The following is a 144,179-nucleotide window of genomic DNA, read 5'->3' as shown; positions in this document are numbered from 1 at the left end:
GGACAGAGCTAGAGAATAAAGTAGATATTTATTGAAAGGCCTCCAGGATCCACCCTGAGCAAGACAGGAACCTGACCAATCCTGCACCCAGGGTGAACCAAGAATAGTCACAAAAAATGGCTGCTCGATCACGAGATCTTACATTTTTATGTGCATTTGGGTTTTAATTGTCCAATTCCGGCTTCAGGTCATGAGGTCTCATCCTTCTTGTTCCTTCCTTCAGTCCACTGTTGTTTATGCTGTTGGGCTGAAAGTTGTCCTTGGTTCTCAGCAGGAAAAGGATTTGTTTTGTCTCCCTACTCTGTGAAGAGAGCTTAATGGCACTTAACATGAGGCTGAGAACTACATCCCCAGGCAGCACAGAATCTGAACATATGAAAACTAAAGCTTAAGGCATCAGCTGGGCCTGCTCAGCCTCAAGAAGAGATGGCTCAGAGGAGACCTCACCGATGTACACCAGTCTCTGCAGGGAGGGCTCAGAGGAAGGACCAGGCTCTGCTCAGTGGTTGCACAAGAGGCAACAGGCAGAAACTGATACCCAGCAAGTTCCATGTGAACATGAGGGAGAACTTCACTGTGCAGGAGACCGTGCCCTGGAATGGATTGCCCAGAGAGGGTGTGGAGTCTCCTCACCGGGCCAGATGATCCACTGTGCTCCCTCCCAACCTGACCCTTCTGTGACTCTGCCTGACTGTGAGTTGTCAGTGTGATGCAGCTGTGGGGCAGAAGGAAAATTCAGTGGCAGATTGCAGCATTCAGGTTCTCCCCAGTAAAATTACTGGTGTCAGACCCCTGTGAAAAACCCTGTTACTCTCTAGGGACTTATATATTCCTGTGTAAGAAGCTGATATTACTTCAGGTAAAGACTGAATTTGATGCTGATTTTAGACATTTTACATCATAGCATTTGCAGGATTTCTTTTTACATTAAGTATCATGTTAGATGCTATTAGAGCACTAAAACAGTTAAATCCCTACAATTCCTACTCACATGAGAAGTAGAGGTGACCTGGAGTGCTTTGACATTGGGATAAATAGGTTTTGATGCTTTCTCTAATTAATTAACATTTCATGACTTCAGAATCTATAAATCAAAGTATAGAATTGTAAATCATGTCACTCCCTTCTAAAAATTCATACTTAAGAACAATTAGTCTATTCTTTGTCTAGTGGATGATAAATATACTTTATTCCCTTGTCTTTGAGACTGATACTTTACTAATATTAGTTTTACTATTTTAAATATTTTTTATTATGTGTATTTTTATAGCATATAATAGCTTTGATTTTATTTTAAAATGAGCTAGAAGAGCTCATTAGGAATGCAAAAATATATCTTTATATTTTGGTTATCTTAGAAAGGTATAAAATATTCATTGTAACTATAAACATAGTTTGCAAAATGTATTATTTTTAGATATAAAAACTAGAGCATTAAGCAGTGGAATAGTCACAAGAGAGGATTTATGGACACTAACATCTGCTGTGTTATTTGAGTGTTATGGAAATACACTGCAGACTGCAAATAGAAATAATTGCACATTAATGGGAGGGGATCCAGACTGAGTCTGTTTATTGATATATACCAATATTTTGGTTTGTATAGAGTCAAATGCTCACAAGTCTAAATACATCATAATTTCATATCAGTGACAGTGGCTGAAGCCCATGTCGACCTCGTTCATGGTTCCTCAAGCCTTGTCATAGATAACTTTCTGCAATAATTGAATTTTTATCTTGCCAGTCATGAAACTTTGCGGTTAGTGAATATGGTGCATGACCAGGGCAAGGGCAATGACAAGGGGAAAGGGGAAAGTCTTCCAGAGATTTAACACTTGTCCAAGAATATTCTACTCTGAAAAAGGAAGAGGGGCTTGTTATGGCTTAGGTTCTATGCCCCAAATGACCCCGCCTCGTGCCATTTGGGGCAGAAGCTGCATTGTCTAAATATTTCCTGAGTCTCTTTCTTCTTCAGTGCCACAATATTTTTCTGATAGTTAGAGGCTGAAACAGAGGATTTTTTTTGGTACTTTTTTATTCATGATAGACCCACCATGAGCAGACAGGGCAAACTGTAGCACAGTTATCATATCATATTTTATTTGAAGCTTTTGACCTATCTGACAAATATTTACATGTTTATAAATGCACTGCTTTAAAAGATAGGATTTTCAAAGGCTTTTACTCTTCTAGACCCTTGGGCATATGTTTCTACTTTTGGATTTTCAGCTTGCTAAAATGGAAATATTTTCAGTTTAAACCATATGATTTTATAAATAAACAAGATGTGATGAGTTGCTGAGTTAGTCATGTTCTGTTCCCCTTGGAGTTGCTGGAGATCTAGTTTATAAACTCAGTGAAAACTAGCATTTAATTAGCATCACCCTCAAGGAGATGTTTCCATGTGATCAGCTACATAATATTTTAAAATTGCCTGGTTTTCTTCATCAGCTACAAACAGAGCTAGGCATAGCCATAGTGGTTCAGTGAACTAATTCATTCATTTTCTTAGCTCACCAAAAAATGGATAAAATCATTGGGAATAGCTGAATGTGTCTTGCCTTGTACTTATAGCTTTAATAACTAAAGCTTCTGCTGATGGGGGTGCAGTCAGGATTTCAGTCCGTATGTCTTTGTGTACTGTTAGGTAAAGGGACTCTGGGGAAGCTGTTATGCAACAAATACCAAATGTTCCTCATGGTCAGGCCAGGCTGGATGGAGATTTGAGCAGCCTGGTCCAGTGGAAAGTGTCCCTCTCCATGGCAGAGGGCTTGGAACTGAAATGCCCCGGAAAGAACTCCACAACTAATAGTAGTTAGAGCGGTCTGTATTTATCAACGTCGAAATATGGGGGGAATAATTTCACCAAAGACATGCACAACCACCAGGGTACTTTCCCCCCTTATTATTCCCTGGGGTCTTACATATGCATGATATTCTATGGCCCCTTTCATCCACATTAATTCCCTGACCCCGCCCACCCACACTTGGCATGGTAATTACTCCACGCCCTTCTGGGCATGCCCAGTCCTTAGTGGTGATGGTCTCCAGGCCATGGTAGTGGTCTTCTGTCATTTACCTCTTCACAAGATTCCCACGTGTGCTTTGGCTCTCTAGGCACGTTTTCAAGGGAACCTATCATCTTTGAGCCTGTGTTCTTTTCTTTATCTGCACCCTTAGCCCTGTTCTTCTGCTGTTTAGGCTAGTTCTTCTGGTTCTTCTTCTGAGTATGCCAAAGATTTCCCATACTTGTGGTGCTTAAGTATATGCAAAAGGGTAACAGACACAGTGTTTGGTGTTCACTAAATGCCATCTCATATATTCTAAAATACTACTTGGAATACATTCTAATATACAGTATATATTCTTTAATCTACTATAAAGGATCAGCTGGGATTTCTGAAATCTATGTCTCAGGAACAAGTGATCTTTAACCACTTTATGATCCTACAGTCTATGAGAGATTTCTTAATGAGATGATAAGGAATAAATATAGCTAACCCAAGAAAAATGACTTTATCGCTTATAGTACCACTTATAGTATCACTTATAGTCTCACTTATAGTATAGGAAAAGTTATGAAGGTAAATTTTATGCTTAGCTATCTCAGCTGGCCTAAGAGTCCTGCAGACTTCTGAACACCAGTGCCTCAGCTATCATCTATTACCAGTCTTGTGATTTGTGAATTCAGAAAAGCTTTTTTGAAATACAAAAAATATAAACTGTTTTTAAAGTTTTGTTAAGATGAACTTTTGATTCTATGAAATGTATACAATATTTTAAATTATTCTTACTGAAATTTTTACATTCTTGTGATCTTGTATAGTGTTTAGTACTTAATAAATATATGCTGTTTGTCTATGCCTCAAATGTTTTTAGTGATTTGTAGAAAATTGGAAGCATTGGTAGGAGTTTGAAGACTTTGTCTCGGCTTTTAGTGTAGAGCCAAAGGCATCACCAAAATTGCTAGGATTTATTTTATTAGTATTTTTCAATACCAATTGTGTATGGTGTTCTCACCCAGAAGAATCCAATCACAAGAACACTGTTTAAACACTCGACTTGCTCCCCCAAAAGCAAGTTAAAAAATATAGTATTGTCAGTAGGACATCAGAGAGAACAGCTCAGGGATATGCAGCAAATCAGATCAATTCTTAATGCAATGTGTGCTTAGTTGAGATCCTTCTGTGGTAAAATCATTTTTTCCAGCATCTGTAAGGATTCTTCCCGCCAAGTAGGATCTTTACAACTCCAAAGCCCCACTTTTAGAAGCAATCTGAAAATACACTTGAAACATATGGGTGGTGAAGGATGAGCGTATGGGCCATCTGGTCATCATATGTCTTCTTTGCATGCTTGGATTGGTTTGTCAAGGGTCTCAGAACTGTTTCTGAAGGATCATTAAACAAGACAAAACCAGAGATTTCTGCAAAGCAGTGAAAGGTCTGGAGCCTCTTTGGCATCTCTGTTTTAACCTGTAAAGTAAAATGCATGAGCTAACCAAGTGTGTCACTGTCTGCTGCTGGAAGGGTGCAGAACATGTCCTTCTGGTTTTTTGGCTCTGGTGCCCCTCAAAGGTGAGCAGCCTGCAGGGGTTGCCTGCCAGGGCATGTCACAGGTGGGTGTGGCTGTGCTGGCAGGGACAGGACACGGGACAGGGCTGGGATCTGAGCAGGACAGGCAGGAAGCAGTGCCCTGCTGCCTCTCCTCCAGCTCTGCCCCCTGAGGTGATGGCCTGTACACTGGCTACAGCCAGACTTCTGTATAACCTGCATTAAGTTTTTGCCTGTTCTGTGTGCCCACTGACAATTTCATTTCTGTGGCAGTGGTATTCAATTTAGTACAGCTTTTTGGCAGTCAAAATATTTAAAAGAGGAAGAAAAAAATACCCTATTGTCTGCCTCAGGTAGGGAAAATTTATCTCTTGGGACTTAACAGGAGGTTTAAAATGTCAAACTGTTAATTTTAACTGGGATGAGAAAAAGTTTAGGTCTACAGTTGTCTAGTCTTTCTTTAATTTCTTATTTTCCTGTGTTTAGGAGGGAGGAGCAGATACTGCATATGATCTCTTCCAGTAAAAAAAATGGATTTTTTTCAATGCTTTAGAAATTTTTACTGCTATAATGAATTGCACAGTATTGTAGATCATCAGATTCTTTGTGGGAAATGCTGTCTTAACAGGAGACATGCACCTGTCAAGATCCATGTAATCATCCACATTTTCTGGAATTCATTAAACCGGAAAGTTGATCAACAAGCAGAAAATTGCTTGGAATATTAATGAGAACAGTAGAAATGTGCTGCATTCTCAGGGAAAGGTTTTAAATATTTTCCATTAAAACTGCATGGCCATTATACAGGTAGGATTGTATAATTAATCAGGAAAATATTTTACTATATTGATATGTATCAGTAATAGAATTGTCATTTTGTTTTAAAAAATGGCTAACAGGAAATATGGTGCTGAATATATTGTGTAACTTATCATTGAATACTAATACTGAGAATTTTATATAACCTTTGTGTTTGTGCCTTTTTCTTGCATGAGTACTTCCCTTTTTTAGAAGAATATGTTCCACTGAATTTTGCCAAAAAATAACCCAACCAAAATTAAACTCGTAGTTTTTTTGTTTGGTATAATTTTGCATATATGTGCTCCTGAGCAGCATAGATATTGTGAAGAAAAAGCTCTGAGTGTAGCTGTAGGATTAGTTCCATTTCCTCTCAAGCTGATTTTGATCACTCATACATAGCTCTGAAAGCAAAGTTCCTGTAACTGAAGGGATCAGGGAATTTTCAGGCCCTTCTTTCTCCAACCCGTTGCTGAGATCCAAGTTGAAGCTGTGGTGTCAAGTCCCAGCAATCTGAACAAAGAAAAAGCAAAGATTCTTGATTGTGCAGGAGTGTTGCAGATGTGATAGCCTTTGCTGTGATCGCAACCAGTCCTTGCGAATGTCTTGGCAAACTGGTAAAGATATTTTAAATCATGTTAGAAGTGAACTGAACAGTTTGGTAGACATAAAGTCCTAGTTACATTCTTAAAGTTCAATTCTGCACCATTTCTTCTCTTCAGCCATGCTGAGGGCCATACTTGTTAATATATTGCTAAATCAAAAGAAATGCAATTGCAGTAATAGTAAACTGTTTTCTTTCCTCTTTGGCTGCACCTTATATTCTGTCCTTTTTTATAACTGAACACTAACACTGATATCAAACACTTTGAGGAATGCAAATTACAGTTGTGCTTAATGTAAAGTATTATCCTCATTCTTGGTGTTCGGACCTAAATTACTAAAATTTTAGAGGTTTATAGTTAGAGCATTTCTGCAAACACAGGCATCCTAATATATTCTTGTGTATTTAAATGCTTTTCAAAGAGGTGCATGAGGATGAGTGAAAGGAGATGGTAACAGCAAAAGCCTGAAGACTGAAATTCTGCTTTCTGGACTCCCTTCAGGATTACACTAAGCATAGAATTTTTTTCCCTCCTCCCATAATTTCAGTTTGTAACTTAGGTTTATGTACTGGAGTTAAACCTGATGCTGATTGCTAAAGTGTCTTAGCCCCCAAGCATGTTGTCTGTATTAGCCTCGTACCTTTAATAAATTAAGATAGTCCTGGTTGTAAGTCTGCTTTCTCTTGTGATGTTGTAGTGCCCCAGGCTAACATCTGTGGTAAGCTAAGGCATGGATCAGAAATCCTCTTCACTGAACCCAGAGGGGCAACACAAACCCTTTCCATGAAGGCTTTTAATTTGCTCATCTATATCACCTGAAAATTCCCACTAGCTTGTATTTCTTTGCTTTGGGGAAGAGAATCCCCATTTGTCCACACAGAAAAATCAGTTCTCTCTTTCTCCTCTGATGTTTTGTTCTGGGCTGCATTAGCCATGGATGAGCAGCCTCCTGGCCTTTCCTGCCATCCTTACAGGCTAGCCAGTGATCTATTCCCCTGCCCCAAAATTTTTCCACTCTTCTGTGTACCTAGACATGAAATTCGTGAGAAGGTGCTTCTAGAAGCAGCACAAAAGCAACTACTTTATCAAGAGACTGGTACATTTTATAATATTTCTCTGACTTGTGGCACTCAGCTTTAATATTGACAATACAAGACTATTTTTGACTCACTGTTTTGATTAAAAAGGGTTTCTGTTCAAGGCTAATGGGTAGCAAGAATATAATTGATTTCCAAGTTCTGCTGCAATATGAAACTTCACCTGATGTACCTTCAAGTATTATGCCAGCGCCTCATGATACCAGAGTGAGAAAACTACATTTCCTTGGAAGAGTTAGAAGCATCCTAGGAACTAGAAGAGTTGAATAGAGACATGAATAACATGAAAGACATGAATATTTTATTTCCTGTTTTCTTCTCATACCTTTCTGTATACTAATTAAAAGTTTGGTGGAGCTGGGAGTTGCCCGATAATAGTGAAGCAGAGATCATTTGATACTTGTCCATGCTCAAGTCTGCTCTCTTATTGCAGATGGTTTCTTGCTTACAGTTTTTCAGCCACAAAAGTATTGGATTTTTAAAAAAAGAAAAAAGAAAAGAAAAAAGGAGGAACTAACTCTAAATTGCAAAAAAAAAGTCATTTCAGTTCCATTAGCGACACTAGATCAGCCACACTCTGCTGCCCGTGATTACTCTTTAAAATATAAATGTCTTAAAAGCAGGAACATAAAGAGATATAAACCACATCTATAACCAGAAAACAAAGGGTGAAGATGGGCATTATTTCAAGTGCTTTAAATGTTTTTAAAAATATCAAAATGATGGAGTTAAGAGATAAATTTTAGTTGCACAGACACTTCTCCCATGGGGCAAAATCATTCTTTAAAGGTTAGGTGACAGAAACTGCTTAAATATATGTGAGAAAAAAAAAAAAGGTTTATATACATTTATATAATTTTTTACCATTGGGTTATAAAAGTACTAGTTTGAGTATTAGAGTTTAATGTTAAAATAAGTTCCAAAATTTTCCCACTTGTCTCTAAAATAGGATTAGTTTTATCCATTAAATGATGCTCAGTGCTTGTTGTTTGAGTCTCTTCTCATGTTTGAAATGCCTCATAGTTTGAGAACCATACCCCCCCTTTTGGTCAGGCACATTTAGAAATGGGAAACACACTCATCTCATCCATCACTTGAGGAAGTTTTGTGCAGAACTTTATAAACAGAACATTTCAAGTTCCCCAGTCAACACAATAAAAAGATTTGATGAGAGCTTTGCTTTGGTGGGTTTTTTCTTTCTTTTTATATCCTTCTTCTCTTATACAGTTCTGTTTTGAGTAGGTTGTGAGTGACAGGGGAAAGGAAGAGTGAAGTCAAGGAAAGAGAGGGAAATACTTAGGGGAGACCTTGTGCTAGCTTCTCTAGGTTGTTTACAATAGAAAATATTTTTCCTGATGAATTGGAATCCTCAATTCCATCTTGTAGTCTGTCATGTAATCATGGACTGTCAGAGAGAATGGTGGGGAGAGGGAGAAGGTACAGCAGGGATATTGCCTGGCTTCCAGGTTGTATGTTACCAGTTGCTCGGTGACAAGAGAAACGTCGTCCCTCATTGCCTGGGCCAATCTAAAGCAATCCAGGAAGAACATAAACGGATGGAAGTGTGTGATTAGTTGTCCAAGTATCTTTGGAATGTCTGATGAGTCCTGAAACCTCAGTTTGATTTGTTTTTGCTGGTTCTTGCTCGTTAGGCTTATGCACTGAGGGCCAGGAAACCAATCCATGTGTCAAGTGTTCAGTGCAGTGTCATATTGTAAATATGCTCTCATCTCTGCAGAGACCTGATAATACTGAAAGGATGATTGATGCCTCTGGCATACAGAGAGAGAAATTAGAGAGGGTAAGAGTTGTCTTTACAAAGACTTTATCTGTTAGCAGGGCTTTTTGTTTGGTTGTTCTAAATGGGCACAGCTCATGGGAAATTAAAAAGATTAGTAAAGTTCCTCAGGAGAGCGAGGCACATTGGCATAGCAAGTACTTTAATCATTACAGTGGCCCCCTTCCATTGCAGGGGACTTAAGCTGAAGTCCCTTCTCACATAACTTAGATCCAGGATGCTCATCTGGGCCTTGTTCTACCTTTTGTAACTTCTGTCATTGTTCCAGCTGGGAGCCTCTGAGGTTGAAGGAAATCTTTAAAAGTTTTCACAAAAAATCACTCTTGTTTTCTACTTAGCCTAATACCAAGGACTGTTTTTGTTGGCTGATGCGCACATGAAACTCACATATGTGTTGAAATAAATTTCCTCTGTAAACAAGTTCCTGCTGAGGATTAATACCAAAAAATGGATTTTCTCTCTTGTAGCTAATTCTCTCTGCATGGTTCAGTCTGAGATATTTGATTTCTGCTGGATGTGATATAATTAATTTTCATGTGTTGTATTGCTTTCTGCTACTAGTCTTACAACACATATGACATAGTGTAGCACAAGCCTGGTGGAACAATGCTTGGAATGATAGCGGAATACAGGACAAACTCTTTAATAAATGCATTTAATAACACCCATTCAGAAAATCATAATTTATACTCTGATTATTGCTAAATCTCATGGGACAACCACGTCAAAGAGAAATTTAACATGATCTGTATCAGTTTGCCTCCCTGTTATGGAAGTATTAATACGCATCTTTTAGACAAAACCGTGTTAAAGTAATACAATGAAAAAAATTAAGGTCATAGTCACTCAAAAATTAATAGAAAAATATTAAAGGTTCACAGCAGACTTCTGTTCATCAACAAGCAGAAATTAATTTTCTGGATGCAATGATCTAGACTTTTATGGATTGCAACTTTATATATGGTTTTCATCGTGTGCAAAATTTGCTGTGCACTTTTAAGAGAGGGAAAGTGTTGATCTGATGAGTGATTTGGCCACTACAGTTTCTCAGGTGCTCAACCTATAACAAGATTTCCAAACTGAATAGGAAGGAGGAGTCCTGCCTAGTATCCACCATGTGAGTCCTCATAGAATGGTGAGGTAATGTGTCAAAATGATTCTAAGATTAGGTATGTTGTATAGGGCTAGATCTTGTGAGAAATTCAGAAGGCCTTGGTTTTTTTTTTTTTTTTTTTTTTAATTTTTTATTTTTTGTTTTGTTTTGTTTTGTTTTTTTGTGTTTTGTTTTGTTTTTTGTCGTGGATGTGTTGGTTTGGTTTGTTTGTTTGGATTTTCTGTGCAGTTTGTTTTCTTTTTCCTGTTATTATTCATTTTATTTTTCTTGTCATTGTTTAATGTAGGTTTAATCATGACATTATGAAAAACTTATGAGACAGGGATTTGGTGAGTAGTGACACACTCCCTTGGGTCACTCCATGCATCAAAGGTAAAAGTGCAAATAAAAGGCTGGCTTCCTACAAACAGGATAAGTAGAAAAAATTGAGTCTATTATGGTCAGATTAATTATATGCTCTGGATTCAAAGTGAAGGAGTTTTCACAGCTGTATAAGAAGACAGATGTTAGCATGGAATTAAAATTATTTAAAAAATTGGGCAACTACTATCCCTTTGATAGGTCTGCTTATAATCTTTTGGTCTTCGAAAAAGAAAAATTAGAATTTTTTGGTTAATAAAGCTCTGTTTCTATTCTGGTTTGCTTTATGCTGATAGTTTGCATTTTTAGGGCTGCAGCAATCCCCACACTGTGATTTTACTGTTTGTGTCTGAAGGTGCACCAAGGAAAGCCCTGGCAGCCTCTTCCACTGCAAGTCAGGATCCGACGGAGGGCTTGTTCACCACTCCTGGATTTAATTTCAAATATTACTACATTTGTGTTGTGACTTTAGAGAGAACCTAGCAAAGCATATACCTATCTTTGTGAGGGAGAAAAACCAACCCAAAACACAGCCATGAAATCCATGTGTATCAGGGCATGAAGCCTGTTCAGTTGTCACGGTGCCTCACCTCGGAGCCTGAGATACAAAAGCCTCTTATCAATCTTGTCTTGCAGCTTGTGTCAGTTTAGGTGTGAATTATATCCTCTTTGTGCCTTGTTTGAGGAGCACAGTGGGAGCCAGCCCAGGGCAGCACCTGCTGCTGCTTTATTGGTGGTGCCCGGGGAGGAAAGAAAAGCCAGGCTGGCCCTGACTAGGGCATCACCACCTCTGCATCTCCTGAGGCCCCAAACCCACGGGAAAGATTTATCTGCTCCATTGAATTCAAGGCAACATTGATGAGAGGTTTTTCTCATTTCAGTGAGATTTCCAAGCTGTAGGTCTCCATTTGCTGCATGTGTCTACATTGCACCACATCAAATCAGGCCCTGACCCTGAGAAATGCTTTTGGAGGCCTTCAGAATAAAGATTGTTCTCTATTTCCTTGCCTTATTTCAAACAAGTGCACATCAACTGACAGGATAACAAGGGTATGCCTAAAACTGGATGTTTGTTTTTCTGTTGCTGAATGTTACCCAGCTTAAACTTCTGTGAATATATATTCAATCACTTGCATTTTTATTCCTGTTTCATGTGCCATAACTCTGTTTTGCTGCCTGCTGGAATTTACTGCTTCCCGTAGAAAAATATAGCATTTAAAAGTGCACTGAGTATCTTATAAATCAAAATTTGGTGAAGACATATTTTTGTTTTAATTTTCAACTATGTTTTGGACAGGAATTTAAGGATAAAATAGTGCATGGAGTGAACATAGATGACTTTACCAGTTCAAATTCCAGTTGTCATAATAAATAACAAGTTAATTTGAAAAATACGTGAATGCACTGAAGACAAACAGATGAACGCATACCAAAACTGAATGAAACATTGATGTTGTTAGGATTAAAGGGAGATAAGGATAACCTTCCTTGGGAAAAAAATAAAAATCATTGATACCGATGCAAGATATCTACATATATTGGGAGCTGCTTTGTTAGCTGATGTCATCTTTCATTTTGGTTTCAGAATCTATGAATGACAGTGTGAGAAATGCTACATGTATAAGTCTGGAAATTGATCTATATAGAAGCAAACTCCCCAGTTAAACTACCATATTAATTATTCTGTTGATATTCCACAGCAGTTCCACTGATGTGGCTTAAAGTCTGCAGATTTACTGAGGTACAGCAGAGCATAAATTTTATCTCGATCAATTTTTCATAAGAATAAGCTTTTAGATCCATAGAACCCACATGAGTTTTATTAATCCTGACCCAACTGTGAAAGAGTAAGGTTTTTTGGTGGTTTGTTTGTTTGATTGTTAAGTTTATTGTTGTATTTACCTCCAGAAAAAATAAGGTATATGCAAGTCACCATGTTGGGTTTGTGTAATGATTCCCAGAACTGCAATTTCTGAGTTTTTAACTGTCTTGTAGGATCAGGAATGCCAGTACAGGGAAAGGGAGTGAAAGGTTCATGTGTGAGTTTGTTCAGCCTCCAGATGGGAGACAGACTGCTGCACCTCCTGGGCTGCTCAGGTGGGAACCTGCCCAGTGTCTCAGACTGTAAAATCTTGTCTCTGAAGAGCAGTTCCAGCAAGTGAATCATCCTGCAAATCTTATTCTGCCACTGAATGAATATCACTTCAGGGTTTATGGCAGATCCTGAGAAGAGCAGGTCTCCTTTGCTCCTTTGCTTTTCCTTCCTATAGAAGGTGGACGTGATTTTCCCATTCTGCATCCTTTTGGTAGCTATTCTTGAAATTTTTGAGACAGGCACCATTCTCAACAAGATAATGCAAATTATTTGCTCAGGCAAATGTAGTTTCTCTCTTTCTTCCTTGTGTGTTTTTCCCAAAATGAGAGTACCTGGAACAGAGAACCTACCTGTATGCTGGTGCTTAAATTAAGGTTATAGTCGCTTTAGACAAATGATAAGGTGCTAATATGTTGCAGATTTAATAGTAATGAAATCCATTGGTGTTTGGATGTGGAAGAGGATAGATAAAAAATATTACTGAAATTATTCCTTCAGGCAGCAAAAAATATTTTGATTGAGCCTTAACCATTCTTACCAATCACTGCTTGAAAGAAGCTTCAGCAGAGACACCTGACATCTACTTTCACACCTGCCTCACTGTGTCAAAAATCCACTAATTGATAGAAATTCATTTTTTTGTAGTTAGGATGTTTCTTCAATTTAAAATCTCTGCAGTTACATGTATATTGTAAAAGTGAATGAGGTGATTCACTGAGTTTCTTCCCTTTGCTGTCCTATTTTTTCTTTAATTTGCAGCAGCTCCATTGAAATTGGGAATACTGTATTTAATTCACTCATGAACTGAGCAACAGCCCAAACTAATTCATCTTCTCCTTCAGGAGAAGAATCCTAGAGAATCCTCTTCTAGGATTTGGAACCAGCAATGTATAAATCTTGAGCTGGTGTCTGGGAGCCTGGAAGTCTGTGTGTGCTGACTATAGCATTAGGTTTCTGAGCAGGATGAATTTACACCAGGCCAGTTCTGTATTTAATGGTTTCATCTGTGCATCTCTGCAGCACAAAACTGCCTTTCTGTTACCAGCAGTTTTCCCCCAGTATTATGGATGACTGTGGTTGGGCTCACTACATATGGAAAAAATGCAGACTATGGTGGCTGAAGGTTCAGAGCCTGCATTTGTATATGTAAAGTGGAGCTTTTCTAGCCAGGAGTCAATGCTCTTCCTGGAATTAAAAAGGTAATGTTTGAAAAGGTTTAAGTCTGCCAGCTTTAGATGCTTTCTGATATGAATTAAATCAATAAAGTGGTTATTAAATCACTTCAATAAAGATGTTAAGTCTGATTAAACTTTCCGTACTTTGGGTCACACAAGAACAGATTATATTCAGCATCCATTAAATAAAAACTGGATCTAAAATTTTTAGCAATTACCAGGGCTTTGGAGGAAAAGCCATAGATGAATAAATAAGAGAAATGTGATTTTATATGACTATTCTGGAATAAAATTGTGAGTGCTGCTGAAAGAGTATTGACTTCCAGGACACTTTGTTTTGTTGAAGAATACAGGAGAAGTGTTTTGGAAAAAAAGAAAGGAAGGAAATAACCTCCTGCGGGAAGTCCTGAATTAGAAGCAAAAAGAAGCACACACAGATTGAGGGTGGAAACCAGGTTCTTTTACACTGCACAATTATATTGACTAATTACTTGCAAAATATTACCCTGAGTTTCCCAATTCTCCTGGGATCTTCCCTATAGGTAAAACAGCTCTCAGCAGTAGGTAACTTTCTAAGATTAGTAGCAATTCAAACATGCAAATATACAAATAAAACAACACCTTTCTTGTACCTTTTTTTTTTTTTCACAGCTGATTATTTTACAGCTTTATTTAGTTTTAAGATTCAATGTGCAATAGAATTTGAAGAGGAAAAATATTAACCACTCTCAAGAAAAGCCTGTCAATTTTTAGGCCAAGTGACAGCTCAGGTTTCTGGTCCTGTGTTAGGTCTGGGAATTTGCAGGGATTTACAGCAGATGCAAAGGCTGGAAGTTTAATCACTGGGGGAACAATTAATTGACATTTGTATGATTATATTTCAGCTAAGTCAAAGCTAGTATTTCAGGCTGTCAGAAAACTTGGAATGACTTTGATGCATTGTGTTGCATTTTTTTCCCTTTGGAAACATATTTTTAGCAATTAATAAGCTTTTGAAATCTCATTTCTCTCAACCCTTAATACTGTGGTAGAAATTGTGTTGCTTCAGTGAGTGTGGAATATTTTCATTTGGGGAAAAAAAACTTAGAACTTGTGTTTCCTCAGTGACAAGTGGAACGCGATTTCAGAAGAAAACTTTGCAAAATTTCCAACTGTTTCTGTATTTCTTTCAGTGTAATTTTCTTGTTCTACCAAAGAGACTACTTGTCTTTTCTAAAGCTCTTGTGTTGGAAGAACTTAGACTGGTATGAACAGTAAAAGAAGAAAAATTTTTCTTCAAGCTCAGGTGATGATTCTGACAGCAATAGTGATAGCCTCTGTTTTGACAGCTGAAAAATGAACCCAAATCAGGAGAGATCTTTGGGATTCACTCTGTCAGACAGTGACTGAGCTGACTTGGGCTAGTGGGCTGTAGCTGCTGTGGAATGATATGCTCTAGTTCACATATGAGCTTGGCAGGTTGTGAAAATATTATTTTTTTTTTTGTTTCTGGGTCTTTTTTGGTTTTTTGGAGGTTGATAGCTTAAGAATATTTGGATTCCCTTTGAACACAGAAATAAGAGTGGTTGGAAGGTGTTTTTTTATACAGTGTATGCTGGGCTTATGTGAAGGGAGATGAGTGAGCCCTGTGGTAGTGCAGTATCAAGTGCTGGATACAGAAGATAAATCCCAGTCTTAAGTTTTATCCCAGTCTCAGTTTGTTTTCTCTAATATTTTCAGACTGCAAAGAAGGTAAGCTCTAGCCAGAGCTCCAGCTGAGCAAAACGTTTGCAGTGAGCCAACATCTTCTTTCTTCTGCTCTGAGGCTTTTGGAACCACAGCTCTTGGGAGCTTCAAACCGTGTTCTCTAAAAGTGCTAAATTTCAGCTTAAGTTTTTCAGCAGACTTCCTAAATCACCTCTTTTCCTGCAGAGCCCCGTTTATCCTCTGGTGCTCTCTGACTGCATTTCTGTGGCTGGGTGGGCTGCAGCTTCTAAGCTTTCAAATAGCACTGGGTAACTATCTGGAGACACTGCTTGATATAGTCTACAAAACTCCCAAAACATCTTGTAGGGAGGTGGAACCAGGAGGTGGACCAGTATTTCTGGGAGGCCATATGGGATATGCAGGCAGCCCACAATAGCAAATCTCGTACATATTGATTCCAAGTAAAAAGAAATGAAGTACAAACAGACCAAGACCCTGTGGAGCCAGAAACCATCAGTTAAACCTTAGTGCAAAACGTTCTGCTTATGAACTCAACTCAGAGCACTGGATAACTGACTTCTTTCCAATTTACTTCTTAATGAATTGATAATAAAAATCTTAAATATCTGTAGGTTTTTCTCAAGTTTAATTTTCATCATGTTTGTGCAATTTGGATCATAGTCTCCCTATTTCAGAAAGTGGGTAAAGGCTTCCAGTATCCAACATGTCATATTCTCAAAAATCAGATCTAGTATTCTTTTCTAGCTGCCTCTGTCTCATAGTGGTTACATTGCCATGGTGCCTGTGGATCTCATTATAAATATAAACATGTAGCAAATCATCAGATCTCCTACCTGACTTTAACTATTCACCTGCCTGAGCACTTTACTTTATTTGAGCTGGGAGGAGTTTGCCCTGTATACACAGGAAATGAACAGTGGACACTCCTCTGTGTTCACTTTCACTCCCATTATCTGGGGACAAAATTGCAATGTCTGAAAGGAAACTGACCTCCATCAGTGTTGCTGCAGCTTTATGATGCAGAAAGAAATTAAAGAGGATTGAACACAAACAAAGAAGCAGTAGGTGTAAGGAAATATTTTTAGTGAATGTGGTCTGTTTGCTCATGGGACATAGTGCCCTGTGATTTCATAGTGCTTCTATGAAGTCCTTGGCTATTAAATGAAACAAAAAAAGCAAATGAAGCACAAGAAAACAAAATAAACCCCTGAGATGTTAGTAATATAATAAAGGACTGAATAATCACTGACTGAGTACGTGAGTTGTGCAAGCTGGGGAGTGGCATTTGTGTGTGCCCTGTGCCTGCCCCAGACTGTGGGAGCTGCCTTTGAACAGGAGATGTGCACAGAGCTGGGGCAGGGACTGAGAGCAGCCAAGTGTGCAGTGCTCAGTCTGGGGAGCAGAGGAGACCCTGAGTTCTCCCTGAGGTTTTGTGTGTGCATCCTCCTTTCTCCAGGAGAGCTCTAGCCTGGACACTGTGCTCAGCTGCTTGAGGAATTGGCTTTTTTTTAGGAATCAATGACATCAATAATGTCTTTTATGTAGTAAAGAAACTAACTGGATCATATTCTAGCAAGATCTGAGGTTTCTTCATTACAGTGTATTCTCAGCTCTGAGCTAAACTCCTTTTTATTCATGGTTTACTGGATCATGAAGCAAATTTTTTTCTTTAGTAGTGGGATTTTTAGTGGTGTGTTTTATTTAGTAGTGGAATTTTTCCTGTCCTTAGAGTCATTTGTAAGAATATTGAGATGAAATGTGAGACATCTGAAAGACAGTATGTTAAAAATAGTTGTGATTGCTTGAGGAACTTAAATTATGATAATCAGTTGGCAGGCAAAATTTAATTTGGGGGATAACTGCATATAATTAAAATACAGTACTAGTGGGAATTGACCTCTTCATATATTATTACTTCTGTAGAGTTTAGTAAATTAGCAGGTAAAAGTGTACTGCTACCCCTTTCTCAGTGAAATTAAAATCTGACCTACTTTTTTATTAAAAAAAATAGTATTTTCATTAATTTCTAAAAATGCTATGTTATGAATGCGAATGAAAAATAACTTGTATCTGATAAAGACTTAAGATTTAGCAATTTCTTCTAAATATTGAAATCCATATTAATACTTGCAAAAGCAGGAAAATACCATTTGAACAGAAAGGCCTTTTGCTTGTGTTCAGTATGAGAAGATATCAGAATGTGATATACAGAAAAAAGGTCTAAAGAAAGGAGGTGGTAAATTATTTTTTTAATCAATTGTCAGGCAAAGAAAAAAAAATCCTACATTATTCAGTCAGTAGCTCAAATAAATTTTGGATGGAATAAATAAGCATTGCAATGACATACAAAACTTGCAGCAATATTTCTGGCAAATCTGATAGTATCTGTATGTGGCACTGCATTCTAAATGTGAGGGACACAGTTCCGTTGCAGGGGAAAAAAAGCAAGTTCATTAAAAAGGGCCATCTTGTCACAGATGACATAAATTAGCTCTGGCACAGTTTTCAGAAAAGCAGTAAGAAAGGGTAGCTCACAAAATCAGACATGCACCGGACTTAATTATTTCCTTTCTGCTTTTTGGTGTTGTCAGCTCCTCAAAATTGGGAGCCTGTTCCATGTCCTGCTGCTCCTTCCAGTCCCAGCCCTTTTCCTCCTCTGGCCCTTGGCCCTGACAATGAATCTGGGTTTTGGTCTTCCACCACAGAGATTGGAGGGAAGGAATGTCATTGATTGTCTCAATGTCTGATCCATATCCAGGGTACAGGAAGTGTTTGTTAAGGGTTGGGGACATGTCCCAAAGCAGGGCAAGGTGTGATGGGCACTGTGAGCTCTTTGGGGTGGGCTGGGTGGGGTGAGGACACCTGGCTCTGTTGGCTCAGTGTGACCCTCACTGCTCCCACACCTCTCCAAGGAAACTGCTGGTTGAGGGAGCTCTTAACAAACTACTGATGTGCACAGTAATAAGAAATTCTAAAGTAGAATTGAAAGTGCTAATTTCTTGCCCTTCCGCTGCAATGTCTTTCTGTGCAACAGTGATCATTCCTATAAACCTTGGTATTCCTACATCCTGGCTATCCAACTCCAAATTTTTTTCACTACCAGGGCAATATAAATTTTGAGTATAATAAACATTGGTGTATTTGCTCTCTTCTAATCCCTGGAATGACTGCTGTGATGCTGAGAGTCTTCTGCTATATGGCTGACTCCAATACATTATTTTTTATAATTAAGATTTATTTTTTATTGTTTATTTTACAATTTGGCATTTTTCCTTCTCAGTTCTATCTCCAAATTCTCATAATTTCCCTTTCAGGAAACAGTCTTCCTCCTGTTCATTCACTTCCTTCAGTAAATGCACTGGCAGGAGGCACTGTAGATTTAGTTCCAACAACATCTTCTGTAAATGCACTACATTTCTGAACATTAGTTTATTTGGAAAACAGCAAATTATTGGTCCTATCCCATCCAAAGTACTCCTATTGTTTTGTTAATTAAATTTGAATTTTTAAATTTGAATCCAAAACTGTGTTTTGAATATCCAATAACAGAATACATCTGCACAAATCTTCAGGCCTTTCAACATCAAGTTCCTTTAAACTGAGTTTTGTCTTTCAGAAGATGTTTCTAGATGAGAACAGTGGGGTGGGATCCTGAGTATCTGATCTCTGCTCTGGACACTGCCACTGGCAAATAAGTGACCTTGGCTAGACCATTTTAGGCATTATGTTAATGCAAAATCTTTCAGCAGCATCAAGACAAACATGAAGAGCTTTTAGGAGGCTCAGTTGAGAATAAATTACATTGGAAGAACTAAGTGAAATATAAACCAGCAAATATAAAGCAAGATGGCAGCTGGTTTGGTTTTTTTCTTTCATATTTTAGTTTATGAAAGCAACAAGATTTTATTTCTGTTTGATAAATTACTTGAATAAGTTCTTAAGGGAAGGGGAAATTCACATTAACCTGATATTATTACTGTTTTCTTAAAAATAAAAAATTTTCAGGTGAGCACTAACATCAGAGTGCTTTTGGAATATGCTTCTGATAATTCTGTAACTGAAACTGAGAATCTCTAACACAGCAAAACAACAAAACTCCTTGAAATTTGGTATATGAATTTAAAGCTTTGCCAGTTATTCAAGAAACAAAAGGCAAACCTTGTGATTCAATGCTGGCATCTAAGGGAAGGACAATAGGTCATGAAATAAATCATCCAGACTCTGGAGTTTGAAGATTTCCATTTTCCCTCTAAACATCTCCCATATCTTAGGAGAGATGTACTGTGCCTCTGCCTTTGGGAAGTTAATGAAACTGAATGTTCATATCTGGCAGAGAAAAGCAGATTCTGAACTGTGTCGTTTATAACCAGCCTCATGAAGATGATGAATCTTTGCATCTTAAGCTCCATTTGTCTCTGTCCTGCCTGTAAACTCCGTTCATGAGTTTTTTTCGTCCTGAACAGGAGCTTATGGGAGTTGATAACAACAAAGTGTGTTACTATCTGAAAAGTTGGAATTGTGAAGTATATTAGATTTTTTTTCCCCTATGTACAGTCAAGTTTTCATACACTAATTATTCCACTGAAGAATGCTTTTGTTTACAGTTTTTTCTTCTATTGTTCCACCTATGTTTTTCTAAAACTGCTTAAATCTCCCTCAGAACTACAGACATGCTGAAACTTGGCCATAATCATGTATGGCTCAGTAGGAACTGGGCTGGGAGTTTCCTTGCTATATGGTGCTCTTTCTTGTTATCTCCAGGTACAGGCTATTCCTTCCTTTATAACAAAAACAGCTGATGAGTAGTTGATAATTAAATCTCAGGTATTATCCCTTGTGAATTACATCTAAATCTATTCATTTTCCTTGGCAGTTTGTAGTGAGTTGATACATCCTAATGGTCTGGCCTCAAATGTTTTCTTTTCTGAAATTGCTTCTCTAAGTTATACTAGCAAAAAAAGAAGAAGAAAAGAAAATATATTTAAAAGATGTTTAGCTCATTCCTACAGGTTTTTAGTTATGAAGGAAATACTTACCCATAGGACAAAAATTTAAAAAAAAATATCTAGGTGATGTTTTAAGAAAATTCATCTTTACAGTAAAAAAAAATTTGACTCTGTCTAATGGTATTTAAAATTAACCAATATATTATAGATTTTTTTAAGAAGGTAGGTGCAATATAATGTCAAAAATTTGACTAGAACATTTAAATTTTAATGTAATCCATGAAGCAATAAAAGCATCTCTAATTAGCATTAATGCAACATGATTACAAAATAAACATTTGATTAGTACATTTAAATTTCAGTGTAATAAACTTCTGAACTAATTAGTAAATAAAGTCCTGTTAATGCCAACCTTTGGATGAGACATTTATGTGCTGCACATGGGGAAGGTGTTTATAGCTAAAGCACAAGACAGACCTCTATCCTTACCAGCACATATGGAGCCTAATAGCTTAGTAAATAAACAAAACCTTTGCAAATCACTTTCCAGCCCTCACTTGCATTTTCTTTTGGTGCAAGTTTGTTCACAGCTTCAGGAGACACATGGCTTGGTAAATGTGCAGACAAACATTGAAGCTGAGAGCAAGTGACTACCCCAGATCTCTGCCTGTCACCTGAAAGACCAAGGGTAAACAGGGAGTCCTTACCTGACTAATTAGTGCTCATCTAAGTCTGATCAACAGTGTGGACTGGGGGAGCATTTAGCTGTGACTGAAAAGCAAAGTGCCAGTTTGATACCCACATTATTGTCCATAATGGTGGTTCTTCCACTTACTGATAAGATTTTGAGAGGCCTAAAAACATGAAGCCTGGCTGAGCAACAGTGAGCTCCTGGCTTAGACAAATGGTGTTGAATCAGTATCAAACAGCACTGGTTAATCTTGGAAAGCCAAGGTGGATGTCACATTAAGTTTTGCCCAGATTTATTGCAGCCAATGAATTTCATGTTTTCACAGCCTTTTGTTATTAGAGTTGCAATTTATGTGGAAGCTGTTTGAGGTTACAGAGCAGGACACTCCCAGCTCTGTAAGAAATGTTCAATTACTGATTATCCAATGAAAGGAAGATGGAAAATTCATTCTAGAGAAGCAGTGAGTACTAGTCCAAATATTTAAAAACCTTTCCACTGGATATTGAGGCAAAAAAAAATAGAGACAACCTTAATGAACCCAGTGTCTCCCCATTAAAGCACAAGTCAGAAAACAAACATACAAAACGTCCTTAATAGATTTTTCATTTTAACCCTATTTACCTCCAAGATTCAGCCTTTAGGTTGCCAGTTGAGAGAATGGTCATTTCCTTGGTATTTGGAAGTTCTCAAACAATACAGAGATGTTTTCTTTGAAGAAACTAATCTTGCTTTGCAATTGCTGCTATTGCAGATAGGAGCAGTTTTTAAAAATACAATTATTTTCTATGATTTTGAACCCATTTTTTTCTTAAACAGAAGCTCCAGATAGCAAACCTAGGACTGAGCAGACAAAAGCATTTTGCACTTCTTCAGGCCTGCATTCACTGCCTGCTCAAAACATCTCAAGAACAGCTCGTATATCTTTCAAAACATAAAAAGCTTTCTTGGAAAGCTCTCTTATTCATAGTAAGGATTTCTTTATTTCTTTTGGCATAAAAGGCATTCAGAAACTGTAAAAGAAGTCTTGGCTGGAGTCATTATTTCCTCACTAGTTCTTAGCACAGAATGCATTTCAATTCCTTGTTACAAGCCAAACTTGTTCGAGCCTTTTATTTTTGCAATAAGATTTTAATCAGTTAACGGTAGCAGCTAATTTAATAGGGGAGAGCAATTCTTCCAAACAGCTTATCTGGGTTCCCAGTGTCATTTGCAGTATAAAGTGTAGCTATAAATAAATTAAATGGAAAGTCAGTCTCAAGGGACATCATCTTAGTTGCTATGAAGTCTGATTTATTCTATAGTGACTTAAAAGAAATAGCAAGAAATATATAATTAGCTGATATCAAGGAGAGTTACAGCAGGATTGTTTTTCAGTCTAGGAGCTTCTAGGAAGGATAGCTGCACTTATTTATATTGCGCAAGAACATAACTTGTGGATGTAAGGTTTTGCATGTTGTAATAGGCTGTATAATAACTGCAAACATCTCCGTGTGGTTTGAAAACAAAGGCTCTTATTCAAAGAAAAACACTAATTTGAGTGACTGATGGTAATTTTCACTTTTCAGGTATTCAGAGCTGACAGTGCTTCAAATGTGCATGAAGTGTTGCTTACAAGCCATGGCCAATGGAATCCCCAGTGTCCAGCTGTCCATTCCTGAACAGGGGTTCCATTCCCTCAGTGAAACACTCTTCTGGAGGGATGATTTTCCCACTCAGCCTTCAGACCAGTGCCAAGTCTCCTGTGAGTGAATTGCACTGTACTATCAACCTCTTTGTTCTCCACTCCCATTTTTAGTAAAATCATTCAAATATTTCCCTTCCTCATCTGAAATTCCCCCTTGATTTGGAAACATCAGTAAACATGTTAATATTTGCATACTATTGCATCTGGAAAGATGAAAACTTTAATTTCACAGTTATTCTCATGTAATTAAGATTCCTTGGCAGGTAAAACTCTACTTCTTGGGGTTGGATAGAAGCAAAATCTTAAATATGTGCCTTTTGAGAATTTTATTTTCCTTTCCTAATGGAAATTTTATGTTGGAGTCATAAAATAAACATAGAGATCACTACAGAATACCACTCTCTTTGTGGAGAGAATATCTGAACTTTTCTTCACTTTCCAGTACGATGTACCCTCTTTTCAGCTTGTAATTTGTCATGTAAAACCAAAGACAGTGTGGAGAGGAAATAGTTTAAAAACAAAAAGAGATGCTTTAATAGGTAAAAACAAAATATCTGTTGTACCCATTGGTTAACCAAAAATAAAATGTGAAAATCAGGAGCTGGTGAGGGACTCATGTACAGATGAGATCTGAAATGCTGATATTCTCTTCCAATCAAAGACTGTTTTTGTCACCTTTTCTATGGTCACAGAGGGGCATAGTGTTATGATAATGTCAGAAGCTAGATCATGTATGGATTAAGAGGAAGGAAAAAAATATTGATTTCTTGGTTCTTAAAGGAAAAATAAAAACATTGATCTTCCCGTGATGAAACCAGTTATAATTTGCTCTTTTAATTGCATGGCAATATTAATAATTTTTAGTATTATTAAGAAAAATGGTTTTCATAGAAGAGCATATTCTGATTCCCACTGGTAAGGTTTGCATCGGCTGAAAATACAGCTCTGTTGAGATGACCCATTTTAAATGGATTTTCATTTTTAAATGTAAATGTTCTGGCAAAATTCTATTAAATTACAATGCAAGGAGAGCTGGAGAGCAATCAAAATAAAGATTCAATGCATATAGTGAAGCTGAGTGATTCATATTCACATTTTGGGATTTCTCATTCCAATTTGCTGAAAAGCATGTATGTGCTTGTTACTGAATATGTTCACTACTGCAGTATCCTTTCTTCAGGCACATTTATTACATATAGTTTTAAAAGAAATTTTATAAGTTCAGGAAAAGGTATTTGGATACTACCTGAAAAAAAAAAAAAAAGTAAAATCATCTCCATGCTTTATTCTAATGCTATATAATATAGAAGGAATCCATGGGCCTAGAGCATTCTTGCAATACTACACCATGTAGTATTTAAAAAATACAGCGAGCCTATCTTAGGAAAAAATTGTAACTTTTTTTAGTAACTTTACATTTGTGTTTCTGAAGAAGAAACAAAGAAAAGTTATTGGTTAATTAAGCTAGGAAAATATTATGAGCTATTATATAGCTCACCGTGGAGATCTGTGTGTTGTTGTGAGTGAAATTAAGCAAGATTATTAAATCATGTGGCTACATTAACAATATATTTATAAGAAAGGAATAGTCAGTGGTATTACAGTATCAGTTTTCTGAGTTTTCTTTGCTTAAAATATATAGGTAAATTTAGGTGTGAAAATATAACTGCAAATGAAGGAAACTTTACATGCAAAATTCTGGTAGGAACCATCTTATATAAACAGAAGGTAGAAGCATGGAATACTGAAAGTTTAATATGTTCAAGCATCACTGTAGCTTAAAATATTACTGGTAAAAGGCAGTTTTTAACATAACTCAAAGTGGCCACTTGCTTGATTCCTTCACTGGCCAGAAGTTAACTCCATCTTACTGAATTGGATGAAAAAATATCCCAATTTCAGTAAGGCTGGTTTTCTTCCTTTAGTGCTCATGGTGTGTATCTTCCAGGCTCTCCTCACTCAGTACAACTTCTGCGAGTAGAAATCCCACATGTTCAAAACTCAGGCAGTGCAGTGATAATGGATTTGCCTTTTGTGACAAGAAAATGCATTGGATGGCTGATGTTCAAGGGTGCATACTTGGATTTCATCCTATTACCTATCACTTTTATATTAATCTAGTTTATCTACTGCTAATCTAACCATGCCAGCTAATTTTTCAGGTATTTAATTTATATATGCCTTATGCCCCTGCTGCACTAGGACAGGGATGTTTTATTAACATTTCCTTCTTTATGCAGCCGGTCCAGACCACTTGGGTAGATTCCTAAAGGGTGAAAATTTATATTTGAAACACAGGAATTTTTAATTTGCACACTGACTCCTGGATTGATGTCTTAGGTTGCTTTTCCCTTTATTGGCTTTTGAACACTCTTGCTTAAAGTCCAGTGGATGTGGCAAATTAAGTTAGAGACAAACACAGTCCCTGTGTGAGGCAGCTTCCTGTGCCTGATATGTCTGCTGTGCTACTTGGTGAAAATTATCTTCATTCTGCATGCTGGAAGATTCTTTCTGTTCTTACTGGTATTTTTGTGTTCTTCTGATCATCTCTGGTTAGAGAAATAAGAGTCTACTTTTAAATTTAGAGAAAGTATTTCCATTAGTTGTTTGGTTATTAAAGTTTCCTGTGTTATTCTGAGCCTTTATAAAATGAAAGTCTCCTTTCAACATGCAATATTGGAAGCTTGTAATAGCACTTCAGACATCAAAATTCTTCAGACTTCAGATCCTACTTAGACATAATTTTGTTCAGTCCTGCTCATGACACGGCTGAATATTTGTCTTAAAATCTCTGGTTTTTACATTTTGAGCAAATTACAGCCTTATCCAGGTCTGGAAAATCAATAGAGTTAGATGAAATACTTTTTTATTCGTCCCTCCTTTAGCATTATAGAGGAAAGCAAGGGATACATCTTAAAAAAAAAAAAAAAAAAAAAAAAAAAAAAAAAAAAAAAAGGACAGAAAACATGGTGTTGATGATGGTGCTGTGAAACACCTACCAAGAACATGATCTGAGTCACTCCAGTGACATTTCTCTAAACTGCTCTTCACTCCACAGTGGAAAGAAGGTATCTGTGTCATATTGACATTTTCTGTGAACTAATTACATTTATATTTAAAAGATAGTACAGGTTACATCCTGGTATGATGAAGCACACTTAGATGGAAATGTTAATGTATTTTTTTTCTGAAATACCATGTTCAAAAAGAAGTAGATAACAAGAGGTTCTTCACATAACTTGCTGGTAGACATTTCCTGTAGAAAATGGAATCAAGTCCAAAAAACAGAATAAAAAAACCAGTTTGAATTTAAAACTGCTTTTAAAATGTTCTCAGAGATCATGAGAAGGGCAGCAGTGGATTTGGTTAGTCACGGGTTTACTGGCACTAATTGGAGGGCAGTTCTTGAGGGCAGAACACAGTAACACTTCAACAAAAGCTAAACCTGCTATTGAGTTTCTGTATCCTATTCCCAGAGATGAGACAGTGACCCAGAACACAGTATTTTCCAGCTAAAGAAGCCAAAGTTCTTTATAAACTTGATTGAATTGGCTATCAATGCCATTGTGGAGAGAGGATTTCACTGCAAAAGTTGGTCTGTGAGTGTCCCTGCCCCTACACAGGATATTCGTGAGCTTGGCCTCAGGATGTAAATGGAGTAAGTAATGATCAAAGTTGTGAGTTGCACTTTCTGGGTACTCTGCAGTAGTGGTTTGAGTTTGGGCTGTTTTCCCTGTCAGATTTCTTTTCAGAGTGGCAAAAGATATATATCTTTTTTTGTCCTTGCTCCATTTCCTAGGTTCTGAAAAGGGAAAAAAAAAAACAAACCCAAATAAACAACAAAATCACAGTCCTATTTCTTCTGTTCACATCCTAACTATTTCCATAACCATGACTCCTTTTCCAATTTGCTTTAAGTAGTCTTCACATGAGTTCCCATTCCTCAGCTGCCCAGCCAGCTCTTCAGGTTCAGTTATTGCAGAGTTCTTGCAGTGCTGTGGTGATGGTACAGTTCTGCCAGCACATTTTAGCTTTCTGCAGTTTTCACTGCAAGATTCTCTTTCTCTGGCTGTGATTAACCTTGGGTTGGTGGTGTGTTGGCAGTAAGTCAATCAGCTTGTTGATATGAATTAACTGCCAATGTAGGGATTTCTTTCAAGGTTGGCTCCTCAAAGGCCTGTCTCTGCCTTTTTTATTGCCATACAGCTTTGGGACATGCCTAAATTCAAAATCCTGTTGTACCTGCAGTACTTTATTACAAAAGGATAGTCATCATCTCTCACCCTCCTCACTCCTTGCTGTTCTCTGGTTTTGGTAAGCCTCGTGACTCCCAAGGACATGTGGAAGAAGGTGACCCTTTAGCTGAGGTAGTGACAAAGGACAGAGTAGCTGCTGTGCATGAAGAGTTCATGTAAACAGGGCAAAGGAAATGCGCAAGAAAGAGGAGGATTAACACCATCTTTTGGCAGGTTTTCTGCTTGTAGCTGTGGATGGGCAATTCCTACAATGTGTATAGCCAGGGAAGGGAGCTGTGCCAAGACTGTGGCTCATTTGCATGGCTTCATAAATCAAATCAGAAGATGCTTGAGATGATGGCAGCCAGTTCTCACTGCTTTTAGCAACACATCTTCCTTTGTGTTGAACCTTTTATAAATAGTCCCTCCATCAATATATTGAATTCTTAACATCAAGTAACCATCTCCCAGGCAGCCACAAGGGAAAAATAGCCTAGGCTGGAAACAGTGAGTTAGATGCAGACTACGTGCTGGCATATTTATTTTAATTGGTTTTTTTGGATCTGCAATTGCACTGATGTTATCTAAAGGCTGCGTTTGACATACCTGCAGGTCAAATGAAGACAACCTCCACAGCTGATTTCTTTTACATTCAGCAAATCCCAACCAATTAGATGTTTAAAATCTGAGTTGTTACTCAGGTGTGATCTAGAAGCCTTCTGGATGACAACAGTTGCATGTATTAGTGCCGGTAAAATGGATACAACTTCACCTCCATATTGTTGTCATTAGTTTTGCCTGAGACAGCTTGAAATAATTAGATTAAAATCCAATAGTTAAGGAAAAAGCCCAACAAATACAAAGTGTTGAGAAAGTTTATTTATGACAGAACAACACATTAAAACTTGAATGTGTGTTGGTCATTTACCATCAGAACTGAAGTTTCATTTTTTTAAACATTTTTATTACTAAATAGAACATCATAACACTTTGTCTCGAAGAGATTTGTTAACAAAAGCAATAAGCTGAATTGATTAGTTGTTATTTTTGTATCCTGATCTGCTTTTCTAATTTTTCCTCACAAGGTTCTTCTGAACCCTCCATTAGTGCTGTTTACACCTTTTAATTTATATCTTGCTATTGAGGTAAGTAATTTATACATATAGACTTCCAGTATTTGGTGATACTCAGATTTATGTATCACTTGAGTGGAGTATTGATCCTTCTATCTCTATTTTTATAGCCTAGTTGTTTAGGACATAAAAATGGGTGCAACACAATCTTCTGCAGTTAAATGCAAAGTAAATAGCATGTCTTAGTGGTAAACTACTCTTGGATTTTAAGGAATAGGTAAATACAAACATATCTTTTGCATATGGATTTGCTAGCAAATTGAGTCAAAATAGATGAAAATCCAAGTGATTATGGTTTTCCATTTTATACTCATAAATATATTCATACCTATACTTTTGAATTTCTGTATAATAATTATATATATATATTAGGGTTGAATGAGCTTTGATAATTTTGAAGATTTATATTCATATTCTAGTATTCTCAAAAAAATGTCTTTTAAGTTGGTTCATTATTCTCAAAAAAGTGAAAATATGTCTATATGTTTTAAGTAGGGCTTCTTCTACCCTTATGAAGAATATTAGTTGAGGGGAAAGTAAGACTAATTTCTGCATAATTAAAAGTAAAAAAAGGAATTAAAATTAAAAGGAATTTTAAAATGGGTAAAATTAAATAAGGAAAAGGTTTTGTTGTCTTTGCACACAAAGTGGAAAGCACTGCAGTGCCAGCACATTTATCAAATTGTTCATCTGAGTTTGGCCCTTGCTGCAGAGCTGACACCTGCAGCACTGGGAAAGTAAGCAGCAAATGGGCTTATTTGATATAAGTTGAGAAGAATGCTCTATGATAGCACAATATATCAAACAAAATAGGAATGAAGACAAAGGGTGGCCCTTTGGAAAATACCCATGAATACCCTGATCATGTCTTCAAAGACAACTTCAAACCAAACCCCTTTTCTTTTCCAGGCAACCTTCCTTTATTTTTGTTGTGTGTCAGCCATTTTGTTAATTATTTTTCAATCTACCTGTCATATCTTCATTTAACTCATGTGGAAAGCTTGTGGAAACCCTTGTAATGTCAGGGAAATATTGAGTCACACCCTTCAATCGCATCTCTTTTAGACACACTGCATCATTAAAAGGGTAAATTGTGTGTCCATCCAGGTGACTGTACTGGCCTCCCCCTCAAAAGAAGGTCATTATTTCTATGGACAAGCTATAGTTGGTAAGGGCCAAAATTGAGATTCAAATGCTTTTCCAGTCTTGGTTTCCTTCATATTTAAAATAACAAAGCAAACTCTCTGCTCTCCCTCTGATGGGGCTGGGGATTTTGACTGGTTATTCTGTACCAGTTTGTCATAGGGAATAGCTTTATACGCTGGTTCTGCATAGGGACAGAGGGTGAAATATTCTGCAGAGCTCTGCAGTTCGGTTGGAAGGAGAGTGTTCTCCTAGAAACAGAATTAGAGAAAGAAATCACAAACAGGAATACTGAGAAAACTCAGTATTCATGAAAATTGTACATATTAAGGGAAATTAGTGGTTAGCAACACACTGTATCCCCTAGGTTAAGGAGATAACATAAAATAAAGGTATCATCAGTAGAAATGTTATTAAAGTTATGGAGCTAAATTGAGCAAGATCCTGGAAAATGCATGTCACTGCTTTGCTATATAGTGCTTTGGGAGGTTCAGATTCTTTTGTGGCATCTGACTGGACAGGGAAAATTGGAGCCTGACATTCCTGCTGTTTTCAACCTCCTTCAGTGAAAGGAGTTAGGAATCGTTGCTCTCCAGTCACCAGTGAGCTATCCCTGACAGATCTGTTTTCAGCCCATTTTAGCTCTGTGTCAGCAGCCAGTTCCTCTCTGCACCCTTGAGGACAGCAGCAGAGAAGCTGGACTGTTAGCCAGGCCTGTTCCTTGGATTTGATCTCTTCTCTGATGACATCACCCCAGGACAAGCTAGCACATTGTCACTGAGCTCCACAGAAACATGCCAGACACCTGAAAAGAGAATGTATTCAAATCTCCCTGAAACAGCAGCCAGTAAGCTCATAAATACACTGGAGAGGTGTCATCTTTCAGGAAAGAGTTTGGAATCGTTGACAGCTGCATGTCAGTTACTGACTTATGAATATATATAGAAAAGGCCAGATTCATAAAGCCTGAGTGTGACCCAAATTCAGGGCCCTGTGTTCCCTGCTGCCCAAACAGTGAAAGAAAGTGAGGCGACAGTCATACTGTTCATTAAATGCACAATTGATACTGTAAGTATATGCTTTATGTAGATGATGCTTTTCACTGATCACAAGGAAAGGTCCAAATATTTGTATATGACTTTAAAGACTGTCACCAAACTTTTAAGCTTAAAAAATTAGAAGATACTAAGGGGGCAGACAAGGCAATTAGGAACTGTTTATAACAATCATAGGAATAGAAGCTGTCAGCCTTTTGTAAAGATCACACTACCTGTGTGCAAATCTAGATGAATCCAGCTGAAAGATGAGAAAGTAAGCCCCAAGGATGAGGTAAGAGACTTCCAGTGCTTGTATATACACATGTGGGTGCTCAGCAGAGAGGTGGTCTGGGTTCCATTTATGGATGTGTGTGACACTCCAGGAGTGCCTGCACAGAGGGGCTGCTCACTGTCTGCTTGTGAGGTGACTTTGAGACTGAGCTTGGCTCCCTGGAAGATCCTGCCCAGGGCCCTTTGCTTCAGCTGCCTGGGCTGCATTAACATCAACACTCTGCAGTGCTGCTCAGCTGCCCTCCAAGAATAGACTGAGAAGGTTTTTTGGAAGGGAAAATCCATAGTGTAGTCAAAGTAAGATACTAAAGAAAGAGCATGCCATACCACAGATGAATTGAGTATGACTTATGACTAATGCATCTTAACTTATGGTTTTATTAGATTTGGTTTAATTTTTTTTATTGATCCATAAATTATTGTTATCATTATCCTTTAAATAACTGACTAGCTTTATAAAGATTTAAGGTTTAAGGTGGTTTATGTATGAAAAAAAGTTTAGAGCATTTTGAGAAATATGAGTATATATAATTTTTTGTTTTGTTTTCCATAGTATAATAATTCAATTCTTCTAGCTGCCTGTGTCACTTTGCAATGCTTTCAAGTACAGCTTGACCCAGTATGTTTTTGTGGCAAACAAGAAAGTGAACAGAATTTTAAAAACTAAAAAAGGAAGCCCTTAACAGTATATTATAAAGATAGTGTTTCAGCTGTGATGGCCTTGATTTTGAAAGCAAGTTACTTAAAAATGTACCTTTCTAGTCCATTAAGTGATTTCTATTTTTTCCATAACAAAGCTTTAATTCAGAATTCTTTTCCAAGGCTCACTCTTGCTGTGCATTATTCTTGCTCTACCTAAACAGCCTTACCTTGAGACAGTTATTGGCAGCAGTACAAATTATCTGGCTGCTGTAATGATCCATTAGAAGAAGAGTATGAGAAACCAGTGCAAATTAGCAATAAAAAACACTAAAGGTATAGATCACTGGCAACAATTTAGGAATAATTTCTCTGCCTGAAGCAAATTCTGGTGATTCACTGGTAATTTGCTAGAAGCCTTTTAACTTGGTTCTCATTTGTAAAGTTAATAGTAGGTTATTTTGCATTGTGATTGAAAGACCTGAAATCTTAGTTATTATTTAAGACTATTGATTTCTCCAAATGGAAATTCACCCATATATTAAAGATCTTCCTGTCATAAATGATAAAGGCAATAATAAGAATATTGTTTCCACATATTTTAAAATGCTACTCTGATGTAGACGCTACCTTTGCTCAGGCATGAGGTTTGCCTGGTGATTGGCAAATAAATTCTCAGTTTAGGCAGCTGTGTTTATGACAAACATAAGAGCCAGCAAGTTTTGCAGTGAAGAATAAGGGATCCTGTTGTGATTCAAAGGGCTTGTGGGATTTCTGCAGTCAGGGCTAACAAAGGAGGAAGCTCCCTGGAAGGGCTGTTTGGGGCACCAACAGTGTGATCTGTCCTGGGGAGGCAGCTCTCTCACTTCTATGCTGCTGCTGGAGAGTCCCTGAGGAAAGGAGGAGGTTTGCTCTGCACAGTTTTCTCTGCACATCCTCTGCCTCTCTCACTCTTTCCTGGGCACCTCAGAGCCCAAAGCTCTGGGGCTGTTTCCTGGCTGATTATCCTAGGGTGGGATGGCATCTTCATTCCCAGAGCTGGGCTGGAGCAATCCTGGCCCTGAACTTTAGCCTTTAGTGGTCAGGAGCCCTGGGCTGACTGTGCTGATCATGCTCTGTATCTTTGTGGAGGATACAGAGGGGTGCTGGCACCCGTCTAACTGAGCATCCTGCAGCACTGGGAGAACTGGAAGTCAGAGGCTTTTCCCCAGCTCTGCTGGGCACAATGCAGTTTAAAATTAACATACTACAATGCCCGTGAAAGGAATGCCTGTCCTTTAGATTCTCACACAGCTCTTCAAGCTTAATCAGAGGACCATAGATATAGATTTTAATATATTTATTTTACAGAAAGTCAAACAAGTATAACAGGCAGGGCATCGTGTTTATACAAGTATTTATTAAATCTTTTCTATTAATCTAATGATACAGTGTTGAATGCAATGTAACAGGAATATCCTGTTTCATTTTAGACAGAAATTTTTGACTTGGTACTCATTTTCTTTTTTTTTAAATTCACTTCCACAAACTCATGTCCTGCGTGTGGCTTCTGAGGCTTTATTGCCATGTAGGTGTGTAAAGGTGGGAACACACGTAGATGAGATCCCAGTGTGAGGGTGGCCAGATTAAATCTTTGTGCACAGGAAGGGCTGCAGGGGACAGAGGCTCCTTACGCAAAAGACACTGGATCACACCAGAGAAAACTGTACAATTGGCTGGGTCCTGAGTTTGTTTCTTTCCAAAGGCTACAGAAATAAAATAATATGAATCGTAGGAGGAAAAACACAAAGCTATTTTCAGAGGTCAAATCTACTACACCAGCTGCTTTCTTTAATTCTGCCCATTACTCACAGCATAAAAGCAATAGTAGTTGATTGCAGTGTAGTAGCATAATAAAGTTTATTTGTGGTACAAAAGAAGGCTCATAATACTTAACATTTACAAAATACATCTCTGTGACATTTGTCCTTTTCATTTGATTTGCATTTGCTAGAGTTGTAGGCATGCACTTCCCTTTAGGGGTCATTGAATAGCCTGTGTGTGTTTTTCTTAAATGGCATTCAAGGCACACTGGGAATTTAATCAACTTCCTACTGAAATTCACTCTGAATTCTTTTTCCATGGGAAGTCATCAAGCTCAGTTCTGTGTGTGCAGTGTAATTCACCTAAAAGTACTTCACTAAACTGAAAGCCTCCTGTCATAGAAAAGAAACCTTTCCATAATGAGGCATTTTTGAGGAAATACCATTTCAGGCTCCATTCCTGGGTAGACACTGCTGCATGCTCAGAAAAATACTTAGCAAAATTCTGCCTTCTCTTACACGATGATAACTGACAGTGGATTTTCTTGCACTGGCATCCAGTCAGTTGAGGGAAAAGATGCCAACTGCTATGAGTTATACTTTCATGTCTTTACTCTTGATTTCCTTATTTTGGTCCTTGCCAGTAGAAAATTTGCAAATGTATTTGTTAATACTTTGGAGGAAATCCTGGCTTCAATGAGGCCAAGACTTTACTCCTAATTACAAGATGGCAAATAAGGAGAATGTTTGTTTGCTCTTATTTCAAATGTTTTGTCTTTAGTAGCCACGAGTTTATAGTGCTTTAAAATCTGTCCATCCCTGTCAACATTATGAATGAGGAAAGTCTATATAACAGAACACATCAGTGCTCAGACCTTTTCTACCTTGGGATCAGAAGATACTTTTCAGTGTTAACAGATCCAGAGAAACCACCACCTTCTTTGCTGTGAGAAATAAAGTGCCATAGAAGTGCTAAAGCTGAATATGTAAATTACTGTTAATGTTAGGAATGGAGCATAAAAGTGAGTCAGTGTCTTGGAGGATGCTGCACACACTCTTGACTCCTCAGTTTCTATAGTCTGTTTAGTCTGTGGTCTGTATGTCACAGGTTTGTGACAGATGTTTTGCTGAATGAGGGAAAACACAAGTGGGTTATTTGATTTTAGTCATTTTTCAAAGAAAAAAAGATACAAATCTTTTAGAGAATAATTGTGTATCTTAAATCTGCTTAAATGAGCATCTATGCCCTTTATCATGGAAAATATAATTAAGAAACTCATTTAACATGCAGCAAAAAATGCAGCAATTTTTTTCCATCACTGCTGATTTTTAGATTGCAAAAAAATTATGTGGGTTTATTTTTCATGCTTCCATCTTATGCATGCAATTCTCTTTACAGGCAAATCTCTTGTCATATTTTAATTTCAAATATGGGCCTTGTGCAGCCTATTATTTAAGAATATAGAAGCTTTTTATTTTCTTTTTTTCTTTTCTTTTTCTAAAATAGGGAATTTAGTTGATGAGTAGTTTAAATATGCAGTCTTCTGAGGTAATGCTGCTTAACGTCTGTGGTTTCTTTTAAGTAAATGTTCTATCACCAGATGATGTTTCTATAACACAAAGGGAAAGTGTAATTTTCCCTCTAGACATTCAAGTTTCAGGAAAATTTACCAAACCTAGGAAGAAGATAAAATCTCTGAAATCAACTTATAATAGTTTACCTTTGTTTGTTGCAATGTTTTTCCCACTGAAAGTGGCTTCTTAAGCATCACAGATGGTATCATAAAAAAAAGGATAAGGATCTGGTCTGAGACTCAGGAGACCTGGATTTTAATTCTGTTCATCATCTGTTTGCCATAGGCAAGTTACTTTGCCTCCAGTTATGTCACCTGAGACCTCGGGGTCTGCCTGTGATACAGATAATTCAGTCATAACTTGTATATTGATTTAACAGCAGTAACAAACTCTGGCTGAGCCATCAGCTCCCTCATCCATTGTGCATCCATTACTGTGACAATATTCTTTCTGTGTGCATGTCTGAGCTTCACTGCTAATGGCAATGAAAAGCATTATGCTTCTGAGTAGAAGATCCACCACTCCCTACACTGCTTAGTTTGATGGGGTTTTGTTGGGTGGTTGTGGGGTTTTGTACTTGAATTTTTGTAGCAGACCAAAGGCTTTCAGAGTTGGCCCTGCTCCAGCAACCTGAAAGCTTTAATCACTCCTTTGGAGAGTCTGTGTTCCTAAACAGATGATTTCAGCAGATGCCAGAGAAATAAATCTTCCTGAGATGAAAAGACATCATTCATTTTGTGTCTCCTCCTTAAGTGGACTTGTTTGTGAAAGCAAATGGAAAGGAGCTAGAACTGGAGGCTGAAAATCTTTGGCTTTTGGACTGGTGGAACAGGTAGCAGCTGTTCAGACTGATGGACAGCTCCTCCAACACTAACCTGCAGCACCTGGCAGAGCAGGGATGGTCTGCAGCTCCTCCTCCTCTCGGGGAGACCTCTGCTTAGCAAGGACACAGCTTAGCAGCAGGAGAGTTGGAGCTTTCAGAGCAGGCATTACAAGAGGGCTGATGTAAAGCCTGAAGAGCTCCTGGCAACAGCCTCTATTCACTGCCTTCTGACTTAAATTGAGGCTGGCATCTGGTGTGAGAGGCTGGGCTCCAGTCAAGCAGATGGTGTTAGTGTCACTTGTACATTACCCTGTAGCTCACACGCGTGGAGCTGGGCGAAGAGATGAGCAGATAAAATGATGCTGGGTAATAATCTCGTCTGCCTGTTTATTTCAGTGGGGCAGGCTCAGAAATCCCTTCTAGTCTCTGTGCAATCTGAATTAAAATGTAAACTTCCCTGCTCTCAATGCCCCTGTACATGACCCTGTTCACTGCATTTAAGCTGAATGGTCCTCATTTTCATCATTAAACAACCAGCAGCATTTTATCAATAAGTTTTAGATATTTTTACAAAATTTTCATGAAAAATAGAAGTTTTTCAGTGAGCACTGATCTGTTAAGCAGAATAAGAATTTAGTAGTTTTTATTTCATTCTCAGGGATTTCTAAGCCTTTTCTTCTTGGCATCAGTGTTTCACCTTTGGTCTGTACCCTCTGGTAGAGGAAGCACCTGGTGAAACTCACCTAACTTCCCCTCCTGCTAGGAAAGCCCTGATATTTCACTGGAGATCAATGCAGCTTTTTAGATATCCATATCTCCTTAGTGTGAATCCAGATTTCTCAGAACCTGAGAGCCAGGAGGACTGACAAAGGGAAGCAGTCCTCCCTTATTGGGAAAATGCTGGGTCTCCCAGCAAGAATACCAGTCTCTGATTCCATAATGACTTATGCATGTGATTAAATTAGAGCATATGAAATATCCTGCTGTAGCCTCTTTAGAGTAACCCTTTGCATAATTAAAACTTAGAAAAACATCATTATTTTTCTTGGAAAGGATGATTTAAAAGCTGTGTCACTGTGATTAAAATTGCTAATTTTGTCTTGTAAGGGCAACTGGTGATTGAGATGAAAAAAGATGGTTAGAATATTATTATTGTTCTCATTTTTCACATTAGTGGTTTCCAGGCTCTCAGAATGTGGCCACACACAACTGCAGGGTGGGAATGAGTAGCAGGAGATAAAGTGGCAGGGAGAGAGAGAGCTCAATGGTTTTTTCAACACAGATTAAGAAAATTTCCCTCCCATCTGCTTGAGAAACTGCTGAGATTTCCTGTCCATATTCCTGCTACCTTTGCCACCAACAATCTCTTCCTACGGGTTGTGCTAAAGGTTGAGAAGCTTTTGTGTGGCTGAGCACCAACTGGGAAATTACATGTGGCACATGCAGGGTCGAGAACATGTGGCTGAAACAGGAAGCTCCTTTAAAGAACAAAGACCTAAACTGATAGTTGTTTATGAAAAGCAAACTCAGTAAACAGGTTATCATCAGTAGTGATGTGAACTGTGACCAGGTTATGGTGCTCTCTCCAGGACAATAGTGACATTTTCATTTTTCCCCTTCAAAATATTTCTATGAATGTAGCTGCTGAATTGGATCAATTGTATCTCTGTATTTAGTATTTTGCTGTCCTTTTTTCACTACAGCAGGCACATTTCAAATGGTCAGGTATATATATATATAGGGTAACTACCTTATATAAAGTGGCTTTTATTCTAATATAGATGAAGATTCCCCAATTTTAAGAGAATCCTTAAAAGTAGTCTTGCATTTCACAAGACTGGAGGAAATGTTTCTTTTCTGGTAGCTATTTCTCAGTGCCTGCCTCTTAATTTGCACAAATAATTGACAGCTCATTAACGACTTGGTAGGAACTCTGGAAAACAACTGAGAAAAAACAACTTGAGTACAACAGGGGGAACAAAGTATCTGCTTCTCAGTTGTGCTGATAGTCTCCAATCAGATTTAAAATGAGGTTGGAAAATTAGTATAAATTATACAGGAGGATTATGTTTGCATAGACAGCTCCTGAAAGCTTTCAGCAGGTTGTGTGGGGCAGCTCATTTGAAGTGTGTGGATGCTTGTGGCTCCCTGGATGTCTGTGCTGGGAGTTCTGTGCTCCTTCTGGGCTGACCCTGCCAAGGCAGGGCAAAGACACTGCTTTAAACCTTTGCTGTGGCTTTTCTTAGATTTTGCTCCAAGTTTTGACAAATCAGTTAACACTATTGGTTTTATCTGTATGTTTGAGCTACAGGATAAAGATTTTTGTTCCTTAATTAAGTACTGGGCTTGGGGAAGCCTTCTTGTGGAAGTTGGAAAAGTGGTGGCCCATAATGATGGCAAAACCTACATCAATAGAGCTGGTGGCCAGTTCTGCTTCCAAATTCACTGGCTTGTCTTCTGAAGTAAAAGTTGTTGGAGATTTAGACTGGTCACTAGAAGAGTGAGAAAACACTTTTTCCAGAAAGAAAAGGTACCAGAGCAGCTTTCTGAAAACAAGTTACGATCTTTGTCAGAAGAACCAAATTAATATTTCATATCTGGCCTCATGTTAACATTCTCCAAGTTTGTCTGATACAAGGAGTAGAGAGGTAACATTTGAGAACATCAAGAGAGAAATTCCACAGAGTGCTTTCTAATCTGGTAAAGAACCTAATTACTGATAGTTCTGAGGAGCTGCAACACTAGTCACAGTGTTATTTCAGGAATAGAGCACGCCTACAAAACTCTGGGTCTGGGACATTCAGTTCAGATCACCAGAGTGCAATGGTAAGGTAAACATATGAACACAAAAACTGAGATCGGGGAAAGGTACTTTTCCTCTTTCTTTCTTTGTTTTGGAAGTGTTCTAGAAATCAAATGTTGTTCTTGAAATAATTTATTTCCTTGGGAATCAAATTGAGATTGTAGCAGCTTGTGGTTTTAGCCATAGTAAATGGATAAAACTGTAGTTAATGATCTAATCAATATTTTATGATCTTGTTCTTTAATGTGTAGTTGGTGATCCACCAGGCACTGAGTAAAGCCGTTCCCATAAGTAAATATTTTGATAAATCCAAAAGCCTATGCAGAATAAAAAGAAATGCTACTTGGAAACATCACTATTGAGAGTATTTCTCCTTTTGGAGCGTAAATATTGTTAGGTTTTCAGTGGCATTTGAAATAGTAAAAAAATTCCAAATAAACTGAAGTGGTCAGGAAAAGGCTACTTTGCATGTAGAAGTGACTTTTGAGAGGAAGACAAAGGCAGAAAAAAAAAAAAAAACAGCATAGTTTAGAGTACAGCAATGGGATTCAGGAAGTAATTACAACAGGGTAATGGTGCTGCAGTAATATAACATAAATCAGGAAGCGTTCCCAGTATAAATATTTCTGTGTTGCAACTTGTAGTTGAGGAACCTTTATTCATCAAATGATGTATGCACACACATCCTCTGAAGTGACCAGCATTGTTGAGCACTGTTTGTGAGCACAAAGTACACACTGCTTGTGTATGTGGGGCATGCATGGCCCAGTTTGCACACACAGGGTCAAGGGCTGGGCACGTGATGAGTGCAGCAAACTGGCAGCTGTTTGTATCCAAACCACACCAGCAGTGGGGCACGCTGGGCTCCGGAGAGAAGGTACTTGCAACCCACAGGTCCTTTGGCAGCAGTAGAGGTGCAGTCTCAAGGCCAGGGCTCAGAAAGACACCACAGTGGAGACGTCCAGTGTTGCCTCTCTCCATTTTGATGCTTTAGTAAACAAAAATTTGCTGCTTCCAAAGCTGTCAGTTAAATAGTTTTGAATTTCTCATTTACAGATGCTTTCTAAGCAAAGACCAAACAGATCTTCACGCAATTGTTTTTTTTTCAGGAAAGTCTGGGCCTGTTTTGGTTACTTTACTTTGTATTCTATGCTTTTTTCTCTACTGCTCACTGGGCGAGTAACAGTTTCTTTGTTATTTTTGGTTTTCAGTCTTGCATTATTCACAAACTTCTGTTTTGAATCCCAAAAGACAGAAAAACTTCATCATGCATTCAAATCCACACATATATTATGAGCACATCCGCTGGTGATGAGCGTCATTGGCAGCTTTCACAAGCTCGCATTAATTATGCACATAACAAAAAAGCACCATGACTGGGAATCATCATTTCTAATAAAAACACTGACTTCTAGTCATGGATCATTTTATCGCTTCTTGGGGCTATAAATCACTCATGTCACTAAGATATATGCTTTTCCTCTTTTTGCTTTAATTCTTTATAGAAAGCTGCTGCTGGTGTGGTGAGAGGACGGAGAGGAGAGTGTCTCGCTTTGTCTTTTTGAATAAACATCTTGCTCATCCACAGTGAGATGCCAGGGCAGATTCTATGGCTCTGGGGGAGCACAGTAAATGCTGAGCCTGAGTGCTGTGAACAAGGCAAAGCCAGGGGTAGATTCTGTGCAGTTGCTATGCTCCACCATTTCATGGTGAACCTTTACTTAGATGAGAGTTACACCTTCAGCATTTAAGGCTTTCTTTATTCCTTTCTTTCTTCTCTTAGGTAAACAGTATAGGAGATTTTCCAAAGCAAGCAGCTGGTATTTCAGAGTGGTGGATTAATCACTGGTGACTGAGAGCCTGGTCTATTGTGTGAGCCACTGAAACCTTTCCCTTGGTTTTTGTCATTCTTTAACTTGGTAATGTATTTTATTTCATAAAGTGACCTCGTTTAATTAATCATGTGTGCAGTGAGTAGAGACAAAGTAATAAATTCTAATTTCCCTCCAGAACGTTAATCAGGTTCTTTTTCTGCATATTTCTTATCTAATATTTGTTTCCTTACTTTCCTATGAATTTTTAGATTGGGCATATGGACAAGTTGTTAAAGTATTTCTCAACTTGTCAAAAAAGGGGAATACTAAGAATCCTGTTTATTTTTTATTCACACAGCCTTTGGGAAAATGTTTCAGAAATGCTGCTGCCTGCAAATTAAAACCAAAAGCAATACTGGGGCCATTGATGTGCAAAGTGATGTAGGCGCTGGTCACAAACACTCCACTAACCTTAACTAAGGGTATGAAATAAGAAAATTTAAATTGTTTGGAAGATGAAGAAACAGGACTTAGAACATCAGGTAACCTGTCCTGGATTCTGTCTGTTTGTACTTCCTGAATCTTGTTTTAATTGCTCTGGTTGAGTTAAAATATTTAATTTCAACTGAAGTTATATTTATTTCAATTTCCTTAAAATATGGATTTTAGACAAAAAAAAGGTAATTTCCTTCAAGATGGACTGAGCTGATATGATTAGTTCTTTGTTTCAGCCACAAACTGAGAACATGCTACCTTATTTCTTTCTTCCTTCCTCTCACTGATGGCAAGGCCATTTCTGTCTCCTTTTGTGTTTGCCACCTCTTGTAATCTCCTTGGCATTTGGATCTGCCAACACAATGGAATTATAGATGTACATGAACAGAGGAAGCCAGGTAAGGAGAGCATGTCAAGATTACATCTCCTGCTTGCAAGCTCTTGTCAATATTAAAATACATTTGAAAGCAGCGAGATTTCCTGTGGAAGTAGCTAATACTTTTATAAAGAATTTCGGAAATACTGGAGAAATGCTGACTTGTCTTGCAAGTTATTTTTAAAACTTTCTCAATTCTTCTAGAAATTGGACACAAAATGGGAAGGTATGTAGATCCAGTGCTGGGATTGATAGTGAACCCATGTATATAGATTTGCCTGGAAAGAATGTGGCCATTGTTTTGTGCTGCAGCACCTGCAATGCAAAGATTTCAGGCTGATAGATAGAATTCCTATACTCTGTTCAAAAAGCAAGCTGTTTGAGGACAGTTAGTGGTTCTTAAATAGAATGTTATATTTTATATTTGGTTAATATAGTGACAATGGAATCTGTGGTTTATAACTTTTTATGCTTCTTGTTTTCCTTTTCTACTTCCCTTTTTCTTAGTGCTTGTTTAGTGTGTGTCAATGTGAAAAAAGAAGCAACTGGTAAACATGAAGTTTCCAGAACAACCATTTTGCTGTGAACAGCAAAAAGTGTTTCAGTCAGGAGTATGAAATGGTGGAGTAAAACTTTTCAAAGTTTATTTTCCAAGAGTAAGAGGTAACAAGTCAGTTTTTTCTTACTTCTTCTTTTAAGGCTGGAAGCTTCCATTTTCCATCTGAAACTTTATACTAAAACAGTTTTATAAGATCTGCAAGCCCTCTTATGCAATGTGTTGATATGATGTATGGTTAAAGAAGCTGCCTATTTTAACTTCACATTTCTCAAGTGTGAAGATGCCAGATCAGGACCACAGTTTTGTTTTAGCTTCCAGAATCTTAACACATATTAATATGAGTATGCCTTGCATTACAGCACTTTTCAAGTTGTGAACACACATTAATTGACTTTCACTGAAGCAATTGAAAGAGTGGTGCATTGAACAGTTCATTCCACAAATATATTTCTTATTACAAGCAGAGCTGAGGGTTTATGAGAACGTTGCCTGTTCAAACATCAGACCTTTGAAACAAATTGAATCTGTTTTAATTATTAAAAAAATGAAATGTAAAAACTTTCAGAGTTTATAAGCCCTAGGGTAGCTTAATTAAAACTGAAGAGAGATTAAAATTATCAGAATTTAGGGCAACAGGAAGAGAAATGATAGGTAGGAACTTTCAGGCTATAATAAGAAAAGAAATAACTTCAAGTCACTTGGTAATTCTACAGTAAAACTAATATGCTGGCTCAAGTTATTAACTGACCTAAATCTCTTTAAACCATCCAGACTTCAGCCTAAAATAAAGCATTTACGTATGAAAAGTTCTACAGTAAAGTGAATTTACATCACTTAGTTACCGTGTTAATGAAAATAAACTATTGAAGATTTACCATAAACTTACAGATGAAAATATTTTTGGATTACAAATGAATCCATACTTTAGACTCCAACTGGTTGCAGTATGAATGCTACAAATGTGGTTTCTATCAGTCTGTAATATTCCTGACAATGAGTGGAGCCCACTGTTGAAAGAGTCCTTTGCAGCCCCTTTGCTCAGGAAGATCTGTTTTGGCAACACTGAGAATGAAAAGCTCTTTACTGCTATGAGATGTTCTGTGTATCTTCACTTCCTGAGCTAGAAGCCTTATATTATCCTGCAAAACTAAATGCATCTTCTTAAACTGGGGTTCAGAGTGCTGTTTGTATTTGTTTACTGGTTTTGCAAACATTGGTGTAAGGAGATCTCTGCAGGGCAGTGTCAGGGGTGACATGGGGACAAAGGGGGCGAGGACTCTGGGGGGACATCAGCTTCTGCTGAGGGAGTTCTTTGAGGAAATGACTGATCTCCTTTGTTGCTGAGGTGTTTGCTTTCCTGGAGTCCATGGTGCATCATGGTCTGCATGTGCCTTTGTCTGGTTTTAAGTGCCAAAGTTGAAACTGCAATTAGAATATTTTATCTGCTACAAGATCCATGCAAACCTTCCTCATTATCCACCCAGGCTTGAGCACTGTGATCCATTCTTTTGTCATGTCTTTTTCACTGTTCTTATTTATAAAAAATAATACTTACTAATACTTAAAGGCTAGTAAATACCAGATTTTCATTATTAAGTATCTAGCATCAGATAGGAAGAGAAGGATCAAGCTTTCTTTGTTTTCAAGATGTCATATTGATTCCTATGATTAGAAAATAAATTCAGTATAGCCATGTGCACTCCATGAAAGCCAAACTGCAGCAGCAAATCCAGGCACATCATAGCATGGCACCAAGCTATCATTCAAAGGCTGTAATCCAAAGGCTTGAAAATACACTGTATGTAATGACAGACTGCAGTTCATTGGATCTGTTGGATCTGTTTGAGTTACCACAGTAGCAATAAGTAATTTCTGTAATAAAATCATACCCAATAGATAATTCTGTCTGCTGCAGATGACAATTCAATGTACACTAGCAGCTTAATATTGCATGAAGAAATTTTTCTAATGTAATTTTTATCAGAGCTCAGAGTTCTCAGACAACTTTAGCACATGCTTCTATCTACCTTTTCTCTCTTATTATTTAGCTCTCTACCCCTCTTAAAGAATGGTGAGTTGATCTCCGACCTTTCAGAATAAGGAAGATTTATCTAAACTTTCTAGACAATGTGATGCAATTTCCTTTCTTATGTATTTTTAGAAAATAAAAGGAGCAGGGTAGAGAAAACAACTGCTGTAAACTTCACACGTGATTGCTCTGCCTTTTTGGACTACCCTGCATTAATTAGATATGATTAAAGATGGAGTGTTGCATATCTTTATTCTAAGTTTACAATTATGTTGCATGACAGATGAATGAATGCTTCTGTCTCTGATTTTACACTACACCATGAGAAATATTCAACTTGAAGAAGTAATTCAGGGGCAAGGGGGGTGTATTTTCTGGGATTTTCTCTTGTGGCATTGCTGCAGAGATATCCAGGAAAATTTCTCATTGTGAAGTTTGTGTTACATCAGGGATGGGTGGCTGTAAGCAGCACCATGTGGGTGTAGATTCAGGCAAGCCTTGATGGGGCACATGGATGAAAAATTGTAAGGAGTGAGTCTGGCCCCTGGTACGAAGGCAGTGAACAGCTCTGTACCATACACACCACTCTGCTCTGCTGCCTGTTGTTGGGACTAACACCTCAAAAGCTTCCTAAAACAGAACAGCTGCCAGACCTGCCTTGATCTCAGCAGACTGAGAATGGTTTCAGCCATTTCATTCTGCTGGGCTGTGACTTCTGTCCTTGTCCAGGCACTGCCACTGTCCCAGGGTGTGGATCCCTGGACAGCTGAGCCCTGCTCTACTCCCTTCTGGATTTTGACATCTCAGAGAGCAGTTGAGGAGTTTGGGGCTATTTATTTGAATCTCTGGCATGGTTTTTGAAATTTTTTATTTAGTTGGTTTTGTTTTTCTTTTTTAACTTCTTAAATGGATTTATAGGGCAGGATCGGGTATTCCATTTATTCACAGCAAAAAAGAGGGCAATAGTATTTTTGCCTACTCCCTCTCTCTGTATTAGCTCCTTTCTAAGCTGAGGAAAAAAGGCAGTTCAGATGCCATTACCATTTTGTTGAGTTTTCATTAAGGGTGCAGCTTGTGATCTGGATTTTCTTGCCTATCATGTACATCCCCTGGTAACCCACTGGTTCTTAATTACCCCGAGGTATTTCAGGCCTATCTTTTTTAGACAAGTGCACAGCTGTGTATTTTCTGGGGGATTACTATTTGAGCCCTAGTCTGAGCATTACTTAGATTATAAAGTATAAATTTAGAGGTGTCAGGCTTATGTGTTTTTCATAAGGGATGTGCAGTGGTTGGTAGGTACCAGGAGTTTCAGAGGAATTAATCTACTGCACAATAGCAGGGCTGATTGTGTGAATCATCCATGTACATTCAATTCAGGTTCAGGCATTTTATAGTACCCTGCTTGCAGTTTTAAACATTCAGTATTCATAGTCTTCACATATGAAATATTCACATATTTTGAGCACTGTGTGGGGAAAAAAAGAATTTAAAATACAAATTTGTTTGTATGAACAAATTTGCCTGTCTGCATTAGCAAATGCTTCAGTTCTGATCTAAGATATTCAAAAATGCCTCATATCTCACATGATGTGCTTTCTATTGTTACCTCTCAAAAAATTCCAGTCAAAATACACATGTGGCCAAACCAGAAAGAATAGCTGTCCTGTTGATTAATTTACATAAAGCTATAACCAACATGTTCAGCAAAATGCTTGAAATGGAGCCTCTCTGTTGGTTTCGGGAAACCCGCCTGTTCTGCAAGGAAAATATTGAATAATACATTACAATTCTAAATTTTGGAACAAAAATTTAAATATTACACAAGTGTGATAAAATTACTGAATATCTTTTTTCCTTTATATAAAAAATGATCATTTTCCTTTGAGAAAAAGAATTCTATTTTAAAAATGTCCCCAAACACTGTTTTTTTTTGTTTACAGTGATGTAAAGTGAACACTAAACCTATGTTTACAAACAAAGAATCTGAAATCTTTGTTAAAACAAACATAGAATATTAATAGAGTGGCAGGGAAAAAAAACCCCCAAACCTAAAAACTTATTTTTTAATGCCAAGAGAGAAGATAACGTTTCCCTAGTGAAGCAGACCATGTAGTTTTAACTTACTTCAGTATTTGTAGACACCAGACTGGTGTCACAGTGGTGCCAGTATGGCCCAGTCCCAGACAGGAGGGTGGCAGCATCCCAACACCAGGCAGGGAAAGGTGTGTAACCCCAGCCCATGGTCCCAGGGCTGTGCCAGCACTGGGGCAGGTGGGAGCAGGGCTGGGGGATGGTGAGAAGGGAGAGCCCCAGCCCCGTTTGGCTGGGAGCTGTGGGGCAGGGGGCTCTAAATCCAACCTAAACTGGCACTGCCCTGCTGCCATCCTCTGGTGCAGCACTGCAGTGGGCACCTCTGCATGGCACTGAGGCACCAGTGCAGCTCCAGCCAAGGGAGACACGGATCTGCCCTTTCTGATGGAGAAAATACTCAGGTTTTGTTGCCTCAGATGTGCCCTTGGACATCCAGCGGTGCTTCAGTGACTTGCCATGTGAACAAACTCACTGAGATCCCCCGCCAGCTGAATAAATAACAACACAATATTCCTTAAAGATCATCACATATTATTGCTAAATTTTTGTCTCAACTTTTTTGATATCTCATCCCCTGTATTAATAATAACACAATATTGTTTAAATATTATTACATATTATCGCTAAATTTTTATCTCAACTTTTTTTGGTATTTCAGCCCCTGTATGAGTGTATGTATGTATGTAGGAGTGGGTTAAAAGACCAGGGTCTGATGAGTCCTCACCTCATCTTTTTATTTCATAGTAGTGAAAATAAAAGTCTCAAAAGGATACTGTTTTTCTTACAGATAATAATCTGTGTTTATCACAAGCCTCTGAGTATTCCAGGACACTTTATCATGTGAAGGCTCTGCTGCTGAGCTTTTGCTCTCTGCCCAAAGCTGGTGCCTTCCTTATTTCATTGCTGTGAACTTCTTGAGTTTGATGGCAAAATATGTAATGTAATATGAATATTACATATTACAATATGTAATATTCGTACACAGGAGCCTCAAGAAGGGAACAAAACAACACTACATCTTAATAGAAGATTTACACTTACCCTGGTTATATACCTAGCTGTGGGGATTTTTAGTGGGTTTTTTTAATTTACACATACTCCTCCTTCTGCTTTTCATCTAAATTTAAAATACTTTTCTATTTTACCAAGAGTATATTAAATACTTAGGCAGTGTGCAAACTGAGAAGTTTGATAATGATAATAAATATGAATTTATACTTGGCAAACTTTGTATTTCTGCATGAGGGGCACGTCTGCCTTGTATTTCTTAAATGCAAGCTCCACATGTCCTTCGATTAGTATTTTCTATAAATTTCATTACCTGGTTGCATTTTTATAAAATTTTTTCCTGCCCAAAGTGGCCAAATATAGCAAAGTGTCCACTGAAATAACCTCAACACACATTTATAGAGGATTCTTTTTTAAAAAATATTATATTTTTATTTTATTTTATTTTTGTGTAAAATGCTTGTGTATTTTCATCTCTGAATTCTTCTAGCTCTAGAATAGTAGATGAAAAAGGAAATACATAGTGAGAAGATCTTAATTCCCTTCCCCTTTAGGCTTGAGGAGTCATGTCAGAGATGTAACATATGTAGTTTTAAGTTAAAAATTTTAATTTATTTGAGGGGAATTAAGAACCTACCTAGCTTGGAGAGTATTTGGTTTAATATCTTTGATTATTGACTGTTATTTTACAAAGGAATGACAATGAATACCCTCACTTCCTCCTGCCCTCAAATTAGAAATTCTCGATAATGGTTGCTGTACATTACAGCAGAAACAGACTGAACACCATTCCAGGGTTCTGTCGACTGCCAAATTGCAAATAATAATAATGATTTTACCTAAATAAAGTTAGTGTTAATTTGGGGTTTTCTTCTTCTTAGCAAGCACTATTACAACTTTATACTTCATAAATGACAATAAGGAAACTTTGTTTAGTCTATTGCCAGAAAGAAATTAAACCACTGTTAGACACTCTTTTCCTGCTTTTACTTATTACAGGTTCAGAAATTATCTTTCTTAAAGCCAATTTCAAAATATTCCTCATTTATATTGCTATCTGTTTTTGCCACCTAGAGTCTGTCTGTTTTATGTTCCAGAAATAATTTATTTCTTTTATCTTTTCTTTTTTAGTGTTGTCCTTGTGAAAAATTAAAATATCTTGCATAATTAAGATCTGTATGCAATACAAAGTAGAATTTATTAGCTCACAACAAAACTGTTTCTTTTAGTTTGGGTTACAGCAGCTGCTCTAATTGTTAAAGGCAAAATTATAAAAAAAGGGGAGAGAACTCCATAATCAGTCTTATAGCTACCAGAATAGTAAGAGGGCTTAATTGCCTTGGTTGGCTGTATCACTAATGAGTACAGTTCATTAAAAGTTCCATGGCTTGTCTAATTATAGCTGGAAACTTGCATTTCTGTCTTTTGCAAAGGAGTGCATTTCCTTGGTGCATTTCCCTGGTGAAAACGTGTGCCAGACCCAAGGCTGCTTTCCTTGGGAATCCTCAGGAGGTCAGAGCACAAATCCCATCCCTGTGACGTGGTGAACATTTCATACTGACTATGGCAAAACAAACTCTCCACCCATTTTGATGAGCAGGACATTGCTCAACAATGCACACTTCATTGCACAGTTTGCAAGAGTTTCAGATTTGGGAAATCTGTTTCTGTTTTAAATTAAGGGAGGACTCAGTGTCTGCCTTAAAAGTTGGGGGTCTTTGGTTTTCGGATTTTTTTCTTTTTCTTATTTTGTACTTATCCTCTGCAAAATGTCAGAATTCAGCAGGACTGCACATATAAAATAATTCTTGGCTTTTAACTCTTTCTAGATGAAGGTAATGAAAGAAAAGATATAGCTTATCAAATTGTACAGATGTATTGCCCAAAAATAATCAGAAAATAAAAGTGAATATATTTGAAAAGAGATCTTAGTATGCAAGGAGTAGGAAAGCAGAATCCTCCAATCATCCCAAAACTAGTTTATCATTAGAACTAAAGAAGACTAATTAAAACATGGATCTTTTTTGATCTTCCCTTAAAATATTGATTTTCTCCCCCATCCTCCCAAGTTAAGGTCATTCTTTTTTTCCTTCCATGTGACTAAGTGGACTTAGGAAATGGGTAAGAGACTTTTTTCAAATGATAGTTTTAGCAGCAAGGTATAGCTGTATTTATGAGGAAAAACAATGATAAGGTTAAGATTTCAACAAAATCTCCCCACATTCCCCACAGTTGCCTGCGATCAGCAACTATCTAAATCTGCTTTGAGGAGCAGCTTCTGAAGCTGAGGGTCTTAAAGAGAAAATGATATTGGACATTACTGAGAATCTTAGAATGTGTTATGAGAGCCTGAGAGCTGTCTGTGTCACCGGCAGTGTGCAGTGGCTGGGGGCTGTCACAGCCTGTCACAGCCTTTGCCCATGCTAGCAAAGCCTGCATACTCTTCAAAGACTGAGTCCCAGGGGATCAGAAGGGTGGCCTCCTGTGAGCAGCAATTCTCCTCCTCCTACTCCCATGCAGATGCCAAAGCCTTGTTTGCAGGACTTTTCTGCGCTGCTGGTGGCTGAAGGGCTTGTGAGAGGCAGCAAGGGAGCTCCCTGGTAGGTGGGGCTGAGGCAGGAGGGGCTGTTTAGCAGCAGATCCAGCTGCAGGTGAGTGGAATTGCAGAAGGGTGAGATGGTTAAGCCAGGGATTCACCAGGAGTCTGGCATTTGTGCAATACGTATATTGCTATTAAAAACTCAGATTTTGTGGTCCACATGCTGCTCCTCCTGTACAGCCCAGGGGGAGAGCCATGGATTGTGGTGATGGCCATATCCAGCAGGAGATCCCAGGCTGTGCTTCCCTCTGTCTTGCAAGACAGCTGCCTTTGATTCCATCACATTTCAGTCCATAACTAGCTGTAGCCCTCGAGGGCTGCTTCACTCATCTCTGTGTTAAGATTCAGATTCATAAGCCTTTAAATTTGATAGATCATTTTCTTTTATGTAAAATTGAAAGGGTTGTAAGGAACACCCAGTGATAATTTATTGAAAAGAATAGTAACAATGAGGTTAATTACAGTGATGCATTTCAGCTGTGATTCAACCTGGCAAAATAATTAGTACTTTCAGAAACACACATGGTCTCTTTTTTTGGTTTTTTTCTACATGAAAGAATTAAATACATAACTTTTATGGCAGTCTTGTGGGCCCATAATTTTCCTTTAGTCTTTACCACAAAGGTTAAGATTTTGCCATTTCAAAGTTTTATGTATAAATTCCCTGCTCACAAACTCTGCAGCACTACCAGCAGAGCTCTCCACTACAGCAGTGCTTCAAAGAGATTTCAAAAGTCTCTCTGCATTTCCTCTGGTATCACAAGCAACACAACAGAAGACATGACTGTGTTAACCCTGCTTTTACAGTGAGTCCAGGGTCATCTTAACATCATACTCCTCATATCAGTTGTTGCCAAAGCAGGAAAAATGTTTCTGCTTCAGTGGATCAGAGGCACCATGGGCAAAGACAATTAATGGAATTAGCGCTCATGATAATCAGGTTTTTCCTGTTATTCCAAGCCATATTTGTAGCTATAACTGAAGGTGTTCCTTGTAGCCATTCCTGGCTTTGCTAACCATCTCTTATACCCTTTCTTTGAAATTTAAGCTGCACATTTAAGATCTAAGAGTATTCTGGTAAATTTGTTTTTGCTAGTAAGAGGTTTAAATTATATTTGTGAAACAGTGCAACATCAGTGTCCAGTTTGAAGTATGAGTGTGGTTTGAGTTCATTTCTAGTGAGGGAAGATGTGCAGAGGCAAAGGCAGCTGGCATTCAGTAACGAGTTTTGTGACGTATGAAGATCATATCCATATCTCATATTAAAAAGTAGAGTAAGTTAATTTTCCAAGCAAAATGCATTTATGTACATAACACACTTCTGTATGATGAATGTATTAAATTCATCAAAGCATGAATTTTCATTCAAGGGATGTAGCATTTTCACTCTGCTTGAGCGTATCTTTGAGTTGTTTTGACATTAATAGTGACATGTTTAATGGATAAGAGGTGCATCATTTGTGACAGTTTCATTGCAGCTGAACTTTTGAAGAATTCATTTCTTCTTCCTTACACATGTTCAACCTCCCAAGCCATATGGTCTGTGTTCCTCAAGATGCATTGCATTAGATCAGCCAACTAAGTGCATCAAAACATGAGTTATCCCAGAAATGAGAGACAGGCTAAAGACTGAAGTACATGCCTATTATTTTTTCTCCTGAGAAGTCTTTGTCTCCTGATTACATCATGCCCTAAGCTTGAGCGGTAGATGCAAGTAATAAACTAATAATCTATCAGTAATTTGCTGCATTGCACAGTATCTCCCTATTAACTGGGAAACATTTAGTTTCTGTTACCTACTTTAAATGCAGGATACTGATCCTTGTGAAATCTTGAATTGATAAGAAAGTTTAAGAGCATAGAAATGTTTTCCTGTTGTTGCTGTTGCTGACATTGAGCTGAATTGAGCATTCAAAAGTGATTTTTTTTTTTTTTTTTTTTTTGGTTTTCAGGCCCCAGCTTTCATGTAATACATTTTCATTGACTTCTTAGGTTTTTATTTCAGTGTAGAGGGCTGACGTAGTTTTTAGTTTGTAAGCCACTTTCAGTGTACAAAATCAAAAGAAAGTGTGTCACTTCTGAATTTAGATGTCTTATCTTTCCTGCTTCTAGTGCACTTTATATTGTTGATTAAAATGATGTAATGATTTGAGAATTCCATACTTTCAATCTGAAAAATCTACAAATTTGCAATATCTAGCATGAGCTTTAAAATGTAGGGGTTTTGTTCCAGGACTATCCATTTCCCTTTCTTTTCTTTGTGTGTGCCTACAACATTTCCACCACCATTTCACCTTGTAAGGCTATGGCTGCAGTCCATAGAAATGCCATGAGTCTGCTGTAAAACCTGAACATTCTTTGTGGCTATCTCCAAGTACAAAAAATTCTACCACATGCTCCAAGGCCAAATGTTTGGATTACTTGATTTTGTATGTCAGGTATTCCTTGCTTGTTTTCTGAATAATCTGACATTTTACAACCACTCAAGTGGTCAAGAAGGGTTTCACATTCCTCTTCCATTCACAGGGGCAGAAGTAATTTGGCAAATACTTTGTGCAAGGGCCACCTTCTCATTATCTTGTTCAGCTTTTACAGACTTTCAGTCTGCCATTACAAATGAGATGAACTTTTGGGAACTATCCAGTTTCCCCTTCATGGCCAGGGTCTATGTACCCTCCCTGGCTTTGTACGAGCTGCTGTCCCTGTGGTCAGAGCCAGTTGCTTTGGCCTCAGCCTGAGGCTCCTTGGTGCACTCTCCAGTGAGAGCAGTGGGTTTCTTCCTCTCTGCTCACACAGGGGAGAAGAGAACCCCCACAAGCATGGCTGGTATTCTAACAAGCAACTTTGTGAAGTTTGTCATACCTACCTCGATATCTCTTGCTGAGCCCTGCAGCAGAGGAGAGGACATCGGCCAATATGTGTAAGAATTCAAGGAAGCTTCTATAAGACCTATGAAATTTCTGCTTTAAGCACAGGATGGCAACCATTATCTCTTGATATTTTTCCTATTTCTTCTGTTTTGCATCCTCTGAGTGCAATCCCAACAATATTCAACGTGTCCCTCCCAAAGCCTTCTACATTTCCCCACACCTTACTTGGCCATAACCAAACTTGTCAGAGGAATGTCAGCATTGGAAATCCTCCTGGCTTAGAATGGTGGTAATACAGACACCAGCAATCTTCCTGTGTGAACCAAAGCTTCCAAGTGTCTCTTTCAGAAGTTCTCCCTTGTACTGTTTGAAAGGATGGTGTGACAGCATTTTCACATCATAGGATTTTTAAATATACCTCCTTTATCATCTTGATATACTTCTTGAGATATTTTTTTCCTTAAGCGAGCTGCAGGAAGGTGTATTCAATTCACCACCAGGAATGTATTTTATTAAAAGCACCATATCTTTCTGTAGGGGAAGAGGGTTTGGGGTGGAAGTGACTCCACCTTAGTATTCAAATGTATTGCTCATCTCTTCTGGTTTTTCCCCCAGAATGCATCATGCCCAGCAGTTCATTTTAAGTGCTGTATACAATACCTGTTATGCTTGCTTGCTTAACCTCGACAGAAAGAATTGACAAAAACTGTGCGGTTGAGTAAGAATAATCTCAACTGCATGATCTCTTCTCAAATGTCTGTTTTTCTATTTTATGGCACTGTGAAGGTTTATGTTTGGGGAAAGGTTTTGGTTTGGTTTAGGGTTTTTTTTTCTGTATTTTACTATTAGTCCAGATGACTTCCAGCCTGTTATCAAACTATGTTATGTAGCTATTATGTTATAAGGCTTAATCTGATTTGATTGACAGTTTTACAACCACAGCAGGGAGTGATAAGACACATCCTTTGTGTGGGATAAGGTGTTTATTTTTTCTCAAAACATAATCTTTTTGTTAAAGATTTCTATAAAACTTTAGGTGTTGTTTTTGCTGGTGTTTTTTGAGGATTTTGGGGGTGTTTTTCTTCTGTATAGGAATTCTGTATCACTGCAGCAGGGACACAGGTAACACATTCTGGGACATGCTGTCCTTGATAGCAGTGGTTACAGCAGCTGAGCTGCAGGGCGGGTGAGTCTCCTGTCCTGCTGGATGGTGCTGTACCCCCTTTGTTCAGATGGGAAACCCTGCTGGAAATGACCCTGGGCTGCTGCCCACCCTGAATTTTCTCCCCAGGGAGGGCCTAGTGTGATGTCAGTGCCTGCTCATGGCTGTGGGGGGAAATAGGGAACAGAGAAATCTTATGCTGGGGAACTTTCTTTGTTACAGAGAGGATTTGGCCACAGAATGCACCCAGACTGCTCCAGAATCTGGTAAAATGGATACAGCCATTCAGATTCAAGCATGAGCTTGATTTTAGTCTCTTTGCAGGATCAGAATCAAGGTAAGGCAGCCCTCAGACTGCTGGTGCTGGGAAGGAAAGGTGGGGATTTCAGGACAAGGCAACAAAAGGTAGCAGACGACCCAAGGATCCTGCTGCCAATGCTCTTGCAGAGGAACCCAGGAGAAAACAGTGAGCCTACTTCTCCGACAGCCACAGAAGACAATACCCTCAGGTGGTATAAACTGATGGCTTTCCATCAAAAAAGGGTCTGAGGATGAGTCAAGCACTGCCTGACAGAAAGATTACTTTTTAAAGGCCGTTCTGTGCAGAAGCAGATGGCTCGTTCCACTCCTGAAGTTTGCCTCGTGCAAGTGAGAAGGTCTAAATATGTCCTAAACTGCTGCTACTATTAAACTTCACAGATAATCCTTCCTACCTCTTGCAGACACTTCTGTCAAATTTAGATTAACATCTTTCCTTCAGTGTAGGTGAGGGCACTCCCGAATTGTACTGACAAGCAGAGCATTTTACATAACACACAGAACTCGGCAATTTTATGTTTGTTTTCCTCTCCAAGTGACTCTATATGACAATGTGTGAAGTATGTACAGATGGCAAGAACAGTTATGTTATCACGTTTGTTTCCTCTGCCAATGGTTACTGAAAAATAATTCCAGCTCCCCATCTAAAAGTATAAATAAACGGTGAAGCAAAATATCTTTTCCTTCCACTGGCAGAACAGACACTTCAAAGCTTTTTCCCAAAGCAGCTATACAGGACTAAATGGGACAAGAAATCTTCTGAAGATAGATGTATTTCTCATCCATATACCTTTCAGACTACATCATCTTTTTAGCCCCTAATTTTATTTTTTTTAAATACTAATTAGGTGTCCCATTATATTTGTTATTTGCATAGCCTTAGGCTGATAGAGATACAAAAAATGAGGTGATTAATGAAGGGGAGCTTCATTTCACTGCACATCTGGATGTAACCATGGATCCTGAGGACATTTGGCATGCCAGAACCAGCTAGGAAACCTTGGTTTTTTCACAGTTATCCAGGAAATGTTTTAGTTTTGCATAGCTGAGAATGCTTAGTTTGTATTGAAGAAACTGAAAAGCCCAGATGCAGAAAAATTTCCAAATTAGTGGAAAGCCCTAACCCCTTTTCATCAAAAGTAAGAGGTTTGACAAAGTTTTCAGTTTGCTTTTTAATGTAAATTAAACAGGTATGTCAAATAAAGAAACTCGATGATGTTGTAAGTGCAGCCATATTAGAGTTATCAAAAATAAAAAAGGAAAATTAAAAAACATATGAGTCTAGAAGGTCAAAACTGAAACGTTTTTATTACAGAAAGAAAAGGAACAGCAAGAAGGAAAATAGCATTTCTGATTATTTTCTCTTTTTTGAATACTTTTCCTTGTAAAGAAAATACTATTTCTTGCATTTTTTAATGGTTGAAGAGTTGTCAGTGCCTTTGCATAGGTTTTGTTTGGGTGGAATTGCTTTTTGTTCGTATATTCACATTCAAAGCATCACAGCTGAAGAATAATCTTTTTAAAAAGATGAAGGCACAGAATAAAAACTCTCTACAAGGAAGCAGGAAATTTTTCTGTGGTGTTGCAGTAAACACATAAAATAAATTCTGAATTCCTTCATTTGTAGTACTCTTTGCTTTTATCTCCTTCAACTTACCAAATGTTAATTTTCTTTATATTCAAGATGATACTCATCAGTTCTTTTGTGAATGCAATGAAACTTTTCTTTTAAATTCTTTATATACAGACAAGCACTGAAAAATTAACAGTTATTGAGGGGTATTGAACAGGAGAGATGAAAGTTTTCAACTTCTGTGGTGATATTCAAGTAGGATTCAGAAAACATCTGCAGTACTTTTCAAGTAATTCATGAAACAAGACTATTTCATTTACTTGAAACATGATGAAAGTGAAATCTCTTTGTCCAACATAGATAATAAAAAATGTATATATATATGAATTAGAAAATGTTTCTTAGCAACTAACATTGATATAATTGAAAAAATAATTCCGTTAATCCAGGAGAGTCCATTGAGTTATTCACTGACACATTGCTGGCTCCACTTCAACACATTTTATTTTTGACATTTGCACATCTTTGACCTTAGGTCAGTCTAAAGGTTTGAGACATGATCCTTCCAGTCAGCTGATGCAATAAAAATAAAGATGCAGGGTGTCATCGCCTTGTCAAGCCCTGAAGCCTTGTCTAAGAGGTCAGTCATTCCCTTCCAGCCTCTGGTGGAAAATCCTCTCCTGGGACATTGGCTGTCAGTGATCAGGAGGCCTGAGGTGTGAGGGGATGCAGGTGACACCTGAGCACTGCTGCTCCAGCAGCAAACAGAGAATAGGGACAGCTTTGTGCACTAGGGAAACCCTTCTCACCCTGGAATTTCTGCAGCATATTTTATACAGGTTTCATGATTGATTTGCAGTTTCTCCCCTGTGTGGGCTGCTCAGTGTGGCACCCTGTACTGCTGGCCAGGCTCATCTGTCTGCAGAGGGAACCCTATTGCTGTCAGCAGAGAATTGGGTCCTTTAGACAAGATTTAGGAGCTTTCAGCATGGTATAGCATGTGCTGTTCAAATGTGATTTGCCTTAGCCCTCAGAGTAAGAGTAAAAAAAATATTTCCTCTGGAACATCTGACTACTGCAAAATTTAAATTTTGATCTTGCACTTTTTCTGATAGTTACACATGCCTGAAAGATACTTTAGTAATGTAAATGAAGTGAATATCATTGGAGAAAATCTCTGTCTGAAATATTAATTCTACAAGTTAAAACTGGAAGAGAGAGAATCCAAGATGACTGGTACAAAGCAGAGCTTTCCTTTTCTCGTGCACAGCTACATTCCAGAAGAAGGAGTTCCGGGTCTAGTTAAAACTACTAGTGGCAATAATTTAAAAAACTGTTCATGATTATGCATTTCCTGGCAATTGCCCATCATGCCCCCTTACATACATATACAGGAAGGTTGTGTTAGTTTGGTCTCCTATAGGTAGAAAAAAACTCACTCATCTAACAGACGTCAGGGACTAAATAGGGAATATTGGTGTTCGGTCTTTACTAGGAATTTTACAAAGATTTTAAAGATAAAGGGAAAATGTGAGACCGCCTACAGGGATTGTGTTTTCATTTACAACAAGTAGCACACAGGAAAGAGCTGCTAAATTTACTCAAACAAGGGCCATTTCCCCAGAATGTACAAATATGCACATGAACCTGGTATCTCTCCACTGCAGTAGGGACCAGCATGTATTTTCCATTCTTTTTCATGAAAGAATAAGTTGACCCCTTCTTCCTAAGAATTGTTTTAAATACCTTTTTTGATCTAGTGAGTAACCATGCACTTTATAACACTTGAGTGGATTTTTGCAATTGCTTTGGATTTAACTAACTTCGTTTTGTCCGGTGGGAATTAGAAGGTTGACTTTTAAGGCAGCAGAGCTAAATTGCCACTGGATGCTTTTGGTATTTCCAATTTATATTTGTATACTTCATAGCTAAAAATAGGATGCAAATCATGAATGTAGGTAATGTGCATGTACTGGAGTTGATTTGCAAGGTTTAGCATCCCTGCAAAGAACTACAGGCAGTGAAAATAGGATTTGTAATCCAGTGTGCCTAACTTTTACCAAAGAAGAAACACCAAAAAGCACTTTGTTTGTACTAACAGCCTGCATTGACTTCAGCTGAATCCATGCAGCAAATGTGAAATAGTTTATGAAGTAAAACTCCTGGATTTGCTCCACTCCAAGCTACCATTCTCCTTGTGTGAAAACAGAAATGACTATTTATAGAGGTCATGGAAATATTCCATCCAGTTTTATCTAGAGGTGAGGGTTTTTTTTACAGCATCACTATTGATATGCTCCATTCACTTTTTGTCCTCTCAGAAGAAAAGATGAGCTTTTCAGCTAGTCATGTTCTTCTTAGCCCTAATTGCAGCAACTCGATTATATTTTAAGAGATTTTAAGTGGACAAATCCTGTATTCTGTATTTTTGATGGAATTTCTCTTCCTTTCCTCATAGGCATTTAAGATGAGATCCCAAATCCCACACTGCTGATAACCCTGGAGTCCTTGGAAGGATCCTTCCAGTCTGTGTTAACCTGTGATTTTTGAGTCCTATCTACATAAAAAACAAACATAAATGCATTCACTTGTGTAATTGAAATCATCATACTTGTGGGGGAAAAAATTTTTAAAAAATGTTTAATGAACATTAGATTTAGCATGAATTCTGAGTTTGTATTTTAGAGGGTGAAAGAAATGTAGTTACCAAATCACAGACAAGAAATCAAGCTGATAATGCTTTTCTAGATTTGACACTTTCTTGTTATATTATTCTCCTAGATTTCATAGAAAACACACACTAATGGGATTTTTTGCCATAATTTCCTGTAATTGCTGGGTAAAGAATTGTAATAGAGAATTGTAGATATGTTTTCAAGTTTTTTCTTTGTTTTCCATTATGATATATTGGTGTTTAGACTTTTGATAAAACCAAGTATTTAACCATTATTTTTTGCTAACTTTAGTAAAGAGGAAGATAAGTAATTACAGCAGAGTAATTTTGACAAATAGAATTTAAAAGACAGTTAAATAAACAGCAAAATAATTAAATTTGCTATGTAAGTTTTATACTATGGATGAAAATATAAATTCATCCAAAGTTAAACAACAAATTGCACTATAATGAAAAAGACTTACTTTTGGATCAAATTAGAAACTTAATCTGAATGAAGAGTTGAAAATTCCAAAGGATATGTATATGTAAATAGGTACAATAAATTAATATAAAAAAGAAATGGTTGAAGAACTTCTTGTTATAGAAACTTCTGGTAATGTGCATGAAATCAAAATGCTGTATGCATTGTAACACAATTCTCCTCTAGCATTTTAGGATAAGCATATTCCTAAAATAATCTTGTTCAATCAGTTGGTCAATGTGCTTGTATTTTCTTTAGAAGAAAACCAAATAGTTTGGTATATGCTCAGAAATGGAGCAGCTAAAAATAATTGAAAGAGCTCCATACCTGTGGGCTCTTGCTACAGGAGCTCTTATGTAAATAAACTACTTTCTATGTGATATTTTCTTCACTGGCAGCCCACTCTGAAGTGTCCCTTATCCCTGTGCAGCCTGAGCTGTAATTCCCTGTTCCCATCCGTGTTTGCCTGGACTGGGGCAGGCTGGGCTCCCTGCCTGGGGCAGGGCCAGGGCAGCCACACGGGCTCAGGGCTGCCTGTCCCCTGCTGGGGCTGCCCAGGGGGGACCAGGGGACAGTTTTGGCCGTGTCAGCTCTGCTGGAGGCAGTCCCTGGTTATGGCAGCACCTGCAATATTGAGTGGCTTTGTCCTGGCTGAGACAGGATGTCTCAGTCTGTGTCAGTGAGAGAGGGAGGGCACCAGATGACTGGGGCAGTAAGAGTTTTCCAGAAGAACTTGAAATTCCTTTATTTTAGAGGTTAAGGACTTTCTGACATAGGTGATTTTTTTTTTTTCTGTGCAATTTGATCTCTCCAGGTCGATAAATTGGTGTAAATTCAAGTGTATTAGCTTAGGATCTGGAAACAACTCTACATAAGAAAGGCATTAAGGAAGCCAAGGATATTCGCTAGAATGAACCTTTCTTAAGGTAACCATGTATTTTATCTTAGTTGTTATTCTTAATTGCTTGAAAATGTCTTGTCATGTGTTGAGCATTGCACCGCATTTTAATATCTCCCTTGCTTCATTTTTATATTAAAAAACCCTCATCATTTAAAAAAAAAATAATCTATGAGTTTCTATTGAACTGGTCAGGAGCTAGAGAAGATATTGCTTCTGCATTAACTCTGTAATGATGTGACATCTTGGTATGATTCACAGTACATTTAAAAAATTATTGTGCAAGTTGAGATAAAATACAGCTAGCAAAACCCAAAAGCTGTGTGGGTTTGTCTTAAAGTAAAACAGAAGCTAAGTGCTCCTGTCTAAATTATGAATATTTGAATTGATGGATTCCTTAAAAAGTCCTCCTATTCACTGTTATATTGTTTGGGTTAGGGGAGATGCAGAGAGCACTGCAAAGCAATGATAATTACTTGAGATTAAACACTACCACCAGAGAACTGAAACAAAGGGTGATTTACCAGATCGAACCCACCAGCCTTTGTTGTAGAAACAATGGAGTCCTCTGTCTTTGTCTTACTTTTCTTTCAAGCAGATTAGACAATTCCTTCTCACAGCCTTTCAATTCTAATCAAATCCATTTTCCATTTCTCTCTTTTCATGTGCTCTTTCTGAGAAAACTGACTATAAATGATCTGACTTTACCCTAGCCCTTGGCTTGCCTTTCCTTCCCTTCTCACAACTCTGCCTTTTATCTCTTGGCACTGGATGTAGAAGTTTCTTGCCTGCACAGTGTCTGATCTTATCCTCACCAATACCCCAGCGACCTTCACTAATTCATCTCAAGATCTCTCCTGTGTCCCTGACTTCCCTCTCTTATCATTCTTCTGAAGCTCTCTGCTTTTTTTTTTTTTTATTTATTTTTTTAAAATTTATTTTTTTTTATTTTTTATTTTTTTATTGCCACTATCAGTGCAAAGAGGATGCTGCTCCATAAAACCTCATGGCCCATGGATGTATCCAAAATTCATCTTTTGTTACTAAGCTTCTCCAGCATTCCCATTACTATTTATCTGGAGATAGTGAAGTCAGTCCCTGTGCCTTGATTTCACTGAACTTCTAAAGAGAAGAACTAGTTACAAAGCTTCATTCATGCAGATTTGACCAGTTTTCTGACAGCTTTTTTCCTTTCCCATACCACGTCTGGCAGAGCAGTCTGAGAGCACAAGGTCACTGCTGTCCTTTCCTGGGCTGTTGGTGGACCCACAGCTGTCTGTGCTTGCCTCCACCTGCCCGTGTACAGTCAGTGTTCATTCAGTACAGTCACCAAGGGCTCCTCTTCCTTGCCATCACATTCTCATTTACATGATTTCCCTTTTGGTTGTGAAGGAACCCCTGCCAGCTGTTGGCTTTTCAGGCCCCATTGTGCATATCATCCCCCATCTTCTCTGTCTTGTATCCAGGCCCTGGATGTGTTCATGTCCATTGCAGAGACAAATCCACTGCATCTGTCCGTGGGTGTGGAAATACCAAGTTCTTTGCTCTACAAATTTTCTAGAATTTTCTCCTGTCTTGTTCTAGCCAGTTCCTGTTAGCCCCTCTCTGAGGAAAGATTTCCTCCCTTCCAAGGAGCCTGATTTTCCACAGTGTAGCCATGTGCCTTCTCAGCTGCTTTTGAATTATTGGCTCTTGCTTTGTTAGCCCAGGGTGTTCCTTCTTAAAACAAAAGCATGTATTTTCCTTCTTGCCATGCCTTTGTATATTTTTGGAATATTAATATACAAAATACCTCAATAATTTCTTTCAGATACTGATGTAAAGCTACATGTCCTGGTTAAAATAGTTTTGACAGTGTTAAGTGTAGAAGTGTGCCAAGGCTGTTTCTTGTCACTAACCAGTTTTTGTCTTTGTGGTTTTTCATTCAATTTTTCTTAAAACTGGACTGAAAGCCATTTAAACCATGTATCTTTTTTTTTTCTTTCTTTAATGAACTGATTCACAGCAGAAGTTTGTAGGGGTTTTTTTGAACTTGGAAGGAGAACTCTTTGCAGGAGAATTTTTTTCATTCTTCTTGCAGGATCACCATCTCCTTCCCCCACTCCCCCACTCTTTCCCTATAAGCAGGAGCTTAACTTTCACATCTGCATTTCTCATTAAGACCTGACCGTCCCCATGAGAAGCTCAGAATCTTTCTATTTCTGATGGATTAGAAATCTAGCAGATGCAATTATAAAGCTGATGATAATAAACTGTTTGATGTCAAAGCCTTTGAAATTGTTTTATTTCTAGCCATCCTTAAATTCAGTTTCTTATTCCCTTTTTCTAAAGTGCATTTTCTTGAAGTAAGGATATTTTCTTGTCACTGTAAGGCAGATACCCAGAAGTTGAACATAATGTGTTTATCTTTCTCTGAGCTTCAGCAGGCTGTCAGTTTAAAAAAAATCAAATTTGAAACCTGTAATTTCTCGGAGGTCTTTAATTTTGTTTTTAGCAGTCTGCTTCATTTCTAATTTCCATTATTATTTCCCTCTGGTGATGCCTCCACAGACCTACAAAAGCGGAATATAAGAGATGAGTTGAATATGGAAGATCTCCAATGCCTTTGGAAAAACAAGCATAATTCTCTCTCCAACAGCCCCAAACAAACAGTAACACACTGTTTAGGTGTGATTAGGTATAGCTTCACAATATTTCTGTGTGAAACAAAACAGCTAAAAAAGAACTATAAGCAGTTTGGATTAATCATAGTACAGTTTTTATGTCTGTAAAGACAAATGTGCCAATTTTCTGCTGTTTCTTGGGTCTCATTTCTGGTACATTTTAAGAAGTTAGTACTGTATACCATATCCTAGAGAGAAATGTATGAGGAAGCTCTGGCTGCTTTATTTTAGTTGTCTGAAGTTAATTTTTCTCTCTTTATGAGGGAAAAAACCCTGATATGCCTGGTCTTCAGCAAGTAGGGTTTGTAACCTTGGAATTGTGAAGAGTTCATTCCAGTGTAAACTTATACTGAAAGACAGCCCACGGGCTATGAAACTTGCTTTTTTGTGTGCTTATTAGGAATTTTTATTTGCATGTATGTGTTATTGGATCCATAGAACAACATCTCAAATACCAATTACATTAAACTAAAAAAACTAATTTTTTTTTTCCTGGCTTAAAATGCTCCCTCATTCACCTTCCCTCAAGGTGTGACATTACTTAATTCTATAAAGGCCTGTCATATCAGTTTCATTTTAAAAGGAGTGTATATAATTTCTTTAACAGGGAAAAAACTGTTACTTTTTTACTGTGAAAATAATATTTAATGTAAGTTGGCTGAGCTGCAGACTGAGTGAAATAACATATCCATTAAAATCTAGTCTAAGTGCAAGATTTACTTTTGGGTGATATCATTGACCTGAGAGGGTTTTATGTCTAATTTGGCTTCTCTGGGGTTTTGACACTATTGCCTGAGCTCTTAAAATATAAAAAATAGGCTGGACTTCTGACATGCCTTTTAATTAAATTCAGTGACATCCACAGTATGATGAGACTGTTAATACAGGCCCAGAACATGAAGGCCTGGGGCTGCATCTCCAGCAACTCAATCTGCAGCCTCTTTTTCTGTTTGTTGGAGGGACAGACCTTTCCTCTCAAAGGATTTGGCTTCAAGAGCTCTGGCTCCTGCTGCTGTCTGGGCCACCACAGACAGATAGTCTTCTGCAGTTCCTATTTATATAGCTTTTGCCACAGCTAAATGCTAAAATGTCAACATCTGTTATCATTTCTGCTTACTCATCGTTTTGACCTCCACTTTTGGGAACAAAAAGATTCAGATGATTTGGGGTTTTGTTGAAACAACTTTATGCTTAGAGTGAAAAATACATCAAAATGTGGAGACACATTTTCTTTAACAGCTTTGGAGGACATCAGCTCTCTTGTTTGTTCATGCATGTTTATGTATGTATGTTTATGTATGTGCCTCTTGAGAGCCATGCTGGCCAGAGAGAGGAGGATGAGGAGGAAGCAGCCAGACACAGAAAGTCCTTTGCCCTGTCTTGGCCCTGTGTGTACTGCAGTGCATCAGTATAAATGGGCAGGATGTGAATCTTTGCATGTTTTGGATTGGGAACAGAGTGCTTTGGAATATATTCCAAAGTTCTTGATAAGCCAATTTAAAATCCTCCCTGTGCAGAATACATATGAAATAGTTGTACAACCCCTGTGTTTCACTGGTCCATCATCCAGCTTTCCTCACCTGCTGGGGCTCCCTCAGCTGCTGCTTGTCTTGGATACAAGCAAAAGGATTTTCTGTGCTGCAAATGCTGAGCACTTGTCTAAAGGAGATGGGAGCTTTTGAAAGCCACCCAAAAGAAAACAGAAGGGCCACAACAGAGTTCAAACAAGCCAGCAGGCTTTCCCAGCCTCATGCTGATGACACCAGTTGGTATCATGTACCAGATGATGGCACAGCCATGGAGGCTTTAAAGAGAACAATAAATTCTCTGGTACTTTTATAATCAAGTCTGTAAGAAGCAGCTTGTTGCCGTGTTCTAGCAGGAAGAGAAATTTCAGCTGCTCTTAGGTAGATGCTGCTCATTTACACACAACCCCAGCAGAGTGAAATATGCCCTTTTCTAAAGACATGCTTAGATGAAATTCTGAGATCTGTGTGAAAATCCTTTAATTGGCCAGGTCTTTTGGATACTGGCAGTTTGAGTCAGAAACTTTTACACTTGACTGTTCAGGTGTGAAGTTTTTTGGAATAGATGAAACTTCATTTTAAATGCAGTTTAGTATTTTCTTTTTCATTCAGAATATGTTGTAATTGACAAAAGGTGCTTATATTTGAATGACAACTATCTTAAAAAGCATTTTTTTCAAATGAGGGAAAAGTTTTCAACAGTTTCTTTGTCTTACATAACTCTGTTGACTTTGGGTGGTTATTTTTGTTTTACTGTAGTTGTATCTACTCATGACTGGATGTTTCTGAAGAAACAAGTGGTCAGATATCTTTGTTTCTGGTGTGGTCTTATTCAGTGAAGGACATAGTGGTTGTAGTATAAGTATTAAATTTAAATCCCTGGACTGATTCTCAGAGAACTTTCTGGTGTATAGATTCTTTCTCAGTAAAGGAAGAAATATGGTAGGATTGCTTTTTTCTCATTTCTAGATGTTAGATGAAGTATTTTGAAATTAAAATTTTTTGTATTATACTTACATTGTGATATTAATGGTGAAAAATGAGGAGATAATTCCCTCTATCAAATGATCAAGAGAATCATCTATCTTATGGCAAAATAATTTCCTCTAATCAGTGCATATAAGAAATTGATGTAATTTTATTATATTAATTTCATTTCACCTTTGTTATTTTAAGTTCTGATAATGTGGTCTTCATATTTATTCAAATACTGAAATATATTTATTGACTGGCAAATTTTATTCTGATCCTCTGCAGTGTTTCTAAGGATGAAATAGAGTGGCAAAATTTGGATTCAGCCTTACTTAATGCTAGGGGTTTGGCTTTGCTGATATTTTTCAATGTGAATTTCAATTGTTTTCCTTAGTAAGGTATTATTTAAATTCTTATTTTAAAAATGATAGGTGGAATGTGTTCTTTTTGTTACCAACTTTATGGACATGAAATGCAGTAGCTTGGGAATAGACTGTAGCTATAGTTGCATAGCCCTACACTGAAATACTTTTCAAACCCGTTTTTTTGAAAACCCTGAAGGATACACTAATTGAAATAATATTTCTGAGAGTTTTGGCTAAACAGATTGGTTTACTGATTCCAAGTTAAATCAACATCTGTCCACACATGGGATTGTATTTATACTGATTTAAAAAAGTTACACCATATAAGCAGCTGCTCAATTCAAATGCACACATAAAATTTTAAATCTGTGTTTGTTTATTCTTCTGTTACTAATCATATTTTGATTATGACACATTTGATAAAAGCCTAATTGTATTTTTTTGAGAAGTTCTTTCTGCAGTTTTATGGTGGAGAGATATATAAGAGATGGTTTTTTATTAATTCAGAATATGTTGGAATTGACAAAGGGTGGTTATAGTTGAATAACAACTATCTTAAAAAATCTTTTTCTTCAAATGAGGGCAAACTTTTCAACTGTTTCTCTTTGTCTGATACCTTTGGTGTGGCAAAGAATTTTAAATCAGTTCAGTTTTTCGTCTACTTGTCTGCTTATTTTAAAAGAGAGATTAAAGGAAGGACCTATATAAAATAAAATATGAAATTGTAAGTGATTACTTACAGTTTGGGAGAGAATACATCTGTGACGATCATGTGCATGCTTTTCAATAAGAATGGATTTAGGATTGACCTTGTTTATTATTTCAGAGTAATAACATTGCTTCTTGTAGCAAAATAAGTATAGCAATTAATCATCTGGGACAAGGTAGGGCTACCCCACCACCCATATATCATCTATGGGTTGTTCTAAAATTAATTTAAACTACTGTCATATGGCTCATAAATTTAGTGGTAAAATTATTGAGAAGTGGGGACTTACTGAACCAGCAATTTTAAAGAGCAGTGACTATCTTTTGTACTCCTACTGATCCTGAAAGCAGAAGAATCTCTCTTCAGTATTGATCTTCTCTCCCTACAGTGAGGGTACCTCGGCTGCTAAAACAAAACCCTACCAAACTCTTTCTCTCATGGTTCAAGTGCTGCTGTAGACCCTAAAAGTTGCACTTTCTTTTCCTTTAGCACATATATTGAAGAGAGTTATGTATCAGGAAAAGTTGCACTTGATGCAAGAAACTGTTTAGTTTCTCATCTAGACTGTCAAAATATCTAAACTGGAACTGTTCAGTTAAAACTTTTAACTCTGGTTAAAAAAAAATATTTTTGCAGGATAATGTTCACTGCTGAAACAGAAGCTTTGTACAGGAGTGTGTTATTTCAAAAGCTTTTTGTTTTAGTTCAACCTCCATAATGGAGTTGTGGTTTAATTCAGGGTGATATCTTTTTTGATTAAACTTGTGTTGAGGAGGTGATGTCTTATGCTGCAAAATCTTTGAGTGCACACCTTTATGTTAAGCGGCCATCCCTCAGATTCATCAATATCATCAGTTGAGCTTTCCCATTGAGTGGATTTGATTTTGACTCCACAGCCAGTCCTCACAGGACATGCTCAACCAATGTTCACCAGATGCTTCTTTTCTTGTTTATTTGCAGCAAAACAACTGCAATAGCAATTATTTATATGTGGAAAACCAAGGCATCCTTATTTCAGATACGGGGGAACAGCAGCACAAAAATTTCATTTCAGGAATTAGATGTTTGGTGTTTTAAGCCCAGAGCAAATCTTTTGTATGTAGGATATGGAAGTGCCTTGATTTCACACTCATGCTGAGGGGAGATATTTTTTTCAATGTGGGAAAATAGTTTCCCATTTCACTTTTTATTCTGCTCCTAATAGGACTGTGTGTGTTTGGGAGTCTGTCACTAAAATTTGTATTATGTTCTGTGACCTTCAGGTTCTGGGATACATAAAAGAATGTTTAAATAAATTGTTATGGGGTTTGATGCATCCATTTCTACATGAAAGACAGATTTTGTGAAACAGCATCGCTGTAGAAGTTGATCCTTCAAGACTGTGTGCTAACTGTTCAAAGAAAAAAGACTTTTTGGGAAGTAGTAGACTGCCTTACTAAATCTCATTTAGACATGATTAGGTTTTCTTTGCACTTTGATAAAATACCATAAACTTTTATATCTTCAAGTTATGATCTTGCCATCTCTACAGAGTCAATTAAACCTGTCAAATGGAATCCTCAATAACATGAGCATAAAAAAGGGATAAGCAGCAATACCTGTCTAGCCCTAACTCATCTTGCAATCAATGGACATGTTTATAGTTTTATTCAGCAGCAGACCTGTTTTAATACAAACACCTATTTCAGATACTAATAAAACTGGGTATTTGGTGGAATTTGAAAGAAGACTAATGGAACTGAAATTTTTTCTAGCAGCAGCTAGTAAATCTTTGATACATACATAAATGTCTGCCATTTACATCCTTGTTTTATTCAAATCTAGATTTATCTTATTTGCAGCCTCATATAGAAGTCCGCCAACTTTAACTTGGTAACCTGAGCTAATTTGATTCTTCCATCTGCTTTCCAATAAGGAAAGACATCTAAATATTTTCTCACAGCATATAGAGAATCCGATCATCTCTCTAAGGAACACTTTTCATCAAATGACAAAATGTGTTAATGGTAGTGGGTTCTCATTCACATCAAAAAGTTCCTTAAAAGCTTTTAATGGACAGCAGTTTAATGGAGATTGTTCCACTCCATCTGATTGTACAGGAACATTTCCAATAGCAGAGGAAATCAGGCAGATGGTTTTGGACTCTGAGAACACTTTAGACACTGACATGGTACCCAGTAATTTGGCTCTAAAAACTACATGCAAGGTAATTTCAGGAATAATGATTCCAGATATTATTATGCATTATTGTATGCAATAGGACATGCAGAATGGAGCTGTATACTTTGAAATTGTCAAGGATATAGTTAATAACAGTGCAAAGTTCTTGATTCAATTATTCCCTATCTGTTCTTACTGCCTTTGCACTGTTTGTAGCAAACCTGCTCCAAAGTCCCTTGCTTTTGAAGACATTGTGCTGAAATATTGCCTCTGCCTGATTGTTTGTTCCATGAGACTTGATGAAATATGTGTAGAAGCCATGAGAAAATATCAACAGACTTCAAGTTCTCTTTTGCTGCTGTTATTTCCAGTGTATAAATTGCACTGCTGAGCTTTAGAATAAGGACAGAGCTTAGTGAACAGGGATATGCAAATATGGGTGTCTTGCAAAGTACCTTGTAGGATGACTGAGTTAAACCTATGGAGTCATAAGCCTGTAAACTTTTCATGAAGACTGCTGAAGGAAATGTAAACATGAGCAAAACCAATGCATTTTACAAGGAATTTGTGATCATACAGACTTCCTGTAAAACCATCTAGCACTAACTCATCTTGCAATCAATGGGCATGGTTACATTTTTATTTAGCAGCAGACCTGCTTTAATCAAAAAGATTAATAGAATCTGAAAAGTAGCTCTCTAGATACTGAAGGTAATTAAAAAACCCTGAAATCTTTCCTCTGCAACTACCCTGGTTAAATTGTAAGCAGATGATAAATTATTTTATTTTTAGAAAGATAATAAGCTTTTAAAACATCTGAATTGTTGTCTCAGTCCAGACCTTTCAGCAAAGCCCCTTGCCTGCTGCTGATGCAGAGTCTGGACATGTTGCTTCTAATCTTGGAGTTCTGCCTACAAAAAAGATGCCAAATTTAAAGTAATCTTTGAAGTCCAGTGATGAAACTGATATTGCTTTGGATAAAATTACCATTTAAAAGAGAATAGTAATAGACAGACTCTGAAATGAGTAAGTTCTGCCAAATGAGTTATTTGTGTTTTCGATGCATGTATTTCAACAGTTACCAATTGTTTTAGATGAAGGAAACTAATAATACAAATGTCATAGGTGTCCTTTAAATATGATATATTGACATATATAATTATTTTTAAAATTTTTGTAATACAAGCTCATCTAAATGAAGGTCAGGTAGATGAAAGGAAGTGTCGACCTCAGCCTGTAATTTATTAGTTTGAAATCCAAGAACAGAAGCCACTTTCATGGACCTTGAGCACCCATGTCAGAAAGCAGCCCATGCTTCCAACACAGCCCAGTGAATGAAAAATAATTCATCCTGGAGATTCAACATCCTTCTCTCTTCTCCCCTCTGTATTATGAGAGACTAACAGTTCAGATGGAAAAACTCTTTTGGTGGATTAAGGACCCCTGGAGATAGTACAGGAATCCAGAAATTGTGCTACAAGCTTTTTATCCCTTTTTATCCCTTAGGTGTTTTTCTCTACGTATAATAAACCATGTTAATAACATAATAAACCAGTTAAGAACTCTTTAACCTGTGAAGCATCAAAACCCTTTGGGCTCCATTGTGTGCAGTTAACTGGGGTTGATTTAATTTGGTAACATTTCTGTCCACTTAAAATGGATGTGTTTTCTTCCTATCCCCAGTTAGACTTTTGTAAGTCTAATGGATTTGACAGGTTATGTCTGTTTCATGTTACATTAAATCAAGTGGTCCTTTAGCCTGATTACTAAATTGCACATTAAAATAACATAGGGACAAATTTTTAATACCCTATAACATTTAGATTTTCCTGAATTTATTCCACTGTTAAAAAACATGAAAAATGATGTATTAATTTTTTCAAGTTAAAAAAATCAGTGACACAAAATATTAGTCACTGCATTTAAATATTTCTTTGCACTATCCAGGACAGTGAATTCATTAGGCTGAGCATTGTGGCTTGCATAATATTATAAACCAGAACTCCATTTCCTAAACTTTCAACATTTCTTGGCCAATGTAATTTTCATTGGTGAGAATGATCAAATAGGTCACCTTGAAGAAATCCTAGACTTAAATGCGTTATTTTAGCTATGACCCTGGGAAACTGTGAACTCCTCCTCAGATTATGGAGTACCTCGGACTTTGTCTCCAGGTTTATTCACTGACTACTTCTTTTTTATTCCTTCAAGAACCTCTTCTAGCTTGTATTTCCCAAATTCCTTGCCATTTTGTCATCCTGTTCATTGTGTTGTTTCGGCAAGAAACAACTATCTGTCTGTTCCTGAGTCTTTGCCCTTGCTTCCAAGCCTTGGGAATTTCAGCTTACTTCCATGAATAGTCTTAAAGGAAAAGTTAAGATGAAATGTTTGTGTGATCCCTGAAAATGTTTTACAAGTTACATACCCAACTATAAAATCTATAGTTGTGCTGAGCTTAGTTCAAATAGCACACTGTCATTTTCAACCAGTAGAAACAGCCAGGAAGGTTTTACGGAGGAGTGGATGACAAAGAAGTTATCTTCAACATGGATAAAGCTTCTCTTCCATGGACTGATTTCTCATGTCTAAGCTATGAGGCCTTATTTACTGATATTTGCTGTATGCACAGCAGACAGTAGAAGGCTGTGAAATCTGAATTCTGCCTTAAACCATTTCCAGTGTTGTTACCAGTATTTTCTAAAGAGAGGAAAATATTGCCATCTGTTGTCAGGAGGGAGATTGGAGTCTTTGTAGGGCCTCTCAAAGCCCCATTTGGTGGTAGGGAGTTGGGCATTGGGAAGGAATTTACATTCTTAGAGGGAGACCTGCCATGGATCTTGTTGGAAAACTTGTGTCTTCAAGGTGTTCAAAGCACCCTTATGTTATATCTTATACATTTTCCTAACAGAGTGTATTGTTCATTAACTCGTGGTAAGAAATCATTTCCTCTGAAATAGCAGACTAGCAGGAGGAAGAGAAGTCTGCTTTATACAAATAAATACCAGAAAGAACAAACCAAAATTTTTTTTTACACCGTCATCTGATACTAATAGGAATCTCAGGACAAATTTAAGTAAGTAAATTTAAAAAAATTACTTGGAAAACGAAGTGAATTTATTTTTATTTGAAATGGTATTAGGATATACTACTTTACTATAGTACTGCAGTGGAAAAAATGTGATTAATTCTTGTTAGTTTATACTAGGAGATTATATTTCTATTTTTCCTGCAGAGTTAAATAGCTGAAATATTTTTATTGTAGGACGAAATATTGATTTTAAAACTTGAAGTGCACAATGAGAGGAAAATACTTCAATGAAAATGCTGACCAGCTTTGATGTGATACATGACAGCTCATTAAGCATACAAAAGTTTAAATTCAAACAGAGGATCATCATGGTTTACACCAGCCAATTTTAGCCCACAAAAGTCTTCAGTGTTGGCAAGGTGGTAATTGCTTAGGTGAAAGGTAGGTTTTAATTTTGTAAGAACAATTTAACTTTTATTTATTACTGTTAATGATTACATCTATTGTTCCAGATCAGTGACAAAATCATTAATATCAAAATCAGGGAAATTTGCACATTTTGTGCTATTTGATCACTAAGCTGCATCACTCTTTACCTGAATACACACAGAAGTACCTTCGCTGTAGTAAAATCTATTTTCCTATGGAATCTTAAGGGTTTTATATTAAAGCATATGAAAGTGAGAGGACACCTAATGCAGTTGTTGGTATGTGTTGAAAATTAGAAATCTGTTTTAATCACTGAGTGCCCTGAATCTGCACCTACTTTCCTCTGTACTGGTAGAATTACCCTCCAACTGTAGTGCCTTTTTCTCCTACCCAGCTCTTTCTGGGAAGCAGGAAAATAAAATTGTAGGATACTGGGCAATTCTACTGGGATGGGAATTGAAGAGAACTCAAGAAGGAGATTTCTGAAAAACATATTTCTGAAAACTCATGACCACCTCAATTTTGTTCAGGCCATTTCTGGACTGGGTATTCACTCATTGCTCAGTGGCAGATATTTCTGCTTTTGTCCATCTTGAACAGCAGCTGGACTCGTCTCTAGGAGAGGAGTGGAGTAGAAAGCCAGGCACTGGCAGTGGTGGTGTCAGTTTTGCTGCAGTGTGGATCCTGCTCACTTTCCTGCTTGTCAGGGGAGTGAAAAATCTCTGAGCAGCAGCTTTGGGATAAGTCCCCTGTGGATGGCAAATCCTGGTGAGTGTCCAGTCACACTGCAGTGGTGCTGTGCTGTCCCATTTTTGCCATTAGGACACTCTGGTTCCCTTTGCAGCTTCCAAGTATGAAAACTCTCTTTGGAGGTCTGTCTTGTCCATCTCAGTTTTAGAAATAATCCTCCAGAGAACTGTTTTTATCTTGATCTCCTCTGTCCTTCAGATGAGTCTTGCATTCAAAAAATTCTTCCTTTCTCTGGAGCTGAGGTTTGTCAGGTTTCCTCTGCCTGTGGGTACAGCCAGCCATGACAGAAGGCACAATGGGAGATATATGTCTGTCACATCACTTGAGTTTGCTAGATCTTAAAAACTTTTATACTGTATTTTCTTTGGGAGAATAATTTGAATTTTTATGTTGTAAAAGGCTCATCCTTGCAAATTCCATAATTTGAAGTGCAGTTTTTCATACTAGACCTATACTGATACTGGAAGTGTTTCAAAAAAGAACAGTAAAGGAGTTGGATGACCTAGAATTAATCTCTGTTAAAGCCAGATTGGGCCAGATGGTGATCAAGCTGCCCAAGTTGTTTGGATAACACTGTTCTGTGTGGATGTGCATTGTACTTGAATTATCCTTTGGACCTGGGTTGAGGTGGATAAGGTTAGCAGTACAAATGCATCTCTCTAGTTTATTATTGTAACAGGGTGGTAAAAAGTAACAATATCCTAAGGGGAATACATATTAAAATGTAATTGTTTTCACTTGGAATTTAATTAGTCTCAGATTATCCTTCTTGCTTTATAGATAACATTTTGATTAGGTAGAAGATTGATTTTGCATGGAATACTTCCTGACTCCTAACAAAGTCATGCTCCAAGTGCTGTTGTTTAAAGTTTTGGGGGAAGTAGCGTTCAGTTTTCCCATACTGATTGCAGTGTTGTATTCAAATGCTTAGATAAAACACAGTCCTCAAACAAGACATTTTCTATCATTGCAATGTCTCTAACTCTGTGTGGAGGAGAAAGGAATAGTCACAGCCTTTAATTTTCCTCTGTACATTGGAAGTAATAGACATGAGCTGTAGAAGAACAGAATTTTATTTGCTTTACAAATGAACAAACAGAAACTTGTGCAGGATTAATTGTAAGTCAAAGGCATAGAAACTTGTGTGGTTTTACTCATCCTTTTCCAAAATTATCATATAACTTCACTGGGAAATAGAAATAAGAAAGCAGAAGAGAATGCACCCTGCAGCCATATCAGTAATCCCAGTTTTCCAAAGTCTGATTTTATTCACTTATAACAGTTTTTGAAAAATGATTGTGTACTTCTTTTTTCCCCCTCATTACTGTATTATGATAAGTATATTTCTTTTTACAGAATGAGTCAGATTTTTTTTTCATACTCTGAATTTTTGCTTGCCTTATCAACAGATTTGACAAATTAAGCTGATAAAAATAAATTTTTGGCCTGAATTAGGTCAGACCATATCTTTACATGAGACCTGTCTAGCTAAAATATTTTTTATATTTTTATGTGCACTAATAAAGGTAAAGTTAAGGTTGCAGATAGATGGAGATCTCTTTTACCAACTCCAAAGTCTTTGCACAGTTAAAAAAATTCTTTGAGTAATTAATATATAATGTAATATCCATCCTGAGGCTTGTTTTCATGTGGAATAAGGTGTGTAACCCCAACTCTACTAGCTTAGTATTGCCTGCAGATTTTCAGCCTCTTACTGAGTTCCATGCAGTGACAAAAAAGGGCAGGTACCAGATGGATAATAACATCCAGATTATGGATACCAGATGTGCAATACCTGCATTCCACTATTGAATAAAATTGCCACTGGAGATGTAAATAGATGAAAGAAGTCTGAGTGCTTTTAAAAGCAAACTGTTTACAAAAACAGCCAGCAGCTTGGAAAGGTTCCACAAAAGATCCTGACTACTAAACCAGAATGATGTAATGGTCTCTATCACTTACAAGAGCTCTCACAATAGAAAAAAACTAGAAAAATCAATACCCTTGTTTAGTATAGTCAAAGCTTGAAATATTTCATTTCAGTGAGCAGAATTGGATTTTTATTTAAAGAAAACAAGCTATTTCTCATGCCAGGACTAAATAAGTCTTCTTTGTTTGTTTATGAATCATGAAAAGGATTAAGAACACTGAACTGGATAGTTTAACACAGGTGTGAGTGGAAGAAAGGAGAAACAGATCTGGGCTAATATTGTACGTGAGTCCAGAACAGATTTCAAGGATTCCAAGTGGCTGAAGAAAGGGGAGACTAGAAGAAATATTAACAAATAATAATAATAAAAATTACAGTGATTAACATCATGACTCTTAATAAGCTTATAAATGCAAGATGAACTTTACAAATGCTGCAGTGCATGACAGTGCATTTCTACAGCCTGAATATGAATCAGCCAGGAGGAGATGTTGCAAGAGGGAAAATGCATGGAAAGGCATGTATTTGGTATTTATATATCCTCATTAATTATGGCTCCATCCTTCCTTGTATTCTTGTTCTTACTAAGGAGAAGTTCTAAATGCAAATTCTTAAACAAAGTACTTGTTTCCCTGGTGAGATCTCTCCTGTGGACAAGACACATTAATTTTGTACATATCAATTTTATCCACTCATAATTTAAATCAATAAAGTGTGTGCACTGGCAGATTTGTGAGGCCAGAAGGGTTGTCATTTTGTTGTTCAAGGAAAAGGAAGAAAGACAGAAAGAGAGAAGGCAAGAAATAAAGAAGAGACCTGCATGCCTCTGCAGTGTAAAATTTTCCATTAAAAGAAAAAGAAACTTTTACTATCTTTCTCCTTGTCAGCCAGATAAGCTCCTGTATGTTCAGAGTTATGTGCATATTTTTCATAGTGAGAAATGATGAGTCACTGAAAAGTTACTTCTTGAGTGAGGGAGCCCAGCCATGCTGCTGACAGTGAGCTTGCCAGGGCAGGAGCTGATCTGAGACTGGCTATGCTCTAATTACTCAGGTGCCATGCTCTGCCAGAGTATTTGCTGAATTCCTTCCTTGCAGCCTGTCCTCTAACCTACACAAGATGTGTAATTTGAAGGAAGTTGAGCTAAAATCTCTGTGTGGTCTGTAACATAAAATGTTCAATGGAAGATAGAATGTTCAATGTAAAATAGGGAAACTCAGTTGAAGAGGTTTCAGAAATAGTCCAAGTTCTTCACTGAAACACAATATATGAGAGGTTCACCTCAGCCTCAGTGAAGGGAAAGCTGTCTGTGTTTATTTTATCCATTTCTGCTCTCAGCTACCTCAGGAAGTTGGAGGTGTTTGATGAGCAGAGCTGGGGCAGTTGCTGTGGCTGTGCGGCTCCACTGTAACTCTGCTCTGTCTGGCAGGACCCAGCTCTCTGTCAGTCCATGTGTCAGATTTGTCCTGCTTTGAGAGCTGTGTTTTGCACATATATAATAATGATTTTGTGTTAGCCACTGACCTTGGCTGCCTCAGTGAGTGTCCACATATTTGGGTCATTCAGTCCTCGAGGCTGCACTCTACAGTTCTGACATTTACTGCATGGACAAGTAATGGGAAAGTCTGGAGGAATATCTGGGTAGGGAGGAAATATGACACTGAAATATGAAAGGACTAAAAAGTGTCAGCTTTCATCTATGATGACAGAAACTATGCCAGAGTCACCTTCAGAAATCTTGGAAGTTCTGAAGGCTGTGGCAGTGTGTGTGCAGGAGGATGTTAAAAGAAATTCTGGGTTCAGTAAACTTGGAGAACTAAAATGGAGTAACAGGAAAACAATATCTGAATACATTCAAAATAGGACAATAAAATTTACCCAATAAATCAGACCTTCCTGACCATTTGTATACTCTCATTGTACAACTTATTGTGAAGCCGTTTTGAAGGTCAGATCTGTAGTGATAATGTACCCAAAGGCAAGAGGCAGAGAACTATGATGCTTTGTTTGTTGGAGAGGAAAACTTGTACATATAAACTGAAACCTCTTAATTTATTTAGAAGCTATTGGTCTACTCAAGTGGCACAGTTTAAACATCTTGTAAATGCAACATAGTAGATTAAAATATTGGTCATACATACCAAACAGGATAAAAATAGGAGATTGATTTTTCAGTGCAGTAGCAATATCGATGTAGGGTTAAGGGAACAAGAATACAGTAAGAATTTATGGAGCAGAGCTATAGACGGAAAGAGCATTTCATAGACACCTTCTTATGAAAAGAAGTTTATTTCAGCACTGAGGATGCTTTCTACTCCCAGGGAATAAGGAAGAGGTACTTTCCACTGTGTTAGTTGTAAAAGTAAAGGACTCCAGCAGTGTTAGCAAAACATGGGGTTTTAGTGGCACCACTTTTATAATTATTTGTTTAAAAAGCTATTTTAATTAACTTAAGATTACAAAGATGCAGGAGTGCCACCAGGTGGATGGGCCAGCCAAACTTCCTCACATGAAGGGTGGTACTTGCTGGTAGAGTTTGTATGTTGAAATGAGAGTCAGGAATTAATGGCAAGTACAAAATACAGTTTTCTGGTTTTTTTTTTTTTTTTTTTTTTTTTTTTTTTTTTTTTTTTTTTTGTTGTTGTTGTTGTTGTTGTTGTTGTTGTTGTTGTTTTTTTTTTAAGCTGCAATGCAATAAGTGACTTTGTTCAAGAGCAAACTGCTCCTCTGCAGAGTTCATAGTATAAATAGATATAACAGACTTTCACTCTGAGAGAAGGAGCATTTGCTACACCTGTTCCACATGTGGGGAGGTGCAGCAGAGAGTTCTGTGGTTGAGGACAGGAGCTGTGCCTGGGGCTGGTTACACTCTGAAACTGGTGAAATCTCACCCCTGCTCTCTTTCTCTTTTCATACTATATGGCAGCCTGAAAACACCATTCACATATCCCACCTAAGGTAGGGAGACAAAGAAATAATTTTGAAAATTACTTGGTATCAGTGTATGACGGCATCAATGGATGCAGATTTGCAAGACAGCTCACAAAAGAAGACAAAGTCATTATTTTAAAATTGAGGGCCCTATACGCAGCATCCTGTCCCAGAGTTTTGACCAAATGGTTATTCCTGTTTTTCTTCTTTAAAAAATTAACTATTTTCTCTCATCCTAAACCCAAGAAAATATTTTTTTCTGATAAAAATTAAATTATTTTTTATATTTAATACTGGAATTCACTACCATTTGAAGTGAAAAATGCCTATGATTTTATACAAGTAATTTTATAATTTTTAAATTATGCAAATCACAATACTTCCGTGGTCGTATTTTTCACAGTGAAGTCCAAAATTATTTTCAGTATTCTATTCGTTTGGATATTACTAGAAGCAGGGAAAAATAGACTTTCAAAATAAGACTTTAATTTGAGCATCTACAGAAATGTTAGGCATTTCAATAAATGCCCTTATCTGCCCACAGGTTAATTATTTTGAATTGCAGTGTATGGAATCTTGCTGATTTTTTGTCAGAACTGATTATGTGAAAAATGAGTATCCAAAATCTCACGAGGTGCTTCTTTGTTATAGGACAGTTTCTCTGTAATCCAGGATAGTATTCTCTCTCTTTTTTTTTTCCCTCCAGCTCTTATTCAGCCAAAATAGAAAATCCATCCCATGTTCTGTGTATGGAATATTAAATGCTGTGTGAGAATGCATCTCACATACTTGAGAAGAACAACCACAGAGGGAAGATAATTCTCTGCCACTTCTGAAATTTCACAAGGCAATTCAGCAGGCCCAGCTCTGAGGAAATGTCTTTTTGCATATACAGAAATAAACAGCAATAGGAGCTAAATATTAAATATATTTAATTAAATGTTTTCTTTTCTGTCTTTGAAGTTTCTCCCCATTACTTAAAGAGGTTTGAGGTTTCAATCAATATTTTTAGCTTACTGCTCATTGTGCCATGTACTGTCTTTTAATTTTGGCAAGTTTTTCAGTCCCTTAGGGCTTAGGAAGATGAATTAATTAACAGTAGTCAGGCAGGTTGGGATAGCAGCATAAAAGGCACTGTAAAACTGAAGTTAAACCTGTTACTGTAAAATTACATAGGCTGTAAGGTGAAGTTTTCATTTGGACATAAAAGTGCCCGCTGAACTTTCCATTTTTGCTAAGGAGATTTTTTCAGTAGGTCGTTACACACCAACATGTGTGACCTCTGAGGCAGGCTGAAAAGCACATCTTTGCAATTTAAATGAAGAGTAACCTATTTATAATTTCATTATTATTTCATTACTGCATGACTTCTGCTATTTATAAATGTCAAATACAAAAAAAAAGAGCGCTTCAATTTAACCTTCCCTTGTCATAGAATAAGAGCCTTATTTCCACTGTCTTTAAGGAGGTACTTGATGTCTCACAGTAAAATCTACCAGACTTAGCTCAATAGAGAATCATTTTGAGGGGGATGGAGAAGGATGGCATTTTTCTCTTAAAGCTGATTTCATACACACAGGGCATTCGAGCACCCAATATTTCCAATTGAGTTTAATCAGTCATTTCAGACGTCCAATGGTCTCATTCTTGCTTAATTTTCTCCTGCTCTTTTGAAAGTAGATGATTCATGCAACATAGACTGTACAAAGCCTAGAGAGGGAAAACACATTTCTGTATCTCCACCAATTATATCCATCCAATCATCACTGCAGGTTTTTTTTTTTTTTTTTTTTTTTTTTTTTTTTTTTTTTTTTTTTTTTGTTGTTGTTGTTGTTGTTGTTGTTGTTGTTGTTTTTTTGTTTTTTTTTTTTTAATGGGGAGTTTTTCCCATACAGCCATCGCCCATGGCAGGAAAAATAATACAATAATGGAGAGAGTGCTGATTATGCTGACAATACTGTGAATAAACTACCTTTTTCTAAATTTGTGTGCATTTAAGCCAAACATAAAGCAAATGCTAAGGGACATACAGTGTGCTTAATATGCTGTTTTGAGGTAGTTCTTGAGTCCTATTCTATATTTAGAGGTCAGCAAACTCCCTTTGGTTTTAGCAGTCATTGGAGGAAAGTCTCTGGTGATCTCACATCTCCCTTCATGGTAGTCTTAAGTAATGATTTCAGGAAAAGTAACAAGATAACATACATATTCTGTTCATTGTAATGGACTTGTTCTTTTTTGCAATATTAATATTCAATTTTGTACTGCCCTACTTTCCTATACACAAAGACTGTCTTAAAATAATACTTTAAAACAACTGCAGTATTTACTTGTATTCTTATGATTACCTTCACTTTTCCACCTTCTGCTGTAGCCAGCAACCTTCTACACTTTCTTTTTTTCCCCATTATGAAATTTACCTCAGATTGGCTCTCAGTCCTGTAGCACCAAGAAAATAGGGAGCTCTTTGCTCCTGTCTATTAGGGAATAAATTTCCATATAGGCCATCCAGCTCAATGAGCTCACTGGTTCTCGTTATTTCTGACAATCCCTGAGGAGCTTTTCAAACTAGAGAGAAATGTTTTCCATTGGAGAGTGCTAACTGGAAGAAACTCAAATACTTTGGGGGATCCTGGGTTTTTGATTTTTATTCATGAAACAATGCTGAAACAGATATGTATTTTTTACTGTTGGCTTAGCTATGCCTTTGTGTAACTGGAGGAAAAAAAGGATAGATTTTCAACTTGTTAAAATAAAACATACTGACAAGGTCATTTGTATATTCACTGAAATAAAGTTGCTTGGAATTATTATTTTTATGAGAAGTTTCATCCTATTCTTCCAGTCGTGGAAAGAAAAAAAAAAAAAAGAAAAAAAAAAAGAAAAAAAAAGAAAAAAAAAAAAAAAAAAAAAAGGAAATTTAGCATTAAATGGAAAAAGTACATTGTTCCCAGTGTATTAGCTGTATTTATCTCCCCAGGCATTTCAGCATTTCATTACAAGATTAGTAGCATCCACTTCATTGAACTGTCCTACAGTTATTACAAGTAGCTTGTTTCTGGTCTGGTAGTCTGGGCAACTCGTAACCTCGAGCTTTCCCCCATAGGCTCCTTGATGTATTGCAAGCCTAAATTTACAGCAATAAGTGAGGACTTATCTGGGAAAGAGTTAAGTATTTGATATTTCTATGTATGTGCCCCTCACAAGACGTTGGGGAAATATTTCACAGTTGATAATGAGATTTTAAGAAGGCTTACCTGGACATAAGAGAATTATCTACAAGGAAAGTATGTCTGAAACCTGATTAAATAGGTTTGGATGGAGGTTTTTTTCTTAGAGTAATGCTGTTGTCAAAAAGATAAAAAATTTAAAGGAAATTAGCTTTTAGTGGAGTTAGAAATTACGTGGTTAATTCTTTTCTCCCAGTGTAGAACAGTCTTCATATAATTCAAAATAGATTTTGTACTTCCCACTTTCAATATACTTCATTGTGTTATAGGGTTGGCAGAGTGTTCATGTAAAATCACTCAAGGGCTGTTTAGCATTCATCAGCATTGCCCAGTCTGCCACCTCAGCTCCTAACTGAAAATGAAAGCTAGGATTGTCCTGGATAATCAATTATGTTTTCAAGATTTATTTTTGAATGGGAGTTATACTGTGCAGGGAATTAGAGGCAGAGGAGGTTGTAATATAATCCAACTTCAGTCATCTCAAATAGGGAGTGAACAAAATTGTCAGTGTTTAATTACTTTAATGGCAGCAGTCTCCTGAAATAACACTAATAGTTCTTTTGCTAGGACAAGAGCAATGGCACCTTTCTGATTTTACCTTTTTTGCATGCTACATTTCTGTAGCTGATGTTCACAGCTGCACAGGAGCAGTAAATCATCCTCTGGCTGGAACTGTTTATCACATTTGGCAGCCAGGCTCCAGCATGTACTAAATAAAGACCAGCTCGGTCATTTGCATTGGGCTGGACCAGCAGAAAACTTTCTGCATCACTACAAGCCTGTTAATCAGTGACTTTCCTAAGTAGTTCTGAGTGCTAAATGTGAATTTCTGGTAAACTTTTAATGTACTGACATTCGTTGTCATCTGCCAACACAAACTAGCAGTGCAAGTTGTGTGTGACATGTATGAATTTCCTACGGTGAGAAGTTAATGTTGTAAAACACTGTGGAGCATATCTCCACATGGCTGCAACACTTTGGAGTCATGGTCCCCATGTGAGGAGGGTACAAGTGCAGGGACAGGATCTTTTTCCTTGAAGAGACTGAAGGAGGTCCTTACACCTCTGTCTGGGTAGATAAGGTAGGAAGCAAAGAAAGAACTATTCAGAAATAAAGATTTCAAACATATAACATATATCATTACAGAACAGAAAAAACTTCTACTTGTTTGTACGAGCATTGGGATTTTTTTGTTTTAGTTTTTTTTTTCTTTGATCAAGAAAATAGTAACTTCAGATCTCAGATTCTGTGGAGTATATTTGTCAGAACCAGATTTGAAAAGTTATTCTAGATTTCAGTTGAGAAATACCACATCTGAAGGTGCTTCAGTTATCAATATTAGTCATATAAAGAATTCTTTCATCTAAAGGTTCAGATTTTATTGACTCACTGGGCAAAATTCTGAGTTTATTTGAACTGTTTTCAATCAAAACTAATGTATGAAATTCAGGCATTTCAGAATTCTCTTTGTATTTATGGATATAACTTTGGAGAGAAGGAACACCTTCTCAATCAGTAAAAATATTAATTTAACTGTGGTTTGTTTGTTCCAGCCCTTCGATATCAAACAGAACACTTAAAGAAGATGTATTCTGAAACAACTGATGGAAGAGCATGGAATTCTGGAACACTTAATTTTTTGTTTTGAGGTCAGAGGTGAGGTTTTGTTCCAGTACAGTCTGACCTCTGTGTAAGGCACTTCTTCCCATTAATGGCATGGGGGGCTTGGTCCAAGTAAGAGTTAGATCATGTGTTTGAGTCCATTTGTTTTCATCATCATAACAATAAACATAGAGGTGGCAAGGAGGAAAAGAGACTTATGGGGTTGGTTTTGAGATAAATTACTTTCAATGCATATCCATGATATTAGGAATGTGATTTCCTAGATGAAGGGAACTATGTTGAAGATTCTATGTGTAGTTATATCGCTCTGCTGAAATCATAGATATACTCTTGATGCAAAACTAATTTTAGTCAATTTGTACCTCTCCTTAAACTTTTGTTGGCATGGCATCAGGTCCTGATGGATTCTGTCTAGTGGAAATAAATGGTAATTAGTCAAACCACTGACAATACTGTGAATTATGCTTACACCAATAATTAATTTTCCAAAATTTACTCAGCTTCTACTTTGTGCCACTGTAAGACTTTAGTCAGAAGAATGCTTTTTTTCCTCTTCTGAGGATATTCTATTCTCCATTGCAAATATCTTTATTTCTCATAACAAATGGTGAATTAAACATTAGTGATAAAATTGTATATATTTGCTAGCTGTTGATTGATCGTAGCTTTGCTTTTTTAATATAAAGTATTTCATGACAGATAATATTTCTGATAAGGTTTTGTTTGGTTGGTTTTTAAAGAGAAAGAATCTTGGATATTATCATCTGTGCCACTTGCTATCAGCTGCCTTCAGTAGCTATTATTCCTTATCAAATCAGGCAGGCATAGGAAGCCAACTGATTAAATTTGGCATGTTGCCTACAAAAAAAATACATCAGCATTGCTGCCTAAATCACTCTATTGCATTTATTCTTTTCAATGTATATATCATTTCATGAAAAAGCTTTGCCTGAAGGCTTTGACTCTCTGCATTTTGGATGCAAAATGCAAAGCAAACAAAACCAGTATATGAGATGCTATTATATCTTTCTATTGAAGACTGAATCTAATTCCAGTTAGCTTCTAAGGTGGTGCTGAACATTATTTAAACTCAACTTGTGATTTTGTAAGGGCAATGACATTGGAGCTTAGAAGTAACACCAAAATTAGCTTAATAACTTTCTTGTTTTTCTCTGTTAGGGTATCTTTGTGCAAACCTGTGCTCACATTGCCACAGGCTGCTCCCATTGTCTCCTTGTGTGAGTGGGTTTGGCACAGTGACCCTGAAGCCTTGGGAAGCAGAGCAGAGAGGAAATGAGGGAACATCTGCAACCCAAAGATTCTGAGTTACTGAAACACTTCAGCATTTCTTTAATTGTCACTTTCTATAAATGCAGATAAATTTTAGAGAGGACATATGTGGCATTAATGGACATCTAATAAAATAGAAAGCTCTTTTTCCCAAAAGGCTGTTGGCATCAGTCATGTTGCCAAAGATTTTTTTTTTTGTAACTGCTAGCAAATAAAAGAAAAAATAATAATTCATAGGTTTTCATGTAGAAAAACAAGAAAAATATCAGTATTTTCTGACTATTTTATGGCACATTGAATATCTCAACTCCCTTTTCAGGTTAAGTATTTAAAATGAGGTTGTGGTGGTGTTCTTAACACAAAAACATTACATGTGTGGCTACTGTGATAGCTGGTTTAGGGAAAGAAAAAGTATGTTTAGAAAAGATAACAGGACGCAGAGCATCTTATGTAGTGCAGGTAATGAATTCCTTCAAAGAAACTTGAGTAATTCCTTACCTATAAACTGTTTAGTGAAGGGAGATGAAGGGCCAAAGTAGGAGATAACATAACTTTTTGTCCTGTAACATTATTAAAGCTGGATATTTGTACTTTTTTATTAGTATATTTTGAAATATAATTTACATAACTAATTTGCTCCAGGTGGCTTTGGTATGTTAATGACAGCTCTGAAGAAGGCCTCTTGAAAAATCTGTAGGATTATCCACACAGGGTTCTCAAATTTTGGCTCATTAAACTATTGATGTAGTGACCCATCAGATCTTGTCTGAGTCACAAGTTTTTCCCAAAAGAGTGAGTTTTTCTTGGTTCAGATATTCACATACTTTACATTCTCATTAATTGCCCTATATAAGGAGGGAGGATGCAGTGGCAGTGAATGTAGGGCAGCTTGTGCTGTCATGGTGATTTGCTTCTGGGGCTCTGTAATTTCACATTTTCTGTAATTGAGCAGGACAAATATTGTCCTTTCAAAATGCCAAGAATATATGACTGTGAAATAGAATGCATGCCCATATGAATTATTAAAGTAATTTCAGGTCTGTGCTGCTGAGATCAGAAGGATTTTACAGTAAATGGTCAAGCCTTAATATTTAATTGGTAGGTGGCACTTCTAGAAATTAGTCTAAAATTTCCTGACTGACCTGTAAAGAATCTGGGGATGGTAGTGGATCAGGCTCTGTATATGTCTGAGTTTTTAATAAAGCACCTAAACTCAATACTTTTCAAGGACGTTTTGCTTCTAAAACTATGAAGCTCCTCATAGATAAATTTGTATTATCAATTTGGCATTTTCAAATTTCACCCCAAAATTATTAATGAAGCAATATTTGGTTTTGTTCATTGTCTCCAAAGATATTAAAAAAACCCCCAACAAAATCTCAGTAAAAATTAAAAATTTTAAAATTGTATGGCTGTAAAGTTAATTATGTTCAAAGAGATTATTTCCATACAATAGAAATAATGTTTTAGATTATGTTCAGTCTCCAAGTACCTGCATTGCAGTGAAAGAATAGTCTAAGATTTGTTTCACTGCCCCTTTTAGGATTTGTCTGCATTTTCCCCTGCAGGAGGCTATGCCCATTTTTCCAGCTATAGATTCCAAAGCTGACCCCAGGTCTGAGCTGAATGTCAGCCCCTTACAGATGCAGACACTGCCCTTCTTCTGATTTTTAAATATAGCTCATTAATTTTGATGGTTTTATTCCTACTCCACATGCTTGAGGGATTCAAGCCATGTGTACCTTTATTTGTAAAAGAGCAGAAGCAATAAGTTTAAAACTGCAGGAGTGTTGTCCTCAGGGCTGTTGTAAGGAAGGTCTTGCCATGATTTGTTTCCCTAGGCAGTTGGCATGGTGCCTTAGTGCCTGACAAGGCTGGTAAATTGTGTAGGGTAGCGAGATAAGGTGTGAGATAAGGTATGTGCTGGGCTGAGGGTCTCAGCTGGGTGTTGCTGTGCAGCAGGAACTGCTGGTTATCCTGAGAGATGAGAGGAAGCATGCTCAGGGGTTCCAGCAGCACAGAATTCACTTGAACCTGAATTTCATACAGCAACCTTGAACAGCAATTGATCCAGTGCATCTGGCCTTGAAACTTTGATGTAACTTTAGGGGGAGAACAAAAGGGTTACTTTCCATTGTACAACATTTTTGATAGCAATATGTAGGTTGCTCGACTGGGTGTTTAATGTTTCTTTCAGCATTGGGAGGGTTGGTTGGCTCAACACAACCCAGCAATGTGTGCTGGCAGCTCAGAAAGCCAAATGTGTCCTGGGCTGCATCCAAAGCAGAGTGGGCAGCAGGAGAGGGAGGGGATTCTGCCCCTCTGCTCTGCTCTGCTGAGACCTCACTTGCAGTACTGCATCCAGCTCTGGGGTCTCCAACATGAGAATGATGTGTTCAGAGTGCCACAGAAGTGATCACAGGGCTGGAGCACCTCTCCTGTGAGGACAAGCTGAGAGAGTTGGGGTTGGTCGTCCTGGAGAAGGGAAGGCTCCATGGAGACCTTAGACCCCCTTCCAGTACCTAAAGTAGAGCCAGAGAGAGGAGTAGTAATAGGACAAGGTTAATGGCTTTAAACTGAATGATGATAGATTTAGATTAGACATAAGGAATAAATTATTTACTGTGAGGGTGGTAAGACCCTGAACGGATTGCCCAGAGTTGTCTTGTCCCATCCCTGGAAATGGGTTTGGAGGGGGCTCTGACCAGCCTGGTCTTTTGTCCTTGCCTGTGGCAACTAAATGATCTATAGATCATCTATGATCTATACTACATGACTTTCAACCTCAATCATTCTTAGAGTCAGTTCTTTAATGCTGTGATTTGGCATAAAGCAGACTTGCTCTCTTCTTCTTTTGACACACCCCAGTTCACAGAAGGCAATGAGATCAAAGGATGGTATATTTAAGTTAGGCAACATCATAAGTTCTCAGAACAGATCATTCATTAAACTTACCTTCTGACTGACTGTTATTAGTACTTATTGTCAGTTCTGATTGCCAGGCCCTTGAATTAGTACAGTTTGTTGTTATGATAAAACCTTAAAAGTTGTTTTCCAGCATCAAAATGCAAAATTCTGAGATACAGCTTGGAACTAGTACTTATTTCACTTCCATGGGGGCTGCTGTGTCAGTGTAAGTTATATAAAATAGGAAGTATAAGGATTTGTATTTCAAACAGGGCTGCTCATGTCCAAGTCATAACAATGTAGATTAATTTTTCTTGAAGCATGCAAAATTATTTGTTCTGTAATCTTTAAAAAACCACTCATTTCTGGAGCAAATGTTTTTTAAGAAAATCCTCCAATTATATATGAAACAGTTAACATTATATAAACTTCAAGTAATAAACAATTAAGTTTTATATAGGCTGCAAATTGGGCAATTGCTGCTTTCAAATACATTGTCCATACACAGACACACACACATATATATTTTGTACTTTTATTTAAAGGCTTGTATAAAGTCGTTCCTGTGGGAAAGCAATGCAAGGGCCAGCACAGCATGGGCACTTGGGCCCTGGGAAGTGACATTTATCTAAGTGCTGCTGGAAGTAATATTTTTTCATGTCTCAGCCTTTATCCAATTCTAAATGCCAACGGAACAGATGCTTTTGACAATGTGATTAGTGCAGAAAATTCTAGTATTTATAGTGGCATTGCTTGATAGATAAACACTGAGCATTTTTAATACTTGCACTTCATCCTACAAATTTTTGTTGCACAAGACAATGTGGTAAATGACTGTGACTCTCAGTCTGCTTTTGTTCTGATGACGTGGAGAGTAAGAGTTCTGTGGTGCTTTACCATGTTTTTTGACACTCTGGATCCACTGGCTATTAAATGATTATGAACATACCTTTTGTATTATGAACAAACATAATGCATTATGAATATACTTTTTTCTTAATAAACATTTTCAAAATATTTTATTTAAGTAAACCAGACTTTTGATAACAATGGAGATTCCAACCAGGGATCGCAAGTTGGTGCGAGAAGCTTCTTGCTCTGATCATTATTGGTTTAATTCACAGCATCTGCTGGACGCTGGAATTGGTGCTAGAAAACCAGAAACCAGCCTGCTGAACAGGGAGTGCAGGATGGGAGAGGTACCTCCTGAATGTGCTCAGTGGATGTGAAGAAACCTTCTGAGGAATTGACCTGGAACCTGTTGGCTGGGAAAGTGATTTGAGGACAGCCTTACTGGAGTCCAGGTTGAGCCATCTGGGTGCAGATGCTGAGTATTTGCTGTGCTCCCCTCATTAGCTCAAGGGAGCTAAAGAGCCCTATCAGCATGAATGTGTGTAAGATTTCACAGCTGTGAACTCCACCCATGGGGTAAACTTGGTGGAGCTGGCCCTGAGTGGTCACTGAACTGTTCACACTTCCCACTGTGGGCCTTGCAAGTTATCTCCACACTGCTCAGGGGGAAGCTGAAGTGGGTACAGGCTCTGTCATGAGTGAATTCTCGGTTAAATTTTAGGAAATCATTCTTTCTGAAATTCTAGCAAGCAATAAATGCAAAAATATTTCCTTTCAGTGATGAAGAACTTAAGAGAAGAAAGCCATCAGTGGATGTAAGGCACATCTTAGTAACTCCTTTGAAAGGTGTCCTCTAACATACTTGAAAACTTTAATATGTTGATGTTTACTGAAGATTTTACCTTCAAAAGAAATGAGTGCCTGGCCTAATTTCTGTGCTCTTATTTTTTATCTACCCATCAGAAAGGCCATGCATTTTAGGGACAGCCTCAGTAATTCCAATACTTAGATCATGGCAAATTCCCAAGTTTTGATAAAGCTGTCAGTTGTCTGCTTCAGGTAGCTAGAAATACTTTCCAGGGGCAAGATTCCAAAGATAATTTTATGCTTGCACTTTGCCAAAGGCTCAGCATTCCTAAACCAACTGCAGAGTGCATCTACCCTGCAGAAAACTAGTCAATGCAGGCAGTAATTAAACTGCCTATTTAAAATAGTGTCCTGAAGGGGAGAGAGAAGTTTGGCCACCACTTGCAGGAAGATATGTGCAGTACCAGATCCCAAAATAAGCATCTGTCAAATCAAAGTGGTAGAGTTATTTACTGAGCTATTTCTACTGTCTCTTAAAACAATAGTACTTGTTCTCTCTGTTTGCAAGTTTAGGTATAATCCTCTACAGTTTACTGCCTGTACCAGTACAGGCCTCTGCAGTGAGCCACACATTTTTGCAGCCAATAGCAGTAGCTCTTTCCTAGATAATCAAGAATTTTTAAATAATAGAATTTCATACAAAAAATACACTCTTGCAGTGATTTCATGGACTGGCTGGCTACTTAATGAGAAATATTACTGTTATAAAAACAGCAAGAGCTTTAAATTTGCAATCCAAACCTATGGAAAGGCATGCAGGATTATCTCCAGGGTTTTGTCTCATCTGCTGTTGTCTCTCAAACTGCAGTATTACACCAAACACTTCTCAAGACATTGCAGGAAGATGCTTGGCAAGGGTCTAAAAAACTGTATTACAGCAGTAGAGAAGCAGTGAAAATCCATAAAGCAGATCCAAGTGAATGTCTGTGTGATACAATGGCATCATGTGCTGGATACAGCCACATTATGTTCAAACATGATCATCTTTCTTGAAATAATACTGCATTATGGAGGATTAGAAACATTATAGCCTGCCTCTGCACATTTGCAATTAGGCAAAATAAAGTGTTTTGCTGTCCTTGTGCAATGAGAATGCTCCAGCACATCCACTGGCAGTGCACTACATTTTGGAAACACTCTGGTGTTTCCATCGTATGCACTGCAATATAACCCTCAAATGAACAGTATTGAAAGAAACAAAAATAATTGAGAGTGCCCTTTGAAAATGGGATAATTATATTGCAGAATATCAATTAAATTAAACTCAAAACTAATCCAAAAGTTATTTCATTATTGTCAATCCTCTCCTAACTCACACTCTGATGTTGGAAGGGAAGGGGAAAATGTCTCTCTCCTGAGGCAGAGATTTCTAAGTCTCAGAATGTGACTGCACTCCCCCAGGTGTTCCTCCTCCTTTTCTAAGATTTGGCCTATGATGAAATGCAATTCATTTCCCGATTTTACAACTTTTGGTTCAGCTGGGTAGTGTTACTTTTAAATAATAGTCTGTGATTTGGGGTGGAGGATTGACAGCTGTCCCAACTAAGGTACAACATGAATAGTTTGTGGTAATTTAGGATTTATTCTTTTTATTGCCTTCAGCTACCTGACATAAATACTGGAATTATTTAAGAGACTTGTCTTAGTATTTTGCTTAAAGGGCCCTTTATCCTTTGTTGTGTGTCTCAGATCTTATCTTAGAAACCAAATAAATGTGATTATGAAGAGGGTGGCAATTTTGGTCAGTGGCTAGAATACTGTTCTTTGCAAAGATTTATTACCAAGTATAAGAGAAGAAAACAGCATAAATCGAACAAGCAGAAGGTGGTGTTAGAAGTTACAGCTCAGTACTTTGACAGGCAGGTACAGCTCCAGGACAAAGGGAAAAAGTCAGAGTCAGGAAGAGGTAAAGAATTGACAATCCCAAAGTGCATAACACTCCCCAGGAGTCACGGCATTTAGGCAGAAGAAAATTTGTATTTTATAATCAGGCTGATGTCATTCTAAAATGAATTATTAATTTTGAGGATTTTTCTATTTCAGATATGTATGGAAATAAGGGAATATTTTAAAGCACCTATCAGCTGAGAAATTTCAACAGCTCTGTGTCTCTGTGTGAATGTATGGTTGTGGTGGTTTTGTTTTTTTTTTTTTTTTTTGGTAACAGAATTCAGGTTACATATAACAGCAGAGAACCTAGAAGTTGAAGTAGCATGGCAAAATTTGGGGGTAGGAACTGTGGACTGTGAATTTTACTGCTATGGAGGAAATACTACACATTCTTACCATTGCTTTATCTATTTATTGTGAAGGAATGCAGACTCACATCTACTCTTGAGGACATTGGAGAAGGGTCCCACTCACCTTCCACCACAGGTGAATACCCAAGGCAGGTCAATGTAAGATCACAACTCCCCTTTCTGTTGCAGTGAATTTTAAATTCTTATTTACAGGTTGAAACTGCTGCACTGGGAGTGCCCAGAATAGAAATAAGAGTAAATTTTGTATCAGTTTCCTGCACTGGATTATACTGGGCCATGAAATACCAATCTGAGTTTGCCATTTCCAAACCTCTTGTTTTTTTACTTTGAGAGTGCGGTAACCATCACAAAAGTGATGGCCTTGAGGCAAGGTCAGTGCATCCAGAGAGGGGAATTCTGCCCCTCTGTTGTTGCAATGTTAATATTAGTTTAAAGGTATTTTTAAGGGAACAGGGAGCACACAGCTAGATTAATACCCTTAGGAAGTTACAAGATACTGTGAAATTTATCTATCACTATACAACAAAGCAGAATCATAAACATTCCAGTAAACATGAAATAATAGCAAGCAAAATGTACTTTTGAGCCATCAGCCATGCCAACAGTGCCACTGGCTGTGGTGTAGAATGAATTCTTTGCTCATTTCTCTTCCCACGACATGCACTGCCTTACACTTAGCAAACCTGTTTCAGGGATTCATCACCTCTGCATTAGACATGCAGACTGAAATGGCTTCAGAATTGTATAAAGCATCACAGAACCCATTTGTGAAAATTATTGTTCTTTTTAAAACAGGTTTTAATGTTGAAGGAACTGTTTTTGTCAGCCATAATTATGGTGAACTAGACACGTGACAGCCTTCACAGAAATGGACCCACTGAATTTACAGAAGAAAATCATAAGTCATATCTAGTTTGAAATACCCAGACAGCTCTTCCTCACCTAGGGAGATTCAAATAAAAGATCAGTGACAAAAGGGTGTTAAGAGCAGCTGTAAATGTTTCTGAGATAGCTGTTAGCTTGTCAAATCAATTTCTTTCCTTGTATTCTGCTCTTAACTAAATGAATTTGATGGCATCTATTCTGCACCCTCAATTAAACAGAAGTTAAATTATTTTATAGAGAAATAAACTTCTGACAGAAATTCTTCATTGTAAATAAGTTTGAACTCTAAACTCAAAGCAAGAACTAAGGCTGGAGAGTGAATTATGCACGTGTTGGGATGATCAAGGGAGCAGGATTTTAACAAAACAGCCCACTTAACAATTCTGTGTGGGAAATAACTTCACTATATTTACTACCCCCAAAAAAGGCAAAGTGGAGGCAATAAATAACATTGTTACCTCATTTCTAAGGCAGATGTTTAATAATGAGTAGGTGCCATAATGCAGTGTTCTACTGCAGAGCTGTGTTTTATCACACTCATGCACAGATTTTCATAAACAGGAGAAAGTTCTTAAATCCTTGCAAGCTGTGGTATATGAGAGTGGGCCAAGCTTTTCATAAGGAGTGTTCCTTAAAACTTGTAAAAATGTAAAGATTGTTCCCTTTTACTTGTATAAAGTTAAATTGTTCTTGTATCTTTTCAATCTCTAATTTATATTCTGTTTTTCTGAGTCATTAGAGATGTATTCAGTCATGGTTTCAGTAATGTGGTTAGGTTGTTTCCTTTTTCATGTGTCGAAGTCAGTACTGACAAACAGGACTTCAGCTTTAGAAGATGCTTCTAAAACTACTACAAATAAATAACTAAAAGTTTTAAAAGATAAGAACTCCTGTGACTTTGGAATACTGACACAGCTACATATTAGACATGGTGAAAACTATAAGGGTTTCCTTATATTGTCTGATAAATCAGTTAAGCACTGATTTGGAACATCTATTTGTCTCCAGCTCAAACATAATTCAATATCTGTCAGAGAACATCTGCTGCCCTCTATGAAGCCAAAATACCCAGTTCTGCCTTCTCACATGGCTTGATCATAAGTGCTACTCACCCTGAGAAAGAAACTCAAAGGAGCTCTCAATGTAGTTTGTTTTGTACCAGCTCATTCAATGTCCAAGTACTTTCAAACTTAACTTCAGGGTATTTGGACACTTTTTCTTGAGTACTTTTAAGCTATTTGTCAGAAAGAGGGTGAAAAAGTAAGCCTGGAGACTTAGCTTCCAAAAATCATTGACTAAAGAAAGTGTGAAGACAGTATTGTTTTTTTCCCCTTTTTTGTAATGAGACTGACTGGCATTCTTATAGTGAGCATTGATGAAGTCACCTGTCGGCGAGAATTTAAAATACATTCAGAATGAGAAGCCTGGTGAGCAGCAGGCAATTTATTTTTTTTTTTTTTTTGTCAGTAGGCAATTTGTCTACAGCAATTTTAAGGAACAAAAGGTTTTACCTAACATTGGCAGATTTCTAGGTTTCTTTTTGTCAAATGAAAAAAAAAGGTCTTATCACATTACAATTGGCTTTTAATTTATTATGCAAAAGAGATGTCACAGATTTGAAGAGATTAAGAGAGTAATATTCAGAGTAGAAATAGCAGCAGCTAAATGGGATAGAAGGAAAATGTTGAAATCCTCATACACACACAAATGATACAGTTTCATGTCAGAGTTTACTGAGTTGTCAGCTAAAGCCCTATTAGCATCAATTAAGTTACTCCTACTGAAGCTGGCTCTGGTAGAGTAGTTTAAGCCTTTCTCTCTAAATATTTGATTTTTTTGCTGGCTGTGGAATACATCTCATTGGCAAAGCTCCCTTTTATCTGAGAAGAGCATGAATTGACTTCTGTTTGCTTTTCTTTGGCGATGTACATTGGATGTCCAAGATCAGCATTGGAGAAGTAGTTCTAAATATCCACTAACTGGTCTTTTTGAACTCTCTGCTTCTCTTCTTGACTCCAAAGCAAAGTCTACTCATTTTAATTTCATACTTATCATTTCCATTTTAGATTTTATTAATACAAAACTTCATTGTTTATTTTCCTCCACCCTTAGATACAAGTCTAAACCTTCCATAAACACAATGGAGCAGTTTCTTCAGATATTCCAAGTTATGAGCTGTGCAGACCATGCTGTACATCAATTTTGTTTCTTCCTTGGCTGCCCTGTCCTTTCCTGCAGACCTGGAAGAAGTTAAAGTATTTGATGTAGTGGTGAGTGCGGGGATCCGCTGTCGAGTGACTGACAACCCAAGTGCTGCCGGCTCTTGTCAGCCCTGACACCTCCGCAACACAGGGGCCTTTGAGTCAAGCTGGCAGGACCACAGCTACGGGGTGAGTATCAAAAGAGAGACGGGACTCTGAGGGTTCCAACAACAAAGGGTTTTATTCCCCTGAGTCGGTTTTCTGGAGAGACCCCGAAACTCAGGATGCAAGAACTTTTAAACGGGGGAGGTACAGAAGGGGTGGGTAAGTAGGAGACCAATCAGGAATCATCAGGGTGTGGCTCGGAGATCTTCAATCATAACATAAACCAATAACATAACTATGGGAGGGGGAAACTCCTAACTTTGTCCAATCACCCAACGCCAGGTATAGAACATTCGGGAAGGTGGGGAGAGGCCCAAGGTGATGGACAAGGGTAGGAGTTATGTAACCAATGATTGACAGGTAACGGTAAAGGGGTCAACAACTTAAGATCGTACCATTAAGGCAAGGAAAAGGGGGAACAGGGGTCAACCATTAAACACACATAATAATTTCAACTTTATAACTTCGACACAAAACTTAAAAATAATCAAACTGGAATCGCCTTTCACACCTCCACAGGTGAGATCTTGATGGGTTGCACAGCAGCACGGGAATCCTTTCTGTCTGTAATTTCTTTATCTGTATTTTTGTCAACTATCCATGTTTTTGGTGGATGCAGATAATCATAAAACAGTGGTTTAAACAGAAGAGAATGATCCATTTTCAAAATACACTTTTCTTGAAAGTTCTTGGAAACCAAAAGAATCTGTTTGCAGAGACATACCTGTGTTTACATTTTGGTCTGCTTAGGTATTTCCAGTACAATAATGTGAAATGTAAAATCTAGCTGATTAGCTAGAATAAAAAAAGTAAGTAGGTTTTTTAAATTCCTGAACTCTCTAAATTAGCTATTTAGAGCTAGTGAGTGTACTTCCTACTGAAAAAAATTTCCTGCATGGCACTTCTGTGTCAGTGGGAAGAGGTGGCAACACCTCAATTAAGGTATTATTTGTGTTAATGTGATGTTTCTGTGTGAATGCTTTTACAAAACATGGGATGTGCATACTCCAAGCAATTCAGAAACATAGTGAGAGAACAGCCATTTGCTTCTGCTTTAAATATAGTTTGGATTGACTGTAGTTGAATCGAGTACAAAGGAGATAACATTGCAAATGAATAGAATAGCAGGAAAACCTCATTTGACTTAATAACTGGTAATTTCATTTAATTGGTACTAATAGGCATCTAAAAATACATATGGTGACATTTCCAAATGTTCTTTCTCTCTCTCTTTTTTTTTTTTTAAATAAATATTGTTTGCCAGGAGCTGCATTTTGATTCTACTCTGGAAAATATTCCATTAAATGTAGTTTTTTCTTGTTGAAGTCTTAATAGTAGGATTCAGTACATATTTGATATCTTTTTGCTATATCCTGCTTCCTTCTGAGGAGGATGTGAATCTTCATGTCCCACTCACCCCTGACCTCCCTCATTCAGGCTGCTGTTAATAAACATTGGATCAGTTCAAGTGAAGGGCAGACTGCCACCAACCCTGACTTGTCACAATAACAAGCAATCAAATGACCTATGAATATAAAAAATCAGAAGTGCTGTGCCTAACCACAGTTCCTATGATGCTGGACAGAAAATTAACAAACCCAAGTGGAATTTCTAAGCTTACCTGATCACAGCATGCAGATGACAAATATCAGCAAAAATGGGCCACTAAATTAGCTTTGTTCTTGACTTGAAAAAATATAGCTGTATTTAAGTAAAACCTGAGTTCTGACTCTTTCTGAGCTTGAGCAAATTTTCAAGTCCTGACATTGGCAACATTGTTTATACATTTTTCAAAATCATAGTCCCCCAGCAACTTAATTAAATTTTTTACTTGCCTGTAAAGTAGATGAACAAATTAAATTTCATTCTTTGCTTCTCATGTCTGGAGCACTTGCTTTGTTCTAAAAGAAATTTTTGCAGATTTGCTTGTGCAAAATAATTCAATTTGAAGCTCAGAGGAAAATGTGGTAGATTTTATTGCTATTCAAATGATGTAATGGTTTAATCAAATATACTGAATAAACAATATGTTGTGATAAGTGTTAATTTTCTAAACAAACCTGTGTTCAAAGTGATTGAGTAAGCAAAAAATTCTGATGGTAAATATGAGCAAATTTGAGATACTTGGTGGTTCCTTTGGTGACCTGATATGAAGCCTCCATCCAGCACCACATATTTACCATCCCAATTCATAATGTACAGAATATTTATTGCCTCCTGCTATGTATGAGTCTATGAAATCCTGATAGGATTCTATAAACAGGATTTTCTTTTGTTTTGTGGGAAGAAATGAGCAGTGAAAGTCATTAATCTGTGAAGAATTAGCCATAGTTCAAATCATTCTCAGGAGCTGAAGGAGGTTTTTAATTGGTTTCACCCAAAGGCCTTGCTGTGGATTTTTTAGTATTGATGGGATCCAAAAATGTCTACTTGTTTGAGGGATTTGGAGAGAAATGGAAAAGCAACCATTTGTCTTAGTAAGTAATTCTTTGTCTTCGGAAATTTTCCAGCAAGGTAAATTTTCCCGTTTAAAAGATGGCAGAAATCTCTATAAGCAAAATTTTCTGAAGTTTCTGTTTGATCTTTCACTATTCTAATTCTCATGGGCTTCTTTAGTTGCCTTCACTTTGCACCAGCAGAAGAGTAATAACCTTGATAACCAACCAGCAAAACCAAACTAAGACATCCATCACTGAGTGATCACCAAGAAGTAACATTATGGGTGATGAAAATTTTGTGTGCCAGTTTTGTCTGTGTGCAGTGCTACTTCAGTGACAAATATGTTGTCACATATCAAAAGTTGTTTAAAGGACAGGCAATGTTTTGGAACTCACCTGCAATATTTTGTTTTCTCAATTATGGATACTGATCTTTATGATTTGGTGGCTGCTGACAGAGTGATCTGCAGTATTGATACTTGTGTGTATATTGGGACAACCTGTAAGATTCTTCAGGGTTAAAGAACAGGAAACCAAAAATTGAACCTTAGGAGAAAATGTAACTGATGTAATTCCTAACAATTTCTGTAATGGTGGTTTTAATTATAGCTTTGGGGGGAATTCACATTTCTTTGAATCTAAGAGAAGCAAATATTCCATGAATAGCTCAGGCTTTAATTTTGGATGTTATGCTGCAGCTCCATCCTTCTTGTTCATCTGTCCTGCTGTGAGCTGCTAATTATGTAACTTAAATATAAAGCAGTGAGTTTCATCTGCACTGTTCCATCACTAAGTTACATGTCATGCATATCTCTTTACTATTCACAGAAGCTGCCATTTAATTTCTCACTGGATAATGAATGAAGTCAAATTCTGTGATATCTATACAGCTTCATCTCTATTTTTAAGTCTTTTGTGTGGAAGTGAACGGTTAAATTGTTATCCCAGTGTCGAAGGCACAATGGAGTGGCATGGTAACACACAAAATCATAAATTTAACATTTATTTGGTCTATTTTTTAAAGATTGCCATTAATTTTTATTCTAACTTTTATAAAAGATGCTTGCCATGATACTCAGTTCTTTTCAAATATGCAGGAGCAGATAGAATATCAGAATCATATTAAAAATATACTCTTCTATTGCCAGAACCCCAGCAGATTCAGTATCTTGAGGTCAGTTATATGGCAGGAACATATTTCACATTAGTGACTGGATTTAATGAATTCTGTCTGCTTGGAGAATAAGCAGCCTAAAATGTATCCCCAAGGCTGGATTCCCAAGAAGAAATAAATCATGCTAATAAAGTAAGCACAGTTGTTAATATAGTGATTGCAATCATAATCCTACATTAAAAACAACAAAGAGTGCTGATGTATTACTCAGATTATTTTATTTAGCCTGAGTTGCCATGACAACTATAGGAATCATGAGATCACATTTTAATTAAAGATCTCCTAGTAATTTTGATTGTAAAAGCCTTAAGTACATGGTATGCTGATCTGCATACTGAGTGCAGAGGAGGCTGATAAATATACAGGTCACTGGAATTCCAGTATAATTTAACTCTACTTTTGAGAGGGTAAATTGAGATATGGCTGAATCAAGTAATCTCAGTCTTTCATGGTATTGAAATGCAAGAGAAAAAGTAAAAACAAATCTTTTTATGGCAGTATTCCAGAAATAGCTGGGGAAATAAGGAAATATTGCCATCTCTTTGCACCTATTGAAATCAGCACAATCAGTCTTCAACCACTTTGATCTTCATGCTGTTTAAAAATTCTGTGATTTCTGACTTCTTGTCGTTTCGGATAATTTCTGGAAAAGGTGTGAAATAAACATTTCAAGTCTCATAGATTTATGAAATAAGATAGAGCAATAATATCCTGTCTTAAAGTAGTTTTGATGAGCACATTCTACTAACCTGCCTGCCTTTAAACTGATATGAAGTATTGGATAAAGTTTTCCACTTTTAGATAATTCCATGTAATAGTTCTCTCTTGGTAAAGAGAAATGTAGCCACATGTTTTATTGCAAGCCAGGCATTGTACCATGTCTGCTCTTAATGTTCACATGGCATGTGTCTTCAGGGAGGAAATTAAGAAATAATATTCATATGTATGTCAGACAAGGCTGAAATAGGAAATTAGTGGCTGAATGGTCACTGGATGATTTAGTTCAGACTCTGTTGCACTGAATGATGTTGTAATGATAGATACAAGCGTTTCAAAGTGACCTGGTTGTGACACTCATGGTATGCAATTCCAGTGAGATATAATTGAATATTCTCCTCACAATGCATTAGCTGCTTAATTAATTGCACTAATGACATTGTCCAGCATTTTACACTTAATGACAGAAGATTTGGTTGAAGTAACAACCATCCTAAAATCTATTCATATAGAAATTAAGTAAGATTAGCCCAAGATACCACCTGCAATATGATCAACTCTAAATATCTATTGCCGATTATAATGAATTTAATCAAATTAATTTTTTTTAGTAAGTAAACAGAATCACATATTTCCTGATTATGCTATTAGTTAGGTTACAAATGCTTTTTGTTGTTTCTTTTTTCTTTTTTGTTAGAACACCTGTTTACAGAAGCATAAAAAAGAAGGCAATAAATCTAATCTAAAGTATAAAAGAAGTGTATGAACTTGAATATCCTCTAATAGTGAAATTGAACTTTCAAAACATTTTCCATTTCCAATGGCAAAGTTAAAAGAAGGGAGGGAACAATCAAGAAGAAAATTAATTCTGGCTCTGAATAAATTACTGTTGTTATGGCCACAAAATCTTCTCTCTCTGAACAAAGCACCATTTTGTGAAAGTTCATTATTTCTGTATGGTTGTGGTGTGCCGCCACATTTTCATACCTAATTCAAGGCAAAAGATAAGTTGGATTGGAAATCCAATTGGAATCCTTTCCAATTGGAAATCCTTTGTAGCCATACACACTATTCCATGCAAAACAGTGTTTATGTAATTTTCTTTGTATTTGTATTCTACCTAAGATGTGAAAAAGCTGATGAGTAGAACTTCACTGAACTTTGTAATCTGTATTTCTATTGTCTCTGGATACTGAACTTGAATGATCAAAATTTTACAAAACATTTGTAACAGAGGAGCAAAACAGGAACTGCTGGGACCTAAACACACTTAAAAATATGTCTGTTTTCTTTAGGTGCCTACACAAGCCCCAGACCTTTATTTTTCTGTTTCACAGTTCAACCTGCTATTTTTCTATTTTCCAAGAGAAAATTTAAAAAGTTCTTACGGTCGTATAAAAGGGTAAATACAGATTAACCTCATCTTTCTTAAAAAAAGAGATTGAGGAAACATTCAGAAAAATGCTAAACAAATATCAAAATTTCATGTTTTGATGTTAAACGACAATGTAACCTGGATAAAAAAAATCTACTCTGGAACTAGTGAATGGAGTACAGAAACAAGATGTATCTTGTATGAGGTGTAAAAATGCTTCCAAAAACATTTAGTAGAATTTTTAGATTAAAATTTATGCTATGCCTCCAAAAAGCAATGTGTACTAGCAATTTAACTAAATATGTGATTAATAATTCAAATAAATAGCTGATTAGCAGTTGCATGAAGAATGTAGGAGTGCCTGCATGTATATGGATGTCTATAAAAATAATCCCTCAATCATAAGAAGCTTTTACCATCATTTAGAAATTGTTTGATGGTGATGCAGAAGAAATCTATTTTTCATATGGTGTTTTCTCTCAAAACATTGCCTTCCAGGTAGAGCAGGTTTCTGCCATTGCTGTTGTATCTTTGTGCCTCCACGATAAAAGTATTATCATTAGCGATCTAATGAAATCACATTAGGGAATCTAGTATTAGTGCATTACAATTGTTTGATAACCTGCTGCTACAACAGATGATGTGGATGAGAAGTAAAATTACATGAAGTAAAACTTTTTACTTTTGTGTGATCTTTCAAAATATGACTAGGAAAGTTTTGTGCAATTCTGTTGTTAGTGACATGAGAATTTGATAATGGAATCATTCCTTGTATTTTGCAGAATTTTCTTGCTGTGTTCCTTGAGACTGGATTCTTTTTTGTTGTTGTTGTTTGTTTATGTCAGACTGTTTCTTCCTATTTAATTTTTTGGGGGTGTTTTTGTCTAATATTTTTTTTTTTTAATATCTAAATTAGATCTTTATGCCATACTAATGGTTTTCATTTTTTGTTTCTGGTTTCATTTATGACGTTTTTCTTTAAATGTAGGATTTCCTGCTACACAGTATATGGACTTTTTAGTTCTCTATTAGATGTCCTTTGCCAGTCTGTTTGTGACATACTACAGCAGTGCAGGGGCGTGTGTGAAGTCCAAAAGCTTGCCTGGTTCCTGTGCATTCTGCTGCTCTGTTATTAACATTAAACAAAGTTTTTATCAATGTTATGATCATATTTAATATCAATCTTGGATAGTTCTACTCTGTTTAGAACAATTTTATCTCTGTGTCTTCCCAAGAAGATTCATGCTGAGCTTATTCAAGTTGAGCAAGTAACAATTTCTTCTAAATTTTGCATGATCACAAAGGCTGGAGTTGTTTTATGCTTGAATCAGGAATTATGTGCTATTCATCATGCCAGAGCACTCAACCAGATAAACATGGAAATGATCCACCATAGTCTTTGTTAGTTATAACAAAACCAATTTGTTTTTATTCAAATTAAATTAAATATGTTGGAGCAATGTTAACAGAAAGACTATATAATTACTGAAACTAGGATGTTATTAAGCTTTTTTAACAGTGAAAAGCCATTTATGAAGTATACATAAAAATTGTGTTCTTCTGTAGATTTTTACCACCCTCCTGTTTCCTTGCTTTTCTAATGAAGTTAACACCAATGGAAAGTAATTTAAATTTTAATTTGACGAAGGTGCTGCTACACCTACAGCTCATTTGAGTCAATGTGAAATATTTCAGCTGCTCATGCCCATACACCATTGACCCTCCCGGTGACAGAAAGCCATAACCAAGGCAAAAAAGGTTGGACTGCACTGCCCAATGGCTTTTAGCTTTATTAGATTGACCAGAAAAGCAAGTTTATAGGCACTTTGTATTATACCCAGTGTAGAGTAAGCCCTAGCTCTGCATTTATGGTATAAAGAGCTTTTGGTGTGTTTCGTGTGACCTAATTTAGGGTAAAGGTCATACCCACAAGCATGACATTACTTGAGTATAATTTTATTTACAATATCTAACCAAACATGTATGTTTTCCCAGTGACCATAAATACATTTGGATTTTATGATAGAATAATTAGTGTCTGAAACTTCATTTTTGAGTGTCAATGCAGCAATTTTTGGTGAAGGATAATTATCACATGCTTCATCATTTTCATTTTGCAATTGCTGGTGCTGTTTATTTTGTATTTACTCTGGAAAATGAAATGCATAGATACTTTGGAACTAGTAAGTGATGTAGGGTAGAACATGTTCTAAAGATGTGGCACATTTTTACAATTAAAAGGAAGAAATATAAAAACAGAATAAAGCCTGAAACAGAACAAGATCCGTAGACTTTTGCTTGAGGAAAATACAAAGAGGACAGGAGAAGCCTTTTCTGAGATTTTAAAATGAGGCTTCTTATCCTTTAAAACTAAAAAGCAAGCTGAAAAAATTCCAACAGGAATCAGAAGTTTACATTTTAATTTGAGATTTTTCTGGTACAGGTGTAAAGAGTTTGTGGACTTTTGAGGAGTTATGTAAAGGCTCTTCTGTGACATTTTTTATATTACTGCAGCATAATATATTTTTGGCTAAACAACATATATTGCTGTAACTGAAAATTTTAATCCCTTTTATCATCTCCCCTACACCTGATATATTACAAACAGAAGCCTGATGCTCATTAGAGTATAAAAGCAGCTGTAAAGTTAAATATAATTTAAATATTAAAATGGGTAAACCTTGACCCTTCTGCTCTTCTGCCACTGTATTTTAATGTAGAACACAAGAAAGTTAAAGCATCTGAAATACTGACGCATGTTTCTGAAATATGAAGCTCTTGGCAGACACACATTCCTAAATTAAAATTATTTTAATAACACTGTAGTTCATTTTTCAGGTGTTTTTTTTCCCCTTTATTATGGTTTTTCACTAGAAATTCATAGTATTTTAATATGGTGTTTATAACTGGTTAAAATGTGTTAGGATTTTTTTTTTAATCTAGATATAGCATAGGAATATTTTAACATTATTGATGGTTTAATTGTGGCACAGTAAACTGCATAGTTTCTTCCTTAATTTTCAAGTAGGAATGCTTTTTTTCAATATTTTCATGTCATTTTATTTTATTTAGTTGTTTTAGTCATGCTAAATTGAAATCTCTGAAGAAAAACAAACTAATGTGTCTAAAAAGGCTGGAATTTCACAAGAATGTATCAACCTGTAATTGTCTCAAAAAGCATCTTGTTCAGTAGAGCCAAACATCACTTGGATGAGACAAGAAGATGAAGGAAGAATTCATGTTATCTTTGGTATAGTCCTATAAACATTGTTATTGTTTCAATACTAGGGATGACAGACTAACTGACCTGGTACTTGGGTACTGGATTTGAACATTAACCAACAAAATCAATGAAATGGTGTCAGTTCACATTTTCTGAGGCTTCCCTCTAATTTAATTTAGAGACATGAACTTGAAATTGAAGGGGAAAGTTAATTCTGTAATTATCATGCATAAAATATTAATGTTGCCACAAATATTATTTACTAATAAAACATCTATTTAACTAATATAGCTTTAACTCATGCGTTCATTGTTATCATGCTCCATTTCTAGTTAGGAGTCAAGAATTGACCCCAAAGGATTTCTGATTATATCCAGTAATGCCAAGGAAAACTGTAATCTTGCAAAATAGGTTGCTTGGAAGATAGAGAGAAATGAAGGGTAATTTCTGGCAGGACTTTAGATTTTCATGTGGAATATGGAAAAGTATTTTATATCAAAGCATCTTAATTCTTTTCTTCTAAGACACAACTAAAAAAAATCATTCTAGGAATCTTAAGGCACCATTAATGCAGTTATTGAAGGAATTGTATTTTATATCTGGAGGTCATGGCCATTATATAGTGATAACCTACATTAGGGAAAGCTCCTCCACTTATTCATAGTTCAGAGGTTTTCTATGTGCATTAGTCTTACCCCTGTGAACAAAAGGAGAACTTTGTCCTTTTTTCCAATTAGAAAATTTTGGAATATGCAAGACCACATGTAAACAAACTATTGCAGCTATATTTTTAAATACTGGAACTTTTATGACTCTGATGGTCTAAAAATGCCTGTGGTTGATAACAGGGAGTATAGAAATCTAATTTTGTCTCAGTTCTGTTGTATAACACTTCAGAGTTACTAAATTACAATCATTTCCTCAATATTTCATTTAGGGAGTAAAAGGAGAAGAGATGGAGAAGTAAGACCAAGCTAGGCTGAAGGTGACTGACAGCAAAGTGTGAGTAAAAATCTATTTCAGGTTCATTTTTGTGCAATATTCATCTCTGATGAGGACCTGCAGTGTATGAAAACACATTTGGATTTGTTAAACACATAAACCAAGAAACTCATTTTCCACGGTTCTTTGTTCTCTGTTCCACAAATCTAATCTTGCTACATTCAGTAATTTCAATGAGAGAGAGAATACACAGGAGCTTTGGGATGCAAAATTATTTCTTCAGCATGAATTCTTTTTTCACATTCAAGGTATTCAGGCATTAGTTGCACATATGGTCTCTGAGCTGGACTCTGAAGCTCTGAATTCTACCCCAATAAACATTTCCTACAATCTGAAGAGGAACTAAACACCATGGAAGTCATACATAAGGACAGCTAAATAAGTGGGGACCATTCCAAGGTAACCCATGGAAAATGCTGAATAAAGAAGAGAGTTCACATCCAGCTATTTAACTCTTCTGTTCCAGAGAAAGAAATTAGCTCATCATCTGGGGAGATAATAAGCTAATTTAAAGTCAACATATGTTGTTTGTTGCTTTGTTATGCATTTTCACACGCATGTCTGAGTGTTCTCCTGTCAGTGACTGCAAAATAAAAGATAGCTCTTTGTTTGGATTTACTAGAAATATGGCCATTTAATTAAATTTTAACATATTGTGGTCTCTCACTTTAATACATGGTACATTAATTTTCTATGATGCTGGCGTGCTGTGCTGATGGATTTCTCAGCCTACCAAATGAAGTAAAGCAGGGATTTTACAGGCAGTTTATTTTTATCCGGGAGTGATGGCATTAACATTCTTTTTTGGGAAGATAGTTATCAAAACTTGATATTTCATTCAGTGTTTGAAATTCTCTTGTAATGCATATTAAGTGTTGTCACTACAGTAATAATTGCCTGTTACACACCAGCTTTGTTAGTAAAATACCACAGCCTTATGCAAAAACAGTTGGGCTTTATTATCGAAGAGATAATAAAGAGATATGTTTAAGAAACTGGAAGTCATAAATAAATTTCCATTATGGCAGTAATTGTTGCCACCTTGTATAAAGTTAAAAAAAAAAAATTCTTATTGTTAAGCTTTTTATAGTTTTTTGCCTTTATTTTTTTAATTATTTTTAATTTGGGCAGTCTTGCCTTGAACCACTTCTTTTTTTTGTCAGTGGTCAAATTCCTTGTCCCATAATAAGTATAGTTTTAATTTTTTTTTTTTTTTTTTTTTTTTTTTTTTTTTTTTTTTTTTTTTTTTTTTTTAATGCAGGACTGTTCTGTGTCTACTTTGTGTGACCTGATGATAAGGAAAAATCAGTTTGAAACCCTCCCTTTTTCCTTCCAGTTCTGAGTCAGTGATCAGTATGAACTGGAAGATTTTTGTTACTTTTTAATGGCTTTACTGAAGTTGGGATTGCTTGGGACACCCTCTTGCATGTTCATATCAGGAAAATATTCCCTGAGCATCTGCTGATTATGCTTATACCTTAGTATTAGTGAATATGGGTGTCCTTTTCCAGATTCTCTACTGCATGAGCAAGTTCTGTTCCTAAGAGTTTAAAGTAAAAGATGAGAGACAATAGATAAAAAAGGAGTGGGGAGATAAAGGTGTATATTGGTATTCATACACTTTTATATTGGTATTCCTTCTAACAGACAGTTTTTCAATATTGTTATTGTAACTTCATTTTTCCATCCCTTACAGTGGCCTCTTAATGAGGGATAATTTTTCTAATACCTTTTCATTGATTTTGGTGATCATTGACATTATTTCTGACATTACCCTCAAGAGTAAACTGGAATTCAAGCAGGGTTTTTCAGAACTTAATGAAAAATAAGTGTGATGTGAAGAGAGTCTGAAGAAAAAGTTGGAGATGTTGAGGGAGGCAATGACACAAGATATGATTCAATGTCTAGTCTTTGTGGCTTAACTCTCACTGTTGTGTACTGGAAAATCCAGTAGAATTATTGCATGTATCTAGTAAAACAAGAAAGGTTATTATAGGAATAAAAAAAAACCCATGGGGTATATTCTGGGCAAATATTTGAAGTGTGAGAGGTTGAATGAAAGTGACATCTATAGCATGGCTTTACCTAGACTGGGTGTGAAGATTAGGAGAGTTTTTCATATAGATCCTGTCAATGTGGAGAGAGAGCAGGAAGATGGGTCTTTTAGATACCTGCAGTATATGAATTTTAGGACTACATGTACAGTGTTTCTAATCTGAAGTTTTTCAGAGGCTTTTCTGATTTCACTGGGTCTTATACTCTAAAGACAGAATGTGTGTGGACAGCAATGCAAGTAAAAGATCTTATGTGCAACAAAGATTTCTGTGGCCATGTTTAGTATGCTGTGATGAAGGATTGCTTCTGAAAGAGCAGTGTTATGCAGCTTGATAGGCATTCTACACTCTCCTGCTCATTAATTCAAATTTACTGCACTTTGTTTCCTTCTTGGTACTTCAAAAAGATAATTGAAAGGGATCTTGAAGTACTGGAGGTAGATAAGAGGCATTTGCAGGCTGTAAAATCACATAGGTAATAGATAACATTTTAAATAGGAAGCACTTACCATAAAAGATTGTTTATTGTTGGTTTGGGTTTTTTTGTCAGACAGATAGTTTAATGTATAATTTATGACACTTTTGTCCAAGTAGTTTTGCTTCACAGTCTTGATTTTTAAGCTATGATATGAAATCTTTATTAAATCCTGATTTTAACTCTATTAGAAACACTTTACATGTGCTTAACTAACAGAGCTTTTGCAGCAATTTTCTGGTGGAACAGTTGCAGTGCTCCTGCTGTCAGGTACTGCATCAAAGGACATGCAGCCCAAATGGATGATAAGCAGTTAACAAACCAGGCCCCATCCAGAAGGAACTGTTGTTGCAAACAGAGGATTATTTTTGCTGTTCATATGGTGATTGTCATGGTGACAACTTAGGTGCAGCACAACCAGAGTTTACAATACTACCCAGTCTTCTCACTCTGCCACCAATGTCAGCATTTCTCCTCACCTCATCTTTAATACAGTAGCACACTGAGTTTACTGACCCAGGCTGAGACGTTCCTAATCACCTTTGTAACCTGTGCACTCACTAGCTGTGTTGATTTAGTGGGAAATACAGGGTTTTCAGAAAAGCAAAGTGCCAAATCCTGTTTTATTGCTTAGCTTCACTGCACTCACACTAAAAGGATTCTCTCATCCATGAGAACATGGTGGTGTTTACTTTCCAGAAGCAAAAGATACGTGCTGGATACATTTTTTCTGTGTCAGAATGGTTTTCCATGTTTCCTTCCTGCATCAGTTATCAAGGGTGTTTCTCAGCACTCTGGCAGCAGAATTTGGCAGAGGTGACAGAGGAGGTGCTGGGTTGTGATGCTGCACAGCAGGCTAATCTAAGCAAGCCATTAATGCAACCCTTGGTAGGGTGGGAGTCAAGATTAAAAGTTACTTCAATTTTCTAATCACTGGGAGGGCTACTTCCAGTGGGGCTGTTTGGTGTGGCAAATGGTAACGCCAGGAGCTGTAAATAACAAGAATGTGTTTGATCTCACTGAGAGTTGAACTTTTGCCTTCCTAATGCATCACACAAGGCATATTAATATGCTAAAGATTGTGGCTGTGATTCCCTTAGCATGTGTGTTTTCAGCTGCTTTTTAATACAATGCAAGAATGTGCAATGCAGAGATGACTGGTTGGAGGCTGCCTGCTTGGCAAGGTGTTTTATCTGTGATGTGTCTTAATCTAGTCATCTTGCTTTCAAAGTGAAAAGAAAATTTACTTCAATGAGCTTGAAAAATAATCCTCAAATCTTTTTCTATTCTTTGACTTTACTATAATCATTTCATTTACACTTAGCATTCCCAAGTCCTTTCGAAAGACTCAATAATTATTTTTGCTGTTCAGATCTATCAAATCCTGTATATGATTTGTGTAATCTACTGAAGTTCTCTATGGATGTTTTAAAATCCTGATCCTAACAGAGCTGACCTGGATAAAATATGTAATAACTCACATTTTGTGGTTAACCAGGACAGAATTATAATAATGCCAAAGTCTATTAAAGTAAAAGGCTATGCTTTTATTACTTAAAGGTCAGCAAAGTCCTCTGCCATGACATCTATGTTCTGGTATTGTGTTCCCAATACTGATGTTTTCACATGGACAGATACTGGCACATTATGTTTTGAAATTCATCATGAATATTGGGGGAAGAGTATTAGAAAACATTTCAGGTTTAACATTTTTATCATGAACTAACTTGCTATCGCCAGCTTTCTGTAATTTGACTGCTTTTGCCCTTCAGCAATGATTACACTTTTCCCTAATTTTGTCAGACAGAATGGTAATAACCTTAGGCAATTATGCTAAAATAACTTGTCAGCTACTCATTGTTTTATTTTTAATGTATTAAGAAATTAAATGCTCCAGAATGCAACAGACTAAGGAGCTGAAGGCATTTTTTATTCACATGGTGTGTTTAGCTGTGTCCCTCAGCTGCCCAAGAGCACAAACTGTGAGAGCTCTGCACAGCCCCAGGGTGTCCCACCCTGCCCACCTCAGCCCTAGGGTGTCCCACCCTGCCCACCTCAGCCCCAGCCAGGCACAGGGAGAGAAGAGCCAAATGTCTGGTTCCTTGGAGGGTATTTATGCCCATTACCCTTGGGAGTTCGACTTCCTCAAGAGGGAGAGAGTTGAGGAGCAGGGAAGGAAAGCTGTGGTGGCTGATGGCCTGAGGAGTTTATTAGGAGCTGTTTGTGTTCTTTGATCAGATCACCCTCCATGACAAAATGCTCACAACAGCCAGAAGAGCTGATGTGCTGAAGGTTTGTCCTGATCCAGCTGGACCCCTGCAATGGTGACTCTTCTCACCATCCAGACAGCACTTGACCATACTGCTTGAGAGCCTTGATTCCCCATAGAAGTGTTGCCCTACTATGGTTAGTATGTATTCTTTTTATAAATTATCTGTCCGTGGGCATCTGTGCAACAAAATGAAACATGCACATACAAAGACAATCTCATCTCACTATCAAATGGCAACTGCACTTTGGACCTGCTGAGGAGAAAGAACCCAGGGCTTTGGTGGCTGTGCAGTGCTCTAGAGAAGATGCCCCAACACCCTGGGCTTCGTTTCTCATGTAAAAGAAAATAAGGCCAGCAGTGTATTTGTCTGTGAGAGGTTCTTGGCCGTGCTGGGTGCACTGTGTCTCCTCCCTGTGTCTGGCAGAGCTGTTTCATGTTAAAGAGCAAAGGACACCTTTGACTGAGATGCTTTATAGATTAAAGCACTGTGCCTGTTACAGCATACTGCTTTCAGGTTTTACTTTGACCAGAAGAGTATCTTATTATTATTAACAGCCTTTGAAAATGTGCATTTCAGGTAATTTTCACAGGTCTCATTGACATTGTTCTACTACATACTGCAGGGTTCTTTCAAAAATGACATACTGCCATCAGGAATGAATATGATAATGTGACCAATTCTAAGAGAATCAATATTCCAACCTTTGAAATTCTTTTTGTATAACTAGTGTGTGAAAATCTAGTGATTTTAAAAAAAAGATGATACATTTCATCCCACTTTATCTCTTGATAGATAACTGACCATTACACCTCCTTGTTCTCTTTCATGATTATTAACAGCTCAGACATATTTCTTGTAATATCTCTCTATAAATAATTCCAGGCTCAGAAGTTTGTTTCTTTTATAAATTAAGCTATCCAAAAGTGATAGCTCATTTCTCCATAACTAGAATCTGTCTCCTCTAGGGGAAATTTATCTTTGCAGCAGCTAGCCCTTAGGCATTATTTATTTCATAAACTTTTATTAATCATCTTTGCCAGTTTCTCTCAGCCTTTTTCTTCCCACAGTATTTTTCTGCAGTCAGAACACCCACCAAGTTTTCCAAATATTTATACTGGTGGTTTTAGAGGAAGAAGTGTTGTCTGAGACATTATTTTATTAAACTGATTGTTTAAGTACCAGTCATTGGGGATTCCTCATGGAAAACTCAAATCTGAATTTTGTTGTAGAGAGGAATGCCTGTTGTGTGAAGTCAGTCAGGGGTAGGTACACAATCACTGGATTATCTTCTGGGAAAGACAGCTGCAAGGAAGGACAATTAATGTGAAGAAAGAGGGCAAAAACTACCCTCAATGCTTTTGAGTTTTTCTTGCACTGGCTAGAAAGGAAGAAGTTTCTTGGTAAGAATGTCTTTCCGAGGCTCTCATGCCAGCTGTTAAATCTCAGTGTCAGTGGCCAGAGTAAGAGGGAGCTGCATTTGAGGAGCACCCCCTGCCATTGCCCCCACCATTCCCAGGAGCTGGGATTGCTCAGTGAGAGGGATGGACTCTGGGAGGGCAGAGGGATGCAGCCACCACCTGATACGTTGCCAAAGCTATAAAGGCAACACTAGGCAGAGTACGAAACTCATAGTAAGGGTGGCATCCTAGAGCTGGCACAGCTGGCATGGTCAGGAGAGACACCACACTGGTGTACCCCTACCTTTAAGAGAGATATTTGGAGTTCCTTCTACATTAAACAATTAAGATATGCCTTAGACAATTCACTGCTGTCCTTGTAGCCATAACTCGTGCTGGCAGAAGTGCAGTTCATGTGTTCGGTGCAGCTCCTTTACAGACTATTTTAAACACTACTGAGCCACCTGTTGCTCGTAGTTGCATTATTTCTTTTATATTGATTAAGAAATTTAATCAAATGGACTTTTTTATGGCTCCAAACAGTCTAAATAATTCATAAGCTGCATTTTTACCTTGCTGTCTCTACAAATGCACATTCTAATTCTAATTCACATTCTAATTAATAAAGAGTATTAATTTTTTTTTCTGTATGCATTTTTGAAGAAAAGAACATGTGAAAATCTACATAAATATTGGCATTTTTGGGGAGGCATTTCATGTATTACTTCAGCAGGTTTTTTTTCCCAATACTGGTGATTAGTGAACAGAAAAGAAGAGAACTTCCTGTGACAAGTCTATGCTGTAATTTGATTTGAAAAAAGAATTTATCAGTGCTTCACCTCAGTATATGCCCTTTAGCTCAGAAAAGTTACCTGGAATTTACAGGAAAGCAGTGAGGTTGACAAGGGTTAGCTCTAATGACCCTACTTGTGGTCCATCTTATTTCCATGGAAGTGAATATATGTATTTGTATATAGACACACAAATGCATATATAGTGTTATTTATTTGTGAACACCAAGGCTTTTCAAATTTGATAGTATTGACTTAAGATATCTGCTTAGCTTGCAGAGTAGAGTAATTTATTTGGACGTTAATTACTGGGCAATTGGAAAGAAATAGAGCTGTCAGATTTCAAGGTGACAAGAAAAACCCACTCAAGTCCATCATCAAATGTGCCTACAAATGTCTGTCAGTAATGACTGAATCTACCCATAAAAGCCTTCAGTGTCAGAAATTCTACAACTTCATCTATTCCATTCCTTGTGTCTCTGTACTTTCAGAAGGCTTTTCCTGATGCTTGTCTTGTACCTTTCTTGCTGCAATTTAAACCTCATTGTTAGTTTTCCTATCAGTGGTAGAGATCTCATTTTCCCCTTCAATTTTGCTGTGTCACTTCAATCTTCTCTGTGCTAACCTAAAATTATGATACCTGGTAATACTTCCTCTATCTTCTTATTCACTCTGTAATAGAGAACATTTTCCTTTATTGCACAAAGTCCAAGTTCTTCACCCTGCAGTGTCTGAAAAAGTGATTTGCATACCTCATCAGTATCCTCAGATTTGGTGTATAGTCCCGTTTTTTTTTTTTTTTTTTTTTTCCACTGACCTGTCAGCTGTATGAAAAGCCAACTTCTTTAGCCTTTTATTTATGGCATGAACCATTTTCTCGTTGGATTTTGTTACTACATATTCTGATTTTTTTAAATACAATGTTAGAAACTGTTCTCCTAAAATATTTTTAAGCCCTCATTATCTGGGTTTGGGTATTTAATTCTGTATTGCCTAAACTTGTATGATACTGAGAAGTTCCTTCCTTCAGCTATGACATATGAATATTCTGTATAGCACCTGCTTCTCAGAATAAAATGAACTTGATTTTTTAGTTTTATTCACTTTCTCTCCTAATCCCAAAAATATCTAATTTCCCTGGTGCATCTAATTTTCTTCTCCCATTCCAAAATACTGTTTTCCTTTAGAATTTTTTTCTCCATATCAGAAAACCAAAATGTTTGTGTTGATTTGGGTTAAATTGGTGAGATCTTTACTTGGTTGATTTCCTCACAGACAGCAAAGTCTCTTATGTCTCCCCTAAAGCCATTAAAAAGCTGTAGTTTGTTCTATACAACTATTTTCCTATAACATTCTAACAGTGACTCACTTCAGGTGCAAGGCCAAGTAGATTATTACAGTTTTGCAATCAGGATGTAAGTATTTCTCTATAAGTACAAAAGCAGGTGAGAAGATAAGTTTTTTTCTGGTTGTCTGCTGATAAACTATAGATCAAAATCTGGGAACAGGTCTTCATTTTTCTTTTGTAATGTTAATTGTTATGGTTTCTGACTCCCTAGAAAATGAATTGCAGAAATGCCACTGCTCTGAAATGAATCCACTCTGAAATTAGTATTCGGTTCCTGTGCCTGTTTAAACAGACCAAACCCTATTTGTGCCCTGGTTTGGGAGAAGCTGAAGGTGCTGGTTTTGTCTGATTGCTTTTTTCCCTGATAGGATAGACACTTTGGAAGAGAGATTGGTATACTCTACCCAATTTGCAGATTCAGGCATTAACTCGTGTCTTCAGGCTTTGAAAGGGTAATGGCAAAGAACTGCTTATAAATCTTAAGTTAATTTAGGATATTTAGTCTTCTGTCTCTTAGATGGATTTACTTTGGCACTTTAATTAACTGCTTGTTAATTCCAGACTTCCACGTTGCTCTGTGCAGAGACTTTAAGTAAGATATGCCTATACTGGGACTATATTAAAGGGCATCTTTTAGTGGAAAATAGATTCCAACTTTATGTTTTATGCATCCCATAGATCATGTGGCCTGTGACTCAAAACACATGAGGCATGTTTCCAGGGTTTCACATGTAAATAAATGTAAATAAATGTAAAACAAGCTCCTTGCACAAACGTGCTACAGAGTAATCAGCACCAGGAAAGCTAAGAAGCTAAATGATACTTGGAAACCTGTAATTAATATTAATCTCTTGCATGCCAGAACAAGTGATTAAACTACTCTACCTCTTTTGCTCGATGCGTAAATCTGGCTGAATGGTAACATCCCATGACAAACACACAGCTGCAGCAGCCACTGGTTGAATTTAAATGTGTAGCAAGGGGTCCAGAATTTGAGCAAACCTGTGAGTAGTTTAAGAATTTCATCACCCTTAAAGCCTGTTGGTGCATGTTTTCATTTCTAGTAGGAAAGGACAGAGATTATACATTTGTTTCCTGTGAATTGGTCCAAGTAGAAATCTCATCTCCCATATTCAGTTTCACAAAGTGTTTTTTCATCAAATTAAGAAAAGCAACACACAAAGTTTCTGGTAAATATGGCTGGACAGTTATCCAAGCCAGTACTGTAAACTCTGTGTTCCAGGCTTTTCCCTGTTTTCAGTGTGAGAGATGATAAAACACTTCATTTTCAGAGTACTTGCATAGTTTTTTTGATTGTGACATTTCTCAGTATTTTTTATCAACATCTCCATGAACTGGGAGAGCATGAAAACCTCACTTTGTTTTCAGTTTTTACAAACATTTTATATTTAATATATCAGATCCCTTTTTTTTCTCAAACCTTCTTAGAAATGAAATTAAGTCTAATTTTACAGTTTATAGTATGTCAGTAAATTTTTAGAGAGCATTTTAAATTTAAGAGGTGACTTCCTGTCAAGTGCCTCCTTGTTTTCCATAATATTATCAGTACCACTTTGCAATTACTGGAGCAATATGAACAATTTGATTTTTGAGAAAATTCTTCCCAAGGGAATTTTATATACTCATAAAAAAGAGGATGTAATATACTCATGATGTTTGGTTAAGGATAATATGAATAGAGCTTAATTTTCATAATCAAACCTGGGCTGGATTTGATATGTTCATTTGTTTTTTTATTTAGTAATATTCCCTTTAGGTTTTGCCAATGCCTAAGATTAACTGACCATCTGTCTATTTTGCTACAAGCAGTATCTGCAGTATCATTACTGGCAGTTAATTTTGTGGCAAAAGCTCACAGAATGTGGTCTGGTATTCTGATTTATTCAGTGACATTTACAGAAATCTAACAGATCCAATCAGAGAATTCAAGGATACTCAGCAGAAGAAAAGTGTCATGAAAAATGTTCACAATTGCCACTATTCAAAAATCTGGCAATGTTGTGCTTCTGTGCATAGCACTTGTCCAGCTTTACTCTGTATAGTTCAAACTTTTACTCGGTATTTCCAACAGGAAGGTGGAGCATCACTAGACACAGGTCTGGAATATTTATTCCTGTGTGAAGGATCTTGTACCTGCAGAGTGCACTGAGAATATGAAGAGATTTGACTCCCAGGTGTTAAGTACTATGGACTTACACCCATTTTCACATTATGTCATTAAGTTATAAATGTGTGATAAGATATGTCATAAAGGTGGGTTTAGAAGCAAAAGAACAACTGGAGATAATCAGCTGTTCTCTGTTTAACTTCTCAAAACTGGTAGATTATTTAAATATTTTAGTTCCCCTGAAAGATATCCTGAATACTTATAGATAAAAATCCCCACATCCATTTCAACAAAATCCACCATTTGAATTTTCATATTTTTTCAGTTCGTGCAAATTTTTTAAATCTTCTGATTTTTCTCATTTCATATTTGTTGATGTACTTAGATGAGTTTCAGATGTTCTTATCAGGGCCATTTTCACCCTAATTCTTCTTCAGGTAAGATGATGATATTCTGTTCTTCAAAGCTCTTCAAAAGTTCTTCACAAAGCTGCTGCCAGTAATTGGTGTTTGATTCTTTCGTCTTTAAAGAATTTGTCTCCTTTTTGACATTACTTTGGAGTTTAAAGTGAACTCAGTGCCAGTGCATAACAGCTGCACTTCTTGCCAGACACAGGTATTTTTACAATAATGATTGTCCTTCAGGGGAGTGAGTAAGGGTTGCCTCTGCTGCTCCTTTGTGCCAACCACCACGTTACATTGTAATTACTGGAGTTGCCTATTTCTGATGAAAAACTTCTTTAGAGCATGTTAAGCTATGTTGTGCTGTGGATTGTGTTTTATATTTAAAAATGCCTGTGTTAATGTTAGATGTAATAAGAGTCTAGAGACATCTCTGTAGCTGCACTTAATCTTCTATCTCTTTTCTCTGTGGGAGACTTTGTTTCTGGCCAAGGCATGATCATGTTGGTGCTCACTGAGCAGCTCATGCACAGGAATGGTCTCTCAGGCTGCTTGTGTGGCTTTTGGCAGAGCTGGCACTCCTGGCCACAGTCTGAAGCAGCCAGAACTGACACCCAAAGCTGCCCTGGTTACACTGCTTTCTGCTTGGGACAGCCTGGACTCACAGCAGAGGTGGGGCAGATGCTCTCAGCTGGCACATCAGCAGCTGTATCCTAAATATGGGAAAAGAATTTCCCCATGGGACAATTACTGTGTGTTGGCAGTGAGTTTTGATGTGGTATTTTCATGCTTTACTAATATTCATATATGAGGCTTGTAGTGTTTTCTCAGAAGCACTTGGAGGAACTTTTCTAGCACTTGGACAGTTGTCTGAGCCTTTCTATACACGCTGCAGGAGAACATCATTACAAAATAAGCAAAACCATGCTAAGGTAGCTGTGTTGCCTTTTGGATGTGCTGTGTAGACATAAAGGCTTGCTCAGGAGTCTGCCATCTTTCTGTGCTGCAGTGTGTTCATAGTCCATGGTCTCAGTTTGTCACGAAGTCATAAAGCATCTTAGTTTTGTCAATAATTTTACAAAGCTTATTGGCAGCAGAAAAAATTGGTATGCAATTAAATTTTATTCTAAACTTGGTTGTATAATTATGTGTGAAAATGAAAAATCAAAGCACATCATCAGAAAAAGCCAATATGATCAGGAAATTAAGTTAAAATATTTACATGTCTCTGATGGAAAAGCGGCTGTTGCACTTCCGTTGTATCAGAATATGCTGGCCCTGGTTGTGAAAGTGAAACTGAACTTCTGCAATGCACATTTTATCAACTAAAAGGGTTTCTGCATTTGAGAAATTTAATTGGTACATAAAAATTCCAAAAACTGCATGCACTTGAATGCATGCAATGTCCTTCCATGTCAAAAAAACTTTAAATAAGTAAGATTGCAGAAGCTCAGTTTCACTTCCAATATTTACTGTTACCAGTATTCTGAAATGCTTTCTCATAGAATTAACAGCATGGAGGAATGTTATTTATCAAAGCAGTTTATTTCCGCTGCTCAAATAAATATATATTTTTATCAAAGTTTCATGTTCTAATTCAAGATTAATAATTTAAGGTTAATGATTCAGTCAAATGAAAGAACAGCAAAGCAATTATCTCTCCCCTCCTACAATCAACTTGAGCTTTTCAGAGGTGTTGCAGAAGGAGTGTGAAATATTTTCATTTCACTGACATCATAATGACACTTTGCAGGTGTCCTTAGACTCTAATCATCCACGACTTTCACATATGCTACACACTGGGAACAGTCCCTTTGAAGTTAATTGGGTTTCACCTGTTTACTCCAGCAGAGGGTGAAACCCTGTTTACTCATTTTCAAATTAAATATAAACACATTAAAATAAAAAACTGTACTTTAACTCCTGGCAGTTCTATTATGCATGTTGTAGGCTTTCTCAATTAAAATACATCCAATTAGATGTATTTAAAGATGAAATCATCCTCTGAGGCATTGGGTGTAGAAATGGATTAAAAACTAATTAAATACAAGCCTCTCGAGACCTAAATTACTTTCCCATCCCCTAAAATCAGATATATGTCTAAATAAGAAGAAGATCTGAAGGTTAGTGATAACCTCAGGGTTCTTGGCTTTTATTTGCTCTCAGATCACCTGACATGGGCTATGGTTCCATCACACAAAATATATCCTTCTGTTTGGCTTTCTGGGGACTGAAATATGACTTCAGGTCAAACAGTTGTTTGTTACTAAGGTTAAATAACATGCATTTTAATTGCTTTTTCCTGAATAAAGTAAGAAATCTACAACTGAAATTTTCCAGAGGAGTGGAATCTAAGCTAAAACATGACACTATATCCAGAATAATTCCGTCAGTGAATAAAATGAAAGCATCAGAACCGTAAGAAAAAGGGATTTCTTTTTGTCATATTGTGATTGTTACTGTCTGCTTGGGGGTGAACAGAAGTTGAATTGATTGAATGACTTTATAGAGAAAACTTCATTATTTTGAGAACTAGTTTGAAATAGATTGGACAGAAATTAAATTTCTATTATGTAATGGGCCAGATCATATGAGATTTACACCCAGTAGGAACTGGGCATTCAATATTACCCACATCTTAGCTCAAAGGCACCTTAACTCAATTTATAACTTCTGCTACTGGAAAAGCACACATTTATTAAGGATCACCAATGTGTTTGTACCTGGAGGATGTGAATCTCTATAATTAGAATTTAAAAGACCAAAATATTTTTTAGGTGATATTAAAAAGTCAATCTCATGCAGTGCACCATGGTGCATGATGTAAAAGTAAGATATCACTCAGTTGAGAGTGAAAAGCCCTGAAATTATGTTGAGAATGAAGTGTAGATGTGTTGAATGTAGATGTTGATGCATGGGCAGGTGTTGGAGAGGGGCCCAGGCAGGATGGAGAGCAGCTCTCATGGGACCCTGCAAACCTGCAGCTGGAGGGAGCCAGGGCCACACCTGTGCTGAGCTTGGAGCCATTTGATTGCTGCTGTGCCTGTGCTCAAGGAAAGCAGAAAGTGACTCAAAAAATCACAACCAATTTATGTCCACCTCAGGAAGCTGTGAATTTCAGTGTCAGCCTGGGTTTTGGACTGAAATAAAATTTATGCACAGAAATTAAACTTGACATTGTGGCAGCACTTCAGATCTTTTTTCTATTATTATTATTTTTGTAAGGAGTAAATACTTTGTTAACATTTTAAACAGTACCTGAAGTGTCTCTGATCCCCATAGGTCTGATCAGACTTTGCTTATTTGTGCCACAGCAATGCCAGCACTTCTCAAACTCTGTGGCATAATCCCTAATTTAAGATACAGATGAGAATGTGATCTAAACATCATCAGAATTCTGTAAAAGGGCAGCAACATTGGAAAGGACAAATTTGTCCCCAGGTTGCCACCACCTTTAGTGACAGCAGTGTTCCTGATGAAGGTCTTGCTTGGCAGAGAAATCCTAGCTAACATATAGCTGATTAAATGACTTGTGAAACAAATACATTTTGTTTTAATTTTTGTACAAAATCTCTATAAAACTATTAATTTTGTTAAAATATATGTTCCTATTACAAAACTTTTTTTTGTTAATTTCTTTGGGTTTTTTTTTCTCATTTAGTTCTTTCTACTGGGGCACTTGCAGTAATTCCAGTGAGATTGGCAAACCACTGGTATTTTTATCAGCAGGGAGCAGTGACTTATAGACCAGCACCCGAGTGCTGATGCTGAGGAGAACAGGGGATAGTTCTTTATTAAAACAAGTAGCTTTGGAGCTGGAAATGCAGCAGGGGATGTGCTTTGGAAGGAATGCATTCTAGAAAGAAAATTCTGCTGGCATACCCTGCATGCAGCAAGACAGTGGGGGGTGGACTGAATGCAGAGTTTTCCTTGTGAATCCCCAACAGCTCCGTCAGGTGTATTTGTGAAGTAAAAATATCACTAAACTGGAACTGAGAAGTGATGTGATTTCACTGAGACTGCCTGAATGTTTCAGTGTCTAATTCCTGAATATTGCTGTCCTCTTTCCTTATCCCTACAAATGCTTTAGAAGGTTTGCGAGTTCTTTGGTCATGCCCACAATGGTGAACACCACCAGCGAGAGACACAAATCAATACAGAAAATCCTTTCCCCCTTCCATGGGACAGTCCTTCCCTGAAAGTTTGCTTGGTGACCCTAAAGAGCACAGTGCTACATGACTGAAGTTGATGATTGAAGTTGTCTTTAACAGATCAGAGTATGTTATATTGAGGACTTTTATGCTGCATCAGACCTCTTTCAATATTTACATATTTATTATTCTCCAATTATTATATAGAGACCTCTGTGCAGCTATTCATATATGTTGATGCTAACCCAAGAAGTAACAAGATGTTCAGACTATGCTTTGGGTTATAATTTAGGGTCTTAAGGTACAAAATAAAGACATTAAACACAGATTGTTGTTCTTGATGTGATTAAAAGTGATTCCCATTGTTACTATAGTGTGGTTTTTAATCTTTTATGTAATACTTTAAGGCAATCTGTTGAATAGAAACCATAACACTATTAATTTAGTGTAGCACTAAGCCTCAGGAGCAAATGCTAAATAACATTTAGTAATGGCTTTTATAACAAATTTATGGAGCTCCTTATGTGTGCTTTTCACTCTTTTTCAATGCTAATGTTGATATCCATTAGCACTCAGATGTTCTTCCTCGTGATACAATAGCTGTGGCAGCATACACAGACTCCAAATAACTTAATCTAATGCATGTTGGAGACAATAGAAAGAATTCATGGGTGTCAAACAGTATCCTATACAAAACCAGCTTTAAATGCTGCATGCTGCTTTTCCGTGTTCTTGAACATGAATTAATATTTTATATCTATTCCATTAACTTGATACAACAAAAAGGGCCAAGGTTTGTCCATGTGCCTGAAGTAAGGTTTGAACTGGGTGTGAGGAGCAGAATGACACATCTCAGTTATATTTTAAGAAGTTCACTGGGTAAGTGCTCATAGAGCATTATTCCCTAAGGCAGGAAGGAACAGTGTAATACAGGCATGACCAATGCTCTGGAAAGACAGATTCAGTGGTCTCTGACTTTGTTTTCTTTGCTGATTGTCCTGTAGCTGAGGGAAAGATATTTCTGTCTCCACTAGACGTGAATTCATATCTCCAGGAATGATGAAGCAAGTAGGTATTGAAGCTTCCCCTCTGCAAATGATTCTGTGTAGGACAAATTAATATACAATGTTCTCAAGTCTTTGAGATCAGGAATGAGAATGTGAAAGATTTTGTTTCCATATGTGTGCAACCACCATCTGTGGTCAGGATTTTAAAAATAGGGAAAAAAAAAAAAAAAAAAAAAAAAAAAAAAAAAAAAAAAAAAAAGGCTAATACTTAAAGCTAAAAGACAGGGCCAAAAATTCTCATAAAATGGAATTTTTCAGTTGGGAGATCTGTCAATTAATTAATTATTTGACTTGACAAAGCACTCAGTAAAATGGAACATTTTTATCATTAGAAAAACTTGTAGGCCTCCCTCAAGAGATTTCTATGATTTTTAAGATTGCTTTGTATTACTCTGCTAAGAAATAAGACCTGCAATTATTAGAGAATTTCTTTTTTTAAAAGAACTGTAAGTCAAATGTCTCTTTAATGCATATGTCTTTGAGATTTGTCTGTAATGATAGTTTGACATAACAATGTATGGTGATGGTATCAATAATCTTTTAAAGCATAAGTTTATACCAACTTCTAATTTCTCTTGCCTAAATATGCATTTTCCCCCCATAAATTAGCAGTTTGTTGTAATCTATTCTTCAATATAACCTATTTGATTATTATTTTGGTGCCTGTGATAATCAAAGTGAGGTGCAGCAACGTTTACATTCATTTGAGTTTTATTTATCTTCTCATAGAAATGTCATTATTCTATCCTGCGTGGTGAAGTTCTTAAAATTAAATAATTTGTGCTGAAGAAAGCAGAGAAGGGAGAAAGCTGAAATAACTTTTTATAGTCTCTAAGATCAATGCCAAATGCACATCTAAGGTAGATGAAATTTCTATTCTATATTTTTTTATGGCTAGATCTTCCACTTCACTGGTTTACTGTTCTAACAAAGGTAAGGTTCTCAACCAGCAAACCTGGATCTTTAATGGATTTTTTATTTTTCATGAGTGTAGTTCAGTAATTGCACTATAAATATGCAAATATTTAATATATTGGTTGTATTGGTTCATGAAAATATCAATTCCCATGTAGATTTTAGGATTTTCTAAACAATCAAAAAGTTTCAAGTTTGCTGAACAATGAAATAATATTAGGTACATACATTTTTTTCTGGGAAAGGGAATTTTCTTCCCATTTTTCTGCAACATTGCCATTCTGAGTTAGTAATTGATTCCTCAGAATTAAGTTTCACATTTAATTCCTGAAACTATTCTGTATCATCTGTCAAGAATATGAGCAAGAGAAAATGCATTTCTTGAGGTGACTGTTATAGGAATCCATTTTTATGAATGAGCCACAAAGCACACAGGCATTGCCTACAGCTTTTGTTTTCCCCCTCATTGTGATTACCACCAAGTTTATAGATGGAAAGAAAGGCTTTTGCTTTATCCAGCCCATCATCCCTGACAGTTCACATTTATTTGAAGTAGAGTTTCTGGTTTTGCATTTTGTTTAGCACTAAAACATCTGTAAAGGGCTGATCTATCTCCTGCACTTGCTGCCTGGTACATTGTGGAGAGCAGCACACCTCCTTAGACCTCCAGGCTCTCTCCTGACATCCCTGCAGAGTTTGTGGCACCTGCAAACGGATTTTTCAGCTCTGGTGTAGTAAATTAGCGTGCTCTGTGTGGAAACAAAAACAAACTAAAAAGAAATAGAGAGTGAATTAAGGCTTACTGCACTGTCAGTGTTGCCCACGGGAAAATCAGTGATTGGTAGGAGATGCCTCTTCTAATTTGTGATTGTTTATCAGTTGCTGTAAATGTCACCACTCCAAGACTGAGATACAAACATAGCCATGAGCAAGACCACTTAGCAGGGTTTTGCAGCACATATGAAGTCCATGCAGACATTTGAATATGACTTACTTTCAGTGTAAGTTTTCAGAATAAGATGAGACAGTAGCAGTGCAGAATTAGGCTTGGCTCAGTGACCAGAGCTCTGGATTTGCTCTCCCAGTTGAAGGGTCAATTGCACATACAGAGAGCCATGCTCCTGCTCTTTTCTCCAGCAAATCTGGAATATGTTAATGCATCACCGTTCCAATATGAGGGTTGGAGAATGCCTCCATCCAAAATATAAGCTACACATGTGTCCTTTTGCCAGCCAGGAAGCTGGATCCCGAGCCTGAGAGCCTTCCAGCTGGCCTGTTGCCTTTTGTTTGAAACAAGGGGCAGTGGCCAAATGGCTGTGAATGATGAGAGCTGGAGACTCCCCTCCTCAGGGACAGGCAGGGTTCAGATGGAGTCCCACCCACACCTATTCATGTGTGTGGCTTGCTTTACACAGTCACTGCCACATCAGTGAAGTCTATAAAGAAGTGCTACCTGATGGAAACTCAGCTCATGTGGCTGAAGAGGTGGAAAACCTTTTTGTCAATATGGAGGGAAAAGGGAAAATTTGACTCTTGGTACAAAAATAAGAGCAGTATAAGCATGTGAGTGTTGTAATATCTCAGAGTTTAACATAACTACAAAGCACTATAAAACAGAGTGTTCATGTTTTCTCTTTTCCTGCATCAAGATTAATGGGAAAAGTTTAAGCACTTCTAAATCGCATTACTTGCCTCAGGAAAATGAAATGGTAATAATGTGTCTTTTCATAGTTGTTTCAAATTGTTCATGTGTGTGTTAGCTGATGTTGGCATGAGTAAATTGTTTCTCTGGTGTTTCATTTTCTAGATTACTTGGAATTCAGATTAATTCTCAATTTCTCTGTTTTCTGCAAGATGTGTGTCAACATATATCTGCAAGCATGTATATCACATTCCTTTTCTCCTTGTCTCCCTGACACACTTCCATGTGTGAAGTCACATTTAACTAATATGCTCAGATAATTTCATGTACCCTGAAGCTCTATTGATTATATTATCAGTTTTGTACTGTCATGTACAGTAAGGCTTAGTTTCTGAATGTCTTCTTACATCCGTCTGTCAGGGCTAATGCAATGTGCCAAGGAAATGCTGTTTGATTTAGCAGAGATACTTTAACAGAGTAAAACTGTTAAGATTTTACATGACCCAATTATTTTACTGCTTTTATTCTGCTTTCCCCTTCCCCCCCCCCCCCCCCCTTAACCACTGCCTGTTTTTCTTGGATTTGCCTTTACTAAATGCTTTAATAAAATCGACATTTACATTATCATATCACTACCAAATTGGGTATTTTCCTGCTAAGATCTCTCTAACAAAAGAGCTGTTCCCTTCCATTTTCATAGATGTTGAGACCTTGTGTGTGTTATTGGTAACGAGTCCTACTTTCCAAGGCTGGGTACACTTACATTGTCTATAACTGACTAAACCTGTACCATATGCTTGATATATTTCTTTAATTGTGTTGTATTTTCTTGGGATTGGAGTTTGAGTTGAAAATTCGCTGTTAAAATATGCATACTCAGGATTATGAATGAAAATCATGACTGCCAAAAAGTATGAAGTGAGAACATTTCAGAGCTGTAGTAGCAAGATTTAAAGCTTCAAAGAAAGGAGAAAGGATAGAGTGGATCAGTAACTGGAGCAAGCTTAAATGATGCATGTCAGGAATAGAAACAGAAAAGCCCAGAAACAATTCTCTGAGACACACCATGGATTGGAGCAGATAAGTAATTGTTTAGGAGGGATGAAGGGTCCATGGTCTCCATAAACCAACAGGAGCATTAAAACAGAGGAGGGAATATGGGGCTGGATGTGCTCTCCTGCAGGCTTTGCAGCTTTCCTGATGTAAGAAATGGTTTTTCCTTCAAATCCCAGCTAGCACTGACAGCCAGTGGGTACCAGTTAACACTGCATAATCTCAGGGAGGGTGCTAATCTGACACCTGACACCTGCATCAGCTGCAGCCCACAGGAAGGCTTTCCTTTCTTCTATTCTTTCTCCATTTCTTTATGTAAATGAAGTCCAAGTGACAAAAGTGACATTCACCTTTCTGTGCTGGAATCAGCAAATCTCCTATATGGCAATTGTTGTTACAAGATTAAGCTTTTTAACCTGGTTAAATATTCTCTGAAGAACTATTCTTTGAACTGTGGCAACTGTGAGCTATGTGATTAATAACATTTTTATTATTTAACCAAAGGGCACATTGCCAGATTTTATTTTGAAAACAAATTTTTGACTGTGACAATCCCAAAGTGAGGACGGCATTCTATGTGATGTACTTTTTTGCAAGTTCGTTTTTCATTCATTTTGTTCCTGAACCTGCTGAAAAACAAACAAAAAGAAAAGACAAGAAAAGGGGATCCTTCCTTCAAAGAAGCCTGAGGAATCTGTTCTCGTAATCATTGGTAAAAACATAACAAATTTTTCACAGTTTAGGTCACATTGTGGCTAATGTTTGCATTCCTCAGTATATATTGCCAAACATTCTATGACATTGGTTTAATGTGAAATGTACTAGTTTTTCATGTGAGAATATAATCAAATTTCCTGTCTATATTCATTATTGTATTAATATAAGATATTGTGTCACCAGAAATATTTTGCAATAAATGTATTGATTATATCATGTCTGCTACTTCTCTGGCAAAGAAAGCCTGTTTTTCTTTTTGCCCATTATAATTACTCACTGCACACAGTCTTCACAGTATCCAGTCTGCTAATTAATGATGATACTGAAAGATGGGCATCTGATAACAAAAAATAATTTGCATAAGCTGCCTGCTAGAATGAAAGAGCCTCTTCCTTTGCAAATCCCATACAAATGAGCATAAACTGAGAGATTACATTTAGATCTCAAAGGCCACCTGAGGGATTCATGGCTTTTAAGATCTCGGCCATAATGTGTACTGCAATAAGTGAGAGCAAAGCAATTCAAATGCATAATAGCATGGGGAGAATAAAAATAACCTGTGTAAATAATTTAGAAATGAGGCTGTTCTTTGGAGGGATATATATATGAGCTTCATCATAATAGCTGTTGTCTTGAATAGTGCTGGGAGTTGCACTGGGGTAAGAGTTCATCTGGACCCAGGAATTGCCTCTCTACTCTGATTTGCAGGCAAATCCTACAGTAACTAAGAACACTCTCACCTGGGGAGGTGGAATGATGGGAATGCCTGTGGTGAGAAAAATATTTCTGTCTTCATTGCAGTCCCTACAGAGAGAACATTTGAAAACCTGAAAGGGTCAGGAATGATGAATAGGAAATCTTCATCAGTTGTGGTTTAGAGTATTCTCAGAAAGGCTGTTGTTGTTGAAGGCCTTCCAAATTGAATTGGATTGCTTTGTAATATTCTTATATACTGACAAATGAGGTTATACAAATGCTCATACTTATTTGTCCTTAATATAGCAGAACACAGTAGGAGCTGTGAGACATGAAAAGAAATTTGTGGATATTTGTCCTACCCAGTGGGAAACGAAAACTAGAATGTTACAAATCTTGTTGCAATTTAAACAGCCCACTTCCCATCTTTTAATGAGGGGCAGTATCTTCCTTCCATCTTTTTACAGTAATGGACAAGGAGTAAACATTTGACAACTGCTTATGTACCCGAATTTAGAGTTACACCTTCTCAGTAAATTGACATTTGATTTAATCTTTGCCATTCATTTGATGCTTTTAAAAATTCTTTAAAAATATTTCAACCCAATCTTCCAGGAAATCTGATGATAAGAAGCTGCTGAATCTTTTCTACTTTCCCTCCAATGTTTTTGTTTTAGAAATATTGCTTTTGGTTGCAAATGTTTGTTTTTTTCTGCATGACTATTTAACATTATTTAGTATGTGTTAACAACAGAGTATCAGTACACAACTCACCATCTATTGCTGGAAACTCAAGCTTTTTGGTAGTTTTTTTGGGTTTTTTTATTGCTTCCCCAAGCATGCTGGCAGATGTTACATTTGATGATATCTGCTAGCCTCTGTTTAGTAACTTCTGTGAGTTACTTCAGTTACAGAAGGATGATTGCTTTTTTCCTTCTGTTTTGAACTTAGTTCTTTTCCTCTGCATTTTTTCAAGTAGCAGGTGGAAGAAAGGTGGGACAAAATGTCAGCTAGTGAGGAAAAAATAGGTAAAAGCATGACATGGTATTGCCTTCTCATCCATTCTTCCCAGTACCTGTCAAGAATCATGAAAAACAGATGGCAGAGGCAGCACTGTTCCACAGGAGAGCTTTTGATCTTTGGTGCTGACTTTCATTGCAAAATTGTCCAATCACCTTGTGAGCAGGCAAAATGCCATAGCAACAGATGAGAGGGAGTGTGAGTGCCCATATATCATATCTGTTTGTTGAGCTGAGACTGTCCAAAGGGCTTGGGGTTCAAACAAACAGCTTGGCTGCACTTGGTGCAACAAAGGGATGAGGAAAGAAGGGGATTCAAAGCCAAGTCTGCTCTTCCCAGTTCTTATGCTACAGATTGATATTGAAAAAATGCTCTTCAATATAGTTTAGAGCCGCATAAAATTAAATCTAGCAAGTGCATTTCATGGGAGGTTGATTCACAAGGTATAGGTCTGCTCTACTATGTTGTTGCACCACCTCCAGTGTTCCTGTAAGTGCAGGATGGAGCTGTCAGTACAACATGCAGGAACCACCACAACGTGAACATTCACTTTAAAAGTCTGTGTTGTCAAACTTGATTGTTTCTTGTGCAAAAACCAGCAAAATAAGGTTCATTTCATAATCAGGGTCCTTAGACTCTATTGCATTTTTTAGTATCCAGTGGTATTTGAGATTCTGTGAATATCTTTTCTATCTGTAGACATGGTTTTTGGAGTTGTTGATAAGCACTTATGTTCAGGGCACAGTGGGAGTTTTTACCTTTGGATTGCCATATTCAAGCAAGAGGGGAAATAAAGATATCTGCCTTATGTGCCGTTTCTTTTTGTTTGATAAGACGTTCTCAGAAAAGAAGTGGAAAATTTAATGCCAATTTCCATAACAGTAGGGTTTTCAATCTCACTTTGGGTTAGCAATGTAGTATTAAATACTGACATAAATGCTGTTCAGGAGCAGAGCCAAAAAAATCCACATTGTCTTATTGTTTTTTCACATGGAATGAAATTTCTTATGGCACCCTGTTCTAATATTTTTTCAAGTATGTCATTCAAAGTGTTACATTATTGAAAAAGCTTAAAGATCGTGAAGACTAAGCCTGTGTGGTTCACTAGAAATGTAATTTACCTCAACAGAAATAGCTTTGAGGAAATCAGAGAATTAAATAGAACATGCAAATGTTGCTCTAAGCTCTTGAAGCATTTTATAAAAGGATATGATTTTCAGTGAAATTATGAACAATTTCCAGAAGGACGAATCAGAGATTAAAAAAAAATGCAACTTGAAAATCTTATCCATCTGAGAAAACTGTTTTTACTCCTTTTAAAGACATATTCATGTAATAATTTCTCAATAGCAATTTTACTACTGAATTTTCTTACTTTATCATTAGCCTTGGCATCTTTAGTTTTCATGAACCACCTTGTAGAATCAGCAAATTGTTTTGATAACTTTATTTTTTCATAAGAAAGAAAATATCACTATTTTTAGCACATTTTTTGAACCATAAAGGGGAAAAAGCTAGAAATAAAAGTTTAAAATAAAAAATAATAAATTTTAATGTCTTGAAATATATTATTTAATTGTCTGGATTGCTACATCAGCTGGCTGTGATAACTGCTATCTGAACTTGACTGCAAGTGAAAATAATAAAATATTGAAATATGTTTGCTTTTTCTTTTTTCTACTTTTAATAATCTTTCTTTGACAAAAGGATTGAGAAGTTCGTGCCAGTTTACAGTTTTGCAGTCTGAGAATCCCTGGGAAGAAATGACAGAGGAATGTGGATCTGTTAAAAATGTTGCTTGCATTTTTTACAGAAACAACTTTGTTAAATCTTCTGGAATTAATTCTCAGATTGCTTAGATAACCTTTTTCTGTACTGATACAGTGAGTGTATAAATTATGAAAACTGATTTTACATATTGTTCTAAGGGTTCTTTCCGCAGAGTTTATCTTGCTGTGTTCCTTTTGCTTTTGTAAGGAGAGATATTTTTTATGAGGAAGTTTAATGCTGAGAATGCTGAATAAGAAGTAAGCACTTTTTTTTTATTATTTCTCTCCCCACTCTTTTTGAACAGTTGCACTTCTGCCTTGCTCTTATTTCCCTGTACAGTTGAGTTGTCATAAATTTGTGCAGGCAGCTCGTGAATACTAGTCCAATAAGTGTGTTGAGTTTCAATAAAAACAAAAGCCCCAAAGTCTTAGAAGTAAAGTTGCAGGTGAAACTTGTCTTATAACAAATAAGAATATTCCAATTTAATTTATTTCTAAACTGATTACTCTATATCTCAGGACTGAGTTCTTTTTATTGCTTCTACTACTTTCGTTAGTATGCTCCAAAAATTTAATTCCTCAACTTTTTTTTTAATGCAAGAGTATTTTGGTCTGGTTTTCAGAACTTACAAAACATTTTACAAACTAATACTCACTCTCACATCCCATGGTCAGTATAACAGTTTACTGGAGTGCGGCCCTTGGTGCCATGTGAATGATTTTGACCATTTCTGACTAGATTTCATTCAGCTGTTAAGAAGAAACTGAAACTGTAGAAAGGAAGACAAAAGATATCAGTCAGTAAGTAGATTAACAGTAATTCTGCTTATTCATCCCTTTTTCATTTCTCTTTGCTTCTGCAAGGCAATCCAGCATGGAAGCATTGTGGCAACTCTCTCTCTTAGGTGTTAACACTGTAAGGACAAGTAAAATCCTAAAATGCTTTCAAGCCCCTCTCCACCTTTTCTTCAAGCTTGCTTCTTTTTCTGGGTGTTCTGAGCAGTGGAGATTTCTCTGCTTCTTCATGTTCGGAGACAAATTCAGAGTTGTGTTCAGCAAATGGTTTCTTGCTTATCCCTTTTTTTTTTCCCCGAATATCCACGATTACTGGGTATAACAGTTTCTCTGAAGCTGCTGCTCTGATCCCATTGTCTCGGCAGCAAAAATTGGTGCCAAAGGAGGTCTCCCAGGCTCCTCTCTGAATCTCTAAATTTCTCTTTCATGTTTCCACTATTGCCTAACAGTCTGTAGATCTCTTGCTGTGATTGTGCTTCACTTATCTGACCTTTCAACTGAGAATTTCATTACTGTCTTCCATTTTCTTTTTAAAGACTTGATTGTTTCAAATACTATTATTCCAAGACAGCCCAATGCAGATCCAACTATGTTTCCATTATACATAGCTAAAATAATCGGAGATTAGACAAATTCAATTTTTGGCATGTTCTGAAATCCAGGCCAAAATATTTCTCAGCACCCTTCTGTAATCAGGTCACCCAGTAAAAATCTGTTTGTTCATCTCAAGAGTCCTTCACAGAAACCATTCTGTCAGCAAATGTGCTCAATTTTGTTACAGGAGGATAAAGTTTGTGAGAAGACATGAGGTCTCTGCCATTGTCAGACTCCAAATTAAAATCAATCTGTTAGGAATAGATCTGAGATTTACATACACTTAAGGCAGGAGCTGGATTAGAAGTGAGACCAGTCTGCAGACACTAACTGGCAGTCTGGCTATAGCTGGTCTTACTTTCAAGTAGCTAATGGTTGTGTTTTGTACAGAAATGGCCATTTCTGTATCACATCAAAACCCTGCCCCCAGCAGATATTCAGACAAAGGCAGCTGCTTTTGCAACTGGAGATTTCTGGGTCTGGCCAATAGAACCAAAATAGGGGCACACAACACTGACAAGACAGGAGTGTTGCTGTTGGTATGGGCCTCCAGGCTGATATTTTTAGGATTTTTACCTCTTCCCTTAAAGTGTTGACACAGTTGCCTTTACTAGGAATATTGCAGATACCATTGGCAAAAATACTGGTCTGGAATGGGGGCAAGGGGACTTTCTGTTTCAGCAACTGAAAGTGGACATTTCTCATGTTGGTACCAGTGCATGTGCACTGCTGCCACATCTGTTTGCAGTAAAATATGTTTGAAATCATCAGTTAATGAGCGTTCTGATTTGGTTTGCTGTATATTCAGATTTTTCTTTTCTTCTATAAATTCTTCTTTCAGATGAATTTTTTAGATAAGGTAATAGGTCTCAGTGTGTAGTACAATAAATAAAATCTCATTTGTGGGGGGTCTACTGTTAATTCCTTTCCTGGTTGCCTGGAGTGGGCTATCAAAGGGTTCTGGTTTTGAAAAAGACATTTAATGTCTCCACATGACCATAGTTACCATAATGATGAATTGTGAAGGCTGACCCAATTCATTTTATGGATGAATGCTTAAAAATATAGAAATCTTCAGAGTATTCAGATATAGGTTACCTTTTCTGAGTCTCTGTGGTGCATATTGGGGATGCTGAAGTAGCCTAAGGAAAGAATCCTGGGAGACAAACAGCATTACAATGGAACTCATAGGGGTTTTCTGCTAAAATAGATGGTGAATATTGTTGGTCACTCAATCTCCAAACTAGCACTCCAAGCAGCAGTGACAGTATTGCTAGCAGCAAAAAATTATTTCATAGTTTTCTTGTTAAAAGTGAAATTAACTGCAAACTTATATGAGAGGAGGGAGAAACCATCTTAATCTTATCATGCAAATATGTCTTTTATTAATTTTTAAAACAGTAACACAAGTGTGTGTACCCAACAATGTTCTATTTTCTGTTGCAAAAAAACCAAACCCAAAAGATAGAAGATCTTTGGGATAACTTCATCTCTTTACCTCACATATTTTTAAAACTATGCATCTTTTCTATTATTCATTGTTCTAAAAGGCTTTAATGTTGAATTACTCAAAAAAAAAAAAAAAAAAAAAAAAAAAAAAAAAAAAGGAATTAATACAAAATTCATTAAAAGATGAAGGGCTTTTTCATGTCCAAAAGTCTTTCCAGTTAGATCAAGTATATTCAAAGCAAACCTGTAAGACAAGGGCTATATTCAGCTTGATACAATTTTATTCATCTGAAAGAATTTATTTTTTTTGTTCTTGCTGCCTTCTATGGAAGTGATCCTGTGAAGTCAGAAATAATGGCATTAGAGTTTACATAGAACAAACTTGTCAAGCATGAAGAGAAATATTTCCCTAAGTACTCTGCTGAAAGAGGCACTTAGTTCCCATCTGTGGGATGAATGTGTGCTGCAGTCCCTTAAATAATGCTTTGCAATCCCACTGCAAATGGAAACTGATTATAACAGCTGGAACTGGTTTGGCTTTCCCTTTATATTCAAGATATTTTTGGTGGTGGTTATTTGTTCTGATAAGGTAATGTAGGTCAATGTTTTAGGTAATTCACAATATGTGTAAACTCTGAACTTCAGTTTAGAAGGAATCTGCAATCTCATTAAGTTGTGGATGTTTAGATGCCAGCTTTGGAAGGCAATTATGAAGTAATAGAAAGTAAAGAGGAAAAAAAAGTATGTTGGTATTATTCACATTTAATACATACACTAAATATGCATAATCTAAATTTGATTTTATGCTATTAGAAGTAACAGGTGAATTTGAATGCAAATGCTGACATTTTGATAGCGTAATTTTGCAGCTATAATTCATTCCCTATAGGTGTCCTGACAGATTTTTATGTAGGAATGTAATACTGAATCATCTGTATTAGTGGTAGCTGGTATTTTGTCCAAGAACACTTCACACCTCCCACCCTGCTCAGCCCTGTTTCCTTGGGCTTGTCTTCCTTCCCCTCTGTCATTTCTGCTCTCATTTTACCTTCCCCTTGTCACGGCTCTGCCCCTTGCAGCAGCCAGATTAAATTGCATCACCTTAAGTTGAATGAAAATGGCCTTAACCTAACTCTGTGCAGAGGAAGGCTGACCTCTCTGTACTATAACACTATTTTATCTGGAAGTTATTTGTCTGGCTTCTGTGGATGATACGAGTTACTGATTAAAGCTCAATGATTCTCAAGCAAGTCCCAGGGCTGTCTAATCTTATTTTTCCTCCTATTCATATTTCAAACTGGCATTTTATCTGGCTATCTTGAAAATTTGAAGTTTGTTTTCAGATTTCTAAGTTTTATTTCACTCTCGGTTGTCAATATTTCTTTGTTTTTCAGATTTTGGGACTGTATTGCTGATTAAAGAGCTTTTCTTAGCAAAATTTGCTTCTGAAATCTGTTTCAATTTTTGGTGTATTAACCAAGAGCATATGTAGAGGGTTTTTAAATAGTATTTGAAAAAAATTCTGACTAGCTACCCAGATAAAAGAAAATTATTATTCTTTGATTGCCTTTATGCCACTTTTCAATGTATAATGACCAAGAAATTTTTAACATGTGCAAAACAGAACCTTTATTCTAAAATCTATACTCATCACTGAAAGGAAAGTATTCCTCATTATTTGTAAATATTATAAGATGAATCAACATTTTCATAACAATTTCCTGAACTGTGAATGGCATTCAGCCTGAGCACTAGTGGCAGAAATAGGCAAGTATATGCTAAATAATTTAGGATAGTTTGAAAAATGAGAACATTTTTGTTGGCAACATGAATCAAACAAAACACTGGATACAACAGATAACTTGGTAGAAATTATTTCAGTTATTTTTAGTTCCAGGCCAAGTTTGATTTGTGAATATGTGACTTAATGGAACAGCTCAGGTGCTTAATATTAAGCATAAGATTAAGTGCTCCACTGGATCAAGACCCTGTTTGATAGTACCTTTTCCTCTGGGCTATGCTAATTCATTTCCTGGCTGATTACAGTGGCCTATAAAGAGTGTGAAATTGCTTTCCACTGGAATTTTCTCACTGTGATAGCAATATGTGCATCTTTTGAAGGCTATCTGCCCAGGATTCATCATCTATGGTGCCGTGAAATTCTCCTCCCCATATTTCTTTCATGAGCCATGATTTATACATTTTAGCTCTATTCAGGGCTGAATAGAAGCAGCAGGTTCTGTCTCATTTTCTCAACTTCTGGAAATTACTTTTCAAGCTGGGACATGTTTGGAGGAGTTTCTGCCAAATCAGTTGTTACATAGAGGTGGTGCGATTTTGCTGGAACTTCTGTTGTTGGTGGCAAAATTACAATGGCTTCATCCTTGAAACCTGTTAGTTGAGGGGATGCAGTGAGTTAATTTCTGTATTGTCTTACAGAAATAAGTAAAATGCATTGGTTTCAACCCTCATCTCCCTTGGTGTCTTGGGGGAGTCAGGAGTTGGTCATAAAGAGAATTGTTTTGAGAAAAGAATTTCATAAATGTACAGGAAGTTCTTTGAGGGAATTCCGGTTTTTTAGATTTTCTGAATGAGTCAAAATTCATCATTAATCTCTAGTCTTCTTACAGGTCAGATTAAGGAAGCCTACAAGAAAAGGCACAATTTCAGCCCAATTGTTTATATTTGGACACTGCCATGACTGTCTGTTGGCGGCCTGTCTCTGTAAATAGGAACCACCAGATGTAAGCCCTTCTACCAGATACTTCTGGCTTAAGGAGTTCAATTTGCTAAAAGACAGAAACCCTACAAAGAGAATAAATGGTTTGCAGAGGGATGAGAAAGCAGCTGGAGGAATGTGTTTTCCTGCAGCTGGGCTGCTTGTTGGAGAACAGGAATGGAGCCTACCAAAGGCAGTGTGAACAGCTCGTTGACAAGAGCAGAACCACCCCTGAGTTTGGTGCTCGCTCCAGAAAACCCACCCAGTACTGAAAACCTCTGTGGTTGTGTTGAAGAACAGCTGAAATTCAGTCCCACAAAACTGCAGTTGAATCCTGGGTGGCATCACATTTGAGATCCACAGTCTCAAGTGATCCAAATCCTTTTCAGCCATTAGCCTTCTGGCACTTGGGTTGATATACAAAAAGTATTATGGATTACTAACTGCACAATCCTGTTTGTTTCAGAGACGACTCCACATTTGGTTTTCTATCCAATCTACTTGAGACTTTTCATTTTCAAATAATACAATTCTTTAGAACAGATTACTCTTAATTGTGCCTTCTTGCACAGCTTTGTAACCTTCCAAGTTTTCTTTCAGGAGAAAATACATCCTGAGTGTTAGATTCTTATTTTGCTTTTTATGCCTTTCATTCTCTGCTCACAAAATCAGTCAACACGCCAGACAGCACCAGCTGTCTCCTAGGGCTCTGAAACTCTCTCAGTGCTCAGTAGGAGATCAGCTGCAGACCAAGAATAACAGGAAATACATTATTTATATGCTCCATTCCTTCAGAGCTGGCAGCTCCAGAATTCTGGGAGGTGTAAACTGTATTGAATTTTCACATCTCAATGTAAATTGCAACATGTTCTTATTAAGCATTCTGGAAATTCTCTAAATATTTCAGCTATTGCATCACCTCCATCTTTTTCTCTCTTTCTTTTCCTCCCCTTTTTTTTTTTTTTCTTTCTTATATAAAGTTAAGTAATTTTGCAAAAAAACAAGTGGGTATATGTTTATTCTACCTGCTATTTTCTTTATAATTCTCCCTATTTCCGTCCTTATTTAAAAGTTTAATACTGCAAAGATGGAGACCTGAGACGTCCCTGGAGCAATCCTTAAAAAGCTGCTGGACAAATTTGGCCTTGCCTAAGTGTTCTTGGCCAAGACTTCTAGTGGTGGCCAGGAGATGTGGCCCTATTTGCAGACATATAGACTTCAGAAATGTGTGTGCAAAAATATTTTGATTTGTAATATCCATGTATGTCAAAAAACCAAAAAAAAGCCTCCACAGCAGCCTCCAATGTTGAGTTCACTTGTTCAAGTGGCCTGCATACAGCTTTAAGCCTTCCTTTACCTTTTAAAATATGAACAAGACTGAGTTTCCAGTTGCTGCATCTCCAGACTGGATGGATTACCCCATGTATCTGCAATTATAGGGCCTCCAACCCAGTGGGGCTGTGATTTGTTTGAGCACATTGGAGAAGGGTAAGATTATAGTGCAGGAGAAGAGTTGATGCAATTTCTGACATATTTCCAGCATAAGACATGAAATATATTTCAGGAAGAATGCTTCCCATCAACAGGTTCCCCTCCATTTCTGCAGCAGTGTCAGGAGTGCCTGTTTGGTTGTTGGGGTCTAATTAGCATTCCAGTGATCTTGATGTGCTTATTATGCAGTTCAACTCTATCTCTCACAAATGATGTGTTTGTAAAAGCAGCTGCTGCTTTTCTGTGCTTTGCAAGAAGACAAAAAGGCTTTATCAGTCACACACACACAGAGTTGCTTCTTGCCCTCTTTAAAAATCTTTTTGGACTGAGACAGGTGAAGAGTAGGGGTAATATGCAGACCAGGTTTCTACCCAGTCACGTTTCGAGTTCTGCTTTCAGAGTTTTTAGACTGATGACAAGTCTAATCTTTTAAGTCTAGAATCATATTTCTGCTTCTCTAGTCTGTGGAAGTGGACCTCAAAATAGAATTTTTATTTTGGTGTTTTCTTCCTCAGTCTCTTTTTCTTTTCTTTTTTTCTCCTTCCCCTTTTATTTTCTCCTTGGTCTGATCTATGTACTTTCTCTCTGCTGAGCTACACTCCTTTTGTCTGTCTTTTACTAACTGCTGGATATTATCTCTCTCTATATAGAGAGCAATTTGAAATATTTTACTTCAAAAGCAAGTGCTGTTTGACTGAGCACCACTGTGTTAACAAAAAAGCAGAGAAATTACTCTTTCTTCCTAATAAATATGATAAATCCTGGCTCTTGTCTGGCTTTTCAACCATAGTAACAAAGCCACAGTAGTTAATGGTTATGTCCAAATTAGCAATACTGTGATTTTTCTAAATCTTTTTAGCTACCCTGGTAATACCTGTATAGTACAACACAAGAAAAACCATAACCAGCTTAGCTTATGCTGTGTGATTAAATAGTAAAATATGGATTAAATATGGAACACCATTCTGCATCTTTATTAATCTTTCTATATTGAAGTAGTATTCTTTATTCATTTGAACCTCAGTGAAAAGGACCAACGTGTCTTTCACTGCCTGTTGCAATAAAAAGATGAAATATTGTCAGTATTAATATATTCATTATATGCATTTTTAATGACTTACATCAATAACAGATAAAACTAAGCTTAGATAAAGCAATAGAAAATAGAATCTAGATTGTATTTTATTTATACAATCAAATTAAAAGCATTTCAAAGGGTCCTATAACACTTTTAAAAAAATATTCTGTAGAAAAGAATTCTGCGCATTTTGGTTTGGAATATATTTAATATTCCAAATGTATTTGGAATACATATAGAACAAACTGATCCTGGTTCTATAGCCATATTTGAATAATGGTCACATTTAAATTGTATTTGCCTTCTTTATTGGCCTGGAGTACAATGGGTAAGTGCCCTTTCTCTCTCAGTGTGTCTGTACTAATTTTCTCTGCTTCCTCAGCCACATTTCTGGGCACCTTTTGAACGTCTAATGTCTGTGTATTCGGAACAGTAGCTGGGAAAGGGAATCCTTGGGACCCTTTGTTTTTATACAATACTCACACTTATACACACACTCAAATAAGTGGATAGATCAATCTATATGGTATTTATATAATTATAAAGGTTATATGTACTTTACATTACATATCATGTGAAATTCTTTTCAAATGTGGGATAATCAACTGTATTTCAAGATTCTCTGGATTTAGATAACTCAATAAGACGTAAGTCATAGGACAACAGATAAGTCATTATCTGTTTTATGAAGATGAAATTTTTACAGGGTAGAAAAATCTCAGTGAAGTGCAGTTCCTTCAAAAAAATAGTCAGCTTCAGAAATAATTTCAGGTTCAAAGACAAAATCTTCCCTCAGTACCATTTCTATCACAAAGACACCAGAGATTAGTGTTATATTCTAGAAGGAGATCTCTGCAAACCCCTCCAACCTAACACTGAATAACTAAAGGTGCTTTCTTGAAAGCAGTCTAAGGCAATCACATATGGACAATCATCTTCAGGAGTACCATATCCACTTCTTCATTTGTGCCTGGGTTAGCTGTGTGCCTCCCTTCTAGCCAAGGTTACCTAACAGGGAAAGAGTCAAATTTTTCACTGTTATCCACTCATGTTTTAGTGACATAAGTAAATCTTGAAGAATAACATAATATGGGTAAAATGTTTGGTCTGAAAATATAATAAGCATTTTCATCTAACTGGAAATATTCCTATTCTCAGTTTTCCCTTCTCGACTGGTCAAAGAATCCAAGCATTTGTATCTCTAATGAAATAGAAAATCCAAGAAACCTGAGTGCTGTAACCAGGTAGTTTTCCCTGAGTTTTTAATTTCTGTTTTTTTTTCCCTATGAAAAACATTGGAAAATAGATATGTCCTTATTGTATGAAATGAGATAAATGCGTGTTCTTTTTGTCACTTTGTGTGTTTGTTTTACCATAAATGCAAAGATATTTGTCCAAAGTCTCCCTGTCCCAGCCTCCAATATTTTGGAGAAAAGCCACAGTTAGTCAGCCTCCCCTAATGAAAATGAAGGCTGTCAGCATCTGAGTGAGTGGCAGATCAGTGCCATGCTGGTGTTCAAACAACAACTACCAAAAAACCTCCTCATAATTTCAGCCAAGCATCTTGATTGGTGTTGGCTCAGCATATAAAAGTGCAGTTTAGCTGCAGCCTTCCTATTTCCTCACGGTTTAGAATTTTGGAAATTTTTAAGAAACAGCATAGTTGAAAACTAAGAATTTCATTCTGTCTTGTAATTTTTTCTTCTGTTTTTTATTCAGCATGCTGGAGATTAAATGAAATGCAGGACCATTCTCTGGACACAATTTTCAATAATTCTTTTATCCTAGCTTTTCTTAGGAAGAGTTGTCTGTCCTAATAATATATTAAATTTAAGAAGCTACAGAAATTTCCTTGATTTATATCTAAATTCCATTGAAAACACTATGAGCTTTTCCTTCACTGACTTTTGTGGGACTAGGATATTTTCACTCACTCCAGTTAGGAGTTACAAAATCCTAGGCCCACAAAAGTCAGTGAAGAGAGAACAAGAATCCATTATCAAGTTGGAAATTCTCTTTCTCAAGCTTGCTTCAGTCAGAACTTTCTGCTCTCATGATCAATGTTATATAAAAGCCACATTATTTTAACCTGGGTTTCAAAAATGTCATTTATAATGAGTATCAAGGAGTACATTTCCTTGGTGTCAAATATATTCTTCCATCTGGAAAATTGTAATTTACCCTTGGTTTGCATTTTCGTATGAAAGGATGTTTCAGCTTCATTCAATCTTTGCAGAATTTCTAGATGCAGACCATTGCACTATATCAGAATTGCTGACACCTATTGCTAGTTTTCAAGGCTAGCTTTCAGATAAAAATCAAAGAAAGAAGCATGAAACAATCTCATTTCATAAAGTCTTTCTAAAGTTGCTACATGAAAAAAGTTTCATTTTTAAAAAAGCTTAGGTTACTTGCACCAGGAGGTATAGGGCCTATGGGTTGGGTTATTTTTATTCCTCCTGTATAAATCTTCCTATGAGTACCAAAATAATTTAGAGCATCAGTCCATGAGTCATGAATTAAAAACAAACAAACAAAACAAACAAAACAAACACCACTACCCCCAAAAAAAACCCCTGATCTTCTTCTGTGTTGATATAATTTTAACTGACCTTTTTTTCTTGAGTGATTTTTCCTTGTTCTTTTCATTTAACATAATTTTTAAATATTTAAATATTTAAATATTTTTTCAGTCACAGAAAGTATTTTAATAAAACCAATATTATGTATAAAAATGTCCCCAGCTTGCTTAATCAATATAAAGGGAATATCCTTTATGACATGCATCAACAAGATCCACCCTTCTGAAGCACCACCTCATTGCATTTTCCATCAGGTTCACTGGAAAAAAAAAAAGGATAAAACCATTTTTGGGAAATGAATAAGTTTTCAGTAGGCTGGATTAATTTTGGTTGGTTGGTTGGTTGGTTGGTTGGTATTGGTTTGGTTGGTTTGTTGTTGTTTAAATAAGAAAACCCTATTTCCAGCCTTGTTAACTCTTGGGATTTATGTAGTGGGAACTTTCCACCTTAATTTTGCTTTTCCACATAACCATTGCTGTCCCATTTAGAATGGGCAAATGAAACAAGAGAATAATCAGAACCACAGAGTGTCATCTGTAGTGAAAAGGAAATACTCCAACTGGAGTACCAAGACATTGATGTCGATTTTTGTTTATCAGAAAATCACATGTAGTCCACTCTTCCACAAAGGATTGCCTAGAGGGCAAAGGATTCTCAGTAAATTGCAGCTGCTGTTGAGCATTTTATTGACTTTCACTTCTCATGTGTCTGTGCAGAAGTTCTGAGGATTTGTGATGTGCCAGGGCTGCTCTGAAAGCAGGAACCTCCAACTTGCCCACAGATTTAGAGAGGATGAATAGGTTCAGTCCCTGGGATGAGACAGGCAACAGACAAAAGCAACTGAACAATGCCACAAACTAACCTCAGCTGTTTCAAGCAGTTCCCTTTTATCCTTAAATGAAGGAATTCTGTAATGAAAAGTGACAGAGGAAATACAGATAAAAGACTAAGTACTTTGTTATTTTCAGCCAGACATGTTTCCGATGTGTCTTATAAAAGAAAACCAAGCTACAAAGAAATAGACACCAAGTAGGGTGAGTGGGAGGTGTGTGTGTGTCTGTCGGAGGAATTTTACAAGAGGACAACTCACGCTATTCAAAGCTGCTAAAATTTGTGTGGAGAAATAGATCTCCTCACCTACAGATCCTTACCTAAAACAGCTGGAACCACAGAAACCCAGAATTACTCTCTAAATCTCTGCTGTGAGGCTGTTCTCGGTGCTACTGGAAACATTTAGAGTCCTGAAGTACTTGTGCTATCACTGAGGACTCTCTTATATAAGGCATATTTGCCCAATATCCCACCGAAGTACAAACTAATCCTCTGGAAGAACTTTTCTTTGGTTTCTTTGGTTTCTTTGGTTCTTCTCACTCTTCCCAGTACAGAAATAGCAATAGAAGCCTTACAGGAAAAAAAGAAGTGCCTATGTCTAATTATTTTAATGACAGATGTTGGGGGGAACAGAATGACACAGAACCAAGAAGAAAATTAAGTCAAGAAGGCAGAAGGGAGATTACAGGAGATGAGCTGAAGACTAAAGTAAACATTTCTATCCTGCTTGAAAACCCTCTGCAGCCATAAGTGTCTGTCAAATGACTCGAGTAAGCTCTAACACTGTCGTTTGCTTCATTTGCTGGCAGGAGACCAAGCTATATATTTACAGATTCTGCAAAAATAGAGCTTATGCTGTCCTGCACTACAATCTCTACAGAGAGGTTATTGTTGTTGCTTAGGAAAAAAACCCAAATGGCTGAAAGACTGAAATTAAAATGATCCTCGGCTGTATAAAATTTAAGTCCTGCAATAGTAATTCAAGCAATTCTATTATGCACATCCAGCTTTCTGCTAGGCAATATTTGTGGAAATACCTTTCTCATCAAAACCACATTCAGTTATAGCAGAAGCAAGAGAGAAAAGAAAGCTTTGTATGAATTTGGTATCAGAGCTGCCAATTTTATAGTAGCTCCCATTCTCTAGGAATGGAAGGCTTAATGACTAAACAAAATAAAACCAGTTGAGATGTCTGAAATAGAAAAAGTCCTTTTAGATTATTATGCCTTTAGACAATAATTGCCTCAGATGTTCTGCTAAAAGAAGGCATACAGGATAAAGACAGAAATGAACATAATCATCGTTCTATAAAGGACTATTTTAATGGGAGAAAAGTATAGCACAGGAAAGAACAATATCCACTTTCCAAAACCATCACTGCCAAATTAATCAAAATTATCAAAGATAGTCTAAAATCCAGGAAGAAGTTCTGTTTTTCTTAGCACATAAAATGAGCTAGTGTCAAGTCAAACACTTCTCATGATCTCTGCTGCACACTTCTGCCATGATTTCTCTCTCTGCTCTTGGTCCAAGCCTCTCAAAGACCACCACCATGCCCCAAAGGAGCAGAGAATAATTGTAATAATTGTAGTAATTAAAACCCTGTAAAACAACCTCCCAGTGGGTATTGCCTGTCCAAAGGGCCTCTATGATACAGGTTTTTTTTGGGGGGGGGGGGGTTTTGTCATAATTTTTTCATGTTACTTGACAAAAAGTGAATGAATCCAGATAACCTAGAGAATGGGGAATGTGCATCAGTGTATGTCAAAAATGCTATTGTTTCTTGCTTTACAAATTATAAATTCTATTGCTCATATAAAACAATTCTATTTAAACTCTAAATATGTTACACCGATTTATATTTTGTCAGCCTTTTAAAATCTAATACCTCTGTGTAATGTACATTGTTTAAACCAAGTGGTGACCCAGACAGTATTCCATATTTTAGTGTTTTTTAAACATCATGCCCAAGATATATTATCAAAAAAGGCTTGTCAGCAAAATACTCCTCATTCCCTGCAGTGTCATTTATATTTCAAACAGCAGTGTCTCTGATGAACTGAGAAATATCACTGACTGCATTCTCAAGAAAATAACAAATCTCACTGAAGATGTGCTGGAAGTTTTGCTTAACTTGAAACCATCACACAGCTCAGTACCTCGGTGGATGTTTCTGAGTTCAGCCAAACATACTCTCTCCCTACTTTCCCACAAGAGCCACCTAATTTTTTTCTTGTCTCTAAGCACAGAATGATGTTCTACAATTTCTTTTAAAAAAGAAAGTTAGCACAACTCCTGAAGGCCTTAAGTGATAGAATATGTAGCTCCTCAATATGTGAAGTTATCATGGACAATGTTTGCCATGCCTGAGTAATTAAACTAGTTAAAAGCAAGTTCCAACCTCATATGTGCAATGTCTATTAGACACATACAGAGGAAAAATCCACTGTATAAAACACTTGAACTAGTTTGAGATTTGCATTTGCAATTCTCACAAAGTAGTAAACAACATCTGCCAAGGTTACTAGGAAATTTGTATTATGAGCACTGAAATCCACAAATTGAAATTCCTTTATTATATTTCAAAAGCATGTCCAATCTTGCTTGATTCCCATTCTTTTCTTTACATTACCTGTAAAATATTTTCTTATTTTTTTCCCTGCAAAGTAGAATTGGAGTCCTTGTCTAGTTCACGTTACTGGTGAGAGATGTGATTTATCTACACATTTTCCTGTTTTCAGCCATTTAGCAATGGAGATTTGCTCCATTTTTAATTCACTAAAAGTTGAAGAAACTTGCATACTCTTCTGCACACTATCATCAGCATGTGGATTCACTTTGACCACAAAAAACCTCAAAAATAGAATTCTGTCTGCTAAACAAAAAGAAACCCATGCTAAAAGAAACCTTTCATTTTATTACTGCAGTTCTGTGAACTGCTGCAATCTCCTTATATGTGCTTTATCAAATCCCATTTCACAGATTGCTAAACAGAATGCTTTCCTGTATCTATTCTTTCAGGCTGATCACTTGTTCCTTTGAATATTTCCTTGATTACATTATTCTTTCATCATGTAGTCTCTGCTTCCAGGGCTTTATTGATTGTATCTGTATGTCCCTGTTTTTTCCTGTATCTGCACTGAAGTGCTGCACTTTGCATCATCTTCCCATTTTATTTGAATGGTTTTCAAATGGTCTTTATTTTTCTTCCTCTTCACCCACTGATTCTTTTGTCTTTTTTAGCCAAGCATGTACCTTCCTACCCTCCCATATGATCCTCTAATTGCATTTTTTCGTGGTGGTTGGGGTGTAAAGACCTTGGGTCAATGACCTGCCAATGCTGTATCCAAGTGCATTTTTAAGCAATTTGTTACCACAGGAGAAGCACCAGTCACATCCACTATGACATCAAGTGGTTCAGGGCACATCAGTTTTATAATGATGAATGGAAGTAGCAATTTCTATGTTTCTTGGCATTACAGCAACTGTCACTATATGGAAGGAATATTTCCCTAAGTTTCACCAAACAGACCTATAAACCATAACTATGGCAGTAACTGAGGAAACATAAAACCTTAGCAGCTTTGGAATGGGGCCAATCATAAATACATACAAATGGTGTATTCCTGCTAAGGAAAAAAAAAAAAAAAAAAGCTATTTCATAGTGCTATCAGTCAAATTAATGTACCACAAAAGTATTAAAATATGACAAGCTGAGCAGTTTTGATTTTCTTCCTAGAAACTATATCTGTAGTGTCCAAAATGCTATTGTAGGCACTTCAGTAACATGTCAGAAATGTTATCATCTTCAGATCTGAGAGATGAACTGAAAATATTTCTCTACCGACTTATTAAGCCAAATTTGTTCTTAATATTTTTATTATATGGGGGAGAATATGAATACAGGACTAATATGGGTATTTTAAAGCCACCAACATTATGTATTCACTTGTGATGATGTAAGAATTTTATCGATGTGGAGTCACATTTACTTATTGAAAGAAAGATCTTATCAAAAAAAGTTTGAAAGAAAGAATTCTTCCTATGACTGCTTGCAGTGAAGGCAAAGTTCATGGTTCTGTTGATTAAAGGATTGTTTCTGTTTTCTGTTCAGCAGTGTAGATTAGGAGAAAAGGGAAGCATAGCAAGGTGTGAATGAAGTTGAGAGCCTGGGGTTAATTTTGTAATTCACAGAGATTTCATTAGGGGAGCCTCTCAAAAACTTTTTCTTCTTACGTGCATAAGATTTTTATTCTGCACTTAGTAAGACCCATTCTGGTTTTCAGCTGCATCAGAAGGGCTGTGCCACAATGGATGGAGCTGCTCCATTGGCATCACAGGCAGGACTGGAATCATTGGAGATGTCTGTGTTTGTGAGGAGCTCTTGACCAAATGGGCCTTCTGCAGACTGGAGACGGATGTCAAAGGAACAAGATGTGTAACTTGGAGTATTTAAGTCAGGACAAAGGAGTGACAAACATCATCTGTTTTGAATAGGGGCTGGCCTAAATAACATCTTGTGTTCCTTCAAACCTAAGTTATCCTGTGATTCAACTAGATTTTAAAAACTCACATCCCTTCTGCCATCATATGAACTTAGTTCAGGAGTTTCCCACTAAACAAGTCTATCAGCTGATAGTTCATATTTACATATTCATTTCAGGAAAATGCTTCTGTTTATAAAAAAATGTTTCCTACCACTAGAAAAAAAGATTAGTCAATTACACTTTGTGTGAGGTCATACAACTCCTCTGTTGCAGAGAGTCTGTAGTGTGTAGTCTGAAAGGGAAGGTGCTGAATGTTGCTTGAACCATCAATTCCCATGGATGTGCTGATGGAGTAGTTGGAAATAGAAGCTGATATCTAGTGATGAGACAAGAGGGCCAGAGATTTATGATGAAAACAAGAAAACAGAGAGCCATCCACGGTCACATCAGGCAAAACAAATGTTGTTCATTACTGAGGACAGGCAGAAAAGAAACTGGTGGCAGTTGACACAAACTATCCAACTTTTTACTAGTTTTGACTTTTAGGTGCAATGACTGGGAGGATGAAAGAAGTGCTCCAGGTGGGGGGTCCCATAACAGCTGAGATACACAGCTGTGGGAACAGAGACAGGACCCCTGCCCTGTGCACAGTGCTCCAGCCTACTGAGTGCTCTGGGCTGGGCTCCAGTGGCCCTAGTGCAGCCCAGCTGCGTTTACTGCATCATGTGTGGTGAGTGTGAAGTTCTCTCATTGCTGCAGGGTTATCCAGTTCTGTTTGCCCTCTGGATTTGATAACAGTGCCACAATTTCTAAAGAAAATGCATTGCTGCCACACTCAGCCCCTGCAGCTCCTGCAGGGTATTTCCATTTGTTCATCAATATCTGCACTAAGAAAATACTAGATGGGTGGGTTTTGACCTCCAGTTTTAATTAGATTCTGGATGGAGCCCAAATAGTGGTCATGGCATAAAATTTGGTACGTTTTGGAATTATCACACCACATGAATTTCCCTTTTGCTTCATATTAGCCACAGCTGAGATTTGTAAATGCAGTTTGCAGGAATTTCCATAGGATAAATGGAAGAAAGAGAGCCAGTTTCTGTATATTATTTCTGCAGAAGAAGTGTGGTTTGGAACTTGTATTTCAGTCCTGGATCCATGATGAGTCATTATAAATAAACGCAAGATTCAGGAGTGGGATTTAGCAGTTCCTTGGCCTCTTTGAAAAGACATCATTCTCTAAATTTTGCTAAGGTTGTTGACTACAGCATGCACTGAGATGGAAAATGAACATTAGGCTGTGATTTTAACTTATGGACAGGATTCCAAGCCTTGTGGGTTTTCTCTCTTTAATTTTTAATGCCCTTTTCCCCTTAAATTATAATATTAGTTAATTTCATATTAGTATGAACAGACTTGTCACTGGTATTAAGAGATAGCTGATCTGCTATTTTCCTGTTATTATAACAATATTTCCACTATATTTTTGTTCAGCTGCATCTATGTTGGTGTCATGTTGTCTTTGTATCTCTTTTAAACCATCTCTTGAA

Source organism: Zosterops lateralis, assembly GCF_965231275.1.
Source record: "Zosterops lateralis genome assembly, chromosome: 10".
Taxonomy (NCBI): Eukaryota; Metazoa; Chordata; class Aves; order Passeriformes; family Zosteropidae; genus Zosterops; species Zosterops lateralis.
Note: the sequence above shows the minus strand (reverse complement) of the source record.